The sequence below is a fragment of the Amia ocellicauda genome, chromosome 21, assembly GCF_036373705.1.
Source record: "Amia ocellicauda isolate fAmiCal2 chromosome 21, fAmiCal2.hap1, whole genome shotgun sequence".
Taxonomy (NCBI): domain Eukaryota; kingdom Metazoa; phylum Chordata; class Actinopteri; order Amiiformes; family Amiidae; genus Amia; species Amia ocellicauda.
The window spans coordinates 16,147,348-16,289,255 of record NC_089870.1 but is presented as its reverse complement, the minus strand read 5'-3'; the positions used below and the strand labels follow the sequence as shown (position 1 = coordinate 16,289,255).

Genomic DNA, 141,908 nt, shown 5'->3' with positions numbered 1-141,908 from the left:
AGTACAACCCCCTAATCGAGAGCCTGCATCGTACATCCATTAAAACAGACTCTTGGACTTTGAAGAGCGCTTCCTTCACTCACACTGGGCGATTTGTAAAGATCTCTTTACAAATTCATTTAAAACACAAAGCAGCTGAAACATTAGCATCAGGCACACAATTTAAACATGCAAATCTTGGAATAAAAGATTTTGGAAGGCTGGAATAAATCCTATATGTTAGTTTGTCATCTCCTATTATCTTATGAACAGAACTGATGAAATTATAGTGATGATAATTATACTTATTTTACGTTCTTCCCAGATTATAGTAACACTTTTTTTTTCAATGCACTATAGCAATAATAATAACAACAATAATAACAATGTTATAATTATTATTGCTGATCACAATTTCTATAACACCCCCCATTTAAACCCCACATTATTTCCTGTTTTCCCAACTTTAAATAATGATACCAGCTCCTGAATCACAATAAAATATCTCAAAATATTGATTTGGATTTTGTACATCTATGTTTTCTGTGTTTTCTCCAGCAGCTCTGAACCACAGCCCGTTAGTTAATATGCGTTCCTACATATGCATTTCATATGTACACTTTAAATAGCTTAAGTGTTGTTGTTGTTGTAGTGTGAAACCTTATTATGATAACCTACTTCAGAAACACAATATGTGACCATTTAGTTCCAAGTGATCCGGTCTATTGAAAAGAAAAGAAAAAACATATTTTATCAACACTTCTACACTATAATCTTAAGCAGGTCATAAATTACACACCTCCTGCTAAGCCATACATGCTGAATTCACTCTTTCCCAACTCAAGGACAGGTAAGGGTGTCTTTCCCTTCCTCCCGCCATACACAGCTACGTGAAGGACAGTCTCTGTGTGGATGGGCTTTAATGTATTCTAATGAGAACAGCTCCATCTAAAGACCACCTGTTGAACTGCAATTAATTTAAAACACTCCAGACAATTACAGATTTATTTGGTTTCTCCCGGCATAGATCTGTCACATGACAAGATTACTCTGCAGTGCTGCGAGATCACGAATTAATAAAGTAATTAATTAAGGAAGGGTGTTCCTGTATTCTACTGTGGCGATGTGTACATTCCCAAAGGTTAATCTTATTTTTTTGTCAAAAAGCTCTTTATTCTTTATTCTTTTTTTTTTTTTTTTTTTTTTTTTTAATGGTCCACAAGCATGGATTGATGATTGATGATTGATATGTTCTAATTAATGTAGTTATATATTTTTCTGTTTCATGCTTATTGTAACCTGAATCTTTATATATATACATTGTTTGGGGAATTGCAGGTCCTGCCGTTTGACAAAAGGAGATTCAGCACTTTCTCTTTCATGATATGTAGTTACATTACTGGTTTCAAGGCTGGTTTGAAGTTAAAATGCTCCAGTAACATTTCCTTTTATTTATATCTGTAGACCTTGGTTGAAATAAATGAGTTGAGACAAGTGTGGGGAGCTGATGTTACGAACAATTTCTTCCTGCCATCAGAGTCCCGAGTGCGAGACGTTCAACTCTTTCGGTGCCAGACACAGCCAGCCAACAAAAGACATGGGTTCCTCTGAAAATCCCACGGAAAGGAAAAGATCCATCTGAATGTCATTCCATCATTAGCTTAAACCTTGCTAACTATCACCTATGACAGAGAAAGGAGAGAAACCCATATCTGTCAGGAATCCAGGACGAATGGTCGGTTCTGTATACTAAAGTGAGCCGCAGCATCTGTATGTCACTCCGAGGTGGGATCAGCAGTCTGTGGCCACTGTCTATTTGTCACTCCAAAGGGGTTATTCATCTGACCTGTATTAAATTTATTACCTCTTTAATATTCCATCATACTTGAATTTTATTGCTCTTTTTTATGCTCAGATCCTTATGTCCCAAGCTTATGAACTTTTCTATGCAAATGGCTTTTTACCCCCCCTTTCAGCCTTCAAAAAAAAAAAAAAAAAAAAAGCATGGTAGAAACACTGTATTCCTCATGTTTCCCAACCAACATGCTTGGGAAGGATTAGGTGTACAGTCTTCAGTCTGCAAATCAGGTGATAGCGTTGTACTCAAGGAAGACTGCAGCACGGATCAACGAAGCTAAACCACTTTTGATATGTCCACTTCTTGCTCTTTTTTATGTTTTTAACGGAGATTCTGGTAATCTTATACGGACGAGAGTTACGTTAACAGCATCTACTGGATCATATCTTAAAGAATGACCAGAGACCTCCGCTTCTGAGCGGCCGTGAGATGAGTGTGTCTGGCAGCTTGGTGTTGCTGTACCGAGTTTAGCAGCTGCTTGTGTTAAGCTGAAGGCCTTGCTGTGATCTTTTTTAGCCCTTGAAGACTTTAAACAGTTAATAGTCCGACAACATATTTCTCCACCTCATTTATCAAACCATATCTTTGGTTTAACTTTACACATTTTTTTTAATCCTTCAATTAAAACGTATACATATATATAACAGTCAACAGCTGCCGTTAGTTACGAATGACAGAAGGTACTGTACATCAGCTACTAGGAATCCATGACATCACCTCTGACTGTATGCCCATTGTAGCCGCTATTGGTGGTCTACTATTGGTTTAAATGAGAAATTGCGCCAGGTGCTCCTCTCTGGTGAACAGCTTTGAATGAATTTACACATTGTTCTGTTTTTTTGTTTTTGTTTTCTGTTCACGGGGACCAACTGTTTCAGCTTACACTTAGTGTAACCATAACACCATTGTATATGTTTATCCACTAACAAAGATATTATTTCTATCCTTTTTTTTGCCCTGAAAGTACTTAGAGGATGACAAACCCACAGAGATAGTAGAGGACAAGAGAGATTTACAGCCCTGAAGCTGCCACTTTTGGCAGGAGTATATTAATAGATTTATATTTTGTTCCCAGACTTGGCTCGCACTACAGTCTGTACAGATAGCAAGGAGAAGATGCACGGGCCCTTTGGGACCCTGGGCCAGACTACACCGAAATGTCCCAACAAATTATTTCGCCCTGACAGCTGTTGAGATCCCATGCGAAAAAGAACGGAGCCAAGTTCCTACTGTACAGAAACGCAGCACAAACAGCTGCAGACAGCCAGCAGACCGCCAGGCCGGGACCCAGTCGTGGAGACCGTGACGAGGGGGCCCATTCACTCTCTGGAAGACTACTCATGTTCTGGACCAGGCCTATCTCTCTGTCTTTGGAAGACTGCAAATATTCTTGAATAGGGACTTGCTGTGTCTATGTCTATTTACTGTTAATTTTTTTTTTATTAAAGCTGAAGTGTTTCTGTGGTGAATTGTGAATTGTGTATGACAACTGAACTACTCCCCCCCCCACACACACACACACACTCCTGGTAAAGCAGCTGGAGCTGTTGTCTTTAAATCAGTTTGGTGGTGTTGATAGTTGCAGTCCTCTCCGATTCGAATGGATTGGAAATAGAAATGTTGGCTACCTGGTATGAAAGCAATAAAATGTCCTGCCAAAACCGATGAAGTCATTTGATTCAAAATTCAGACATGCTCTAACAATACTAAAAATAAGCTTTAAAGTCAAGGTAAAAGAGAAGTAAACACAGTATTATAACAGATCTAGGCACTGCGGTATTCAGATCTGTTTCCGGTTCTGTACAGATACCAGGGAGGGGGGGTGCTACACTTTAAAAACTGTTATAATTTCACACAGTAAAGATCTAAGGCGGCTGCTCTAGACTGACATCTCTCCGGTCTCACCTTGAAGGTTCTTCAATGTGAGGCAAACAAAATTGAATCTCAACTTTAACCTTAAAGATCCAGAGGGTATGATAGCTTATTCATGGAGAGTAACTGTGACCCTGGAGTTTACTGGATACATATTAATTAGCAAATTCCATAATCCGGCTGTCCCGAGAGCCGAAGCAATGGAGCCGAGGAGGAGGGTGAGGGTGACCCACAGCCCCCCGGGAGCCACAGCCTCCAATCGCACTCCTCCCTCGCACACTTCATTTCATTAGCACGGCCTCGTTTGCCAGGGATCACACATGGCGCACACACTTACTGCACAGCTGGGCAAAACATGCACCAATAAGAACCAACAATACCTTCCCAAGACACAACGGACAATTTTTAAATATCGGTGAATGTCGTAAATCAGTATAATTGATCCCTCTCCTTCATTTGTTTCCAATAAGGTGCTATTATTGTCAAATGTGGTGCCTAGAAGTACCACATCTGGAAAAAGGTCTTCACAATCAGTAAACGGGATACTCCACACAACTGATATATACACCCATGGCGTCTTGTACACCGTTATTTACACCCTTAAGCAGAGAAAAATGACAATTTAATGTTAATATTTAAATAGAAACCAGTTTACTTTAATAAAACGCTGTCCTGGCTGTATTGAGACTGATAAAAAATATTTACAGTGGATCTCACCACACTGAATAGTTTCCCTCCTCTTTTTGAGACTGATTGCTGTTGATATTGACCTTGAAGGGAGAAAAGGGGAGGGGAGATTGGAGTATTTGTCGGTAGCATCTGGACTCCTGGCTTGACCTACAACCCACCCGCTGCCACACACACACACACACACACACTCTCTCAGCCCCTTCAAGCTCTAATCTGAACCTCCCTCCTCATAAACAAACCCACAGCTGAAGAAATCGAAAGGAGAGCGACACAAATCAAAGGCCATCAATAAACATGGCACCATAAGCACTCTGATCAATCGCTTTCATTTTGTCCCGCGTCTTCACACAATGCCATCGATCACAGGCCCTGGTGTGCGGTAGAAGGGATTACACAGCACTACTGAATATCTCGCCATGAATGTGGGATCCAGTCCCCCCCCGGCCCCCTCCTGCACCTGACCCCAATCCTTCAGGACAAGTTCACTGTCCCTTGTTCTCTCACACACACGCAGTCAATTAATGGTCAATAATTTGGATTTGTTAAACAGAGGCTGAAAAGTAATCGATGCCGACAGATAGCACTGAGCTGTCTTTGTTTTATTAATGACGGCTTAAACGAGCACGTGTCTCTCCCCGGCCCAGTCTTTCACCTTCAGTCTCTCTCAAAGTTCCCTCGCTGACATGTTTTCAAAAACAATACCACCGCCTGCAAGACGGAGCCAACCCGCCTCTGTAATCGGAGGTGGCGTTGTTTTGCAATATAAAAAAGCTAAGCACGCCCGATACATACAAAACCATCGATTGCCAAGTTAAAGTGCACTAACTCTGTGTGATGTACAGTACCACGGAAATGAAATCCTTTTCACTGCTATTCATACTGTTAAAACCTCAGAGCATTTCAGCCGCGTTCGCTGGCTTGGCTGACTAACAAAAAGGTCGACTATCACTGTGTCTCCAGAGCGGTAAGGTCCCACAAGCTGGTAAGGTGCATACGCTGAAGAACCAAAAGTAGGGGGACAAGTCTTCCTCTACTGGTAATGGATTGATCAAGAGCTAACGTGCTATACAGAGGTCTGTGATGTCTGTACTGCCAGCATTGATGGCATTTTATGGTGAGTGCCCATTCACCTACCATCACTCTAATGCCACGTCACAAAGCTGAGAGAGTTACTTAGTAATGCTTGCCTAATCAGAGCCCTGGCCACCTCTAGGATAAACTGAAATTACAATTCAGATAGGGACTGTGGAGAGAGACCATCTTACTGCACTTGCTATAGGGAGAAAGGCACACCATTCTTTCCTGGCCAGCTATCAAAAGAGTTACAGCAGTCTATATGTCCAAGAGAAGGCCTGTTCTTTATTACATTATTTGTGAACAGTTGTGTTTTGGCATTTGTCGGTTGTCCCAAAATGTTTTGTGAGGTAATGCAGTTCATTTGGAATGCTTCATTACAAATGTCAAGTCAGAAAGAAGACAATTCAGGTCAGATTCCCCCCCCAGTAACATTATATTAATCACCTTAATATATCACATACCATTCGTATGAGCTGCAGTGGAGGGCTTCCAACAGACCAAGGGTAAATGTTCACAACACAATACTGTACGGATACAACAAGCTCCCTCTGGTGGTGACAGGTCACCATTTTCAGGACTTAAGGGGTCATTTTACTTCCCGTGATAAGACAGGAGAGCCAATCCACCAGGGATCCACAACTCTCCAAACAACTGATCAGAAACTGTGTTCCTAGTTTTAATATATTTATTTAGTTAAATCTCAGATATAAATAACATTTTCTGCTGTTTAACACTTGTACATTATACAACTACAACAAACACATTACATTTTCTAAAGTAATCAAATCTTAAAGCTAATATCCTGGGGTGGGGGGAAGATAGGAAAAAAAAGGACAAATTTAAATATATAAAACAAAACAGTACAGGATTGATTCAGTATGAACTGTGAGAAAATGTTCAGCATCAGGACCTAAGATTCACTCCTGCTTCAGGGAGAGGGAACTGGTGTCTTCTATCTCTTTAAGAGGCTCTTCATATTTACAAGCAAACAACACACCTTTACAAGAAACTTGCCTCCCTCCTAATGGCATGGCTTTCATGATGTGACAGTTGCTCTATGCCTCCACAATTACTTTTCAATTAGTGCGATGAACATTTTCAACACCATAGAGCAATTATTTTATAGCTCCATGTCTTACTCCATTAATGGCGCTACCAACAGCACAGGAGCGATAAACCATCTGGGCAGCATCCCAAAGAGATAGTGCACACTTAATGGAGTGAAAAAGTAAAAGCAATTAATGTCACATTAATATAATGATAATAATGCCTTGCCTCTCAGCGCCACGTGGCGTGGCTGGCCTTGTGCTGTCTGCTGCCTCACTGATATAACTCATCAGGAAGTACGGGGAGCTCCGGGAAAATGGGTTTTAGCAGAGCAGTACAGAACATCGACAAAAGAAGGAATGAAGAATACGGGAAAATAAATGAACGTTGTGGCTCTGGTGTGCAGCATTCTTCTGTTCAACTAGAGACGACAGATAGCAGGAAAAAAATAAATGCTTTGGCTCTAACTTCCTGGGGAACTGTCACACAAATGTAGGATATACATACTGGAGAGGGACTCTGTATACAATTGAAGGGGTCTGACGTGAACAATGCCTACACATATTGAGCACAAATAAGGTTCTCGGAGTCACTGAATCCTGCAGAGCCATTTCTGATGGTTATTGATGTCACTGAACTGCACAGGTGTTTTAAAGACACACTTTGATTTTTTCTATTATATCTTCCCTGAATTGAAGAGGCCACACTAAGGAAATCTAGCTAAATAACCCTGGTTATAAAAACAGCAAACAAAAAAGTTCCCTGCACGTTCACTATTTCCACAATGTCCATCATCCAACAAATATGTATATGAATCGTTCTACGGTGCATCAACATACTCTATTAGTTTAAGAATCTGATTCCTTTAAACTGGGCGTTTCGTTCTCACTGGTGGGTTTGTGAACAGGCAGTGCTGTCAGATGCTCTAAACCTTTCCCTAATACTAACCATCCCCTTCTATCTCCTGACCCCACTCTGTTTCCACTGCCCTGCACTGTTTGTGTTAATTCCTTTACATCTCCAGGGTGGCTTACATTAGAATATCTTAACCAGCGGGCAGCATTAGCATACAGTGATGGATGCCGCTGAATCACAACACAAGATAATGTCCACATTTTGCATTTTAAACTAAGCAACGCGTAGATGTGCTATCCATTTTCCCCGAAAATTAGGTCCTTATAGACTTTTGTGTGCCTTCGAGTGCGGTGTTCTTATAAATGAGGTTTCAGCGTTTTTTTGTCAGACCTTGAAATCCTGTGAAGAGACTGGATGTGAGAGTGAGCTTTATTGTTTAGCTGAGGTCATCAAGTTTCTCGCTGGCCTGACTGGATGCCTTTCTTCTATTTTTGTGTTTCATGCAACGGTGATGGACGCACACTGGAGGATCTGGGAGTCGGAGCGGCCTTCCTCACACTCCGGCACTCAGCCTTCTGATACCAGATAAAGACTATTCACGTTGTGTTGTAGGATCCACATAGACAGTGGAATCTGTTGCTCCCAACCCCTGAGAAGGTCCAGTCATCTGATTTGCAGAACTATTTACTTGACTTCCAAATTAAAGCCAGTACAGAATAATGCGATTGTTAAATCAAGTGTTTCCTATTTTATTCCCGACCCTGACAGATGCATGGACATCTAATAAGTATTTGTATATTATATATGAACACTTAGACTGCATGTATGCTTTATAAATTGTCTACACTGTTGACAAATTGCTCTTTACCAAGATCACCCATGGCACAAACGTTTAAGAAATATCTATCTACTGATGACAACCACACCAACAACTATTGGGGAAAGGTAAGGGGGAAACATGTGAGAAACTCAGGAGATATCTGCCCAGCCCCATCAACTAGGAGCTGGTATTGGTCCAGTTCGAACATGGGGAATGGGGATCAGGTCTGGAATTGCAGGGAAAATCTGCCATCTTCATCCTGCCCTGTGGGCTCAGAGCACACCGAGGCGAGCTGCAGCACCGCCACACGTGACCTTTAAAAGTCGTGATTAAAAAAAATGATAGGTGAGAGGTCAGAGTATTAATGCCGCTGCATCTCGGCGGCACGCGATTGCTTTCCGAACTCATAAATTATAATATTCTAAACTGTTCTAATGGTGAATAAACCATTAGCAAGTGTCAACACAGTGCATATATTAGATACAAACTCCCAGCTTATATTTGCAATTAAAAGGTCAGCGCAGCTCCAGACACTGGAACACTGGACAGGGCTTCATTGCAATGCAGCTCCATCATAGTTACCTCCATGCCCCAAGAATTCCTTGTTGCCTTCTTTATCTCTCACTTCTCAAGGGTATTGCCATTTTTTAAAGCTCCTCTACACTTTTCTACACTTGTCATGATCGCCAAACGGGCGCTTACCAGACTGTGTCTATGTGCCAACCCTTCCATCTGCCTTTGTTGTGCTGAAACTAGAAAACAACCCATGGAAACTTTTCCACATGACAAGCAAGCAAAGAGGGTGTGTAAAACAAGCAGTATTGATATCGCTTTCTGGATAATGAACAGGAAATTATTGTTCTTTTCTCCTACAACACGTATTTATCCTGATTGCTCATCAGAAATGAAATATTATTCCTATTAGAGGTGTTTTTTTCAGTCCACTGCAAACTCACAATGTCTAGGGAAAGAGGAACTCAATCCTTTGGCTCCACTATCGTTAATGTATGGAAAATCCGGTGCTAAGGTCGACTTCATCCCCCCCCACTTCATATTCCTCTGCTGCAGATTTTCAGAGCCCATGTGTCTCCCAGGACCTGGTGAGTGTTTCAGAGGGAACAAGACCAGAACCATTTTACTACTTGGCACCCAGCTGGGCCAATCTGAGCCACCTCTGGCTTGCACTGAATAGCAAGTGCTGAAGGAATAGGCTGGGGCCACATCTGTTTGACACCAAGAAAGCTATATGGAAAAGGCTTAGTGCATGGATTTGAGGATCACTTATTTATGAACCAACATGTTGTACCTGTGCAGAAATCATTCCCATCTCTTCAACCAACTTCAAATTGTATTATAGTCATCTGGTTTCTGCAAGATAGATTTTCTCTGCATTAGGGAAACTAGCAAAATCTTCAGCCGCAGTTTAATTAAGCAGTCACCAATCGGAAACGTAAAACAAGGTTGAATTTAATCTGAAAGTATTATAATTAACTGAAGCTTTACTTCTTATTTACATTTATTGATAGGGTCTAAGCAGGCCAAAATGGTCTCTTCTCAGTTAAATAGGTATGTTAAATAGCCAGAATGCATGCATCTAAACACATCACAAGACAGTACAGCAGAAATTCATATTAGGCATGTGATATTCTGTTCCATTTGCATCCTTTAGATTTTGAATTGCAAAAAGTATCTGTTAATAAAAGCAATGCAAATGGTGTACTTGTGTTTGACTTAAACTAATTTGAATTAACTGTCAAAGCAGTGGGTGGGTCTTTTCATCACTGCTGTCATTATAGATGCATGAAAGGCACAACGTTACAACATTTTAATTCTGTCATGTTCCGCTAATTACATTTTGCTAATTATATTTCTGTATTATATTTTATATGCTGGGAGTTGAGGTCTTACAGTAATACAGTGGCTACTCTTTTTGCTTGAATGACTATGATTGGATTTGAGAGCTCCCTTTTCACCCCCCCTTTTTCTCTTTTGTTTATTTTCTAATTAAATATTAGCTTTGACCACTTCCGAGGAAAATGAATCAATTAATTCCACAAGCCTGGAACGCCTAAGACGTGTTCATGTGTGACCTTTTTTTCAGGCCCTGAAATAATTGATTTTCTTGACATATTAGTCTGTTCCACGTTGGGATTGTTGGGTAAAATAATGCTCAACTTAATAAGCTTTAACTTTTTTCATGTGAAATAAATCCCACTAACTCATTCATGTGAGTTTTTCCTCTTTCTGTATCATACAAAAGAGGCCAATCTATAATAGCATTTAACAAAAGTAGAAAACATGGCTATAAAAAGTTTTCTTTTCTTTTCTCTTTATGTGGGATAAGGAGGGTCATACATTTCACTGTGATAAAAACTCAGATTCCCATCGCAATGTTTTTGGGAACTATGTGCTAATTGCTTATTCAGAGTCTCCCTCGCACATTGGAATGTGATACATTAATTTCAAAGTTACTACATGATAAACTATCAACTGGTTTTATTCATGGAATGCAGTGAGAAAAAAAATACATGAAAAACAGGGGAAATAATTTCCTGGCACACTTGTAGATAAGTAGGCAGGGTTTGGCAGATGTGAGATGTCTCAACAAAAAGTAGGGGAGCTACCGCGCTTGAGCAAAGGATGATGGATGGCAACACTAGAAAGAACAAAACCAAACATCCCTCATACTGTCACAGCAATGAAACCAGGACATAACAAGATTTGGTCACAACGCACTGCATTACTTCAGAAAGATGCCAAGCCATCATGCAACTTCTATTGGAAGTCAAAGACTCCATTTATCACTGCTAGGTCCCCTTAGCATTTGACTGAACATGTCCTGTCTTTGTGGAGCTTTTAGAAGTATACAGGTGATTCTTTTTTGATGTTGTTATTTTTGTTGATAGTTTTTCTTTTGTTCTTTTCTCAGAGGTTGAAGTGATGGAGGTGATGGAAAGTAACACCCAAGTAGACATATTCCAACCAAATCTCAAAATTCCTCCAAAGTAACACATCTTTACAGATGTGAACTTACTCTCCTAATCCTTGTTCCTGTGAGGTAACCTTGAAATAATGAACAAGTGCAAGCTTTTTCTTATACCACAAGAGTGATTTTCTTCTGGGGTCAACGTCTTAATCCTTAGTTCTAACCATAGAGTTTCTCTTAACAATTTTATATACAGGTCTGCATTCATTCAAAATACTGACTGACTTGAAACTTGGCAATTAAAAACCTGGTACCTGATTTCCGTTTACCACAGACCTCTTCCATCTACCTAGTAAAAATGTATCATGAAATATTTGCATTGCAATTTGCAATCTGTGTGTTGGACAAAGTTTTGACTTAATACATACCTAAATGAAAAACAAGAACATATTAATATAAAATGGGCTGATTATTGACTAATGCATCTCAACCAACAGTCGGTGTCTCAAGTATTCATCATAATGGTACAAAAGCGACTCCACTGAAACATTACACCAGTTTTGAAACATCAACCCAACCGATTCTCTAGTACACATGGTAGCTGAATGGGTGGCTGAGAGGATGCCGAAAGGGTTAAGAAGATACCCAAGACATTCATTCTCTTAACATTCAGCAAGCGCAAACAGCTCATTTTCAAGAAGAAGACTGATGTATAGGAAGACACCTATTTAGTGTCGCATTTTAATTCATAAGACTGACATAATGGGTTTGATGGATTACAAAGGGAAAAATGATTGCAGACTGCTTCATGCAACTTACAGATCATGGGGAAGCATCCAGAGTGAATAAACATTTGAAAGGTAAAAAATAAATAAAGCTACTGAAATCCTGGACACTGAAATGTGTACGAAAATAGTTGTTAGATAGAATATAAGATCATATACACTTTATTTAAAGTATGTGCTAACTATATCCAGAAAAAAAACACCTCAGGACAACACAACGGTATATAAGCTCAATGGAAAAAAATCACAAGGGAATCCTAAAAATGTATAACACTTTATAAAAAAAATAATAGTGATGACCATAAAATTGGTTACCTAGAAGCTGAAATGTATACATTAATTATGGTTTATCTAATGTAAATATATATATATATATATATATATATATATATATATAAATAAAACGCTCTCCTTAGTGAGCACAATTAAAAAAAATGTATCCTTATTATTTCTTAAATGTGTTGACTGATGCAAAAAGAGAGGCTATAGTATAATAGTATAAATAAATAAATAATAATAATAATAATAATAATAATAATAATAATAATAATAATAATAATAACAATAATAATAATAATAATAATAATAATAGAGAAGACCATTTTTATGTAGTTTGTTTTGTCTTCAATTCAATTTGTGTTTTAATCAAGCTGGAGTAATTATATATATATATTTTTTATTTCTTGGCATACACCCTTATCCAGGGCGACTTACAAAACATAAGAGCAATATAAGTGTGTGTGTGTTTTTGATCCAGACCTAGCAGCTGGTTTTTTGGTGGAGATTCATATGTGGACTGTATGTGTTGGGGAATGAGAAAATAATAAAAAAAAGGCTTTCTTAAAATTAAAAAGTTGTAGCCTATTAGTCTGTGTTTGGTAGCTGAACACGCACCCATGCCTAGCGCAATTGCTAATAGGAAAAGATGTGTGGAAGTATATGATTTATGGTAGCACGCAGACAGGGGTGGAATAATTTGGTGCGGAACGGGTACTTACTGAACGGCAACAACTTGGCTACTTATCCGTACTTTCTCTTGATAAATTAGCTCTTGTTTAAAGTAGCCGGGGCCCCATTTTTCATTTTGATTACTACACTTGATATCTCTTTCTTTCTTACTGTTTCTTTGTCACCAGTGGCCCTTAGCATTTTTTGTGAATTGAGGCAATGTGTTTAAGTAACTCTTTCCCTCTTTCTGCTTTTAACCATTTCTTGCCCTTGATTAGTGGTGCTTCCTGAATCAGAAACATAATAATTGTAATTTTGTTCCCCTCCTAGTGTATTTGTTTCTTTCAGGAGCCATGGGCTGGGATGGGTTCAGTCTGAAGTCTGTATTATGCTTCCCCTGGTTTTTGTCAGCCATAAACCCAAGACTCAAGGGTTCTTTATATTGAAGTAATATTATTAATATTAGTAGTAGTGGTACTGTGTTCAACTACAAGTGTGTTTTAATTTCTTAAATGTATCATTGAATCAGGTAAGTTCAAGAGCTAAAGACAAACCTGCAGATTTGTTATTTTTGGATCACATACCTAGACTTGAATACAATTTTAATATTGCAAGTGTATGAGCTTGATTTACAAGGGTGGGAAGTGTGCGGTGAGGCATTTATTCAAGGTTAAAAACGTTAAGCTTCTCTCCCTTTCTCTGGTGAATAAAGGGGTTTTATTACTGTCTTGTCATTTACTTTTTCATATTTTCCAATGAAAAACATGAATTCTGAACAAACACAATTAAAAATAAACAAAGCAAAAACAACATAATTTGTCACCTGCCCTTTCATTGTGCTCCCCACCACCTGGACACAGTCAGTCAGTGACCCCTGAACAGCCCACCAAGAAAGATAGCATTTTCATTGATCCCACCACTGCAAGAACGACAGGAAACAACAACAACAAAAACATAAGCAGATACACGATTAAGTTATAGGGCAAGTTCAAATCAATAAACAGCACAAAGATTCTGGCGGAAATTACTCAGACTGCTCTGCAGTTCACAATAATACAATTGGGCAGTGCCCAGAGGTCTGCTGGCGGTTCCGTCTCTGAACTTCTTGATTTCTTCAATGGAAAAGTCTACAGTGTTTGGCATAGTAATTCTGCTGTTATCCCCTTTTTTCTGGCACTGCCTCAGTCTAACTGGGCAGTCGCTGCCAAAACTGGAATCACCTCAGAACTACATAAATAAAACATATGAGAGGTGTAATGAGGAAAAACTCTCGAAGCCAACAGCTTACAAACGCCTGAGAACTTATGCTTTAGAAATCACACACATTCTGGCTCAGAGCCACACAAAACACAGCACACTGACTGGTGCCCACTCTCTGACTCCCGTGGCTCCGGCCTGTGCCGCGGGTACAGACAAAATTGGTGATTCATGGCTATTGAGATCTGCTCATTCCTATTACTACCGTATTACAGATCACGACTTCAAATAGTTGGTAAATGTGGAATTATGTCTAGCCATAAAGGGGTTTTCCCAAACATTATATTTTGTCACAGACAGGGGCAATATTATTGTCAGAATAGCTAAATATATGAAAGGATAATTCATAGTAAAATGTTACAGTGCCACTGACGTCTTTCTTCTAATAAACCCATCAGACAGCAAGTAGATAATAGAGGTCATTGCGTGAGATGTGAGAGCTGGTGAAGCATTGCTCTTGTTCACATTTCCATTGGCTTGCCATTCAGTCAGTCAGTCAGTCCGTCAGTCTGTCAGTCGGTGGGTTTATGATGCAGTGTGTCATTTGCCCTTCAGGTCTGTGTCTCACCAGGCAGTGTCATTACTCATCCTCTCCACCTGTCTGCTGGAGATGGCCCTTGGCCACGTGCCCCTGTCAGGGCTCCTCAGCCCTGAAGAAGACCTGAAGGCCAGGGGAGGAGGACACGGCAGCACGAGCCCAGCTGTCAGAAGCGGGTGTCACTGGCTGGCGTTGGCCATCGTGAGGGGAGCTGCTCCCTCAGGTCGGCCGCTCGACCCATCTCCCTCTACGCCACGCGGCTGACTGACAGCTATCTGAAAGCCACAAGAAGCGTGCCCCTGCTCCCCGGTGCTGATAAAATGTTAATGTAATTAACAGATAATGGCTGTTGTTTTTAGCTGTCAATACTTGCGCTGGGAAGGGATAAAGGATTGGGGCTTGCAAAGTCACATTCAGATATCTGCCAGGCATTGTGGAATTCAATTATTTAGCAGATCCCCCCCCCACCTACACAAACACACCTCCCGCCCACCCGCCCCCCAGTTCCCCCACCACCATCCCATTTACACTCAAACACCCTACTCCACATACTCACAGACATACATGCATACAGTTACACAGATCACGCTTAGACCCAACTTGGCTTTTACATACAACTTTACGAATATATGCAACTGAAACTAAACAGCAAGAAGGGCTTGCACACACCATAGCCAGACACTGCACATTCAATGTAGAGACCTTATTAAGGCACACAAATGAAAATCCCTAATTCACTTAAGACTCTAATGTGAATGAAGCAGCGATGAATCTGGCTCACCGAGAATGCAGACACATTACAGCACAAGACAAATGTATTCATACGCGGGGAGAAGAGAATGCATATCAGGTTGCTGAAATGGTCTCTTTTTGCATTGCATCTTTGGTATTCGGGTATTTTAATAAGCATCAGGCCTGAACAAGATTAGGCTATTCCAGTTTACAAAATGTCATCTAAGGCAGCGCTATCGCTCATAATAAATGGGCTTATGCAAACAGTATGTTTTTTGTGATGCATACGAGCTAGTTTGGTGCACACTGTAGTGATGCCGAGCGCTGATATGCAATTATTCTAAAAAGCATCAAAGTTCAGACACAAGCCAGTCTTCTTAATATAGCACTAGAGACTACATTCCTTGTTACTTGTTTTAAGTAGAGATTTCACATTCAGCACTGATGTCTAGTGGCATTGTATTATTATTAAAGGCAATCAGATACAACTGTATTTATTTCTTAAGGCTGAAAACCATTTACTTATGAATAAATAATACAACTGCTTTAAACAACAAGGCTATGATTTGATTATAATGACAACATATTGTACACTTACAGAATTATCCATCATGATGTTTTATGGGAAATAATACAAAACATGTTTGTTCTGGTTGTCATAAAATGACCTGCAACTCAGTTCTTTTGGTCCTTTTAAAGTGATTGGGTTCCTGATTTCTAATTAACCTAGTTTATGTATGCTAATGATGTCTAATTATCATTCCTTGTTGCAAGATTGTTCTTAACAACATAATGAGAAAATTCCTTCAAATGTTTTAGAGCTTACGTTAGGATTTCCAAGTTATTAGCCGAATGTTTATGCAATTAAAGTTAATTGCAGTGTTAATTAGAATGACATGTAGAAAAAAAGAAAAAAAAGAAAAGCACGAGAGTTGCATGTTTTGTTGCACAGCCATCGGTTTTCTCCAGTAACCTTGGTAATGTTCCCAAAATACAAAAATCTACTCCATATCCTTTGAGGCAAGTTCCCCTACTGAGCGACTGACCCCTTTAATTCTCACTGAAGTAAATACATATGCAGCCAACACTTTACTTCAGTTAAATCACACACAGATGTTTTCTTATACCATGTGTCAGTGGATGTGTAGTATATGGTTATTGTCCCAAGTGCATAGTGGAATATCTGGATTATTTCTGATAGCACCTACATACACTCACCTAAAGGATTATTAGGAACACCTGTTCAATTTCTCATTAATGCAATTATCTAACCAACCAATCACATGGCAGTTGCTTCAATGCATTTAGGGGTGTGGTCCTGGTCAAGACAATCTCCTGAACTCCAAACTGAATGTCTGAATGGGAAAGAAAGGTGATTTAAGCAATTTTGAGCGTGGCATGGTTGTTGGTGCCAGACGGGCCGGTCTGAGTATTTCACAATCTGCTCAGTTACTGGGATTTTCACGCACAACCATTTCTAGGGTTTACAAAGAATGGTGTGAAAAGGGAAAAACATCCAGAATGCCGCAGTCCTGTGGGCGAAAATGCCTTGTTGATGCTAGAGGTCAGAGGAGAATGGGCCGACTGATTCAAGCTGATAGAAGAGCAACTTTGACTGAAATAACCACTCGTTACAACCGAGGTATGCAGCAAAGCATTTGTGAAGCCACAACACGTACAACCTAGAGGCGGATGGGCTACAACAGCAGAAGACCCCACCGGGTACCACTCATCTCCACTACAAATAGGAAAAAGAGGCTACAATTTGCACAAGCTCACCAAAATTGGACAGTTGAAGACTGGAAAAATGTTGCCTGGTCTGATGAGTCTCGATTTCTGTTGAGACATTCAGATGGTAGAGTCAGAATTTGGCGTAAACAGAATGAGAACATGGATCCATCATGCCTTGTTACCACTGTGCAGGCTGGTGGTGGTGGTGTAATGGTGTGGGGGATGTTTTCTTGGCACACTTTAGGCCCCTTAGTGCCAATTGGGCATCGTTTAAATGCCACGGCCTACCTGAGCATTGTTTCTGACCATGTCCATCCCTTTATGACCACCATGTACCCATCCTCTGATGGCTACTTCCAGCAGGATAATGCACCATGTCACAAAGGTCGAATCATTTCAAATTGGTTTCTTGAACATGACAATGAGTTCACTGTACTAAACTGGCCCCCACAGTCACCAGATCTCAAGCCAATAGAGCATCTTTGGGATGTGGTGGAACGGGAGCTTCGTGCCCTGGATGTGCATCCCACAAATCTCCATCAACTGCAAGATGCTATCCTATCAATATGGGCCAACATTTCTAAAGAATGCTTTCAGCACCTTGTTGAATCAATGCCACGTAGAATTAAGGCAGTTCTGAAGGCGAAAGGGGGTCAAACACAGTATTAGTATGGTGTTCCTAATAATCCTTTAGGTGAGTGTATATAGGGTGTTAATTGACATGTGATATATTTAGGCTAATTTCTGTGAGCCAATGAGATGATTTTAAGTCCTTATTTTGGAAGTTAAAAGTACAGTGTACCCCAGCTCCCTGTGTGACACTGTTATGACTGTGTTTCTCCCCTGGGCTCCTGGAGGGCCCGAAGGCAGCCCAGATGGCAATACAACCTCCTTTTCAGACAGGGGTGGGTCTTCACTACCCATCCCAAGGCAGTTTGCTTGACCTTGGTGAGGAGGGAAGAAAGGGACAGTGGCATACAGCGGTGAAAAGCTCCCCTGGTTCACAAGCCCCAGATTCAGTTCAGGTTAAATCACAATTTAGACGCCCGCACACTCCCCCCTCTCAAAGCTGACTGTAACAAATTTCCTTTTAAACACAATTCCGATTTGCTCCTGATACTTTGATTCGTCTTTACAAGGCCGAGCACGTGCGGTAATGAGCAGAGGAGGCAGATTTAGTCATTGTGGTTACTTAATCAGTGATAAATGGTTCCTCGCCGTACGAAACACCATCATTTTCTCCCTGCCCTTTATTTCAGTTCTCGCTTCAGTAAATGAGGACTATCATCACCCTGTTAAATAATTTCCTTGTCAACACTTGCAGCAAAGGGAATTTCAGGAGACTGGTAATAAATGCACTGTCCCTTTAACAAGTGTGGGTCCCATCTATGGATGTAATGAATAGGTAAAAGCAGTTGCTGATGAATGCTCTTGTCACTGTTCTGTGGTTGGTGTTTTTTGTTTGTTTGCTTATTTCTCATCGTTTTCCAGGACAGGAACAAAGCGTATTTAGAATTAGTTCAATAATCAATCAAACGAATGCATTGTTATGTTAATTGCTTTGTTTTTAATGCTGTTTTTTTATTTTAATTGGGTGGATTAAACATGCTAATGACTAAAGAGAAAACTAAAGACCTTTTTCCATGCCTGATGAGCAAATCTGTCCTCAGCATATAAGTCCATTTTAAAAAATGGAGGAGTGATGGGTCGTGGGGTGATACCACTGCTTCATTGATTTCTTCTGCCCGGCAAACGTAATCTATCCCACCCTGTTTGGGATATTGCACATATTTTTACTTTTCTTCTCAGTTCCTTCAAGGTAAATATACTTGAAAGCAAACTTTTCCAGCTTTTCTGTTTTCTACATTTTTAAAAGATTGTAATAATCTGATCACATACACAGCATTGAAACTCGCCCAATTCTTGGATAAGGGTGTCCTGCAGGCCCACAAGAAACAGTATTGTACTTGTATGGATTTGCATTACACTACATTTCAATCCACCCACCTTTAAAGAGCTTAATGCGGTAGTATGCGTTTACAAAAAATATTCAAATATTCAAATATGTTTGCTGTACTCAATAAATGACATCTTGATTAAATACAAACACATTAACTATCAGGAATTATGCTATTTGTCATTTTTAAATATGTAATTCATACTTGATTTATACTGTACACATTTTATCTTTTTCCATAATCCTGGCCACTTGGTAATCTTGTATTGCTTGTCAAAGAGGAATGTGCCGGTTGAGTTCCGCTCAGTGTAATTACAAAATCGTGATTATGCACTCTTGATTATCCTTCTAATCTCTGCCATCACCTTGCCAACACAAAGCTTCAAGCTCTGATTCGCACTCTTTGTTTTGATCACCTCACAATGAGATAGCCCGCAGTTCAGACCCGCGCGGTGTCCCTAATCATCTGGTTCAGGTGAAAATCGCCCATCTTAATTTCTCTCCTGTGCATGTGCTTTCATCTTTCATCAAACTGCCGACAGAACGTGCACATCTTAAATTTCTCTCATACCACTGATCTTCCTGATACCACAAATGGAAAAAGAGGTCTCTGTGTGTGATTAACCGCCAGTGTAAAACCCCTTTACCAATTCGTAAGTGCCTTGCTTAACACTGGCCTAGAAGACAGTACAGCAGAAAGCCTTTATTGCGTCTCTTTCCTCTACAACGTTAAATAGTGGATATGTAATTGGCAACAAAACTGTATCTACTGTATCTACTCTATTAGCCTATTTGAACAGTGAAATGCTTGCCTAAGAACTTTCTATCACACTTTCAGGACAAGGATTACATTTCACAGCTGAAAACATGTCCTGCAGTACTGGTACATAATACTGTTTAAATTCCCATTTTGCACGGTTATTTTGCTGAGAGCAATATCATTTTTGGTTAAGCTACAAACCTAGCAGTCAGAATGCCATTAAGAAGAATATAAAGGGATGTTTTTTCTCTGTTCTCATGGCTTTTGCATTCACTCACTCTCATCTGTTGGACTGCAGCTAATTCTAGTTCAGTACTGAAAATATACAAGATATTGCAGTCAATCGGAAGTGTACCACAATTGTGTCATGCAGTATATTGTACCTGTAGGTATTGTTTATGGATGGACACAACAAGGTATCTATTTTATTTTATGTATTAATTTTCCTCCCCGCACTGGACTCTGATCAGCAGCACATGGTCTAAGAAAAGCTGTCTGCTGCTACAAGGTGTTATTTGGCATCTGCTGCGGAACTATTAGAAGTGGTGTCAGTGCTGTCATCCCAGCTGCCCTCCTCAGCCCTGCGCAGTTAACTGTCTGTCACACATGAATCCCGCAGAGCTAATTGAGAGTTGTGATCCATGTCGCTTTTTCCATTAACGTTCCTAATGACAGGCAGTGAGACAGTTACACATGTTCATCTGTCCCACTGGAGGACAGCGCCGATACCAGCCACTGTGTACACCACTGCGCACCAATAACCCATGTCAGCGGGTACCACGTTTACCTTTACTGAGCTGCCCAAGGCGGGAATTCGAGTAGCCGCCGACTATGCACCCTCAGTGAACTGTGTGTTTATCATAGCTCGATATAACACTTGTAAAGTAAAACTGTTCCATCATTGACGTTTTTTTTTTTGTTTTTTTTTCAATAATGCCTTGTTGTAACAGATTACAACTTTATTTTCCATAAATATATTTCCTCGGGATACTGTAGGATAGTATGATATCGCCCAAGCTTAACACATCAAAATAAACAAAAAATACAACAACTGAAAGTCCAGTGCAAGCGCATTGTCTAATTAGTCACTTAGTTCTCATTCAATCTGACTGAAAGCAGCCTAGTCCACTGAAGAAATCAAGCATGGCCATACACCCCAAAACTAGGACACACACACTAATATGTTCTCATAGGACTTCAAATGATCCATTACCAAAACTAATATGATAAGCACTTTTCGTTCCGCATTCCCATCTGCTTCCTTTTTATCTATGAAATCATTTGTTTCTTTTGAGGTCGGCCCGGAGGCCAGATGGGAGGCACATTTGACCGAGAGTCTGACCTGACCATAAACGCTGGCGTCAAACAGACAAAAAACAAACAAACAACCAAACAACCAAACAATAAAAGCAGAAAACAAACAAAGTTGGCAAAGGAAGCCGTTCAGCTCACCAACAAGCATTGTTATCAAACAGGCATGAGAATTCAGATATGCCCCAAACCCCTAGAGCTCAAAAGAGATACAATTCAATTACAACTGCTCTAAAATCTCATTTTAGATATTTCACATACACACACACACACACAAAAAAAATAATATATATATATATACGTCCGTGTGTGTGTATGAGTGTGAGTGTGTGTAAAAACAAGGTAGAAGGGAAGCCATACTCAAGGAGAAGACATATAACATTAATGGCATCCTTTAACATCTCCTTAACCCCTTCCCCCCTCCCTGCTGCCTCCACCCCACCCCTCTCCCCCGGGGCCTGTTTGTTTCCCTGCCAGGAGCAGGAACACCGCGGCGATGATGAGATGCTCAGCCCACCATGAAATGTGCTACATCTCGGCACAACCTCCCTGTGATTGCGGTATTTACTTTTTAATCTCGCCACCTTAATACATACGATAAAAACTTTGTCACGTTAGATGGTGACAGATGGGCAAGAAGATGTTATTACTGTGAGAGCGTTGCCCCCAATCACGATAATTTTTCATCACCCCAATTACATTGTTGAGTGCGCTATGGCACGTGGGCCAGCCGGGGAGTCAGGAATAGAAAGACATAAATAAAGATAAAATGAGGTGCCCTGCGTTTCCTATTCCACCAACTATTTCTCAGGGCATCTTCCTCACTGATAGAGTCAGAGTTCAACTGAAGGCTAAGTCTTGTTTAGAGAAAAGAACAACATGGTAACTTTGGGGACATTTCTTTATATAGGTCAAATGCAATCTATATATTATATAAATATATATATATAAATATTATATATGCATATATATTTGTTCAGTTTTGATAAATCATTTGAAAAATAATAATTGTAATATGAATATTTATATAAATTAATATAGGTATATACAGTTTTGAATGTGTTCTTAAGTAGAATGGTTTTAAAGTACTTCCAGCCAAATAAGTACTCAATTAATCAACACAATTATTTAAAATTAAGATTATAAAAACCAATTGAAATTAAGTAAATTCATCATGCAGATGTGTCATTACAGGAGTGTAGTTTTTCTTCACATTGACATTCACCTTCAAACAAGGTGTGCAGTAATATGATTACAGTATACATCTAAATGTTGCCCTCACTGTGCTCAAAATGAACACACACAGGTAACTTTGGAATTTAAAAACAGCACACAAATAACCATTGTGATGTAATATCAAATGACTCTAAGAACTGATATTTTACTGGCTGTTTTGGGGTGACAAAAAAAGCATTTGAAATATTTAAAATCTTCTAATCGAGCGTGTATGCATAAGAAGAGATTCTACTAAAGTTACCAATGAGAAGAAGAATGACAAACAAAAATAACAACATGAACTCCCCATTAACATATACACATTAAAATCCAAGTATCTAATTAAAAAAAACATCTGGTTTAGCATCTCACTGTGATATGCAAAGTGCTTTTGTGTTTTTAGATTGCTTGTATGCTAGGGGGTTATGAAAGCTGATTCTAAAAACATTTTGTGATTTTTTGTTTGTTTTTTGGTGCAGACTCACTATTGTATAATGTATAATAGATTCCGAACATCACCTGAGTTGTACATTTCGTATGGATTAAGAGTGTCTTCCAATGTTAGACTTTGGATGGCTAGTAGGATCAAGGATGTACCTTTTGTAGGGGTCATTTTCAAATTATATATTTATATTTTTAAGAGAGTTATGCATTTTAAGACAAAATGGTGTGATTAAAATATTGAGTTTAATATTGCTGTGTGTTCTGAGTTCAATTCGGAATGAACCTGTCTTGATAATGTTGAACTCTCTTTTTAAAATTCAGTTTGAAAATCAAACATTTTGGTTGCATGCGCTCTGACATCACTCAGTTGGGCCAATGTGTTGTGGGCAGTGGGCTCTGGCAGGTGTAACTCCAAACCTGGTACATGTCTGATAAGCCTGTATAATTGGCAAAGTGTGTGACTGTTTGCATTGATGTTTGTGTGTGTGTGTGTGTGTGTGTGTGTGTTCCCCAAATGAAGCTGAAGTTTACCAACTTTGATTTCCCTCTTAATTGTTGTTCAAATTAAATAAGAACCCCTAATGTTTGTGACATAAATATCCTCAGTAATAAGAAAACCTGTTAACATCTGCTGCGGCTGTTAGACTGCTAGTCATTAGGAATTGAAAAATCTCCTAAGCTCCACGGCGCTATAACCCGTTAATGAAAAGAATGTAGTCACAGATCTCATTTTTCAGACAATTCTTGTGTAAACTGGAAATTTTCCAGTGTATGCGCTTTGGAACAGGCACACCATAAATCACTCCAAGCCGGCCGCCTCCAGTGCAGAAGTTTGAACGTTTTTAAATCGCGGCGCCATATGTTCACAGAAACCGGAAACCTGCACAAGCAAAACCAAGAGAGAAAAAATACCCTACCCCCCCCCCACTACCACACACACACCCACACACACATCCCAACCCCCTCCCAAAGAATCTACCACGCTCCGGGCGAACCAGCAAGCGATGCCTGCGTGCAAGGCAACGAAATGGGTCATTTTTTAATTAAATACAATATTAATTACTGTGAGCACCATTAACGATATGTGAGATTTGACTAATTAGTGTAATAGTTTCAGAGTCACGCTCATTAAATATGAAAATTACAGCGGTAGAAAGGATTGGTTCCGTGATCAATCTTGTATGGACAGAAAGGAAATGATTTAGAGAATAGCTTTTATTGTACAATTAACTTCATTACAACCAGCCTGACAAGAATAAAGAGAGCAGGGATTTCATCTGAGCTGAAGTTTAAAAACACAGTGTCTCTGGCTTGCGGGTTTTCCCAGAGAGAAATCCTTTGTTTTTAATACAATAAGACACACCGAACTGGATTGCTCTCAGCATATTGCAAATATACTAGCAGAAACTTACATATTGGGGAGTCCACCAAGAATAAAGACTTTATATTTTAGTCATGCCTATGGTCATGGCAGTATTCAGAGATTTACACAATACTACAAAAAGTACTGGAACAATGGACACAAGCCAAAAGACACAATGTATTTTAAGCTCACATTGAATTTCATAGGGGGAAGGCTACCATGCTGCAAGCCAATGACCGCCACAAACCTTTTGAAAAGACAAAGCAGAGAAATACTGTGCCATTGCAGTCATGGTTCCCAAGCAGCCATTTAAGCGAGAAAATACAAAACTTTAAGGAGCAAGGTGGCTCCAAAATGCTTTGTTTGCCCAAAGTAAGAGGTCCCACATATAACTGGAACACCAGGCCACCCAACCCACCCTGCCCCCATCCACACTTTGCACATTTAAAAAATATATTTAATTCAAGGAGTCCATCTAAATAATGATAATTACATAAATAAACATTTTTAAAAATGAAGTAAAGTAGCCAGTGGGGTCAAAGTGGGTTCAGTTGTGACCTGGATTATATCACAAATGCATGTCTGTATTGTATGTTTATTCATACTCAAGTGATGTTAAAGTATTTATAGGGCCAGCAAGGGCATGTTTTAAAACTTGAGTTCCCTTAGCACGGATTCTCTCAAATACTTTAGATCCTGTTTGCTGCAACTGAAGCAGAAAAACGGGAGCTGTCCCTTCAGCACCACCCTTCCAATTGATCTCACCTGCCAGTCGATCCAAACTCAGGGAGCAGTCAGCCGGGGGTCCAAATCACACGCTCACTCAGACAGTCGAGTCTGTCCTCTGTATTCAGAGAGTTTAAGAAAGAGAGTTTATAAAGTTCCCCAAGGGAGGCAGAAGGTTCATTCAAAGTTACATCCAGCGGGATTGAATTCTGATCATTAAAACAGATCACTGTGGCTTCATTGTGAAAACCAGGCACCCAGTGCAGCCTGCCAGTCTCTGTTGGTATTCTGTCTATTTACGCTCTATCACGTTTACCCAAATGTTTAAATAAACGAGTGGAAGGCATCCTTGGCCAGTTTCTGCTGTACATGTACTGTTATATTTAGTTATCCTATGAATACACCATTTTGGGCTGTGGAATTGTGCCCTTTTGGAATTAACTGGTGAGGATTGTTAAAACCTCCAAGCTGTGAAAATAAATCTGTTTGTTGAGCGTCTATCCTGCACAGGTATTACAGCACTTTTGGAAGGATCATTTTATTTCGTAACAGGCAAAAGTGAGCTTTAAAATGGAACGCCACATTGAAGAGTGATAATACCTCGGACTTAACATTTACTGAATATCTGCATGAAAAGGATCTCAGGCTTCACACTTCAGATGGGCTAACACGATTAATAAGCACAATCCAGTGACTTAAGGAAAATATCACTGATATTTAACCATTTCATCCATTGTAATGCAAACAAAATCTGGTTTTACTCCCTAATTCTTTTTAAATTTTTGTATTATTCGTTTAAGAAATAAATATATTTTAACTAAAAAGTTACCCACAAACAAATGTATTCCAAATTTCCCTAAAATCTCCACTACCCTATTTTTTACTGGTCAAGGCTGGAGGGTTATGCCTTATTTCTCTTTGTTCTTTTACTCAATTTCAAATTTGGTATGATCTTTTGCCAGATATGGTTGGTTGACATACACAAAAATAATTAGGCATCACATTTTCTATGTAAAAATAGGGATTTAGTGGATGTTTAAAAAAAATCTAGTGATTTAGAGCACTTAGGTAGATTCAGTATTGTGTTAAATATAAACTTTCCTGCCTTTTAAATATATGCAATATTACTATCTCTTCTTCCTGAATGCGAGACTTCCATATTATTTAAATGTTAACCTCCAGACTAAATACCAAATAACCAATACTTTATCACAGTTTTTTTATTTTTTATTTTTATGCCTCTGTCGCTTTTAAATGATTGCACCTGGTTTGATCTGATCCATTTTGTGGTAGCACAACAATTACTTTTCATCTTTATCAGTTCAAATAATCATCCCTTTTTATGGGTATCATTTATTACAAGCAGACAGGTACCTGTTTATTAGAATTTAAAGCAGCATATCGGGAAGGCAATCTTTTTTGGTTTTATATTTACATTTCAACTTCAGCTAAACAAGCATGACAAACACATGCAGTGAGTTCAGTCTGCAGGACTTCATTTTCATAACAGTTGCACAGGTTAGAGATGTTGGAGTTTACAGAAAGTTGCGAGGGACTTTAAAGAAGTTGCAGTCCACTATGAAGAAATATTTGATCATTATTGTCTATAACATAAATGTCACAGGTACGATAGATCTACTCTAGCCTGCTACAAAGATACAATATCCATGTGCCATTTTCTTTCTTGAGCCTGCAGTGCTTCACCACAGCCCTGCAGATTTTAATTGGACATCTATCTGCAAGTCAGCACTAGATAGCAGGAGGATATGCAGAACTCTTAAGACTTGCACACCATCAGTCTGACCCATTTATTGCTTAGCAAGAATCAAATGGGATGAGCACAGAAAAGCACACTATAGAGTTGTGCAGATAACAGTAATGAACAACTTTTTTAATGCAAGGCTGCACCTTAACTAGCAAGCCTCTTCAAATTACATCTTAATATTAAAAGTACTGTTTGCTTTTCCTCTTGCAAAGCACGGGTGCACCATATGCATCTATGGTTGAAAACTCTTTTGATATTTTTCCGACAGACCCCTTTGTCTCTAATTACGTTAATGAGTGGTTTCCTCGAAGACAAACATATCCAATATAGAAGATATCCGCATTACATGCAGAATTTCTAGACAAATAGATGAGTTCAAAAGCCATGTAAAAAATGGAGGACAGTGGTCACCAAGGGAGGGCTGCCAGCAGAAGATAGCATTTCCAGGTACAGCCCTGATTGGCACAGTAGTCAACCAATCAAGATCACATTAGCCTTTTGAGATCACACCATCAATCTATAGTTGAGTAAATAGGTCTTTTAAAACTCTATTGTTGCTACTTAAAACTCAATATTTTTTCCTGCAATATGTGCAGGGAATTTACGTTACTTCTGTAGACCTCAGGGTTAAAGAAGGTCTGTGCCTTTAATTTAGAGAATATCTTGAGGAATTTTAATTAATTTTCCACTCCTAGCTGCTGAATTTGCGTTAATTTTTCCCCCCAAGGACTTTTATAAATTTCATCATTAATAAAATCAGACATTCAATTAGTCCAAAAATCCAGATTGCCAACTGTTTCATAACAGTCTCTATGATTTCTCTTTTCGTTATAAGGTGGGGGGAAAAAGTTAAAACTAATTTCATTAATCTAATTGTCATCACTTCCAACCATCTCTTAATTAGTACAAATTAATATGATTAATCAAAATAATGACAAAAACTCATTCAATTACAGGATTTCAATGGCAAGTGGATGTGTAAAGGGTGATAGGAATATAAAAAATGGGGGCGGGTTGTAAAATGAGCTCCTGTGATAGGGATTTGTCCTGATTATTTTAGTAAATGACAGGTTATCAATCACAGCATACTTTTAATAAAGGCGGTTGAAACTTCAAAGGATGGGATGGCAGCTTTGTCTGTCTTTTTTTTCTTTTTTCTTTTTACAAAAATCTGAAAGAAGGCTCTCCCTTCACGAATCTTCTTTATATTTCATTAAGTATAATTATTTTGAGACAGAAGTCATAGTGATACTTGAGGTATGGCAGTTATAAAGTTCTATTTTGGTAACTTGGTAAAGCAAAAAATACTGTTTTACTACATATTATAACACTTAAAATTAAAAGAATGCAGCTTTTACAGTTTTCATTCTTTGAGTCCTACACTTACTGCAACCCAACCCCCTCCAAGGCGCATTACACTGAGAAAATTATATTTACAAACAGCTGTAGAGTACTGTTCCACACTCAACATTTTTGATAAGAGTCAGGGGTCCGTCTCGGTTAACCCTGTCATGAGTCTGGAGAATTTAGGCACTGTTGTGGGTCTCCAACCAACCCCAGATTACTCTCGCCGTGGTAGAGCCCAGTCCAGTTCAGCATTGCTGCTCACAACTAAGATAGGGACCATTGATGGCAGGACCCGCTGTACTTCAGCCCCAAGTGCAACTAGGGACGCCAAAGTTAGATTGTTCTCTGAAACTGGATGCGAAGTTAAGCATCAATATGGTGCTGCACACCGCACAGAAAGTGTAGCCGGTGCAGTAAATGGTGCGTAAGTTAAAAAGCATCCCAACTGGTGCATAAGGGTGCACCTATGACTGATAAACATATTGGACACAATGGCTCCCATGGGGTTACCTGCCGGATCTTGATGCCTGGTGTCTGTCCATCTGGATGAGCCCCATGTGTGCAGCCAGAGAGGAGGGGGAGGAAGCCTGGTTTTCTCTCCCGGGAGAGCGTTTTGCTCCATCAGGAGATCCGGGAGCCATACAGTCAGCTGTGTGGGCTTGAAGCTCTGCAGGGGGAGCCAGCCTAGGACCTTGTCGAGTCCAACAGCATCCTCCACTCTGACAGCCAGCACTGGGCCACTGGCAGACCAGGCTCAGCTCCCCAACACAGGGCATGCCAAGAGCTCCATCTGTGAATTAGAGTCAGAACCACTCTATGGAGCACAGGGCAACACTTTGATGGCTGTTTATTAAAGCCATCTGAAATGAACACACTATTGAGAGGCTCAAAACACAGTCTTTCAATTATGTTGGTATAGGAAACACTTCAGAATTTTCTTACATACATAAATACACACATGCATACATACAAATAAGGTGTATTTAGATCATATGCAGAGGGTGCTGTGAATTGTATTATAATTGTTGCAAATATATTAGTGCAATGTGAACAAAAGGTGCTCCAACACAAGAGGCTGCAAGACAGGGATTGACTTTCCTTTTTTATCATTTGATCAATCATTCAATAATATGTTGGCCACAACACACCCAAACCAGGAACCCACAATTAGTACATGTGTTTATGAAAAGGATTAGAATTATCTTCACACTTAAAGTTAAACAATTAAAAACACATTAATAAACACAATTAATTGTTAATAGGTGCTGAGAGGTATAGGGAGTACGTCACTTCCTATGAACACCAGAGAGTTTTTAAAAGAATTACTGATCGTCCCCAAGAGAAGAAAACAAAAGATACAATGCCTTGCACTAGGCGTAAAGCAGAAATAAACTCCACAGTCCATATTTTCATTGGCAAACTGAATTAAATGCACCCAGCCCTCAGCTTAAGATCATTGCTGACTAAAACCTGACGGTAATCTCTGGCAAATTCCTTTTGTGTCTGGCATTATTGCTCAAATAAATAACCTTTCACCACAATCAGTTCAGGAATCTTCACTTAAATTATCGCCCTGCAGATAGCTCACTCACGATCTTCTTCTTTATCCATTAACTACCCGGGAAAGTGATTTATTGGTGGAGTGGGGGGTGGGGGTGGTGGGGGGGAGGAGGAATGAAAATGGTAATACAATTGTGCCCTCTAGTGTGTATTCATTGCAATGTCTCTGTGTGAAGTTTAGAGTACTAGAGAGAGTGTAGAAGCAATGCAAAAAGCAGTGCTGTGCTTTGTTTAGTTCCTCACAGGATGCTCAATTCCCAAGAACGGATGGTTACTCATCATCCTCTAATTTACAGAGCCCAACCACACCTCGTCTCTCGGCTTCCTGATGTTGTCTCAGAGCCCAATCAGCTTCCTCGGCCGGATGGACCGCAGAGGCGGACATTCGCTTCATCGAATGACACTGATTTCCACATGATACACAGATGGTCAGTTTCTTATGTGTGAACACTTATTCATGGGCTGGTCAAACAGGTTTCCTTCATTGACAACGTAGAGCCCTTTTGCCACCAGGTGTTGTATTCTAATTAGGGCAACAGAACTTTTTTTGGTCACATAATCAATCTCTGCCTTTTGAGTTTGGATAACCACAGCTCTGACACAAACACGATTATAATCAAGCACAACACGTTGCCGTCACAGGAGCCAGGGCCGGAGAAAGAAGATGCTTTTTGCTTTGGGGGAACAATACAATAACACCAGTCTGCTTATTTTCAGTCAAGCTGCATCTAAAAGGCATCACATGCAAAAAGCAGTACAATGTGTCAGCACAGTCAATTCACGAACACTCCATTTTGTGTATCAGGACTCCTGAGAAATGCAAGCGTATTTCTTCCCATTGCCTCTGCCACTGACCAGGTCAGTCTTTGATCTGTCTTCCCTCAACCCCTGCTGCTGTTACCTGACAATAATTCAGCCACACAGTATATTCCTTTTTTTTTTTACTCCGCCCCCCTTCTCAACATTGTGCAGTTTTACGCTCCACCAGGTCTTTTTCTATGACAGACTGTTATCTTCTCAAGCGGAAAAGAATTTGATTGTTAACATCTGGGCCATTACAATTGCAAACTAGGGCTCTGTACATCAATCAGGAAGTGATTTCAAAACAAAGAGACCATCTTCCAATCAATCTATTGGGAAGCAGGGGCATTACATGCTTCTGTAATCCGTGGTAATTAGCAGGATAATGGGAATGAGATTTATGAATCGGCAGCAGAGTGGAGGTGCGGAGGCAATATCCCTCCAATTTGAAGTTTACCGGTGAAGTTATTAGGGAATGAATCCAGAAACTTTCACGCTCAGGGTGAGTTATTTTTTTCAATCTGCATATTTTTGGAGATCCGTGGTTTTTCCTTTGTTTGTTTTCCGAATCCCAGGTTAATGATCATTGACTAAGTAAGACATTAAAATGCATTCCTTCTTACAGTAATAGGATTTATCTTGATGGAAAATACTTATTACGTGCAGATTAATCCTCAGATGATGGCACCCATAGGTAGTCTGAGGGAAAGTACTAATGTCAGCAAGAGCAATGAAGGATTGTACATTTTCAGCAGCAGCAACTAATAACACCACACAGACAAAACTAAATCAACATTAGGTGGGCCAGGCATAAACTCACCTCTGTTTGTTAAAGTGAGTTAAAATTCAGATACATTCAAACTTCAAACCTGTACCTCTACAAGTAATACTGTGGGAGATTTCAAAATACAGCTTCCAAGACTTGAATTTGACATTTTTTCTCCATATATATTAGAATTCTTACAAATGATTATAGTTTGCCAGTCTCTGCTGTTGTAATAAATTCAGGACTGGTTAGTTTCAATATTAACTTTGGCTTTTCCAGGGATGGCACTCACCTCTCCTCTCTTTTTGTCTCTCTTTCTGCCTCTCTCTCTCTCACTCCCTCTCTCTCTCTCTCTGATAATAATGTCAATTGGAATAATTATAAACACATTAAACTGTGCTGCTTGCTTAGGGCTGTAATGAAAATGATTCCCAGTAAAGAATGCAAACATATGGAGGCTACTCAGATGAATAAACAGAGAGAAATCCTAATCCTCTATGATCTTTGAGGCTGCTTAGCTACCCTCCAGGTGTCATCTTAATGATAAGTCGCTCTTGGGTCTGAGACCTGTGAGAGAACGCCAGGTACCAAGAGCCAGCGTGTGAGACGGTCTTTCACACACTGACTGCTGATAATAATATATGTTTTTCATGGTCTTTCATGGATAGAACCGACATTTCTTGTGCTGTGTCAAAGCCAAGCTCATATCAGAAGAAAACAAATGTATACATTCAACTGTCCAAGTAATTAACCAAGAAGCGGTTGAAAACCACTTAAAAAATGATTGAAAACCACCCTGTAATTGTTTCCCTTTTCTCACACGGTGAATTTCAACGATCAGAAGAAAAAGATTAAAAAGTGAATCTCACGCTTCCCCGAGCACGTGTGTGGTAGTTAACCATTTCTTACATTTTCAGTATTCATATAGTATTTAGTATATTTCGGAGCAACCCATTTACTGCTTTCAGATCCATTAAGAGACTCTTGCTATAGTGTTTTGTTTTTGATTTTGTTTGTGAAGTCAAGTCATCGCATTGGGTTTAGACATAGTGTAGAAGCCATAGTCTCTTGTTGTCTGACTCATGGCACAGTCTCCTCCGCTGAACGTTTCTCTAGGATTACCAAGACGAGGTCAGCAAGATCACCGATTGCAGCTGCCCTGAAGTCCCAATGATGGCTTGTTGCTCCTCCAGTCTACCCCTGCTCACCATTACTTTATATTGCTTGTATAAAGATAACTGGAGCAACCGCCTGGGTATACCAATTTGATCGCCAGCATGTGCAAAAAATCATCACAGTTTCATCCAAAATATCATCGCAACTTCATGTCTCTTCGCCACGTCCTTTACCTTTTCACAACATTCATGATTTGTCAAAATCTGTCATTTTCTATCATAGACAAACCAATCAACTTCTCCCACAAACTATTTCTTATTAACAATCAATCAAATATCCAGCACTTGCTTCTTGTTACAGTAACTGAGAAGCTGAATTGTTTTGCAGTTAAATCTACAGCACATAGAGATGTTTAGAGATGGTGCAGTGGAATCCCATTTTAATTTTCTGGGGGCATTTAAATGATTTCGGGGCATAGAAGCCATTTGACCCCAGAACCGCAGACTGCAGAGAGCAGAGTAGAGGGGTCTCCAGTGACCAGCCTCTCTCTCTCCCCTCTTCCAGTGATGAGTGGTACCTGTCCCCGGGCGGCCAGGCCTCGCTGACCTTGCCTGGCACAGAAAGGACGTCTCATGTTAAAGAACTGCATTCTGATAAGGCCATTTCTTTTATTTTAGCATCTCTTTAATGTCATCCCTGAAATATGAAGTCATTAGGCGATATTAAAACAGTGCTGACAAACTAATTAACAGAAGACATTATACGGGATGGGCTCGATTAATCCGCTTTAATGGTTCTTTTAAATGGGGGCTCCAATTAAAATTAATAAAGATTTACCGGTGATCACACAAAACTACGCCGAGGAGCCCTGTCTGAAGGGCAGCGTAAAGTCAGTCTTATCGGATTCTCAAGTTTCACTCCCAGCCCCGCTGCCTCTTGTTTTTTCATCAAAAGAATATTAGTCTTCATTTCATCTTAAAAAAAAAAAGGCTTCATAAACATGCCAGTCATCTACGGGCTGGCAGAGTGTCCTTCCTGAGTTGTGTGTGTGGTGCTCTAATACAAAGCAGCATCACAGACCCAGCGTGGGGAAAACAGCACAAGTGCAAGCGCACGCTTTGGAGCAGCCCAGTTTGGCTACAAGGACTCTGAGATTGCACCCTTCGTATGTTAGGTGCCGGACTAAATTAATCATCTGCGGCAAGGCGGCTTTAGGGAATGTGAAATTAATTAGTGAATATTATTAATTTCTGACATTTTTACTGATGGATATCTTGAAAATGAATATGTATCCTTTGTATTGGGATAATTAATTTGCACATTCAAAAGAAAACACAACAAATCAATCCTCAAGAGTAATGTATGCGCATACAATTTTCTTGGCTGGACATCCCAGGAAAGCAGTGGAGGGTCACGGATGCCCTGGCCTTCCTGAGTCTGAGCATTTCCATGGCCTTGTCCACCAGAATCATTCAAATCATAAGGCATAACATTTAGGAAATAAGGTAATACTACTAATACAAGCCCAGTGAATACTACCTAAAGTACTTCTAAACTTACTATTACTATTTATCATGACTATTTTAAAATAAATAATAATAATAATAATAATAATAATAATAATAATAATAATAATAATAATAATAATAAATGATTAACATTGTTAAAGGACATGTTGAGTGAGGTCAATCTGCAGGCCTGGAGTGCATAACTCAAAATGCCTGCAACTCAAACCCTGGATACAACCTGACTATGACATGTAAAACTATATAACCTTTAGCCCTAACCCCAATCACAGCCCTATTCCTAGACTAACATCAATAACTTTGCCCTTAAGAAAAATCTGCAAGATTACCTGGTAAAGAGCAAACTCTGTTCACAGAATGCTAAACCACCACTATAATAATAATAGTTTTTAAGCATTTCCACTCTTGGAAGAATTAGTTCCAGCATCTCATAAGCATTTGGGATACAGTGTAAAACAACCACAGGATGTATATAGTGGAAACAAGGCTAGTGCAACACTGCTACAACATCAGACACACGAAAAGGAAGCTGAGCTACATCTAGCCTAATGGCTTAATACAACACAACCTGGAAGTTCTTAAAATTGCAGGAATATAAATGAACCAAAATGTTTTCAGACAGTTTAATGAATGTGTGTTTGTATGTGTGTGTGTGTGTGTGTGTGTGTGTGTGTGTGTATATATATATATTATATATACACAAACACACACATTCATTAAACTGTGAAAACATTTTAGACTACATATATGTAAACACTTAACTTAGTAAAGGGAATACAATATAATACAGTATAATGTGATATCTTGTAACAATTGTAAGTCACCCTGGATAAGGGTGTCTGCTAAGAACTAGAGTAATACAAATAATAAAATAATAAAATATGCAAGAAAACATCAACATAAGGCTAAATATGTATTTTATTGGCAGCTGCTGCCCACTTGTGGCCAAATTGAAGAACAGCCAGTTAAAAATAAATAAAATGAAAAAAATGTTAACTCCTTCACCTACATACAACAATCATTAAGATTATGAGCATTTAAACAAAAATTTCATAAGCATTTTTCAATTAATCTTATTATCATATAATAGATGACTGTACCTCAGAGGACTAACAATTAGATGAGGAACCTAATTTAGGAACCTGTAGAACTGAAAGGAATTCCATGTACTACTACTACTATTATTATTATTATTATTATTATTATTATTATTATGTATTATTATTACTATTATTATTATTCCTGACACAACCTGGTTTACTTTCTCAGAGTGGAGGAGATCCGTCAGAGCACAGTGTCTTGGTAATCTCCTCAACAGCCTAGAAGGAATTTTCCCTTTATTTGCCATTAAACAAATATGATCTGTCCTTTTCAGGAAGGTTACCGCAGGACGGTAGAGGGATAGAAAGAGGAGAAATGTAAAAATAGCCTCTTTGCATTTTTGAATACACAGGCGCTACTGGTATGTTTCCACAAGATGGCAACATACAACCAATTTTTGTGTCTGTCTGAAATGTTTTAGTATTTCAGATTAATACTATCTATTGTAAATTAGGCTGTGGATTAAGTAGACTGTATGCATCGCACTAAAAGATTGGATTTGGCCCAGTGATTAAATTCCATTAATCGGTACGAGAAGAAAGCAAAATAAAATCTTTAACTATTACAGAGAAAGCTACTAATACAGCAGGCGAACCATTGTTTAACATACTAAGGAACAATGCATACTTGAGTTAGAATTGCTTGCAATCATCAATGTTCACAGTCCTGAAACCCTGTTTTGTAATGTTTTACCACCATCCGAAAGAGGGTTATGCAAGAGACTACCATAAAACAATTGCCTGGGTCTGGATGTTATTGAGCCTTGCGCGACTGTGGTACTTTCTGCCCTGTTGGCTCACTTTCGATGCCATAGTTATTCAAAAGCTGTAATTTAGATTACATTGATGAGAGGGAAAAAGGATTACTCCATGGAATTACAGCAGTGAGAGCCCAGCAATATGCACATGAACTTACATACACATAAACCACACGCACACTTCTCAGCCAGAAAAAACCCTCATCACCCTCATGTGCTTGTCATTTCAAAAGCTTTTCTCAGTTATATGTTTTTTGTACTATGCAAAACACTAAGTGAAAACAGAGCAAAAAAAACTGCTTTGGTATTGTTTGTTGTAATAATATATATAACAATTCATAATAATTGATAATAATACAATCCAAGCACAATCTCAATAAATCAGTTTGAGCAAGCAACTAACACAAATTTTTAATAATTGGAGATCACATTATCCTTCAAACAAGTCTTAGATCAGGGGTGTAAGACTCCGGTCCTGGGGGTGGGGCGCAGTGTCTGTTGGGTTTAGTTCCAACAGGGGATGCAATTATTTAATTAATGTCATTATTTAGTCAGGTATTTTATTTTTTATAGCCGATACCTTTACAATTTAGCGATGACTCAAAACATTGAACCCACAGAACATTTCAGAGTCTGAAGAGAAGTTGAATTGTTTAATCAGACCAATTAAAGTGCGGAGAGCTGGGCTGGAACGAAAACCAGCAGACACTGCGCCCCCCCAGGACTGGAGTTAGACACCTGTGTCTTAGATAGGTCTGACAGCCTGCTGAAACCCAAAGAGCTGCTGTTCAAGAGACTGGGGTCTATTTTTCTCCATTGAACTCTTCAGCTGCTCAGCTGTTGGTAGGTCTGGAGCTGCAACTCTTAATGGAGCTCTCTGTTATCTGTAGTTAATGTCCACGAGGGGTCATGGGATGTGCTGAGCTGTAAAGACGCACGTCTGTTATCGGCTCAGGAGGCCTTCCTTAACTCTTAAAAGCAGCACCCCTAAAGGAACTATGAAACGTCTTCAGGGTTTCAAAACACATCAAATTGAAGCAACTGCAAAATAGTAATGGAGCTGATTGCAAACCTTGTGCTCTGCATTACGGATTGCAAAAGCGAGCAATTACTAATCATGAGGAACGCATTAAAGATATTAAGATATAAAATAAGTTACTGAGAAACTGTTTAAGGAAAACCAATACCCTGGTTGTGCTGCTGTCTCTTATGCTGTTGTATTATATATGTATTATATATAGAATCAGAAGAAAGACATTGAAGCATGTGACAATAACTTTTAAAACTGCACCAAGGTTTCAACATCTGCAGAGTGGCTTGCAATTACATAGCTGTTTTTTAACACTAGTGGAGAGACTATTTTCGAAATCCAAGGTTTTTTTGTTTTTTTTTTTGGGGGGGGGTTCTTTTTTGGTTGTCATCACATTTGTTTTTCCGCTGGATGAAGCTAGACAGGAAAATATTGTACTTCTTTTTTTTGTAACCACTTCCCTTTCTTTCTTGTTGTTCACTTTGCCAGAGCATGCGAGTTAGAGATAGCTGCACACACACATACACTTTCATTACAAGTCACATGGCTAATTTTCAAATGATATTTTGGCACAAATATGATTCAGTTGCAAATGTAAAAAAAAGAAAAAAGAAACCCAAGTTCTAGTGAAGAAAACCAATCTTGGAAATCATACTTCGGAATGATTATTGGATTAGAATAGTTTCTTCGGAAGGGACTTTTGTGCTTTTCTATTTATAGCGGAGAAAAGTGCATTGCACCGGGGATACAGTGAGCCTTCCCCAGTGAGCATGCGCACTAGCCCCGGCTCTGGGAGTGTCTGAGCGGCACACAATGTAGCCGGCATGAGCTCACTGTGCATTCACCCGATACAATGGATCTCAGGACTGGGAAATAAACGAGGAGATTTCCGGGAAGAAAAAAGCATGCTGTGAAAAGGCATGCATGGACCACGGTGGGCTGTCAACGGCGATGAAGTCCAGGGACCAGGGATTGTGCAAGGCCGATTGTGCAGTTTTGCGAGGCGGTGTGGACGTGGGTTGGATGACCTCTGGTATAAATGTAACTGATCTCCACTAGATTCATGTCTGGATGCTGAATTAAGGCGTTTTTCTTCTCGCTTGTCGGAGTACAGTTACTACTGAGATGATACACATGTGTTACTTACAGTTGGGTTTGTAGATTGCTGTACTACACGGTGCTATATTATTAAACCACAAACTGTTGTGTTCAATGTATATTTAATACACTGATAGAGCTGCAACACCACACTGTCTTAGGTTTCTGAACCGTTTCTCAATTATTATTATTTTTTAATCATATTGCGCTTCAAAGATGCATGTCTGAGCCGTGAGACTAATGATTTTAATGGGAACCCGATTATTTTTATATATTATTTTATAGTTATACCATTGCATTGTCTCTGGGCGAAGGTGAAGTCTTTTAGATAGCAACATATTTGTTGATATCATTACCTACTTTTGCTAAGTATGTCTTGGGATGCCTTTCTTTAAAACAAATAAGAGTTATATTTTATAGTGTATTTAAGTTCACACGTTTTCCTTGCAGTGTAATATTTTTTTTCTTTGTTTTTTGAAAGAAAACAAACACCATTATTGCTTAAAAACGCATCAAGATGAATGTTGCAAACTAGTGAATGATAGATCACAACAGGAAAAACCTTTTGAAGTAAGATGCCTTGTCCTGTTGAATATAAACCCAGTATATCTGTCACATATTGACATACATGTTGCAACATGTCACTATGTAATACTGTGCACTTCAGAGATTGTGCCATTTGTGTTCCATAGTGGATGTCCTTCTCTGCTTTCTTATCATTTGTGGGTCAGTTGTGATGTTGATTGGGCCCATTTACTTGCAAAGGGCCACTACATTCATTGTGCCATGAGCTGTATGGCATTGCTGTATAGTTGTGTGTTTTGTGGAAATTGTCACTGCTGAGAGTTTGAGGCGGTCGAGTTGCTGAAATGCCAGGGGGCAGGACTGGGGGTGCGGGGGGATTGCTGCGGAGTTCAGTGGGGTACGAGGGGGTCTTACAGCGAGAGGAAGAGCAGGATGACGAAGGGGAGGAGGACATGAGGGATGGCGGGGTACCCTTCTTCGTGAACCGAGGGGGTCTGCCAGTGAACGAGGGCACGTGGGAGAGGATGTGGCGGCACGTGGTCCGGATTCATCCTGAGGGCGAGGCCGTGGTGAGGAGGATCAGGGGAGCCACTGACCTGCCGAAGGTAAGGACAGCGCCCCCCGCTGCTGGGGACAGGAGTCGCTAGTAAAATCACACTTTAATCTTGCGTGTAAACTGTCTTTGCTGCCTAAACCACATCTTGAGGGCACACACACAACACAAATTCAATAACTAATAATATTCACCAACATAGTGTTTATAAAATAATTGAATATTGCATAAATCGTAGCAAATTCATGTAAGTGCACTGAAGAGACTGCAGCTGACACAAACTATTGCAATTCCCAAAAACATCTCATGAATTTCACGCATGGCATCTTTAAACTAGACATACCCTGGAAAAGCCTGGAAAGTAGTAGTCAAAATTGCACATTGTAAATCTGGGCACACAAAATGAACAAGATACAAATATATACAACCAATCTGTCTAGCTAGTCCAACTATAGCATATAGGCAATTCTAAAAAAAAAAATTCTCTGTTGTAAAGTCAGGAATGTCTGATGCAAGTGTAAGTATAACTGTTATTAGGCCTACATAATCATATTTTAATGTTTGTCTCGTGCTACATGTCTCATTTCTCATTTGTAGTGTTTAAAGCCAGCTCTGTTGTAATGAAGCTATAGATTTATGCCCATGCCATGCCTGTGTCTCCAGAAGAAATGGCTTGTGCTTATTGAGGTCTTATGAAACTTACTATGGAGTAGTTCAAATTCCAGGCATGGATTAAAGTTTAAAAACAAAAAATGCATTCGGGACAAATAACGCAACAATTTCAAACTGCCATGAATATGGTGATTGTGTCAAGAGTGTGCCTTTTGTTTGCAGATTCCAACACCGAGTGTGCCTACGTACCAGCCATCGACCACCATCCCACATCGCCTGGAAGCCATACAGAGATACATCAGGGACTTGCAGTATCCTTTCTTGAAGCATAAGTTTAGGAAAGAATGGTTTGATTTTTAGACTAATTTGGTTCTGAATTGAACGGTGCATTCAACTTTCTGAATGGACTGCTTTACCAATATCAGCTAATGACATTACTTGGCTCCAATGCCAGTCATGGTAAGCTTATTAAAACTGCACTCACATGCTTGGCTGTAAGTGTAATCTGTGTGGGATAAGAAGTCAAGACGCAGTCTAATATCCACTGCTGACGTCCAGCACTGGGTGGTGGCAATCCCCACACTGAATTATTTATTTTCTGAATGTTTAATACATTATTCATGAGCCTAGGTGTAGATTTATGTGAATTTAAATGTAAAGTAGGCCAATAGTTATAAAGCAGAGCATGTTGTTGGACACCACAATATGCATGGTATCAACTCCAATGCATTCCATTTCATATCTGTAATAGCCTTGTAGGTCTTCAGTATATAATATCACATTTGTTAAATATCCATACTTGAGACGAGGCACTAAAGGTCCCACATCAAAATCGGAAACTCTTTTAACATCTCTCCTAGTTAGATAGTTTATTGCAGATTAATTGTCAGCATTAACCTTTTGTCATAAGTGAAGTCACAGGTTGTACTTGTAGGTTCTACTTGTTTTGACTTAACATAAACTCCCAGGTACAATCATACGGGAACACAGTTTTTTGAAATTAAGAAGAGCAGGCCTCTTACTGCGTAAGTACAACACTACAAATGCATTAAGTACTTTGTAAGGTCTCTGTCAATAACAGAAGTTGCCCAGCCCTTTGAAACTTTGAGCATCTTGCTTGTGTTGAGTGTTGGGGGTTGGGGGTTTAAATGTGGAAGAAATGGATTAAACAAGCCAAGCATACAAACCGAATGCTAACACACTCCCAGTGGAACTGCACTTCCTGTAGCTGCAGCACACTGTTGATGGCTAGCTAGAACATTTTTGTAGCAGAAGAGGGAGTAAACCTACTTACAGATCTCTGTGATTACACACAGACTGATAATTAAGTCTATTAAAGGAAATTGGGTAGATTTTCATGAAGTCTATGAGATATGAAAAGGTTATCAGTGCAGGATGTTTATAAGGAGTGACAGAAGTCAGTAGCTCAATCGGGGTACCTCCTAGATGACACAACTAAAAATCTTATCTTAAAAAGTCTTAAACATAAACCTTATTTACTGTTTAGTGTCAGTGGGTTCTAATTGTTTCTATTTTTTGTATTTTCCTTGTGTTTGTAACTCCCAGCAACCCTTCATATTGACAAGTAACCACACATTCTGTCCAATGCAGGCTGATGGACATTGCCAAGGAGATGATCCGGGAGTCACTGCCAATCAAGTGTTTGGAAGCTGTGATCCTGGGAATGTATCCTTTCCTCGGGTCTGTAGCCTTATCAGAGATTTGAGCCCGATAACAAACCAAAACCAGATACTGAGCTGTGGTTTTCACTGTGTGAGCAGCTGCTGGGTTAATCTTAACGCAACATTAAATTGAATTTGCTGCCATCTGCCTTCTTGGTATATTGAACTTGCTTCTCTTTTTCTTTATATTTGTGACAGCTTTATCCATAATAACAATAATGCTAATTTTCTAGATTTGTTATATTTTATTTCTTATGAAATGGTTATGGGATGCTTTGGTGAGTAAGTCAATTACATTATTTTTACTAAGTATTTCATTTTGCAATCTGCTAATTAATGTCATATGAACGGCCTAAGATTTTTCGATTGGGCTAGATATAAATGTGAAATAACGCATCTGACAAAAACCTGCAGACCACAAATAAATAACGAATCTGCCTCGAGAATGCATAAGGATGATTATAAAACATAAAAGGGATAAAACCTAACAAATGAGTTCCAAAAATAAGCCAAATCGGATTTATGGATTTTAAACCATATTATACTATACTGTGTAATTCTGGCAAGGGAGACTAATTAGTATTTCCAAGGATTATTAAAAAAAAAAACAAAAAAAAAAACCTTCTGAGGAATCAGTTTGTTCTTCTAAAGCACAAGAAAGAGCATGTTGGGAGAACTGTCTTTAAACATTTAACGTGAAGGGAAAATGCCACTAATGCACTTGCAGAATCAAGATTCAAAGTAGATTTTCCTGAATCGTCTGCACACACACCTCTCTATCAGAACACGTGGGTTGGCACTGGATAGTGTCCTGATAAAATCTTTTTGTTCTTGAATGTTCTGTCTACCAGAGCTGGGGCCAATTCTAATTCCAGTAGCATGTGCAAATTGGGGTAAAGAGAACACCAGCTCATCCAGAAAGAGGACTACTCATCTGAAGGAGGCAGGTGGTAGTTGCAGGCAGGAGGGAGCGGAGATCAGTGGAAGGTGAGGAGGGGGGGGGAGGATAAGATCAGATTTAGAGAGTTTGAACTTGAGGTCATGCAAGTGAATCCCAGACAAGACTGCACACAGACAGGAAGATGTTGGGTTTTTAGAGGGAAAAGACAGTAAGAATTTGGGCATCATCTGCATAGAAATGTTAGGAGAACCCATGGGATGCGATGAGGGGGCATAGAGAGCCGGTGTACAGTAAGAACAGGAGGGGGCCCAGGACAGAGCCTTGGGGCACACCTGTTAGGAGAGGTTACGTTGTGGTTTAGGGAGGGACGGGGGTGTCCCCTCATTGTGAGTCCGAGGGTGGGGGTGGGCATGCTGAGTTGTAGAATGGGTGGGTGGGGGCTATGAATGATTGCGGCAGCACTGCCACCCCCACCGTTGGACTCACATTGATGTCATGTCTGTCATGTCTCCTACATCTGAAATTAAAGTTACACCACTGTGCTAGCTGCTTTTAAATAAATCTTGCTGGATCACAAATGTCGTATTTCTCAGAGGAAGCAACTGCTTCCCCTTGTGTTTTAAAATGTAAATTGTCAGTGTTGAGAAGCAGCATTCTCTTCACTGACCTGTGAAAGGCCACTTCTCTTGGGAGGAAGGAGCTGTGTTTTCTGTGTTGTGCTCACTCCTTAACTCCTGTCAGTTACCTCACCAACAGCATGCCGGGCGTTGAGCGTTTCCCTCTCAGCTTTAAAACTCAGTTCTCAGGGAATTACTTCCGGCACATCGTGCTCGGGGTGCACTGTGGGGGACGCTTCGGGGCCCTGGGCACCAGCCGACGGGAGGACCTGATGTACAAGCCGCTGGAATATCGCACCCTGGGAGACCTGGTGCAGGAGTTCGACAGCGCCTACCGCGGCTACTGGCACACCCTCAAGAAGGTGAAGATCGGCCAGTATGTGTCCCACGACCCGCACAGCGTGGAGCAGATCGAGTGGAAGCACTCCATCCTGGACGTGGACAAGCTCTCTCCCGAGGAGTTCCGCAAGGAGCTGGAGAGGCACGCGCGGGACATGAGGCTCAAGGTGATTGGTCACTCAGCTAAACTTATGACCAGACTCAAAGAGAAGCTTTGGAACTGTATTTTTTTTGTTGAATTGTGCACTTGACTATTTCTAATGAGGCCTTTTTTGAGTGAATAATTATGATTATTGATGCACAAGCTCACATGAAACATGACACATGTCAATCATTACTTATTGTATAAAGCACCTTTCTCTATGACAACTGCCTCCCAGTGCAATTACATTCAAGAAAAAATATTTTTCCCCTCAGTACTTAAGCATGCCTCTTTCAGCTCTTTTTGGTTTCCGTTTACCGAGAAGTGCATTGATCTTCAGAGGTACTCAGAGTAATTGAAAGCACACCATTTGATATGTTGAATGGGAGGGAGTTCACCGTTTTCTTATGCAGCTCAGTTCTCCCTGTGGCTACTGCGCTTTGGATGACTGATTTTGCTGCATTGAGGAGATGATCACAGGTTAACCATGAGCTTTGCAAATCATTGTTTCTGAAGATGCACGTATATATACAAAAAAAGACCTTCTTTTACCCCCTACAGAATGCATACACCTGATAATTGTGCACTTCCAGGGGCCCAGAAGAGCAATTATGAATGTTTTGCTATTTGGTACTGCCTGGTTTTCTCATTGCCGCAGTGCCAATTAAAGGGCTAGTGATGTATGATTATAAACCACATGGCCTTAAGCAGTACACACTCAGACAGAAGCAAGGGATTCAGGACAACTGTAATACTGATCGAAGGCAGATGCTAAGTAAACTGCAGCTTGAGAAATATTCAGCTTTCTCTAGAATAGTGTTCTCATTAGAACAACAAAATGTAATTCGTTTTAGCTTTACATAAACAAAATACATTTATTGCAAAGATTTGTTGTTTTGCAAAGTAATTTTACATTTAATAACACCTTTTGTCATCATATTTGTGGAAACAGGCTAAAATCTGTTATTCCATCTACCACTGTTAAATGAAGATTACTAATGCAAAACGTACCACATTTTATGACGTGTGGCCATATGATCCTTATCATGATGATTTAACATAAAATGTTAATAAAGGTTATAGTTAGATCAATATTTTGCAGGTTTAGATTTTTTGCAGAATCTTAAGTTACAGTGATTTGATTTAATATGCAAAACCGATCAAAATTACAGAAGTACTGATAAAAATGCACAGTGCTGCATTTCCGGGCAGGAGGAATGCTGACAGTGCGTTGCCGATTTTAATGTTTTTTCTATTCTGTTGCAGATTGCAAAAGCAGCCCCACCTTCCCCTACCAAAGACAGGAAAAGAGATATGGGCTCCCCACACAGAGGTCCCTCCAGCCCCATGCGCCGAAACAGCCGCGGCGAAAGACGGTACTGATGGCATAGCACTGTATTTAATATCTTCACGGTAGCCAAGGATGTGCTTTTAAGGAAGTAGGCCTTTGGAGGGTTTAATTTACAGTGACAACATCTTTGGTGCTTTAAGTAATGAGGAATGTGTGTAACTGACTGGACTTCTGTATCTGATGGCAAGGCCCTGCAAAAACATGCAGGTAAAATGTTTGTGTCATGGAAGAAACTTTGTCCCTTATGATTGGGTGTCATGAATAATGTCATACATGCATCATATATTTATCATGAGACCTTCAAAAACATACAATCCTTTGTTTCTTTTTTGTTGTTTTGTTCCATGTGAAAGCATAGGCATGATTGAGTTCCCCATTTGTTTCCCCATGAGCTGGAGTTTCATGTAGGTACAAAAGTGAGAAAACTAAAAGATTTTAACCACTTTGAGAAGCATTGGCAACAGAATAGATCAGAAATCAGAATCATACCTGAATCACAGGGAGCAGTGTCTCACAAAGTCTTCCTTTTTGTGTTTGTAGACCATCTGGGGAGAAGAAGCCGCCTGAGCAGAAGCCTTCCTCGGACATCAATGGGTACCAGATCCGAGTGTGAGGCATCCCCAGCACGCGATGAGCACGACTGACAGAATACGTCTCTTCAGAGCACCCTAACTACCACACCCTCGGCACTGGGCCCTGTGAAAGAACCAAACCTGCGAGATATTCACACGAGTCTGAGCGCATTCAGAGGGAACCATCTTTGTTTTTTGGAAGGATGGCAGACAATTTGAGTAATTCAAGAAAAATAATGGGATTTAACAGCTTTTTAACTAATTTAATGAGAGGATTTTTTTTAAAGATGTAGGGCTTCATTATTTCGCATACACATTTAAAGCCTTCTGCATCGATAAGGCAGAGATGAAGAACGAACACGTTCTTCTTGTGACTCGGCTGTTCCTGGTTGATATGTGTAGCAGCTCAGTCACAGGTGAATTATAGTGAAATAAGATGATACCTAGCAAACAGAGCATTTGGTGCCTTTTATGTAAAATGATTAAATATAATTTGAATTCACCAGAACAGATAATAATATTTGCATGCCCATTGCATTTCCACTAGCTGTGTTAAGACACATTGGGAGATACACTGCTAACACTTCAACTGACAACATTTTACATTACCAAAATACACAGACTCGAGCTACAGTGGAACAGTAGTGTGAGCCACGCATGATTCATCAGATCAGACGGGCTAAAAGCTACACTGTTAAAATGAGTTGTGGGGATAGTCTCCGAGTCCCAGAATAGAAATAAAACCACTGTCTCCCAAGAAGATGGACTCAACCTATGAGTCATACATCATATTAAATACATTTATAAATGGATCCTGCATCCTTAAAGAAAAAAATAACGTTGACTGGTGACTAGATATAGGTATTAATACACTTCTAATACATTTTTAAATTTGCAGTTTCTCCTTATAAATCTGCACATTTTTAAGGAATTTCAAAATTAAAAACAATTCAGATATGTCCTGGCTTAACTAATAATAATAATAATATTTTTTAAGCAGGAGGCAACGTGTAATATTTTGGCAATGCATTACAGAGAGAGAATATGATTTTTAAAAACTTGATTGTTTAGGGGACAGCCATCCTTTGTGGAAATACCATCTTTGAATATGACACAGAAATCGGATCTTGAATCTTCCTGGATTATGAAGACTTGTGATTGTGTAGGATACAGACTTTCATACACGTCTTCAATTGTCTTCAATTCAAATTTAAAAAACGAGCCAAGGAGAAAGTGCAAGTTTAACCCCAGTAGTAATCTCAGATGTTCATCTGGGTAGTCAGCTTCAGGTTTCATTCACAGATGTGTATTTGAATCAGGGTAGTAGCTAGCTACAGCATTGTATCAATTCAAGGTTTTAAAATGTCACGGCTGTTTTTAAAGAAGCTTTTTCATAGGAAAACATAGTCTTAAATGTACCTTTTACCTTGTTATAACTGCAGTATATGCCCATTAGTGTATCTAAGGTTTACGATCATTTTTGGATAGTGCTTGTCCTTAAACTATTAGGGAAGGCTTATTGAATTTGAATACAGTAAAGGAAAAGGTGCAAAGAGAGGTTTGTTTACAATTCTGTATATTAAATATTATCTACTTCCACCTTATATTATTCAGCACTGATAGCCTGTTAGCGTGTAACTGCAAGTAGTATAATTTGCATAGACACTTGGGAAACTGTCTGAATCATGGAGGAATTAAATATTCCCAAGGTATGATTACAACAGATAGTTACTTTTTAAGAGCAGAAAGTATGTTATTGCCTAGTCATATTCATGTATTTACTTGCTTCTTTTTGCTATATAATCTAAAATGTCTAAAACAGAAACATTTATTTCTGGAGGACGGATTCGGTCAGTACAGCTCCCTAATCATAAACCTACAGTGACTTCTGTTAGTCTTGGACTGTTTACATTTTTTTAAATATATATATGTTAATAAAAACAATGCAGCCATATGTAAACCATAAAAACAATAACAATCTGGGATCACAACATTTCAAAATCTAACGTGTTTACCAAATGTTGAGTCTTGAATCAAAGTTCAGTCATTAAAATGTAAATCTGCCTTTAGTCTCCATTACGTCTGTGTTTTTAAGACTCCTAGCAATGCCTGGATAAAGCAACGTGGTCCAAAATTAGTCTGCCTGGCCTTATATACCGGGAACTCGTTACAAAATGATCAGATCTGAGTTTTTCTGAGGAAAAAAACACAGATAAATCAATAAACATAATTTCTAAAAGCAAAAGAGGAGGCAAGAGGTTTAGTTTAATCAAACCCATACACTGCCAATACGTGCTGGCATTTTGTTCGCTTTTTCCCCCCCGAGTAATCAGCAGTCCACCCATGGCCACTGCAGTACAAAGCTCTATTATTGCCCCGGTGGTGTCTTGCCCCAGTGGGATACAGACTGATCAAGTTGATCCCTAAATATTCTATATCTAAAAAGGCAAAAGCTGTGCAGAATAAATATGAGCAATCTCTGTGCACAACTCAGTGTAACACAGTCCTCAGTCATAATTTAGCTGCTGAACACAAAGGGGAGCTGTATTTAACCGAACTCAGCCTTCATGTTGATTCATTCTCTGTGGCAATTAGCAGCTTCATTGTGTGCGATTTCACTAATTAAATAATAGTAACAATGTCTTACTGTGTGGAAAAGGTGTCACGTTTATATTTCAGAGAAGCTTTAAGAGTTAATGTAACATTTTAATGTGTGTACTTGTTTCTGTACTTTTTTTCTTATAAGTAAGGATAACATGAAAGGCTTTTTGGGGAAAAATGTTTGTGAAAGTAATGGATACATACGAATTTGTGGCATTGGAATAACTGAATTAAAAGAAATGTTTTTGCCATATATTTTAGAACGTGTGTTCTAAACCGGGTGTGTGTGTGTGTATATAGAGAAGGAGAGGGAGAGGGATGGATGGGGGGTTAGAAATGGAGGTGGAATTTCAGTGTAGAGAAACTAAAAATAGAGAAGTGTAGCATTTTTTAACCCAAGGAGTTTAAATAAAAACATTTATAGACACATACATACATATGTACATAGACCATTGAGTAGTAACTACAGAATTGCATTTGGGACACTGATACTAATCTGCTTTGTCAGCTGCAATGATGGTTTGCCCGCGGGTTTCTTTTTGCTCAGATCCAGGCGGGGATGATGCCTCTGTCATGTGTACTCCAGGGGCACATGGATCTGGCTCATCTATTAGTAATTATGTTGCACTTAACAAGATGACTTGAACACTAAACATTATCATCTTCAAATGGAGCACTGACTGAATTGTTCCCCTTCAAAAATATCCCTTTATAAAATTAAAATATTCTGCTTTAACTGAACTATCCTAAGACAGTATACTTTTAACTGTCATCCATTGGAATGCATTATGTTTACTGCGGGAAAGGATCAGGCATTGTTGTAGCTCAGAGGAGCATTAGCGAAAGAAAGGAGGAGGCATCTGTGGAAGTTATCTGCCAATGAAGCTTTTGACAGTTATCTAGTATTCAGCGTCCCCCCCAGGAAATGAACAGGATTTAGCTTGGTCATTTTCCAAATAGGAAAGCATGTTACAACATTTTGAAGAAATGCAAGTAAAATACATCCTCAAAATTCCAATTATCCAACAGATTCGCCATATTGAATGTCAGAGCCTTAATAAATTAATTTAATTTCAATGTACTCTTACGGATAGACGAATATGGGGTTTCAACAACTAATGTGAAGTAGGTTCAAATAAGCATTTGCATTTACAGACCCTGAAACAATAATCTATACATTTGCAAATGTATATTAATTCAAACTATGCTCATTATAATACAATTAACACTGAACTGTACATATTACTGGAGACTCAAATTGAAACGTTTTATTTTTAATTTATTGTATGGGGGGTGTTTTTGGAAACATCCTAAATAGCAGTTAATACAAGGAAAACATTTAAGTAGCCTAACTAATACATTTTCTTTATCCAGTGCCAAATGGTAGGACTTGGCACATTCAACCATTGTACTAAAGTCTGCGCCGATAAGATACTTATGCGACAGTCACAACCCCAATCCTAGCAGACACCTGAAGCTACATCCAATCTTAAATAATGCTTGTGTTTTTTAGTTCAGTAGAAACCCAGACCTAACCCCAGAGAGCCAGAACCTGCAGGGGAATATACAAAAACAAGCCCTTGCTTTCTGAATCCACAGAGGATCTGAAGACAATCATATTTCATCTCTCATTGTCTTGTAACAGCCAGTTACAGTGACCAAACTTTCCAGGTGTCCTTACATTTAGATGTAGATTATTTGTAAAATACCCAATTTATTCTCCCTCTGTTGAAACACTAACAATAAGGCCTCTTTTACTCCCATTTTCAACGGTTTAAAATACTGTGTGCCGAGGAGAATCCCTGCAAACGCTAGCTCGGCCAAGCTCAGACTGCTGTCCTGTCACACTTGGCTGGATTCCTCAGTCTGTTACATTACAGGATAAATTATTTATTCAGCGCGAGCTTCTCCATCCTAACAGTGTATGCGTCAGTAGACCTATGAGCCAAATGGAAAGTAAACATAAAGATTTCATACCAGTCACAATCTGCTTACATAAACAGAGATGAAGGATCATGTATTTTATGGAATAGAAAAATCACCTTTTCATTTCACTGTTTATTATAGAATGAACGCTGTTTAATTTTCAGACTGTATTTGCTGATCCACACTGCTTGGGCTGAAATCACAGTTGAAGCTGGAAACCTAGCACCTACATTGTGCAAATACATTGTAGAAATAACAACATGACAGAACAGCCACACACACATAAGCATATTCTCCTATAGACTCACAAGGCTTGTGGAAAGTTACTGTATTCCAGTCGTGACAAGATTTTAACAGGTCCAAGAAGGTCAAACACTAGGACAGACACCATTTTATTGAAATTATTTATTTTCTTAGTTAAAGCTTATGATCTGTCAAAAACTGAGCAAGTCTCTCTCTCCAAAAAAAAAAAAAAAAGGTTTTCAAAACCAAATATCAGTCGACGAAAACCCTACTTTAGCTTTGCTTTTTTTATGGCTCAATACTAGTTTATTGCCTTGAATTTACTGCTGCTGTTTTGTTAAAGAATGGCATGAGCTAAGACTCTTGGCACATTTTTAAATAACAGGCATTTTGTTATTTGGTGGTGTTTATGAGAATCCATACTCTCACCCAACTACTAACCATCCTAAAGCAAAACTGACAACTTGAAGTGTAAAAAAAAACTGCCAAGGAATTTACACCAAAAAAAAAAAAAGGCACAAACAAATTCTATCTAAAGGCTTCAACAACTTAACTGAAATTTTCCTTTTAAACTGTAAACTACATATGGCCATAATAGAATTAGAATGGACAATAAAACCTGGAAGTAGCCTATTGTTATAAACAGAAGTTGCTTCACCTCTATGTTTTTGGATACACACACGCTATTTGCATTATTTAAAGCATTACTCTTTAAATAATAGAAAACAAGATGACAAATATCTGAAATATGTACTGCAAGCAGCTAACAATGTAAATAGATCTCTGCAACATTCATGATACTGCGTTGGGATAACTTTTGTAAAAGGCACATATTAGAAAGCAATCATAACATAATACAAAACTATGGCTTCAATGAACAACATAAATGCTTGTACAATAAATGTACACTATATACATTCCCTTAAAAAAATAAGTCTTCGCTTTCTCAATTTAAATTAAATTTAAAATGATTTTAGGATATAGATCTGTAGCTTTAGATAATGCACCCACAACACACCCATACAACTTTCGGGATCAAGCATGCAAACACTTCAAACACTCGTATACATGTTTCTCTCCTGTAACCTTATTGTATCAATTCATGAAGCACAAAAATAAAGTCCTTTAAAGGAAATGAATGCTCTTCCTTTTCCAGACAGACCAAATACAGTATTTCCCAGGATTCAGGAAGTTACTTTGCTCTTGAGAGAAAGTTGGTAAACTGTGGTGTGAAAGTTTAGAACCAGGATGGGATCTTCTGTGGACATATTTGATATTTGGTGTACCAGGTGCAAGTGGTGGTTGTATTTGTCCACCTCCTGAAGATTCCTAAAACCCTTTTAAAGCAGGGATGTAAACATTACTTGTAATATTTATGTACCTCCAAAATTGTAGTGCGTCTTCATTAGCAATGGAGGTGATCAAAAGTAGGCGGGGTCCAGCTGGAAACTGGCCAGAAGACACAGATGGTCAGAGGAGTAGATTTCATTGGGCAGACCGTTCATCGACCAGAGCTCCTCCTCCGAGAGCAGGGAGAGTCGTCCAATCAGCTTCAGCGGCCCCTCCTGCAGGAGCCGCCCCCCTACAAAGCAAAACAGAGCTGCCATCAGAAGCGCACACCTTGCCATGTCCTCTCCAGCTACAGTCAACTAATAATTATCAAAATATATAATCAACTAACATTTCAATCCATATAGGGTTAAAAGCAGGATTTGGGCCAAGGTTAGAATTAACTACTAGATAATCATTAGAATTTGGTTAATGGTAAAAGGGAGGTTAGGTTTAGGGGTTAGGACTGGGTTAGGATAAGGTAAGAATTTGTTCGGAGTAAGGTGTGGTGTGGTGATTTGGGACAGGTTTACAGAAATTACAGTCAAACGTTCTCCCCTCGGTTTGTTGATCTTTAACACAATTATCAACAGTTGTTGTTTTATTTTGTTCTGCCATTTATACCTCTCTTGTTTCCATTACGGGCTGGCACAGCTGAGTAGAAGATGTAGTCCACTGTGGCCCCAAATCCAGAGTGGACTGTCGTTACCTCCGGCCTCTCAGTGCCCGAGATGCAGTGTCTGTACACTGACAACAGATTAAAGCCATGATAGATGGTGTTTCTCAATCTGAACAGAAAGAGGGGAAAGTTTCATTGCTGGTTATGAGAGCGAGCTAGGAGATTATATTTGGGAGACATAAATACAATTTTCCTGAAAACCAACATGAACCACATTAACATAACTGAGACGGAAGTGCTTTATGCTCACAATCACACTGTCAAACTGGAAGGTTTGATTGGAGAAATTTGCCATACACTGATAACATGATTTTCTAAGGGCTTAGCTCTATACATCTTTTCAAATCTGATCATAGTCATAATCTAGTTTCTAATCCCAGTTGAGAGTAGCATGCTGAGGGATAGCAGTAATTATTTTGAACAAAACTTTACCCAGATACTATAGTGTTGCTCTTTTTATTTGCTGCAGATCTTAAATGATGAAAAGGCTCTTACCTTGGGAAAAATGTTTCTGGAAAAGGATTGGAGGCTGAGGGTTGGACGTGGGACTGTATTTCAGTGGGATCTATAATACATAACACACAGAAAAGTATTACCTAACAACTGTACCTTGAAACCATCTATGTATTAAACTACAGAACTTTATTCCTAACAATGTGCCAAAATGTGAGAAAAGTAACAAAATAGTAACTTTTGACTTAGTGTAGTCATCAGAGACTTTTTTCTTTAGACCAATCCAATACAAAGTTAAATGAATATGCAATATGAAAAAACAATGTAAAAATAAACAAAAGATTCAGTTGGACAGCCAATCGAAACGAGGGTGTGTCCAGATTTACCTGGCGTTGCATCCGTCACCCCTGGGATATACACCAGGTTCGGTGGCCGTGTGCAAGCGACTTCACAGAAACGAAACTGAAGCAGAAAACAGGGACTGTACTGCAGCTTCCCTGCACAGGAAATACAATGCCAAACATATAAATCATTAATTTCTCCAGTTTCCTTGAACTGCATGCGATAAAAAAAAAAAGTACATGCTGACGTCAACTTTGATAATAGCAAGTTTTCCACTATATAATATACATATCATATAAAATACACACATGTATACTAAGTTAAGTACACTGTCTACATAATCAAAATACTGTCATTCTAAATGGGAGCTATTATGTTAACAAGCAACTACCAAATGGTCTCCTGGATACTTCTATGCCTTAAACCATGAAGCAAATACCATACTGACCTATCTTCTGACCTGATGTCTTCCTCTCTTTGCCACAGACTGTGAAATACTGGCAGGTGTCACTAATGCCCAGACTGCTAGGCCACAAGGGGGCATACAGCTTGTTCTGGTTCAGTTTATTTGACAGGTCCTCTTGTCCTGATATCTAAAACAAAACAGAATAAATGTAAAACAAAACATGAAAAGGAACATCTCTCCACAGAAAATGTTATTCAGCTTCCCACTTAAGCAATTAAGCAAAGTCTGCCTCTTTGTTGCTGTATAAATCAGCCAGTGACTCAAGACTTCACAGAGAAAAGAAGAGATTTAAGGGCCTTTTACTTATCATGTTTAAAAAGATAATACAGTACAAAAGCAAAGAGAAAGCGGTTTCCTGTAGTATTTAAGTAAATGCATGTCTTCTTAATCTTAAGAATCTTATTTTCTCTTTGTCTGCTGCTCAAACCATTCTCTGCAGCTGCACACTATCAAATATTAATTCAAAAGCATCACAATCTCACCATCCAAGCTGGCAGGCCATGGTAGTACAGCTGGCCAGTGCGGATGAACTGGTACAGGGGCATGTTAGGAACAGAGTTGAAATCCCCACAGAGAATAACTGGACAGTCAACACCTTCTTCCTGCCAAGGTTTCACCATCTGGTCAATTTCTGCCATCAGCACTGCCAGTTGTGCCAGTTTGACATCTCCTCTCCTTGGATTGAAGAGAAGATGAGTGTTGGCTATACAAATAGGAGGTGCCTTTGACTTCTGACCCCCAACCTCTAACCCCTCTGGGGTTATTGGTTGCAGAAGCGCCAACAATCCTATATTGTCCCGATTCAGCACTTCCATCTGGGGCTTGTAGAACTCCACCAGGCTGACTGACACCTCTGAAAACTTCTTCCTTTGGTAGCAGATAGCGCACCCGTCTGTCTTACTGCCAGTGCGCCGTTTGTAGATACATGCATAACCTGGAAGACAAATTATTTGTTTAAGATTGTACATCTATTTTCTATAGGAATACAGCATTATCCGACAAGAAACCTGACCTTCATGGGAACCCATTAAGGAAAGGAAAGAACAGAGAATCTATACCCATGGCTGACATGAAGGGTTCAAGCTGCTCTCTGAAATGATTCTCCTGAGCTTCCTGGAGACACAAAATCTAAAGCAGAAGTAAAAGGAGAATATATAACTCATACAGATCTAACACTGATATGTTCAAAGTAATAAAAGGATTATAGGTTCAAGTTAGGTGTTTAGCCAACAATATCATGAAGTAAATTTAAAAATGACCGTAATCTTATCATCATAATGTTATCATCATAACCTGCAGTCTGACAGCATTTTAGCTTGTTTTAAATTGTTTCACATCTCTGTACATGTATACAAAAGTCAAAATCTAGTTGAGAAATGAAGGTGAAAACAAGGTAGAAATAAAAGCAATTCAACTCAATTAACTATATATATATATATATCTCATCATAGCAATATTTCAGGTCAGTAAAGTCCATCTCACATCTGGTTCCCATTTCCGGAACTCCTTCAGGATATTCTGGAATCTGAATTCCCAAGCCAGGACTTCCGGTACACAGTGTGTATACAGATCGGGGTTGGTGTCCAGGAGGTCCTGAGATAAGATGTTGTAGGACATTACTGTAAATTCAAATGGCAGCTGGCAGGCAGGGCCGAATCCCTGGAGTGCGGCCGACTGAGAGCGCAGTCCAGACACATCCTCCCACACTCGCCACACCACTGCAATACAAGGGGCTGCATTCAGAATCCACAATACAATCCAGCAGACACACAGGTGAGATGCAACACAACGGTAGACATTTTCTCCTCACCTTCAAACGGTACGGTCTCCTCAGGTGGGTAATAACTCATACCCTGAAGCTGCCAAGATGGGCAGTACACAACATCCTGTAGTCCAGGCCCTGCAGGGAAATGCCACCCAGCCTGAAAATGGCCCATTACGTTGCCCCAGCTCAGTGCGTTATCCTCCGACAGAAGTGCTCCTAAATCCAGCGCTGTACTGGAATCCCCTGCGTACTGCTTGTTGGGATCGTCTCTTTCGAGGTCAGCCCAAGTGATGGATGCCTCCCCCTGAGACTGTGCCACACCCTCCTCTGACCATGTCCGTCCCTGAGGTATCTCCCAGAGAGCCCCGCATGTCGCAGACTCTTCCGATCCCACCTGAAGGGCCGTGCTCCCCACACTGCCCTCCGGCTGCAGCCCAGCTGTCTGCTCCTGAGTGGGGCTCCCCGGCCACAGTCCTCCTCCATCCCAGATCTCCTTATCGTTCATGGGGAGAGGGGCGGTTTGTTCTTTCGGGTGATCATGCTTTTGTTTTCCACCTGCCAATCATAAATCGGTGTGCAATTGTAACAGGCGATAAATAAGTCACACAGACACTTTTATTGTCACCTATGTTGTGAAAAACATTGAATCTGATGGATTATAAAATATATTGTATAATGTAAATCAGTTTGTTTCTAAAACACTTCATAACATTCTGCAGTTTTCCTGCAGGGTGATGTGTATGATTCTGTTGCATCCTAAAATTATTTTGCAAGCTTCCCCTGTTTTGTATATTTATTTATTGAATCATTAATCCATCTGTAAATTGACTGGCAATTCACACTCCTTTCAAAAACATGGACTGTCTGAAAATGTTCCTCAACTTAACTACGGGAGAAGTTACCATAGATGTTTAAACTTGTATGTATTCATTAATTCCCCAACATGAAAATGATGCCAAACCACACCAACAAGAAATGTCGGGGTCCAGAACATAAAAATACACCATTCCAACTCTCACAATATACTATATGTTCATTAAAAAAGGGGGGAAAGTGCTCAACTTTGTTTTTTATGCTAAGCATTGATCCCATATGGGATTTCATAATGGTTAATATATATAACACTTTTTATATTAAGATAATTGTATACCCCGTGGCCACCATTAAACAGAAGGAGTTGAATAAAACATGCACAAAATGAAAAAGTGCAGACTACAATTTTAAAGGAAAACTTTTTCCTAGGCAACTTGAGAGACCCTGTTTGGCAATTCTTTGCATGGTACAGATTTCGTGCTGAGCTCAAACCCTTTAAATAAATACAAATGTGACCAATGTTACTTTCTAACCAGATATATTAACATAATTAACTTCCAACTGTAAAACGGATGGCATAAACTTAGTTAAGTCCTAAGTCTGCTTAATGGTGACTCCCTCTGGCCAAACCCTCCAGTGATTGTGGTGTTTACCCCAAAGCACATACAACACATATGACGGACTTAAGGCAAATTACATGCAAGCACAATAAGCACCTGCTTTGAGAGGCATCACCGGCCCATTTGCACATTAGCAAAGAGGGACATGTTATGTGCGCCGGCCATTGCCCGTCTCACACGATATCGACGTCATGGTCCGAGCCAGACGAACACAAACAGCGCTGGGCTGACAGTGACGCAGCAGCTGCGCACGCCGTGCATATTTACCTGTGAATCTGTGTATTAACCGTGATAACGGGAAAAGGACGAAACAGACGAGGCTGCCAATCATTCTCCCAGTGCAAGACTCACGTGTTTTCCTGTGACTGTGCTGAACTATACTGGTGCAGCTCCCGCTCCCACACCACACACAAACACATCTACTACCGCAGCCAAACGCTCGCTAATGCACGCCGGGTGTTTTTCCGCACGCCAGCGTGCAGCGCTACTGGTGGCGTCCTTGTAGCGCAGATGTCCGCCGTTCTGCGCAGATCTGCGGAATCCTGCCGATCCCATTGGCGGAGCAGCGCAGACCCGTGCAGAGCTGCGGAAATCTGCGCTAGACGAACGCGACCGGTGCCCGTAATCATAAAGCGTCTGAGAGTGAGAAATCGGTGCTAAGTGTCTGAAATGTCTGAGTGTGGTGTCAGTTTGGTCCCCTATACTAGTTAGCTCACTTTAAAGGAAAGAGTTACAGCGCAATAATAATAGGAGTTATTGTAACGATATGGATTGGACAGGAATTCAATATTTGTTACTATCTAGTCAGAAATGTGGCACTGGCAGCAGAGATAAAGGTGGCAATGTTGCAGTGTCTGCCAACAAGGAAAATGCAACAATGCAGTAGTGATGATGTGAGATTGCAGCCTTCAAAAGCATAATTTTCCATCAAACCATTATGGTATAGTTTACCTGTGGTGTATAACCTAGTATTTGTATAGCTCTTTTAACCTTTTATTTTCTATATAACAATCCTTTATTACACTTTCAGTTGCACCAAGGGTTTTCATCACAAGCTTAATTAAGTCACTTAGACTTGACTAAGGACTGCAACATCTTCTATACCATACACTTTTTGTGATCAATTATGTAGTGAAGTTTAATTTACCCATGCATATTTTAACAAATAATGCACTTGTAGTAACCGTGCAAATCTTGCTCTCCTGCTTCATTGAAATTTGACGCATGTTAATGGCAGCTGCATGATAATGTTTAGACTTGTGCATAAGGCATTAATGTGCACTAAGTTGCACATCCATGTGTCAAGTGGTTTTGGTTTCACCACACAATGCAATATGGCAGCACTGGCAGCACTATGTGACCAGCATGTATAGTTTTCACTGGGATTGAAGGTATCACAGGCCTCTACAGCAATGGCAAGTTTAGTGAGTTTTCATGCAAGTATGAGCGTTTTAGGTGCATTTGAGAAAAAAGAAAAACAAATCCTTGCAAAAACAATAAGCCTCCATCACTTTGTGCTTGGAAGCCTAATAACTATGATGATAAATTGCTGTACGAGACAAGAATGCGGAGAGGAAGCATTACAGGAATGGGCAGTTACTATAGTGTTTGGGAACAAGTATGACATCAATTCGATTCAGAACTCTAAATGTGTTCTAAATAAAGCAAAAGGAATGTTGGAATGTTTTTGGAATTGAAAGCCTGTAGTACACACATAAGGTGATATATTTTGTGTCTGTTGTCTTCATAAAAGAATGCATGAGAAATAATGTATCCAGAATTAATCAGTGTATGCATAAGTAAACAAATAAATAAAGATACAAGCATAAACATATGATAGTATATTGTAGTTTACTAACCAAAGCTCCAAACTAACCAAAACCCATGACAGTGCATACCAGTGGAGCATTGGATGGGTTTTATCTTTACTTTTGTAAACTAATAATTTAGATTAACATTTGTTGGATGGCAGGGGTGGACTGGCAATCAAGAAGTGCGGGAGATTCCCCGGTTGGCCGGTCTGTTTGGACTTGTGTGGGCTGCTGGTCTGTTTGATTTATATTTGTTTTTCCTGCCCGGTACATGCTGAGATTTACATTGTTATTAACTGGGCATTCTCGCTCTCTCGCACACACACATCATCACTCCAATCATCACCTGGGTAAATCCAATATCGTAATATCGAAGGGGCAGGAGTGGCCAATCCCTCATTGGATTTGCCAGGATTTTCTGACAACAGGATTGGTGAACCGATTTCGTCTTTTGTTTAAACCTATCGAATTGATAGTGGATGAGTGTCATCAGGGCCGGCCCTAGCCTTTTGGGGGCCATAGGTGAGATATGATTGTGGGGCCCCCCCACTTGCTGAAAAACATTTAGCCTAAGTGGTGCCCATCATTATGGCAGAGAGAATTTTTTGTTCCTGGGTAGTAAGTGTTATTTCCTTATTGCTTATGCTTATGGCTGTTATTCCCCACAAACTTTGCTTTTGTGACCAGGACAGTGATATTTTGAAATGTAACTATTTCCAATGAGAAAACGTTTCGTTGGAATGGAAAATGGAAAAGTTTATGATATTTTCAATAGGCTAGCCTATTATTTGTGACTTCTAGATCATGAAGTCATGGTAAGCCTATATTTTGCCATACCTAAATTGCCCATAATATGTGTGAAAGGTATAGCTTACTATTTAGAAATAAGGTTTGCCCTAACAATGTAAAACTTTTTTTTTATTATTGATACTTCATCTTGACGGCAATGACTTCATTATTATTTCGGTATGTTGATTTTGGCAGAAACGTGGGCCTGTCGACTTGAACTTCCATGGCCTATTTTTGGTCCCTCTGCCTCTGTTGGCTGGTGTGCTGAGTTTAAAATGTAAATGTTAAGTAGTACATGTTTTAGTTATAATAAACTGTATCTTAGAATATGTGGGTATATGTATGCTATCCTTCCTATGTTAAATATTTCATGACATTTTAATCAATAGCCCAAGTCTCTGCTCCAGGTTCACATTACAGTTTTGTATTAACTGGAGATCGCTTTTCACTTCAGATATACAGTTACCAGCAGAGCCACTCCTGAGACTCACTCACTGTACCTCCTAGCAGTAGGGGCAGAAGGGACACAAAGGTAAGAAATGGTGCGAGTTGAATCAGTTGTGTTACCATTTACATAGTTGAGCATACTCACTACTGAATTAACACTTCCAATTCTCGTAGCGTCTTACTGCTGATTGGTTTGAAGCAGCTGAGATGTCTCACACCAGCCTGTCGGTTGAGGCCCTTTGTCTGGAGAGTGGGCACTGCGCTCGAGGAGAGGAGCCGGGCAGTGGCGAGGAGTGGGACACGGACCTGGAGGAAGACGGTACGCTGCTGTGTTTTAATGAAAATATGAAAGCAGCACGGGGGGATTCTGCTTCTACTGATCATACTGTTAGCATTGATTTTTGTTGTTGTTGTTCTTTATAGAAAAGGTCAACAGATGATTTATTATATATATATATATATATATAATAAAAAACATTTATTTTTAAGTGAAATTGATATTTAAATGTTTTCCGGCCACATATGTGACAAAGTATATTCATAGGGGGTTCCATATGTCAACATTTTATCACACCTATTGGCTGATTAAGTCTCTTTAACATTTAGGCACTATTGCTTGGCTCTCTATATAGGGCAGCTTTATTTTCAGTGAAATTGAAATGCAAATCTGTACTCGTAAATTGTCCTTAGAAGTGGCCGAGAGCAGCGGTGTCTCTGCCCGTGACCTCTACCTGCAGGCCTGTCAGCTGGTGGGTGTGGTGCCAGTTTCCTACTTCCTGCGTAACCTTGGCTGCAACAGCAACCTCAACCTCAACCACCATGGGCTGGGGCCCCGGGGGGCCAAGGCGCTGGCTATAGCTCTAGTTGTGAGTAGTTTTATACTTACCTTTTTTGACACTTTTTTGTTTTCTATGTTTTTTTTTGTCTTCTTTTATTTGACATAATGTACCCAGCAATGTTGCTTGTTTGTTTGTGTTTTTGTATGGTTCAGAGTGATGTGACAATCACTACCCTTGAATTGGAAGACAACGGTCTGCAAGCAGAGGGTGTGAAATACCTGGTGGAGATGTTAAAGGCAAACTGCACAATTCAGAATCTGGTGAGCAATGTTGCGCGTCTGATAAACATGTACATACAGAGTGTGTTTGTGATTATCCAGTTATAATCTTCTCATCTGAAAGCTGGATTTTTATTTACATTCATTTGAACACTTAAATTAGTCATCCGCTAGGGGGCACTGGAGTGTTAAAGTCGAGGCATGTCTCAAACTATTTGAACTGAAATATGAGCAAGTTTCATATGTAAAAAAATATTTTAATATAATATAACAGAGTTTTATGTTGTTTTTTTTCCTTTCAGAATCTCTCCAATAACCACTTGCAGTCTGCAGGTGCTGACTATATCTCCAGAATGTTGCTTGACAACATTTCCCTCAGATCACTAAAACTGTCAGGTATATATATCTGTTTGTAGGTAGGTCTCATTACACTTTGGCTTGGAGTATTCAACCTATGCTTCAGTGAACTAGTGCATGGTTTCTCTACCCATATTTAATTCGTGTTTAAGGGTTTGCATTCCACTCATTTCATAATATGTTCTGGATCAAGTTATGGGGATTTTAGTTCTAGCTTTCATCCCTATCCATCAGAAGAGGTGACTTTTTCTTCCTTTCCTATCCTAGTAGCTAATGGTTGTTTCCCGTGTAAAAATGTACGGGTTTTATAAAATATGTCAAATATCATCCTGCCTAAAAGAAACCATATGGTGAAAACAACCCATATTAGATCTTATTATATTATATATTCTCTTTCAATACTGATTAAATAGCAGATAATATAGTATATATATATATATATATATATATATATATATATATATATATATATATATATATACTATAATATAATATAATAAAAATAATATAATATAGTGCAATAATTAAATAGAATTGCAAATAGAAGACAACAAAATAAATGCATGAAGTGTGAAACTAAGCAAAATACCAAAGCTGCCCAGCAGTTTGCATATGCTTTTTCTATACAGCTGTATACCTTTGCACAGCACATTTAAGTATAACTTGTGTTTTGCCTTTTCTTTCTGAACCAGAAAAATAATTTAGTATTGTAGATTCATTATTTTTGTTTGTTCTCTAACCAGGAAATGAATTTAGAGAGGAGGATGCCAAGAGTCTTTCAGATGCCTTTTCTGTAAGTCTTGAAATCTAACTGTTTCATTGGAAATACACAAATGAATTCGGATTCAAATGTATTGCACCCAATAAAGTGATTAGATGCTTTAACCATTTCCATTCCCTTTGTTTTCCTGCCAGAGCAATTACAGAGTCAGGGAGTTGGACCTGAGCCACAATGAGTTCATGGAGAAGGGTGGAGAGCACTTGGGCCAAATGCTAGGTAGGGGCTTTTGCAAGGACACCAAGGAATGGTGCCAATTTTAGTGACCAATAGGGGCATGAAAACGATCACACAGTAGGCAATACTAATACAAGAGTGTAACTGGATATTTAATCTGGCATCATAGCTGAAGCTGCTATACCACGGCTGCAGCAGTAATGGAAAATCCACCTTGAATCAAATCCAGTTCAGTGCAGTGATCTGTAATCTGTTTAAAACCTGCTCGGTTGGGTATTCTCTGACGCTGTATGTTGAACCTGCAGCGAACAACGAAGGACTGGAGGCGTTGAACCTGAGCTGGAATCGGCTGCGGATGAAAGGAGCTGTGGCTCTGTGTGCAGGACTTAAGGTAAGGAAGTGTTCGAGCCTTCTTTCGGATAAATTCCATTTCTCAGCTGCCTAGTGACTCCTCTGATATCTGGATCCGTATCAGATTTGTGACACAGAGGACAATATTTCAAACCACTTACACTATACTGGTTTTTCATTAGGTTTAGTTTGCAAAAGAACACAAAGGGCTTGTTCTTCATAATACACAGATTATATAAGTAGTCACCAAAACCATAATCAACATTCAGATACCATATGAAAAGTAGTCGTTAATTCAGCATTGGAGCAGTACAGATGATCACCTTTTAAATCTTAATATAAACTTTTAGTCTGTGTGAAAACAATAAATAAATAAGGAAATACATTAAGCAAAATAGGAATTGCCAGTGAAAAACTGAGACAATAAGTTTTATGCAGTGGTCTGTAATGGAAGAATACAGTTTGGCAGTATGCTTTGTTTTCCTCCTCAGGTCAACATCACGCTGAAGGTCTTAGATCTGTCCTGGAACGGCTTTGGGAACGAAGGTGCCCTGGCTCTGGGCGAGGCGCTGAAGTTCAACAACACCCTGCTGCACCTGGACCTGAGCAGCAACCGCATCACCAATGAAGGGGCTGGCATGCTATGCAAAGGGCTGGAGGCCAACGACACGCTGAAAGTGCTGAGGGTGAGCTCCCAACTCCACTGTACCTGGGAGCAGAATTCAGCTTGATACCAATATCTTGTTGTACATCTAATTAGAAAGACAGGTTCAACCAAGTATTATTTTTATATATATATATATGAGAGAGAGAGAGAGAGAGAGAGAGAGAGAGAGAGAGAGATTTGAATGACATATCAGCCAGGTAATACAAAGAAAAATTGAAGCCCTATAATGTAAATCATATTTTTGTATACAAAAGCCATGTTTATAAATTCTAGAGATGGATTTTAAAACCTGAAATAACATTAATTTTCCAAATCAGGGAAAACAGTCAATTTTAAATCAATGCAAATAGGCCAGTGGATACTTCTAGAGATGCATTGCTCACTGTGTCCAGCAGAGTTGTAAAGTGCGTACAGTGCAGCTGTGATGGCAGTGCGAGCAGTGAGGGTGACCGTGGCATGTCCTGTCCCTACAGCTGGCCTACAACTCGCTGACCGTGGAGGGTGCTCTGGCTCTGCTCACTGTGGTGAAGAACACGGCCAGGTCTGCCCTGGAGGAGATCAACATCTCTGTGAGTCCTTTTACAAACCAATAAACAGACGCACTATTGGAATTGCGAAGACACAAATGGGAAAAATTTGATATACAACAAAAAAATAAATCAAATCAGAATTACACAACTCTGCACATCTGGAAAAGCTTTGCCTGCTCACTGAAAGTATGTGGGGTGGGTGGATGGGTGGGAGGCATTGGTGCTTCACACACAATGTTATTATTAAACAGTTGTCACTTAGGCTTGAAAAGGTTGTGCAGCACTGTGTTTGGCCTGTGTTTGAAATGCTCTTGTATTGACTCAGAACGTGCTGGTGAATGAGACATTCCTGCAGCTCTTGGAGGTGACCTGTCAGCAACACCAGGGCCTGGAGGTTCTCTATGGAGGGGTTGGGGGGTTCATCGCCAAGAAGCCACCTCAGCGCCCCGACCCCATGAAAGTCATTCAGGTACAGAGTTACAGCTTGGAGGAAAAGGAGGAACACAGAATGTCAGAGGACAGTTAAGTGCTGTTATTTTCATACAGCTACCAGTGATGGCATGGTTTTTTCCTCCAGGATTACTTAGACGAACGCAAGCTGCGCCTCTGGGACTTCTTCCGGAAGATCGATAAAGACGGATCGATGCGAGTGCCCGTCTCGGAGTTCAGGAAGGCCGTGCAGGTCTGGAACAGTCTGATACTCTCGAGTAGACGTTCACTGACATTTTCTTGGTCTGCTTAGCATTTGTTATTGAATTTCACATAAAGTGCCTCACTCAAAATGTATCAGTTTTAAGGATTCAGTTTTTTGTACATTAGGAACATTTCTATAAACAAGTTCCATATTGTTATCTTCCTGTTATTGATCCAGCAATCAAGCATTCCTCTGGATCGGTTCCAGATAGAGGAGCTAGTGCAGAGGCTGGATAAGGACAGGACTGGGAAAGTGGACTACAGGTGAGTCTTTTTCAGCTGTATAGAACCTGAATTAAAAAAAAAAAAAAAGAGAAAAGCTGTGCCCCAAACAGCAGATCACAGCTGAGATAGATAGATTTGGATTCATGACGATTCTTACATTAACCTCTGGGTGTTTTTCATTTGGGCTAGTTTCTTAGAGCAGCCATAGGCAGCAGGACAAGGAAGCGCAGTGCAGAGGACTCCCACCCACCACTTGGAAACCTCAAGCAAGGACAGCGCAGACATAGATCAGTACAATCCTCAGATTTCCAATAAGAGTGTGTTCTCCTGAAATGTTTAATTTTAGTCCAGCTCAACTCATTCTATCATGAGATGTGGTTTTCAAAATTAAATAGTTTTGGCAACCCATGGTTGAGAAACATTTCACATTGGATTTAATAGGCAAGAGGTCATTGTTTCCTATTAGATGGTGGTATAAAACGACAGTTGGAATAGTTTACAACAGAGCTGTGACAGTGATGATCAGAGGATGGTTTCAATTTACATTTTGCCCAAACCGCCCTACAATTCCTGCTGCCCTTGCATCTCACCTGCTCTCCTGATCCTGTCTCCCCATGATTCCTTGCTGCCTAGGGGTCTGGCTGACACCAGGAAGCAGATGATGCGCGATCACCGGCGGCAGCTGCGGAAGGTAGAGTCCCGGCAGAAGAAGGAGAAGCAGAAAAGCGAGCGCATCCTGAAGACCTTCCAGAGTGCCGTGGAGGCCGTCACCCCCCGCAGCTCCATGGTGATTTCTCCGGGGGGCGCCAAGGATGAGTCTGGTGGGCCTCGGCACTTTTCTGCCACACCGCTCAGCTCCTGGCACCACGTGGTGATGTCAAACAGCAGCCGCTTTTCTGTTTCAAACCTGAGCAGTGATCATGTCCACGTCACACCCACCGGGGCCCAGCCTACCCCACTGTCTGCCTCCTCTCCAGAGGCACACTCATATTCCCAGCCCAACCTCCTCTCCGAAGCCCGTGGGTCTCCCCCTGTCAAGGCGGTCTCGGCCCAGGGTCTTCATTCGACCTCAAACCCGGAAGTTTGCTCTTGCAATCTGAGCTCAGGATCCAACAGCTTGACCAGGTCCAGGCCAGCACTCACACCTCCCAAGAGGCAGGCTTCGAAAAATCCTAAGAAGAAGTCCTCAAAATGAAAATGTAATACATTTATAATCATATAAAGACCTAAACACCTTTTAGTTACATCATACTTGTATACTTCATACTTAAGAACTTAATACTTCAGAATTCTCTTCTCCTATAAGGAATGACTTACTTGAAAATTACCCTTTTAGTTTGACCAATTTAGTGTTGCTGTTTAACCAGAATTGGTGTGATAAACCACTGATTAGTATGCGCTAATGTAATCCCTTTAAATCATCTTGATTTGTTGCCTTTATATTGTTTTTATTATTTTAATTTAAAGTGTATTATGGATCTGATTGTCTTTTCTGATGCCTCTTTTTGATCAGACCTCCTAGCTACAGTCTTGTGGATTTCTGTTTCAATTTGAAAAATGCATATTTGTTTTACAAAATATATACCTCATGTGAAGATCTTTATGATCTTGATCAATGACCATTAGCTCAGAATAAAGCAATAGGACACCATGGAAATTTCCCAGCTCTTATCACGCCTTCTGATGGGAATGAATTCATCATGCCAGGTGGTCAATGCTATTCCTCCCTCCAGCAACCGGCCAACACCATTCCAAGAGCAAGCCAAGGAAGATAACCTCATAATCCTATTGTTTGCAAATCATCTCATTTTCACTACCACAATAATGAAAGTCATCAAAGATGTTGCTATCGTCAATGTCATAAAGATCTGAAATCGACAACTAGAGTAATAAGTCTGGGAAAAAGGAAGATGTTGATACAGCCCAAGATAAGGTGGGCTTTAAAAGCCCCTGGATCCAGACACCAAAACACAAGAGAACTGGGAGGACAACACTGAAGAACAATGGTTCCTGCTCTGCTGCTGTTTGCTCTCCTCAGATCTACACTGACCTGGGCGGTGAGAAACTGCATTCGGATGCTTTAAAAAAAATAGAATCGATTAATATTTATCTTTCACCAAACTACTTATAATGTTAACATCTTTAATGAATGCATTTTATTGTAAAAAAAAAAAAACTGATAATAATAGATATAAATTAAACAGGATAAATGACAAAACCTTATATACTTATATCTGTACAATTAATAGCAGATTAATAAAACAAACATCTACAGAGAGTTGTATTGTATTATGATGTGAAAGAAAGTACATTAAATATATTATAGAGATGTTATGAAGAGTAATTAAACCAAGGAACGTAAATTCTGCATTTCTGCCATTTAGAATGTAGGACAGTGCAACTAACTCTCATCATTCTCACAACTCTTACAGTCAGTAGATGTGGACAATAAAGGACAGTGCCTCTGCAATGTGCTCCTGCCTGCCACAACCTTCCCAACTCACACAATGGACCGGCTGGATCAGACATCAGTACAGATTAGTCACACACTGGAATTGGAGACAAGCAAGGTAAAAAAAAAGAACAACCTACATGTACATTTATTTGTAATTTGTATTTCACAACAGGTGAAGGTCACGGGTGAAGTTCACACATCAGTGAAAATACATGATGATAATCTATGTAGCTTGAATACATGAACAGAAGGAACACAAACCTAGAACGATGTGTCAGTACAGAAGTGCTGAGGTGCTGAGTTCTCCCCCGTCTGTAGGTTCAAGGCTATGAAAGCAAACTGATCATCTACACCGAGAGGCTGGAGAACCTGAAATTGCGTGTGGAGGAGATGGAGAAGGATCCAAACAAAATGACTGAGCTGGAGTTGGAGAATCTGAAGATCGAGATCAAGCAGGTGGAAGCACTTATCGCTGAGCTGAGAGGATCTGTCCAGACCTCTTCACCCACATTTCACATCCTGCAAGCAGAGGTAATGTAAACGCACACCTGTAGGAACACAAAAAGGGTCCAGATTGTTGGAATTATCTAACACTTTCATTCTGATCACTTGTATATTTTCCTTAATGTAAAAATATGCACATATATTCTCTTAGACTTACATTATCTCTCTGTTCCATAAATTCTTGTCCCTGCTCTTAATTAATTCCACCAAATTATCCTTTTGTTTTACTTTCTTGTTATGCTCAATCTGCACATTAAACCAGCATCTACCCAACTCAAGTCTACCTGATGCACCAAATGTCTCACTGTTGTAATTGATTCTCTTCTGTAGATCCACAACGTGACGACCTCACTGACGCAACTGGAGAGCTATGACAAGAACAAGGTGCTGGAATTGCGTCGGAAGTACGCTGAACTGCAGCAAGATATAGTCGAGTGCGAGGAGCTGCAGGATGAATCCTTCACACCTGAGATCGGTAATCATCTCCTTATTGCACCTTTAGTTTTCCCTTGGGCATTTTACACATTTACAACTCATTCTTTGCAGTATGTAAATACACAACTGTATCACTTGTCATAAAATACAAACATATATCAGTCCTTTTGAAAGAAAGTACAGTTATACCTCTTTCCTGTGTGTACGGTAAGTTGTGATTTTGTGCATAAACTAATATTTAATTTTCAAAATGAAATGAAATTGCATTACAGCTGAACCTATAAACATTTACTTTCAGTTACGTTTGCTAAAATAAATATTATTCATTTTTTTGCCTCTGTACTTTTTAATAATATAAAACTGATTAATTATTTTACAATAAATAAGTATAATAAATATACTCTCAACGTAACTGTTTTTACTTTGGGTTAAATTATATTATATGTGTGTTTTCTCCATTGTAGGATCTTGTAATCACGGAGGCATTTCCAACATCAGCATGCCATATATAGTCCAGCTGGGCGCACATGTCAATGAAGGTTACCTTTATGGAGGATGGGGAAGAGATTCAAAGCCGAAGCCGGGCTTTGAGGAGATGTACTGGTATTCAGGGTATACTAGCCCCTACACCTACAACCTGTACCTGTACTCAGACTACACCAACCTGCTCTTAAGACAACAATTTAAATATTTTGTTAACGACTATAAGGGGTATGGTAATAATAACATAATGCATGGGAATTACTACTATTATAACTGCTATAATACTGGAAATCTGTGCAGAATTAATGCAACAACGTTTGCGGTCGAGACCAGGGTGTTGCCTGATGCTGCCTGGAACAACAAGTTCTCCTACAGTTCTGCCACATACCAGGATTTTGACTTTGCAGCCGATGAAAACGGGCTGTGGGTCATTTATGCAACAGAAGCCAGTAAGGGTAACATGGTCCTATCCAAAATTAATGTAGATGCCTTTTCAGTAGAACAGACCTGGGTGACAAATATATTTAGGCGGAGAGTGAGTAATGCTTTCATGGTGTGTGGCGTTCTGTATGCCACCAGACAAATAAACCTTAACATTGAGGAGATATTCTACAAATATGATACTAAGACAGGTAAAGAGAGTTATATAAGCATTCCTTTCAATAAGCAATATGAAGGATTTGTGTACCTTGATTACAACCCTGCGGATCAGAGGCTTTACATGTATAGCAAAGGCTACTACATCTATTACAATGTTAAGTTCCAAAAATTGCAGCAACAGGTTGAAGTATCAATGTATTCTTAAGAGTGATGTGTTTTCACATATCTACAATAAGACACATCAGTGATTACAACTGTGTTATTACTTAAATGAATAAATGAAATATGCAAGCATCTAAACTTGTCTGAGTCTGTTTCTCACGCACACACTCACAAACTAATACAAACACACCTACTTTAATATACACACAGTGGGTCTTATAAGCAAATGTAAAGTAATTGTAGCATCTTCATTAAAATAGGACCTACATAGTAGGAAAGAAAATAAAACAGATCAGTGGAAATACAAATTCAAGCTTGGCCCAGTTGAGTTGAGTCTGTAGAAAATTAACCTTAAATCTTAAAGAGGGATTTACTGAATTTACTAGGCTGTATCATGCCTTTGGATTATAATCCCTTAATTTAATGAGCAGCACGTAATCAATGCAATTAAATTATCTCCTGTTGTTTTCCAAAAAATAAAACACTTTGTATTATTTCTTTATTACTCAAATTTGAGTTTTTGTTTGATTGTTGATCTTCAAAATAAATTCTGGGAACAGCAAGACAGGGAGATCCAGACCTGTATTAAGGATGATGTGTGAGAGACCTTCATTTGAATGTCTTTCCTCTGCCTAGAAGGACAATGCCACAGTAATATTAAACAACTTACTCCACCAATTACACATGGGGCTCACACTTTTAAACTTTTAAAAGCTTTTAAACAATGATATTCACTAGGGGTGTTAGATTCCATTTAATTTAGTAATCATTTAAACCAAAAATACAGTTTAAATGTTATCACACCCCCGCCCCCTAAATCTAAAACACTGTTAAAAATACATTTAATAAACTGGGCAGTAATCACTAAAAAACAATACCAAAGCTAATAGATATATATTATACAATACTAAAGATAAAAAAAAAAGATCTATAATAAAATCCTAAAACTAAGCCCTAGAATTGATCCAAAAATTGCAGCAGATCTATGCAAACAACAGTAAAAAAAACAGAAAAGAAAACACATAGGGTCAGGTAAGTGCTGTACACACAATGGAGATTATATGGGATACATTCCTTCCTCACCCCTGTACTGCGCTTCTCTCTCCCACAGCTGCCTGGTCCAGAATCTGGATTGCTGTCCATCACACCAGCCCTGCAAGGTAAGTAACAATGTAATACTTCTCTCCTGTTATTTCAGATTGTTCATGGTTGCAAGCAGCACCAGGAAAGCAGAGCCAAACAGCAAAAGTTTGCCACGCAACAGTCCACCGCAAGAGCCCTCTTCCACACATGGAAACTTAGCTTTTGGCTGGTTGGCACCCTCACAACTGGTCTATCTGTGGTCCAGGAAAGCAGAGCCAAACAGCATGTATGTTATGTAGGAAGTCTGTGCTGAGTACTAACAGTTGTAGGTAGGGCGCTGTTCAGTGGGACAGGTGCGCCGCATTAGTTGTCAGGGTCCTGTGCAATCAAAGAAACACACATGAACACATGAATACTAAGCCAGTAGTTGTCCCGACCACCATTCTCAGCCGATAATTAGTTTTTCCTGCACTTTCGTCCCTATATCGCTGAGACCTAACTCCCAAGTTCTCCCGTTGCGACCTCTGGACTTCCCCACCCTGTATCAGCGTGGGATCTGGTGCTATGCCTGCCCCTGGGGAAGGTGAGTAGCTGGTAATTTCATGCATCACATTGTTATAGACATGTATTAATTCAGGACGTTTGTTGAGCCAATTGTTCTGCCTCCCCCAAGGTCCCCAACAAGGAGAGCAGTGGTTCATGCGTTTGCAGGCCCCGTTACCTTGGGGATGATAGGGTGTGATCCTGCTTTTCCAAAGCCCATACATATTACTTAGATTGCTCATTAATTGTGACTCAAAGCTAGCCCCCAGTCACTATGAAAACATCCTTCTTCCTGACAAGGACAACCAGTGCAGCCGGCTGCTGCTTTCCTTAATTACACCGTGACATTCCATTTGTTGGAGTAACTCACGCAATTCCTGGTACAGGGCCGGAGGCACCAGGTGGTAGTGTTCTCGACAGGGCGGAGCAGCCCCTGTGGGGATGTGGTGGTACACCACACTAGTCCGTCCAAAGTCGACTTCATGTGTGGCAAACGTACATTGCCACTTCTGAAGGAGCGCTTGTAGCTGTCGCTGCCGGCATCCAGTTGGAGGCATCCAGTCAGCTGTGGAGTCGGGTCCAGTTGTCTGTACTGGGCCCACACTCACTTCCACCACATCTGGCTGGCAATGGGAAATGCAATTTGTGCCATACATATATTTTCATACACAATATTGTCTTGAGTTTGAATTTAAATATATTCACAAACAAAAAAATAATTCTGAACAAAAATATTATCGACTATGGTACAAAAATGTTATGTAGCATTATATCATGTAAATGGCATTCACATTTTAACAAGATTAGCACTGCCAATGCGTCCTAGCATTAGCATGTCATCATGTTCTGTGTATGCTGCTAACAACCACTCAGAATTTGCTAGCTGAGTCGAGGCTAGGCCTCTTCACCGACTTCACTTCCCGTTTGGTAGCATAACAACAAACTTAATCCTTAGTACCATACTAAAGCTGAGGATCAGCTAGTCTCCAACTTCGCTCCACCTCTTTCTTATCCTCTTGCAGCTGGGGATAATCCCGAGATATTACCATACTAGCCTGTACGCAACTCCGTACTAACTCTGCAGCTTCATTGCAATTGACCCAGACTTACTACTTTGCCTATTGTTGTTGGGTATTCATAGAAAAACACTGCTTACTAAACCAAACACAGCTGGAAGGGAGTTTTCTACCCCAAAGCAAGTTGTTTGTTTTGATGACATCATGGTCTGAGAACAACACCTTCGCCCTTCTCATGGCTTAATCGTATCAGTGATTTTTTTGGTATAAATATCACAGACAATAGGGTTTCCCGCAGCATGCCAAACAAATGTGTGAACATCAAAATGGGGGTGGGGATGGGTGGGGGGTGGTTGAACCCTGCAGTAATAATAATAATGTCCAAAAACCCATCAGTTTCTATGGTTGTTTGATTTATTAAAAAAAAAAAAGAATGAACCGTTTATAAATTTGTGAAAGTTTAAACGAACATAAATATCCATATTCAATCTGCAGTGAATCCAAATGTCTTTGGATTTGTTGTCTTTCCTGGAAACACATTCAGTTAAATTAAAACATGCTTTACTGGATGCTTTTGTATCTGGAGTTATGTTATTTTGAAGGTAAAACTGATTTCAACAGTAACTTTCTCTTCATGTTGTAATATAAAGCCCCAGTTTCACTGCCCATTTTCAGATATAGCTAAAAAGAAAATATGAATGGCTGGGAAATGTTCTTTCATAAACCTTCCATTGATTGTTTTTCAAATCTATCTGTCAACTGTGCTACCTCCTCTTTGTTCTCCTCCCTCACCTCCTCCCTTGACTCTCTCTGTCCTCTCACGTCTCGTCCTGCCCGTCCCTCCCCTCCTCAGCCTTGGCTCTGTGCTATTCTCCGTGCAACCCAAACTAGTCTGCGTGCCGCCGAACAAAAATGGAAAAGGACCAAACTCCCAGCTGCCCTCGAACTCTACCGCTCTCTACTGTCCACTTTCTCGTCCTCTCTCACCTCAGCCAAGAAGTCTTACTTCCAATCTCTCTTCGAATCCACTATCAACAACCCTCGCAAGCTCTTCTCCACCTTATCCTCCCTCCTTGCCCCTCCTCCCCCTCCTCCTCCCTCATCTTTCACTGCTGATGATTTCGCCTCCTTCTCCTCCTCCAAGATTGCAGACATCCGCAGGCTCTTCAATACTCCACCCTCATCTCCCATCACACCGAAACCTCCCACCAACCTAGCTTCCTTTTCTTCATTCTCACCTCTCTCAGATGCTGAAGTTTCTGCTCTCCTCCTACGTCACAAACCCACAACATGCGACCTAGACCCTCTCCCTTCTCATCTCTTCCAAGCAACCGCTCCTGATCTTCTCCCCTTCATCTCCTCCCTCCTCAACTCCTCACTCCTCTCTGGCTGTTTCCCCTCTGCATTTAAACAAGCTGCTGTCATCCCACTGCTCAAGAAACCAACCCTTGATGCCACCTCTCCTCAGAACTACTGCCCTGTCTCCCTACTTCCCTTCCTCTCCAAGACTCTTGAGCGGGCGGTCCACCGTCAGCTCTCTGACTTTCTGTCCCAACACTCAATCCTCTGCAATCCGGCTTCCGCACAGCTCACTTCACTGAAACGGCTCTCCTGGCTGTCACTGACTCCCTCAGCCACGCTCGGGCAGCCTCCCTCTCCTCAGTCCTCATCCTCCTTGACCTCAATCAAGGTCACCCTCGATCCTACACTCTCCTTCTCCCAGCACATCACCACGCTGACGTGTACCTGCAGATTCTTCCTGAGCAACATATGCCGGATCCGTCCCTTCCTCACCGACTACTCGACTCAGCTACTCGTCCAGTCACTGGTCCTCTCCCATATGGACTACTGCAACTCCCTCCTGGCCGGCCTGCCTGCATCCACTACCCGCCCACTCCAGCTCATCCAGAACTCTGCGACTCGTCTGGTGTCTCTCTGCCACGATTCGCACACGCTACTCCACTGCTCCGCTTCTTCCACTGGCTCCCGATAGCGGCACTCATTCAGTTCAAGACTTTGACCCTCACCTACCGCTGTCTTGACCACACTGCACCAAGCTACCTTCAGTCACTCGTCTCTCCATACATCCCATCCAGACCACTGCGCTCCTCCAGTGCCAGAAGGCTAACTCTGCCTCCTCTCCACTCTCCTTCCTCCAGAGCCGCTCCTTCTCATCCCTGGCCCCTAAGTGGTGGAACGACCTGCCCACCGAAGTCAAAACAGCAGAGTCCTTGACCTCATTCCGGCGCTTACTCAAGACGTATCTCTTCCGACAGCACTTGTAATATTAGTCCTCTATCCCTGCTAGATAACACTTCACAGTTTTTATTATGCTCCTCGCATTCTTGATTGTTTTCCTCCTTGCTCCCTTTCCCGTAGCCCTTGTCTGTAACCCTACATCTTGACAGCACTTAGCTTTCACCATCCAGGATGTAGGAAGTCTCTTACTGTACTTGTGTAAATTGTAAATTGGAATCTGTAAAATGTATTTTGAATTGTTATGTTTTAGCTAAGTTGAACTTGTAATGATTGATGCCTTGTACTTTTGCACTTATGTTGTAAGTCGCCCTGGATAAGGGCGTCTGCCAAGAAATAAAAATAATAATAATAATAATAATAATAATAATAATAATAATAATAATAATAATAATAATAATAATAATAATAATAATAAACCCATAAACTGACATTTAGACATCGAAACAAGTAACATCTAAACATTGCTCCACATGTGATAATGGAGATGCAAAATAGCACTGAAGGATATTGATGGCTGTATTAGTCTGAACTCTCTAATTTTGAAACATCCCATATGGAAAGGAAATATATTGCAATATATATATATTTAATTCAAAATACATTTTCCTCAATTATATCTAAAATACATTTAAGAATATATTTGCATTAATATATTTCACCAAATGTATTTGTAATTTTTTACATATATATTATCATATTAAATATATTATTTCCAATTTCAATAAAGCATAATTAACATTGTATTGTATTGAAATGTCCTTCATCTGGAGACTGTGTGATGTCAGTGTTGGCCCCGGGGCGGAGGCGATCATGTGCCGTTTTTATACAATCACAGGTGTTTACAGTTTCCACTGCACCTGTGCGCGTCTACAAGTCTATTGCGGCAATCCATACACATTTTACAAGTATATACATGGTTTTAAAGGCCTATTATTGCTCGTTTTATTGTTAGTTGTACTTGTTAAGTTGTAGTTTATGTAGTTTTTAGCAAAAGCTATACAGTGCTGTGATGGGATAGGTTCAGAAAAAAGTGCTGAATACAAGGCAGTGACGCGGCGTTTGCGGCGCCAGATCCGTCACAATGCCGCCCTGTAGCACATCTGCCAAGTTTACTGTATTGAACATTTCAATAAAAATGTTGATAGTTACTGTTCATTGTTTATTATTATTATTATTATTATTATTATTATTATTATTATTATTATTATTATTATAGCATTTCAGTGTATTTTCATTTGCGTTCATTTCGTATTATTTGTATTATTATTATTATTATTATTATTATTATTATTATATTTTTTTGTATAGTTAAGTACAAGGCATCAAACATTACAAATTCAAATTTACATTACACAAAGCAATTCAAGATATAATACATTTTACGACTTCCAATTTATACAGTTAAGTACAGTAAGTGTGGACATACATCCTGGAAAGTAAATCTAAGTGCCGTCAAGACGTAAGGTACAGTCAAGGGTTACGGGAAAGGGAGCAAGGAGGAAAATCAATCAATAATACAAGAAGCATGATAAAATGCTATGAAATGCTATCTAATGGGGATTAAAAGGTCTAAAATTACAAGTACTGTCTGAAAAGATGTGTCTTGAGTAAGCGCCGAAAGGAGGTCAAGGACTCCGGTGGGAAGGTCGTTCCACCATTTAGGGGCCAGGGATGAGAAGGAGCGGCTCTGGAGGAAGGAGAGTGGAAAGGAGGCAGAGATAGTCTTCTGGCAGCAGAAGGCCGCAGTGGTCTGGAGGGGATGTATGGAGAGACGAGTGCTTGAAGGTATCTTGGTGCAGTGTGGTCGAGACAATGGTAGGTGAGGGTCAGTGTCTTGAACTGAATACATGCCGTATGGAGAGACAGTGGAGGGAGTGGAGCAGTGGAGTAGCGTGTGCGAATCGGGGCAGAGAGAAGTAGCAGACGAGCCGCAGAGTTCTGGATGAGCTGGAGCGGGTGGGTAGTAGTTGCAGGTAGGCCGGCCAGGAGGGAGTTGCAGTAGTCCATATGGGAGAGGACCAGTGACTGGACGAGTAGCTGAGTCGAGTAGTCGGTGAGGAAGGGATGGATCCGGCGTATGTTGCTCAGGAAGAATCTGCAGGTGCGTGTCAGTGTGGTGATGTGCTGGGTGTAGGAGAGTGAAGGATCGAGGGTGCCACCTAGGTATTTAGTGGAAGAAGGAGAGAGTGTGGTGGATTCCAAGGGGATCGAGATGGAGAGGTCAGCAGAAGGTGAGGAAGAGTGGGGGAAAAAGAGGAGATCCAAATTGGAGAGGTTGAGCTTGAGGTGGTATGAGTGCATCCAGGCGGAGATAACAGACAAACAGGAAGATATGCTAGAGGGGATGAGAGGGTCAGAAGAGGGAAAAGACAAGAAGATCTGGGTATCATCTGTGTAGAAATGGTAATAGAAACCATGGGATGTGTAGAGAGAGAACAGGAGCGGGCCCAGGATGGAGCCTTGGGGTTCGCCTGTGAGGAGAGGCTGGGGGGTGGATGAGGAGCCTCGCCATGTCACTTGGTAGGACCGGTCACTGAGGTAGGAGGAGAACCAGGTGAGAGCAGTCCCAGAGATTCCAAGGTCAGCGAGGCAGGAGAGGAGGATGGAGTGATCGACAGTGTCAGTTGCTGCAGAGAGATCAAGGAGAATGAGGACTGAGGAGAGGGAGGCCGCCCGAGCACAGCTGAGGGAGAGCAGGAGAGCAATCTCAGTGGAGTGAGCTGTGCGGAAGCTGGATTGCAGAGGATCTAGGAGTGAGTGATGGGAAAGAAAGTCAGAGAGCTGACGGTGGACAGTACGCTCGAGGGTGTTTGAGAGGAAGGGGAGTAGGGAGAAAGGGCATTAGTTCTGAGGAGAGGTGGGGTCAAGGGTTGGTTTCTTGAGGAGTGGGATGACAGCAGCTTGTTTAAATGCATAGGGGAAAGGAGTGAGGAGGTGAAGGGGAGTAGATCAGGATGCATTTTGTTTATTTGCATTTTAGTGTATTGTTGTTTGTTTTTTTTACAAAAACTCGTTATTATAAAGTATAATATTGTAAATTAAAAAGTTATTTATATTGCATTTGCATTGTTTTATTTGTTCTAACAAAAAAGTGTTTTTCTCTCACATGGACGTAAAGGGTTAATGAAACACACATTTTGGTTCTTTTTTATATCATATATTTACATTTTTAAAGCAATATCAGGTGTTAAAGCTATCATTATTTTCAAAATCTGGTATCTGGGTATGTTTTATATTTAAAAGTATGTTAACAAGATATTTAGAAGTTTTGAAAAATATATAAAGTATTATGTATTTCAATATATAAAAATAGCCATAATTCACATTTTTATGTTTTAAAAATATCTTAATGTATTTCACAATATACAAAAACTGCAATTTACATATTTTAAAGTATAAGAAACTGTAATATATTTTCCAAAAAATACAATATATTGTAATATACATTAAAATATAATTTGATGTTTTGATCATGTATTTCTCATATGTTGCTTAATTCCATGTGTAGCGTAAGGTACACTTATAAATTTCAATTTAAGAAGTGAATTTATAGTATCACCTTATCACGAATCCTGGAATCTTGTAGAACTCAATTTCTGTAATAATTGGATGCAGACACCAATTCCAAAGATATAAATTGTCAAATTTATTCAAAAACAAGACTAAATGTAGCACTACACTAATTATACAAAAGGGAAAAACTAATTAAAATTCAACTCTAGATCAACAAATCAAAGACAAATCACTTTCGTGACCAAATCAAAGACCATGGGATCGCATATGATAACACACAAATCGTTAAACAAAAAAAGGTTATAAACACATTGACTACAATACCGGTTAGTAAGACGAAGGTGAGTCTCTCGTTAGTATTATTAGTCAGACATTAAATAACTACGCAGGTTAGTATTTATGTCAGGTAACTTCTCGTTATATATATATATCAGTCTCATTTACGTTTAAGTGCCGAGAAAGATCCTATCATTACTTGTTACCACAATTTCCCTTAACTGATTATTATTCAATGATTAAGGATAGGCAGGGCCACCAATAATCTAATGTCTATTAACTTGTGTCAATTTCAGACTAAACAGTTAAACAGGAATGAGAAGATATTTCTCGGCGTTGACAGATTTTATTTCAAAAATTATCAACAAAACAGTTTAATGCAACACACATTTATATTTAAGAAAACTAAATGATATTACACATTCTAGAATTATGAATCACAGATTAACATTTCTAATTGATTTCTCAAATGTCATGAATCATGAACTACAAACTGTTAAACTTATCTGAACTTCGTCGCAGAGAGGCCTCTCTGTCTTCGGGCTCAGATAACAGCACACGGCACGAGGTCCGTGTGGTTGGGAACAAAGGCCGTCCGGTTCGGCTTTGTCCAAGAACTTCCACTCAGTCGATGCACCTGGAAGTTGGGGTTTCGCGAAAGTAGAGTCTTTTCCAAACAGATTTTCCACTGGTTTGAAGGCTCCAAGGTTGTGCACAGAATCTTCTTTGTAAGCAGGGGTTCCACCGTAGTTACTTGAAGACGAAGTCTTTGAGGAAAGCAGGGCCCTGTTTGTTCCCAGGGTCAAGTTTCTTTAGACTCAAATAGCTATGTAAATGACTGAACACTTTCGTATACAGTCGACTTAGTCAATTGTCCAGCTGTAAAACTCCACTGATCAGGTGGGCACAGGCGGGCAGCGCAGTCTGTAAAGTCCTTTATTTAATAAAGTCCTTTAAAAGAATTCTTCATACGGCTCAATCTCCTTGTCCCAGGTTAACTCTTCTGTTGCCGTCAAAGACTTAGTTGGTTTCTGGTTCCGGTTCTGGCAACAGAGCTACAGGTTGAGCTGTGGCAGCGAGTTTCTGGTTCAGGTGAGAGAGAGAGAGAGAAAAAGACTGTGCGCTGTTCCTTATAGTCTGTCAGATCAATAGGTGATTGGTTCTTGAATTTTTGAGATTGGATTTCGGTTTCAGCCCCCAGTGTCCTATTGGAGGGGGGCTTGATTTATGACTGATGTAAATCCATGCCATCTTTTGGAAATGCCGGTTGGCCCGGGTTCATAGCTCTATGTCGGGATTTCGGCTCTCGTCCACTTCAAAGAGTTTTTATCACCTACAGGCCCCTTTCTCCAGACATTTCATAGCAGGACTCTAAACCATTCGGCCCATTCTCGGTGCCATCCTCCCCAAAACTGTCACTCTGATGCAAACCAGTTCCAAGCTGATGAGCTAAGGAAATCTGATAACTTTGGGTGGGGAGAGGTCTTCTTTAGATCAGTGCTTCAGCTCAGAGCCCAAATGCTCTTATCAAAATACACCCAACATAACGCTACACATGTATGTATTTTCACATGTCTGTTTATATTATGATGTTATTGTATTACTCTGTTGTATTGTAGAGGACTCTGGTCATGCCAATAATTCATTCATTTTAGCTTGAATTTGATATGTTTTGTAAAATATATCTCAATATACAAACACAGCAATAATTTATATATTTTAAAATATATTGTAGTATATTATAAGCTATTATATGTCCCAGGACAATAACACAATATATTGTAACATATATGTTAAAATATATTTGGATGTTTTCATAATATATTTAAAATATATTCATATATTTTGAAAAGTATATCACAATATACAAAAATGGCAATAATTTACATATTTTAAAATATATTGCAGTATATTACATTATATTATAATATATTTTCCAGGAATATATGACCGTGTATTGAAACAGATATATTAAAATATATAGTTTTTTCCAATAATATATTTTGAAAAATATATTCTGCATATATTACATTTCCGTAAGGGATCCCTTTACAGAATTTAGAGCAAATTCTTTATATCTTATTCAGGAGGATTTGAGGCCTTTAAATCCTTAGAACATTATGATTATTCATTCAAAATGGACTTTGTTCTATTCACACAATGTTTAACTTTGATATCCCTATTGCCATTTGAAAAGCCAGTCATGTTTCACAGAGATATGCTGTGATTCACTGTGTTCCTTATTCTGTTATTAATAGCTGAACACACTTGCTTCTGAGCTCTCATCCCAGCACCTGAAACAGCTGACTGCAACCAGGCAGGCAATAATAAAAGCTGCTCATGGCATCCCATCCCTTTCAGGAATGGACTGTCCAGCCATTGCTGGCACAATGCTTCAGAAGCCGAAGGACATTTATCAGAGCGTCTCGATCTTTCATGCAGGCAGACAGTGGCTGAAGCCCGAGTGTGTGGGTCATGAGTCAATGGAGGAAGGAACAACGCTCTGGCTGCCTCCTATCTCCACTTCAGCCATAGGCTATAGTGTGTCACAAAAGGAGAGGGCCCACTTATACCACCTAGGGTCTGGTGTCAGGCACTGGAACATCTGTGTCACTGCAGTCTGTGAGTACAGAGAAACACAAACAAGAAAACACCTGGTGGAGGAAGGCTCCATTCACTGTCATCTCTCTAAACTAAACTGCTTTTTCAAATGTAACACTAACTTACCACAATTATTTCTAGGCAATAAATGTTTTATTGTATTCCAACTTTTATCTCTGTGTTGACCACAAGAACATCCATATGATGCAAACACTACTTCTCTGTGAATTTATGAAGACTACCAGGTGGCCAAGCTGTCTCTCCTCCCTTTAGCAAACAGCAAATACCATTTCTTGCAAAAGTCACAGAAGACAATATCTTCACATTGTGTTTGCAAATCATCCCAATAATGCAAACAAATACAATAATTAAGATCATCAAAGATGTTGCTATCATCAATGCCTTAGACCTCAAACAGAGAACTACAGTAAATAAAGTAAAAAGTCTGAAAAAAATAAGATGTTGATACAGCCCAAGATAAAGATTTAATGTGGGTTATGGATCTGATTGTCTTTTCTGATGCCTCTTTTCGATCAGACCTCCTAGCTACAGTCTCATGGTTTTCAGTTTCAATTTGAAAAATGCCTATTTGTTTTACAAAATATATACTTCATGTGAAGATCTTTATGATCTTGATCAATGACCATTAGCTCAGAATAAAGCAAAAGGACACCGTGGACATTTCCCAGGTTCTTACCATGCCTTCTGATGGGAATTTATTAATCCTGCCAGGTGGTCAATGCTATTCCTCCCTCTAGCAACCAGCCAACACCATTCCAAGAGCAAGCCAAGGAAAATAACCTCATAATCCTATTGTTTGCAAATCATCTCATTTTCACTACCACAGTAATGAAAGTCATCAAAGATGTTGCTATCATCAATGCCATAAAGATGAAATGGAGAACTATAGTAATAAGTCTGGGAAAAATGAAGATGTTGATACAGCCCAAGATAAGGTGGGCTTTAAAAGCCCCTGTATCCAGACACCAAAACACAAGAGAGCTGGGAGGACAACACTGAAGAACAATGGTTCCTGCTCTGCTCCTGTTTGCTCTCCTCAGATCTACGTTGGCCTGGGTGGTGAGAAACTGCTTTCAGTTGTTCATTATTCATTTTAATGTGAACTTTTCCTAATATAAGTCACATTCATTTTTCTGTTTTTTACTTTATAAATACATGTATTAATAATAATTTAGTAATTCAAAATTAATCCTGAGTGTGTCAAAGTATGTTACAATCTTAGAGAACTGTAACAATATTGTGAAAATGTACCTTATGCAACCTCAATGCATGCTCGTGCTCAACCCTGTATAACCACACACCATTTCCAGCCCATAGACCACTGGGGCTCTGGCAATGTGACTGCAGGTGCAGACGAGAACGGACAGTGTGTCTGTAAAGTGTTCCTGCCAGACACTAGTTTTCCAGGTGACAAAGTGGAACTCCTGCAAAAAACATCAATGGAGCTTAGCCAGAAAGTGGAGCTGGGATTGAGCAAGGTATAAAACTGTTAATATCCATACCTTAAACTTACCAGCACTCAAAACATCATGTATAACTTCCAAAAGTATGAAAAAAGCTACAGAATAAAATATGTGCATATTTGTTTTACAAATAATACTTATATCAGGTAATGATGATCATGCAATTATGCAAGTTAATATAACTATTTTACTAGACAGGTGTGTTGATGGTTTATGTTTTTGATTATGAGGGGCCATTCAATTCAAAATTGACAGTAAAAAGAAATCATATACCAAAGTGGATATATCATATAGCAGAAAAATGAAATCATATACCAAAATGGATATATCATATAGTAGAAAATATAATTCATATATAAATCAAAAAATATATATACCAAAGTGACGTGGTGGAGATGTTGGGTTGGACATGCGCAGTGTGCGCAGTTGGTTGATGAGAGGCATTATGAACAGCGCTGTGAGTTCAGTGTTGTGGGTTCGGTCCCGATGTACAGATTTTTTATTACAATTTTTGAATATATATATGTATATATATATATATATATATATATATATACACCGATCAGCCATAACATTATGACATTATAATTATGACATTATGACAGGTGAAGTGAATAACACTGATAATCTCGTTATCATGGCACCTGTCAGTGGGTGGGATATATTAGGCAGCAAGTGAACATTTTGACCTCAAAGTTGAAAAATGGGCAAGCGTAAGGATCTGAGCGACTTTGACAAGGGCCAAATTGTGATGGCTAGACGACTGGGTCAGAGCATCTCCAAAACTGCAGCTCTTGTGGGGTGTTCCCGGTCTGCAGTGGTCAGTACCTATCAAAAGTGCTCCAAGGAAGGCTTTATATATATATATTTCCCTGTGTTTAACGGTAGAACAAATAGTTATAATAATTAATAAAGAGTTGACACAGCTGGTCTGTATTATAATGGAGTGTCAGTATCATGGTTCAGGGACTGGCCCTACACCACAGAAATGAACAAATTGATGCACTAGACTTTGGTATATATTTTTTTTTTTGCAGAGTGACATATTTTTTCTGGTATATGATATATCCACTTTGGTATGTGATTTATATTTTTGTGCCATATGATATATACATTTTGGTACATCATTTATTAGTTACCTGTTAATTTTGAGACGGTGCATCTTTTAAATAATACCTTTGTTGTCCCCTAAACCTAATTCCTTTGTGATGGGGGTTGATATCAAAGCAAAGCAGAGGCACTCTGTGTAGAGAATTGCTGTCACTGTTTCACTGTGTTTCTGCAGCTCGAACTCTACGAAAGCAAGCTGGTCATTTATGCCCAGAAGCTGGTGAACCTGACGGTGCGTGTGGAGATAATGCAGGGCAGACCTGACCAGTACACAGAGCTGGAGTTTGAGCTGCTGAGAATCGAGCTGCAGCAGATGGAGGCACTGGTCACTCAGCTGAGACAATCTGTTAATTCTTCCTCACCTATATTTGACCTCTTGTATGTAGAGGTAAGAAAAAAAAAACAATTGATATTCATATATATATATATATATATATATATATATATATATATACAGTGCATCCGGAAAGTATTCACAGCGCTTCACTTTTCCCACATTTTGTTATGTTACAGCCTTATTCCAAAATGGATTAAATTCATTATTTTCCTCAAAATTCTACAAACAATAACCCATAATGACAACGTGAAAGAAGTTTGTTTGAAATCTTTGCAAATGTATTAAAAATAAAAAACAAAAAAAGCACATGTACATAAGTATTCACAGCCTTTGCCTTGACACTCAAAATTGAGCTCAGGTGCATCCTGTTTCCACTGATCATCCTTGAGATGTTTCTACAACTTGATTGGAGTCCACCTGTGGTAAATTCAGTTGATTGGATATGATTTGGAAAGGCACACGCCTGTCTATATAAGGTCCCACAGTTAACAGTGCATGTCAGAGCACAAACCAAGCCATGAAGTCCAAGGAATTGTCTGTAGACCTCAGAGACAGGATTGTATCGAGGCACAGATCTGGGGAATGGTACAGAAAAATTTCTGCAGCATTGAAGGTCCCAATGAGCACAGTGGTCTCCATCATCCGTAAATGGAAGAAGTTTGGAACCACCAGGACTCTTCCTAGAGCTGGCCGCCCGGCCAAACTGAGCGATCGGGGCAGAAGGGCCTTAGTCAGGGAGGTGACCAAGAACCCGAGTTCCAGCGTGTCTCTGTGGAGAGAGGAGAACCTTCCAGAAGAATAACCATCTCTGCAGCACTCCACCAATCAGGCCTGTATGGTAGAGTGGCCAGAAGGAAGCCACTCCTCAGTAAAAGGCACATGACAGCCTGCCTGGAGTTTGCCAAAAGGCACCTGAAGGACTCAAATTCTCAAATTGAGAAACAAAATTCTCTAGTCTGATGAAACAAAGATTGAACTCATGTCTGGAGGAAACCAGGCACCGCTCATCACCTGGCCAATACCATCCCTACAGTGAATCATGGTGGTGGCAGCATCATGCTGTGGGGATGTTTTTCAGCGGCAGGAACTGGGAGACTAGTCAGGATCGAGGGAAAGATGAATGCAGCAATGTACAGAGACATCCTTGATGAAAACCTGCTCCAGAGCGCTCTGGACCTCAGACTGGGGTGAAGGTTCATCTTCCAACAGGACCACCACCCTAAAACACAGCCAAGATAACAAAGGAGTGGCTACAGGACAACTCTGTGAATGTCCTTGAGTGGCCCAGCCAGAGCCCAGACTTGAACCCGATTTGAACATCTCTGGAGAGATCTGAAAATGGCTGAGCACCGACACTCCCCATCCAACCTGATGGAGCTTGAGAAGTCCTGCAAAGAAGAATGGGAGAAACTGCCCACAAATGGGTGTGCCAAGCTGGTAGCATCATACTCAAAAAGACTTGAGGCTGTAATTGGTGCCAAAGGTGCTTCAACAAAGTATTGAGCAAAGGCTGTGAATACAGCCATGTACATGTGCTTCTCTTGTTTTTTATTTTTATTTTTAATAAATTTTGCAAAGATTTCAAACAAACTTCTTTCACATTGTCATTATGGGTTATTGTTTGTAGAATTTTGAGGAAAATAATGAATTTAATCCATTATGGAATAAGGCTGTAACATAACAAAATGTGGAAAAAGTGAAGCGCTGTGAATACTTTCCGGATCCACTGTGTGTGTGTATATGTGTATATATATATATATATATATATATATATATATATATATAATGTTGTGTAAAATGCGTGTGAATTACCTACAATGCAATTGATATTCACAGCATATAGTTTGCCTGCATTCATGAACAACCCCTGGATGGTCAGACTTTGTTTTAATTATTATGATTTATATTAATACTGATATTATGTAGCGCCATGTATATTTTTCAGCCACATCAGCATCAATCATTATAATTATGATTTCTTCCAAATTCAGCTAAATGACATCAGATTACCAAATAATTTAACCCCTGAAACTCTAAATTGTTATTGCTTGTTGATTCCTTAGATCCAGAACATGACATCAGTGGTGAACCAGCTCGAGAGATACGACAAGAACAACCTGCTGGTGATGCAGCATGAGTTCACTAAACTGCAGAAGAAACTGGAGGATTGCCAGAAGTGGCATGATGAGTCTTTCAAGCCTGATATTGGTAATTACTTATATTGTAGAAATGCTTCTATTACCAGTACCATACAATTTCCCCTCCATTTTGAGTAAACTGATCGAATCAGCATGTGCCCATGAGGGAGGGCTCCAGACTGCGACCAAGTTACATTTTTTATTGGTCATATCAGTGCGCATTAGAAAAACAAATACACTTTATGATTTTTTCTAACTTTAATTATTTGGCCAAATGGTATGTCCCTGCTTCTATCAAATACATGCATATTTTGACTACACTCGAGACATAATAATTATATGCTCATTTCAAAGATGAAATGACTCTCTCCGTCTCAGGGTTTACATGGTTTTAGTTCATTCCACGAGCTGACATTTACCCAACGTCATGCAAATTAAGGCCAAAGGAGTGAATTAATATGTACATTTACTCTACATACAGCTCTCGCCAGAAAGGGTGGTACACACACGAGAACAGTACTCGAGACACTGACATCACCAAATCCATAGCTCTCATGTGACAACTTGTTCAAACACAGTGTACAGCTGTGGCTTGTGCCATGTGTCTCATGGTTTAATACTGTATCTTGTTTTACTGATCTTACACAAGCATTATTTCACTTCACTGATGGAGATGCAAGTTGTGAATGTAAGTGTTTTATACAGTTAGGATTACAACATGATGTACAGCACTGAAAAGTGCACAACAGACTCACAACAATAGAGAGAGCATAATGATACTAATAAACAAACAAACTAAGAACACCTTTCTGCATTGCCATTAACCTGAAAAAAACACCATTGCTAACTATAAAACATCCATCAGCAACTTACTTTACCTTGAAAGTCACAATAAACTGCTATGGCAAGCCATTGTGACATATAATTCATAATTACTGATATCAATTAGCTGCATGTTAATTAATATGCATTTTAATTATCAAAAAAATATTGTTCATATCAAGAATGAACTGCTGTTGTTGATATGAACAATTGTATTTTTGATATGAGTAATCAGATATAGATAGAGGAGTGCTTGTTTGTCTTCCTGTTTCTGAACCAATGGTGAACTGCGATCACAATACGGTTAGCTTCGAGGCATACTTTCAAAAAATAAAGACCAAGTCTAAATCAATGGTCTACAATTTTAGAAATTCAAATCTTGAAGGTAGGAGGCGGCACTTAGAAGAGTTAGACTGGGGCACACTGGATACAGATTCAGTCGAAATGGATAGTTATATTACAAAAATATACTACTAGAGGCTCAGGAGAAATTTGTACCAAAACATAGCAAATTGAGGACCAAAAAACATTGTCCAAAATGGTTTAATAGAAATATGCAAACAAAATATCAACAGAAAGAAAATATCGTATAGCGCATACAAAAGGAATAGAGACGAGGGATCACGAAAGCAAAGAGGGAAATAGAAAGAAACATAGCTCTTTGAGCTAAAACTAATGCAAAGAGCTTTTTTCAATATTACAACAGCAAGAGGTCAATAAAGGCTAAAAATTGAAGTGTTAGAAATTAACAAGATGTGGCAAATGTTCTAAATGAGTATTTCACAGAGGTTTTTACAAAAGAAAAAACAGATAACATACCACAGGTTAACAATCAGTCCAGTCAACCCTAAAAGATATCAGGATAAATTAGGAGGAGGTACTAAAGGGACTAGCAGAATTAAAACCAAACAAATCACCTGAGCCAGATGGTATATTTCCAACGGTACTTAAAGAAATTAGGGAAATTATTTATAGGTCGCTAACTAAAATATTCCAAATGACACTTAGAACAGGGGATGTGCCAACTGACTGGAAGAAAGCAGGGGGACAAAACTGAGCCAGGAAATTACAGACCAATCAGTCTCAGCTGCATTATTAATGATCTGGACTCTGGGATAGTCAAATTTGCAGACAGGTGGCTCCGCAAATACAATCTCGGCAGCTCAGGTTATTCAAAGGGACTTAGATAATATTCATTTTGGGCCGACACCTGGCAGATGAAATTCAATGTGGACAAGTGCAACGTATTACATGCAGGTAACACAAATAACCACTATAATTATATGGAACTAGATGAAGTAACGCATGAGAAAGACCTAGGAGTTTATGTGGACTCCTCACTTTCTCCATCCAAACAATGTGGGGAAGCAATAAAACAGGCAAACAGAGTGTTAGGGTATATTGTCAAAAGTGTAGAATTTAAAACAAGGGAAGTAATAACTGTACAATGCACTAGTTTGGAACAATGAACCTGAAAACCAGGGACACAATACTACCATTATTATGAACATTTGCCTATGCTATTTTAATTGATTTTCCTTGGAAATGCAATTGTATTGGGATTAATTATACTCTATATATGTTTTCTCCATTGCAGGATCTTGTAATCACGGAGGCATTTCTAACATCAGCATGCCATATATAGTCCAGCTGGGCGCACATGTCAATGAAGGTTACCTTTATGGAGGATGGGGAAGAGATTCAAAGCCGAAGCCGGGCTTTGAGGACATGTACTGGTATTCAGGGTATACTAGCCCCTACACCTACAACCTGTACCTGTACTCAGACTACACCAACCTGCTCTTAAGAAATCAATTTAAATATTTTGATAATACCCTGAAGGGGAATGGCATTAATAACATAATGCATGGGAATTACTACTATTATAACTGCTATAATACTGGAAATCTGTGCAGAATGAATGCAACGACGTTTGTGGTCGAGACCAGGGTGTTGCCTGATGCTGCCTGGAACAACAGGTTCTCCTACAGTTCTGCCACGTACCAGGATTTTGACTTTGCAGCCGATGAAAACGGGCTGTGGGTCATTTATGCAACAGAAGCCAGTAAGGGTAACATGGTCCTATCCAAAATGAATGTAGATGCCTTTTCAGCACAGCAGACCTGGGTGACAAATGTATTTAGGCGGAGAGTGAGCAATGCTTTCATGGTGTGTGGTGTTCTGTACGCCACCAGACAAATAAACCTTAACATTGAGGAGATATTCTACAAATATGATACTAAGACAGGTAAAGAGAGTTATATAAGCATTCCTTTCAATAAGCAATATGAAGGATTTGTGTACCTTGATTACAACCCTGCGGATCAGAGGCTTTACATGTATAGCAAAGGCTACTATATCTATTACAATGTAAAATTCGAAAAGATATAACAGCACGTTTAAAGATGAAAATTTGATATAATTAGAAAGCTTGTCTTGTTAAAAACGTCCGAATGTGAAAATTAAAAAAGGCAGATTTTAGCTACTGCATTTATATAATGATGAAGAAAAGGTTAAACACCTTTGTATGGCTGTGTAACAAACACTGCATATGATTATGTCACTGATTTACCTTAAAATAATAAATACAAATATCAAGCATCAAACATTGTCAGTGTGTTTAAACAATGCATAGATAGACATGTAAATGGTTAGATAGATGGATAGACAGATGGATGCTTTTAATGGTTTGCTTTATGAATCAGTCTGATAAGAGAGGTTCATGGTATATTCAAAACATGTGCCGACTTCTCTTCCTAAGGTTTTTCATACAATATACACAGCTTTTTGCATTCATACTTTCAGAACTCTCAGGGTGGGTGTGGATGTGGCCCCTCTAACACCACTACACTGAAGAAGATCCTTCTCAAAGAGAGGCTTTAACACACAGCCATGAGTTACAGCCCACATGGCAGTGCCCAGCACATCCTGGTGCCTTTCTTTGTTTTGTCAGTGGGTGACTCCAGATGGTACTGACTATTTACCACACTTCTATAAATCAGACCCGTAATTTCACATGCAATTGACCTTTCTTCCTTAAAAACAAGAAATACACCCCAAATCTCTTTCAGACTTTGCATCTTACTATGTCATTCCATGTTATTTTGTATAGACAGAGAAACTATTATCATAACCCCGGTTCCCTGAAGAAGAAAGACAGCCATTACCGAATGGGAAGAGCCTTCTGACCTGTCAATCAGTGAAAGTATGTATGAAAGCTGCGCAATAGGGGCCCTGCTGGCAGGAGGGAGACCCGCCCCTGGCGTCTGTGAAAAGTCTCTTCCTGACTGCAGCTCCCTGCCATTTCTTCATCAGGAAGGTCGTCTGGCCGAGTGAACCCTGAAGAGTAATGGCTGTCTTTCTTTTTCAGGGAACCGGGGTATCAAAAGTATTGCAGAGCCTCACGGTGCCTGAGGGCCAGCTGTTTGAAGTACCTGGGAGCCCAAGCTTGGGCGCTGCTGGTCCGCTACGTTGAGGCGGTAGAACCTTGTGAAGGTCTGTTGAGCGGACCAGGTCGCAGCATTGCACAGTTCTGCAGTGTGGCACTGTGAAAAAGAGCCCACGACATGGCTTGTCCCCTCGTTGAGTGCGCTGAAATGTGTTCAGGCATGGGAACATTAGCAGTCTCATAGGTGAGCCGGATCGTATCCGCCACCCAGTGCGCCAGTCACTGTTTTGAATCCACCCTCCCTCTGGTGGTGGAACTATACGGGCTTTTGAAATTTGACCAGCCGGAGAGTCGATGCCCTTCTGAATGACGCCAGGCATTTCTCCAACAACTCGAGTCTTGCCCGGGACAGGTAGGCAAGCATTTTTCGAGAGTCCAGCTTCATCCCCAAGAAGCCCACCGTCTGTGTGGGATCGAGGGAGCTTTTCTCTATGTGAACTGCGATACCCGGTGCAGTCACGTGATCTCTGCTGTGTGTTCTTCCGCCTGAAGCCTGGAGTCTGGGCACACCAGCAGTCGTCCAGGTAGTTCAGGATCTTTTGTTCAGAAACATGTTGAGGCCCCTCAGATCGAGAATGAGCTGAAAGCTTCCATCCTTCTTTGGCACCAGGAAGTACCCCGAGAACATCGAGAGTCTTCATCGGCCACTAGTCATATCGCTCGTTTCTCCCACATCACAGCGATCTCCTGAGAGAGAGCTTGAGCCCTTTCGGGACATCCGACAGTAGTGGTCTGCACCTCTCTGAAGGGGGGGCCAGAGTGGAATTGGAGGGCATATGCATGGGTCATTGTCGTTCGCACCCAGGAGTCCCGGGTGCAGGCTTTCTATTGATCGAGTCCGGTCGGTCTGTTGTGGGGGGGTGGGGGTGGCGGTGGTGGCTGCGTCCCTTCAGGGATGATTCTGCGGCTTCGCAGGGGGCTGTTGGGTGTCTGTCTTGCCTTTAGGCTTTGGACGCTGTCTCCTTTGCCTTTGCCGACCGCTCAATAGAGAGGTCCACCATCTCTCCGAACGTCTGACCCGGGCTGAAGGGTGTATCGAGGAGGACGGACTTCTCTTTGTCCTGGAGCTTCGCCTGCGTCAGCCACAGATGACATCTGGCTGCAACCATAGCTGTGAGAGATCTTATTATTAGGGCAAAGCTGTTCTTTGCCTAATATAGCATTAGCTTGAACTAGCCTGGACACCTAGTCCCCTATCGGAGGAAAAGATCCCAGTCCTTTAATTTCCACCCCCGCCGCTGCGTACATGGCATCCGCCTGTCTAGAAGTCATAGGAGCAGATGCCGGCTGGTTCCACGTGAATTGTACAATGTCCACGTAATCATCAATGAGGGATGATTCGGAATCTCTTCCTGGGGGAACCAAGGAATGTCCACTGCCATAGCCGCATGTCTCATAAGGGCTTTAAACTCTATACTCGGCCCTTGAAAGTGCTCCGATGCGGAACTTGCCACCTCGGTCTCCTCTGTAAAGGATGGAGGATCCGATATGTCAGAGTGCGAGCCAACGTGTGACAAAGCTTCTTCTGGTGGGGGCAGCAGCAGTAGTGACAGCTGAGGGAGACGGTGAACGTCCTCTTCCGCCGGAAGTCGCGCCGCCATAGAGTGGGAGCTGGGAGTCCAGCCTGTGCGACAGTTCCCCCACTGTCTTATTCAGAGATGCGATCCCGTCCACTTCCTGAGTGCCTCGCTCTCGGGAACCTTCGTCTGGGGGAGCGCGCTCTCCTCCTGGGGGAGTGCCTGCGAGGAGGCGGAGAGGGGGAGACAGACTGCACCCTCGCTGGTGAAGCTCGGGAGGAAGACAAACGCCACCTCCCTGGAGAGACACTCGCCGGGGTTCCGCACGGAGCCAAGCCCAATGATCTGGACTCTGGGATAGTCAGCAAACTTGTCAAATTTGCAGATGATACTGAAATAGGTGGCTCAGCAGATACAATCTCAGCAGCACAGGTTATTCAAAGGGGATAATATTAAGTTGTGGGTCGACACCTTGCAGATGAAATTCAATGTGGACAAGTGCAAGGTATTACATGAAGGTAACAAAAATGTCCACTATAATTACACTATGTGAGGAATAGAACCAGATGAAGTAATGCATGAGAAAGACCTTGTAACCCCCACCCCCAAATCACCGCTCTCCGGCTGTACCACCCCGGAGACGGGGGAAGCCACATACCCCTATAACTACAAACAACCCTCCCCAAACCAACTCAACAACACCCCACATATACACACGCACACACATAGACAGACAGGGTCTCCGAACTGACCCGCCCACCCTCCATACACACTTTTACAACCCCCCTATCCCGTAGACTGCTCTACTGGCAAACATACTGTCTCTAAGACAGACACCCACCAGGATCGCTACAGAATATATATTTTTTAACAAATATGTGAAGATTTTTATGATCTTTATCAATGACCATTGGCTCAGAATAAAGCAAAAGGACACAGTGGAAATTTCCCAGCTCTTATCACGCCTCCTGATGGGAATGTATTCATCCTGCCAGGTAGCCAATGCTTCTCCTCCCTCCAGCAAACTGCCAACACCCTTTCCAAGAGCAAGCCAAGGTAGATAACTAAATCCTATTGTTTGCAAATCATCTCAATTTCACTACCAAAATAATGAAAATAATAAAGATGTTGCTATTGTCAATGCCTTGCAGTAATACATCTGGGGAAAAGTAAGATGTTGATACAACCCAAGATAAGGCGGGCTTTAAAAGCCCCTGGATCCAGACACCAAAACACAAGAGCTGGGACGACAGCACTGAAGAACAATGGCTCCTGCTCTGTTCCTGTTCGCTCTCAGATCTACACTGACCTGGGTGGTGAGAAACGGCTTTTTAAAAATATATTTGATAATATTTATCTTTCACCAAATTATGTATAATGTTAACATCTTTTATGAATGCATTAATTATTGCAAAGCTTATGTACAATATATTAATCGATAATAATATATATAGGTTAAACATTATCAATGACAAAACATTATTAGGCTTTATCTGTACATTTAATAGCAGACTAATAAGACAAAACTCTACAGAGAGTTGTATTGTATTATCATTATGTGACAGAAAGCACATTAAATACATGATAGGAAAAAGGAAAGTCAATTTTGCATTTCTTTAAGCCAGTGTCCATCTATAAAGTAGGACACTGCAGCTGACTCTCACTGTTCTCACAACTCTCACAGGCAGTAAGCCCCTGGACATCTGGCAACCTTGTGGAAGCTGTGGACAATAATGGACAGTGCCTCTGCGATGTGTCCCTGCCTACCACGACCTTCCCAACTCACACAATGGACCGGCTGGATCAGACATCAGTACGGATTAGTCGCACAATGGAGTTGGAGACAAGCAAGGTAAAAATATAACAACCTACAGGTACATTTATTTGTGATTGGTAATTCACAACAGGTGAAGTTCACACATCAAATACATGTCAAGAACTTATGTAGCTTGAATACATGAACAGAGGGAACACAAACCTAGAACGATGTGTCAGTACAGAAGTGCTGAGGTGCTGAGTTCTCCCCGTCTGTAGGTTGAAGGCTATGAAAGCAAACTGATCATCTACACTGAGAGGCTGGGGAACCTGACGTTGCGTGTGGAAGTGATGGAGAAGGATCCGAAAAAACACACTGAGCTGGAGTTGGAGAATCTGAAGATTGAGATCAAGCAGGTGGAAGCACTTATCACTGAGCTGAGGGGATCTGTCCAGACTTCTTCACCCACATTTCACACCCTGCAAGCAGAGGTAATGTAAACGCACACCTGGAGGAAAACACAAAGGGTCCCGATCTAACACTTTCATTCTGATCACTTGTATATTTTCCTTAATGTAGAAATATGCACATATATTCTCTTAGACTTGCATTATATCTCTCTTCCATAAATGCTTGGGCCTTATCTTACTTAATTCCACTACATATTAATTGTTTTTCTTTTTGGTTGTGTTCAATCTGCACATTAAACCAGCATCTACCCAACTCAAGTCCTGATGCACAGAACGTCTCACCTTTGTCTCTTCCTGTAGATCCACAACGTGACGACCTCACTGATGCAACTGGAGAGCTATGACAAGAACAAGGTGCTGGAATTGCGTCGGAAGTACGCTGAACTGCAGGAGGATGTAATAGAGTGCGAGGAGCTGCGGGATGAATCCTTCACACCTGAGATCGGTAACCATCTCTTTTTTGGACCTGTAGTTTTCCCTTGGGCATTTTACACATTTACAACTCATCCTTTGCAGTATGGAAATACACAACTGTATCAATCTTAATAAAATACAAGCATATATCAGTCCTTTTGAAAGAAAGTCCAGTTATACCTCTTTCCTGCGTGTACGGTAAGGTGTGCTTTCGTGCATTTAAATTTGAAATTTGACAGCCAAACCTATAAACATCTACTTTCAGTTACCTTTGCTAAAATAAATGCTATGCTCTTTTTCCCCCTGTATTTTTTAATCATATAAATCTACTGAATTATTTTTCACATGGCATATAATATATATAATCTCAACATAACTGTTTTTACTTTGGGTTAAATTATACTATATGTGTGTTTTCTCCATTGTAGGATCCTGTAATCATGGAGGCATTTCTAACATCAGCATGCCATATATAGTCCAGCTAAATGCACATGTCAGTGAGAGTTACCTTTATGGAGGATGGGGAAAAGATTCAAAGCCGAAGCCTGGATTTCAGGAGATGTACTGGTATTCAGGGTATACTAGCCCCTACACCTACAACCTGTACCTGTACTCAGACTACACCAACCTGCTCTTAAGAAAACAATTTAAATATTTTGATAACGACCATAAGGGGTATGGCAATAATGACATAATGCATGGGAATTACTACTATTATAACTGCTATAATACTGGAAATCTGTGCAGAATGAATGCAACGACGTTTGCGGTCGAGACCAGAGTGTTCCCTGATGCTGCCTGGAACAACAGGTTCTCCTACAGTTCTGCCACGTACCAGGATTTTGACTTTGCAGCCGATGAAAACGGGCTGTGGGTCATTTATGCAACAGAAGCCAGTAAGGGTAACATGGTCCTATCCAAAATGAATGTAGATGCCTTTTCAGCACAGCAGACCTGGGTGACAAATGTATTTAGGCGGAGAGTGAGCAATGCTTTCATGGTGTGTGGCGTTCTGTATGCCACGAGACAAATGAATCTTTACACTGAGGAGATATTCTACAAATTTGATACTAAGACAGGTAAGGAGAGTTATATAAGCATTCCTTTCAATAAGCAATATGAAGGATTTGTGTACCTTGATTACAACCCTGCGGATCAGAGGCTATACATGTATAGCAAAGGCTACTATATCTATTACAAAGTTAAGTTCCAAAAATTGCAGCAACAGGTTTAAATATCAATATATTCTCAAGAGTGACTTGTTTTCACATATCTACAATAAGACACATCAGTGATTACAACTGTGTTATTCCTTGAATGAATAAATGAAATATGTAAGCATCTAAACTTGTCTGAGTCTGTTTCTCACAAACTAATAAAAACACACCTACTTTAATATACACACAGTGGGTCTTATAAGCGAATGTAAAATAATTTTAGCATCTTCATTAAAATAGGAGCTACATAGTAGAAAAGAAAATTATACAAAATGTTTGCAACCAAATAAAACAAATAAGTGGAAATATAAATTCAAGTTAGGAACAGTTGGTTTAAGTCTACAGAAAATGAACCCTGCTCTTAAAGAGGGACTACATTTACTGAGCTGGCTTACTAGGCTGTATCATGCCTTTGGCTTCAAATCCCTTAATTTAATGAGCAGCACATACAAATAGAAATCAAATTAACTCCTGAAGTGTACAAAAATATAATTTAATTTATTTCTTTATTACTCAGATTTGAATGTAAGGTGTTTTTGTTTGATTTTTGATCTTCAGAAATAAAATCTGGGAACAGCAAGACAGGGAGATCCAGACCTGTAAGGATGATGTGTGACAGTGTCATTGTTTCTGTCATTGACAGCCTTCATTTGAATGTCTTTCCTAATATTAAGTAATAATATTAATGTAATTTTAAGCAACTTACTCCAACAATTACACATGGGGTTCACACTTCATCACTTTTACACAATGATATTCACTAGGAAATTGTTTAATTTAGTAAACAGTTAAACCAAAAATACAGTTTAAACGTTATCAACACCCCCCCCCCCCCCCCCCCACACACACACACACACACACACACACACACACACAAACATTTATTTACTTTACAATTAGGTACAAGTACTTTACAATTAAGATTAAACATAAAATATTACATGTTGTGCACCCGGGATTCCTAATGTGAGAGGCAAAGCAAACAGGAACCCACCCGTGCTTCCGTGCCTTCCGTTTTGAATGTCACATTTTTCAAGTTTTAACTTTGAGTTATACATTTGCTGGACTAAGGACTAGCAAATATGGATATTCAGATTTTGTTTTGTAAAAGTTACTTCACACTGGCAAGTGATTTAATGCAGGATTTACATTGCATTATGTTAAGAACATTATTTATAGATTAAGTTTATGTAGGCCTATGTAGGCCTATGTAGGCCTAACACCGGAGAGACATGATTCATAAAGTGGTGGGAGGAGAACAGCAAGGATAGGCTTCCCTTAATCCACGTCATCGCTGTCTGGCTCCAGCCAAAGGGCAGCAACACAAATTAAGGTCCGTCTGAACACAGCAATGAACGGCAACTAACTCAGGTCTCAAAGCGCAAGTTCCGACTCCTGCTCTAAACATGTGCTTTCTATTCATGTTTCCACTTTGAATTATTGTACATAACACTGTTCTGGGTGTCCTTGCCAGATCTCTCTGCCCGATTCTTTCTCTCACTACATTGTTGCTGATCTCTGTCTCTCTGATCTCTGGTCTTAACTCTCAGTCTCCTGAATTTTCTCTCTGGTCTCTCATCTCACATCCTTGGCTCCCTTCTACCTGCTCTCTCGGGGCTTTTTAATCTATTCATTCAAATTGAACACACCTGTATCTGCACAGAAGCCCAAGTCTGCCTGCCAGCTCGTAGTCACCCAACACTCTGTAATTGATTTGTTTCCTCATGGACTGTCTACAAGCTGGGCCCTCCAGACACCGCAGCCAAAGTGCATCCAAATGCCAAGTAAGTCCAGTAGGGTTCTCCTGGAAACACAACCAGGTCCTTCCTGGTTCCACTAGTCCTTCTGGAATCTCCACTTTCAGCAGAGTTCCCACATGAATATTACCACGTAAGAGTGAGTGACGCCATTGTGCAATCCACCAAAGCAGTAGGGATTACTTCCCCCTCAAGGTTGACCAATTCCACTCCAGGTTCATGTGTTGCTCTGCCACTTGTCCTGTAACAAAATAACACTTGAGTCGTTTATAATGTACAATGTACAATTTAGCTCCCATGTGGACTTCATAAAGGGCATCAGAGTTTCTGAAGGTAGGGTGCTTTAAACTGATGCTGCAGCTTAGGAGTCTTCCCACACTTCCCAGCATAGTCTCCCACCCACACCCCCTCTCCCTCCAAATAATTCTGTGAACTCACACATAAATCCTTCCACTCCTTCTGGCTATTAGAAAATGCACCCTTCAAGGTTATATAACCAGTACAAACATCAGTAGGCAGCCCCCAATAAATATCTCTGGCTTTGAAGAACCTCAAGATCCTCAATTATTGCTATGTATTCCATTAATTAAATTCAGCAGCTGCCTCAAATTGATCAAGCAAATCTAACCAATCATGTCCCTAAAGTGAAAAGGTCTCTAGCATATAAACAGGCCTACATACCAGACTACACAAACCCGAGGGTTGTGCTACATTAGTGTAGTGTAGTGTAGCTTTCGTAAGGATTGGACCAGCTCAGCGAAGAGAATGAGACCAAGGAATTTAAGGAAACATAGATTAATATTAATACATTTAGTTATTTAGGAATCTGAAATACATAAAAATAAAAGAGGGAAAGCCTGGATCATGTTGTTCCAGTGGGTCCAGTGTGGGATCAAATCTTCTGCATGTAATTAAAGAATGTAGATACTGGGTGGCACGAGTTCCATCTCCTAAAAATAACCTGATCTGTATGTTAAAAACAGGGTATTCAGCCACAGGTTCTAATTACCGTTACAATACATACACTCTTGGCTGTATAATAGTCACAGTTTCAGATGACATACAAATGATTTAAAGGTAACTGTTAAGTATCCTTATTAATATAACAACGTCTATATCTGTTTTCAGTGTAACAAGTAACCTCTTTTTACAATTACTATCTTTTATTATTTCTTTTGTACAGCATTGTTTTCTTTTATCAATGTATTTCCTTCAAGAAACAAACCTCCGTGTTTAAAACGGTCTACTGTCTAACTTACAGCATCAAATGTCTTAATAATAAATCATTTCAGATTTCACAAACTTTAATTTACAAAGTTTTAGATTTCTCTAAACTTAAATTCACTTATATAAAAGTGACCAAAAATATACTTGAAATATACATGAAATACAGTACTTTGTATGAATAATATAAACCTGTATTAATAATATAAACCATATGAATACTATAATTTCATATTACCAACATAAACACTACTCTGCTTGAGCATGTGAAATATGCTTTGCTTACTGTGTCTCCTTTTTATGTGAGCTGGGTTGTGACAAATGGGGGCTCGTCCGGATGCTTCGTATGGGGCTTTGATTCCCTGGAATAGTTTGTAGGCATGTGTATGTAAGTTTCATTGTTACTTTGGTTGACGCTATCGTTTGTATTATAATTTTCTAGTTACCTTTGTACATGTGACTGCTTGGTGCTCACATGTGGGAACCAGTAGCTTAGTAACTTTGGTTTTGGTGTTACATAGGCGGCTGCGTTACTTGTAAGTGTGTGGTAATACCTTCACCTCACAATTCCCCAGTTCGCTGCCAGAGGTCACTGTTCCCAGAGTTTTAAACAGCCTTCCTGACATTCCATTCCTCACCACCATGCGCACCTGTTCCAGCATTCCCAGTCCCTCATTGGTCCAGCTCTTCATCCACTGACAACTGCCCTCCTCTGATCCACCTATATAAACCCCCTTTGTTTCCCACACCTATTGTGAAGTCTTGTTTGTCCTTAGCAACATTACTGAGCATTTACCATAGTTATAGATCTCCCATGCTTCTGACCCTTGCTTGTTTTTTGTACCTTTGCCTTTTGGAATTTCCTCTGACACTCTGGTAGCCTGATCATTAGACCTGTGCTCCGCACTTGGATCCTGTACACCCCTGCTACACAACTGTGACAGGTGCATTGTTGGTGCTAATTGTTTGGCAGCTACATGTTAACTTTGGTTGGTTATGTGTTTGAAACACACATTTGTATAGCATATTTGTTTATTTATTGATGCTGTTAGACTCACCTTTGGGTTTGGCAGAGGCAAGTTGTTTTGTTTGTGTGCTTGTTGGAGAGGGGAGTGTGTTGTTCGTCTGGTGTACAGCAAGGAGAGATTGGGGGGTATTTATTTTCTCCCCTGATAGGCATAGTGGCGTGTTCCTGGGGGTGGGAATTGGAAAGTAGTTTATTTTCATTTTTGTGGTGATAGCAGTTAGAGCAGATGTCTCTGTGGCACATCCATGTCTGGGTGTTGGTCGCCAGTAAGCTGGTCCCTTCTTCCTTGCTACCAGGCTAAAGTGCATAAGTACCCACTGCAAAGTCACCGAAGACTAGGGATGAGTGAGTTTTGGGGTTTTGGGGAAGCTCTGTGTTTGTCTCTCCTGCTGTGTCCTGTGGGTTCAGTGCTGTTACCTCTTTGTTCGGTTTGGAGTGATCAATAGGGGGGAGAGCATGGCTTTCTTTTTCATCCATAGTAAGTCCCAACCTATATTACCTATATATATTGAATATTGATTAATTTATTAGTGTTCCATCTGCTGCTTTAGCATTACACAAAGGATCAATTGTTGAAACTCGCTGAACATTATGCTATTGATATTAATGATAAAAGGCTTAAAGATAATGTTGAATCAATATTAAAGGCTAGTCTGGTTGAGTCTGGGGTGTGTACCTGTTATCCCCGGCTCTAGCCCAGGTTTGTCATTACTGGCTTGCTTGTTACAACTAGAGCATGAAAAAGAAAAGAAAAGAAAATGGAGCAAGCAAAAAGTCAGAGGGAGTTGGGTTTAGAGACATTAAAACATTAAACAGAACAGGCTAAACTAAAATTACAGCATGAACAACTAGACTTGGTTAGAGTTGGCAAACTATCAGGGTACTATCAGACTATTTCGAGGGCAATTTCATGCCCCCTATGGGTGTGGCTGGTGCCCTACCCTATGATGTGACTGGCAATTTATGTCTCTTGCCCAAATTTTATGAGAGGGATCCTGAGACTTTCTTTTCTCTATTTCAGGGAGTGGCAGATTCTAGGAGTTGGCCTGACACAGGCCGTACATTAATGCTTCAATGTGTGTTGATGGGGAAAAGCTCAAGAGGTGTATTTGGCTCTTACTGTGTCGGGAGGCACTACCCTGACTCGTAAAACAAACAACAAAGTAAATAATAATACAATAATAATAATAATAATAATAATAATAATATTGAATGTCCTCAATACCTTGAACTGAGGTCCTACTCCAACTAGGTTCAATATAGCTCTCTCTTCCTATTGCTCTGTAGGCTCTTCTTCTACTGGTAGCCCCGCCCACCATTGTCATATACAGCAAGACATTCTATGAACTTGAGTGGATACCGTAATTACATAATTACGATAAATAAACAAAGTCATGTACAAACTATATGTAAACAGGCATAATAATTAATCATAGTACAGATGTATAATATTTTGAGTTCAACAAAACATGGCATTACATGTTTATGCCTCAACCACAAACAGTAGTGCCCATTCCTTAAACACCAATGGTACCTTCTGACCCCAGTTGGACCGCCCATGCACGGCGTGAGGAAAACACGATTAAGTCAGCACAGAAGCTGATGCGTGGTTTGACCCTGTATGGACGCCATACCCGGAAGTCGGAGACAACAAACAAACACGGATTCAGACAGACAGACAGAGCGCTCCACAACAAATAAGTACAAAAGTACAAATTCTCTTTGCCCTTATCTGGATGGTGGACTTCATAGATGAGAGGACCCATCTTACAGAGGAGAGTATAAGGCCCCTGCCACTTTGCCAGCAGCTTATTGGTGGAAGAGGGCAGGAGGAGCAGGACCTTCTGTCCAGGCTGGTATTCCCGGTGTCGGGCATGCTGGTCATACCACTGCTTCTGGACCTGCTGAGCTTTCTGTAGGTTTACCCTGGCTCCCTCTTGATACTTCTCCAGGCGGTCTCTCATTTGCAGCACATACTGCACAATGCCCTTTTCTGACGAGATCGATTTTGGTGCCTCCCAGCTCTTCCGCAGTAGATCCAGCGGTCCGGCAATACACCAGCTCAAATGGGGAGAACTCAGTGGATGCTTGAGGCACCTATCTGTAAGCAAAAAGCAGGAAAGGTAGCCACTTGTCCCAGTCCTTACCCGTGTCCGCGACGAATTTCTTCAACATGTTCTTGGGGGTTTGGTTGAACCGTTCGACAAGACCATCGGTTTGGGGGTGGTAGGGGCTTGTCTTCATGGCAGTGATACCCAACTGTTGGTGTAGTTGTTTCATCAGCCGCGACGTGAAGTTGGTGCCCTGGTCGGTCAGGTTCTCATCTGGGATACCAACCCTGGAAAACGGCTGAACCAGCACACTGATGACTTTGGGGGTAGTAATGGATCGCAATGGAAATGCCTCAGGGTACCTGGTAGCATAGACACAGACCACCAGGATATACTGGTGCTGGTCCTCTCCAGGGGTCCCACAATGTCCATATCAATGTGTTGGAAAGGAGTGGTGATTACCGGCAGTACACGGGGCTCTCTTGGACCTACGGAGAGCACTTGTTTTCTGACAAACAGGGCATGTAGTGCAGTAGGACTGTACGTCAGTGTACATGGAGGGCCAAAAGAAAAGTGAACTTAGGTAGGTTTTCTGGTGTGCTAGGTGTCCTGACCATGGGATGTTGTGTACTAAGTGTAGAACAAGTGGTCTACAACAGGTGGGCACAACTAAACTCTTTCCCTCAGTGCACTAACATATAGTACACCATCTTCAATAACAAACCCCTCCTCACAGTGTTTCACAGATTTGGCTACCCCCCACATGCTTTGTCAAACAATGACTTCAAAGACGTATCTGCATCTTGTAAGACTGCAATATCTTCAGGGACCTTCCATTCGCTGACCTCAAGCCCTGCTGTGGTGACAGCAGAAACAGGGGTACCAGGTACACAGACTATCACATAAGTCTGGTAATGGCTGCAAACCTGCTTTTGCTTGGGCACGGGTAAGCACAGGACATGCAACATTAACTTTTGGAGAGTCCTCAACCTTAGGTTTTTGCAGCAGTTCACGGCACACTGGCAAGTCCTTCCCCAAAAGCATGTCAGCAGGTAAACCCTCAACCACCCCAACATTCAACAAGTATAACTGTTCATTGAGCATTACTGTTACCTCTGCAGTGGGTTATACCTTCTGATCCCCATGTACACATTGAATGAGAGTAGTTCTCGCATAATCCATACTGCTGTCTGGCACATGACATTTTTTTTTTATGAGAGAGACACTGAGCTTCCAGTGTCTAAGAGTGCACACACTGACTGCCCATTAACAACCACTTGGCAAAAAGCTGTGCACAAAGTAGAGTCATCCCACCCCATGTCCCTGGGGCTATCTCCCTCCCTTGGCACATAGGTAGGGCATTACCAAGTACAAATAGTGGCCACTACTAGTATTGAAAGCTGTTTTCCACTCGCCTACTTCATGTCTGCAAATCAGGTTATAAGCGTTGTGTAAATCCAGTTTTGTAAAGAAGCGAGCTCCCTGAACTTGTTCTAGAGTGGCTGGTACCAATGGCAAGGCATATCAATATTTCATGGTCATGTCATTGAGACCCCTGTAGTCTATGCAGGGTCTCAGTCCCTGCATCTTTTTTCTCTATAAAGAAAAAGCTAACAGCCACAGGGGAGGTAGAGAGATTAACAATTCTGAGCTCCAATGCTTCCATGGCTTGGATTTGGGGAGAGAGAATGGATAGATACGTCCTCTGGGAGGTGTAGTTCCTGGCAGGATGTCAATGGCACAGTCCCAGGGGCAGTGAGGAAGTAGACAGGTGGAATTAGATTTACTGAAAACAGCAACAAGATCTTGATATTCCAGAGGAATCCCGGAAGCCTCTGAGAGGGCAGGGCTCTCGATGTGAGTGGCATGACAAGGGAGAGAGAGACAGTGGGAGAAACGTTGCTTTCCCCAAGATATCAGCTCATTGGTTTGCCAAGAGATAACTGGGTCATGGTAAGAAAGCCAGGGAAAACCAAGAATAAGTTCGTCCCGGGGGAGTCTATGACCTTTAAAGAGAGCTGTTTCGTGTAAAGTAAGCCGAGTTTCAGAACAATCGGCACTGTCCGTAGGGTGATGAGACTTGAGCCAATGGGTTGGTCATTGATTGCCCGAATGCACAGGGGTGGATTACAAAGAATAAGGGGAATGCCTAAGCGCTTTACAGTAGCTCTATTGATGAAATTGCCAGCTGAACCTGAGTCTATTAATGGAGAAACATTGATTGTTTTGGTGCCCCATTTAAGTGTCAACGAAATGGAACATTGGGAATGAGACAGGAGAGGGCACTGATCAGGAGTGATGCTGACGTCAGTGGGAACAGAGAGAGCTCTGGGGCTAGCTTGGCAGACCACCCGGATGTGTCCGGGCTGGCCACAGTGCAGACACAGGCGATGCATTAGCCTCCTTTGCCGTTCTTCAGGTGAAAGTCGAGTGTGGCTGAGTGGCAGGAATTTGGATACGGGTGCAGGACTTGACTGTGGGGATTGGCATTTTCTGGCTCTGAGCAGGTTGTCCAGTCACATGACAAGCTGAAATGGATGAGAAAGGTTGTCAGGGACCGGGTGAGCTCCACCTGCTGGGACCAGACCAGCCAGACCAGCTGCTGCCCACTGAAGAGCTTCCCCAGTAAGTAGGGAAATGAGAAAAGCTATCTTAGCCTCATCATTGGGGAAGGAAGTGGGTAGATGGGCAAAATACAGTGAACATTGAAGTAAAAACATCACAATGGTCCGGAGAGCCACCATATTTATCTGGGATGGAAAGTCTGACAGGTCTGACTTCAGTGACAGGAGTATCCGCAATAGCCACCACAGGGAGAGTGGTAGGTGGTGCCCATCTTTATGTCGGAGAGAAAATGTTTAGGTGAAACTAAGAGAGACACAAACATTTAAATAGTGCACACCACAGAACATGTATTGCACTTTAATGTACACTGAAATAGATTTAGTAATACATACAAATTTAAATTGTACACTGTGCACATTAATAAAGACTAATAAAGACTTTAAGTTAAAAAAAAATACCCACACCATAAATACTCAGTACTGAAAATACTATATTACACGGTGCACATTAAAACACAAAATGTATTTCTTTTTAAATACAATACTTTAAAAATTAATTAGCTGACAACTGTCTACTGTAGTAGTTAACTACTAATCATTATCATCATTTGGATGGCAACTGCAGTAGCCTAGCTATCAAAGTGATGATACCACATCACCAACATAAAAAAAAAAGATTATTACTTAATCTGATTGAGGTGGATTATTGCTTTATATATAATAGTTAATTGCTCACAAAGTTATGACTGTTTAAAGTCCCACTACTTGGAATACACAAAACGGTTGTTCTCCCTCTCGGGTCTTAGTTTATTGCACTGGAGACGAGCTGCTGTTTACCCGCAGCCATGCAAAGGGCAAAGGAGTGTCTTATGCATTACGCCTCAGCTGCCCCTCCCCACTAGTTCATGTACGCTGTGCAAAAGCGCTCGGTTGGATTTTTTTTTTTTTTTAAATATTATTTATGTCATATTTTAGGGGCCCTTTGATATTCTGGGGCCCTAGGCAACCGCCTAGTTCACCTGTACGTCAGGCCGGTCCTGCTCTTCATTCTCTCTCAGGAGAGCACCCTGTAAGGACAACGCAGTGTGAGTGACCGCTGGGTCCATAGTACTGGTGAAGTCTTCTGTCATGTGCGGGACTAATGCTGGTCTGGGAAGGGGTGTTAAGAAACAGGTCAAAGGGATATGAGAGGAATTTTAAGCATGCTATCAAGGTTAAAAGGGAACTCCAATAGACATTTTCCAAAAGGCAGGCAAAAGTGCATTCGATCAGCAAACAATAAATTCACAATAAATGAGGGAACAGAGGGATATAAATACACAGGACTGAGGGAGCAGATAACAGAGCAGTGGAGTGCTGGACCAATGGGAGGGAAGAGTGACAATTCAACTCAATGCACATGGGATTATGGACTGTGCTGCCAGAGACAGGACTAGAATTCGGGTGATGATGACCCTCTGGTGGCGAGAGGAGAACCTGACCTGAAGTCTTGAAGGTGTTGTTCCAGTGGGTCCAGTTATGGATTAAATCTTCTGCATGCAATTAAACAATGTAGATGCTGGGTGACTCGCCATTCCCTGTCTGGAAAAGTGCCATCTCCTAAAAATACCTCGACCTGTATGTTAAAAACAGGGTATTCAGCCACAGGTTCTAATTACAGTTACAATACAACCAATGTTGGCTGTATAATAGGTCACAATTTCAGATGACATACAAATGATTTAAAGGTAACCGGTAAGTATCTTTATTAATATAACAAGCATCTATGTCTGTTTTCAGTTTAACAAGTAACCTAAGTAACCTCTTTTTACAATTACTTCATTGTTTCTGAAAAACACTGTTTTCTTTTATCAATGTATCTCTTTCTTTTCAAATGTGGAAGGAAAGTTCAAATTTCTCTCTTGAAAGGCTTAACTGCATGTGTACTTAAGGCAGATAGGTGAAGATTAGGGTCAGGCCAGAAGGTCTCTTGACATCTGTTTGAATTAATATGTGCATCTGGGAGACAATATCAAACTGTGTGACTTAAGTGTCTTTTCCCTTATCTATATTAGCCTGGGAACTGTCATCTCTAAAGAAATATATTCTGCTTAGCCTGCTTAAAGGTAACATAGAAATGACTTAATTATAAACCGATCTTTGTATACTCTTTGTGCATAAATGCCTTTGACTTTTTGTATCGAGTCCGAGCAACTTTGTATTGTTTTCAATTCACTGTTCAAACGTGTTTAAAACCATAAAACTGTCTACTGTCTAACTTACAGCATCAAATATCTTTATAATAAGGCTGTTCTTGGCATCCTTGCCTGATCTCTCTGCCCGCTTCTTTCTCTTGCTACATTGTTGCCAATATCCGGTCTCAGTAGCGTTTGATCCCAGCAGTCTAAACGCTCGACCAGCTCCGGCATGCACTGTGGCGGTGTTTGTTTTAGAGGCAGGGGGCAGAAAAACACCCTTCACCTCAGTGGAGCAGATAAGGGAACACTTCCCTACTTCCTGTATTATGAGTAAAATATTGTCAAAATGAACACTAAATGGCTTGCAATTTTATGTTAGCAAAAATATATAATTGTATTTTTATAATGCAAGTGTGTTGGTTTTACTTGTTAGGATAATTTGTAATGAGATAAAGCTCTGCGTTCTGAAGGACTAATGTAATATACACATATAATTAAGTTTGGACTTATGTGCTAGTGCGGTGGTGTTGGTGTCACAGAGGATACAACTCAGGGTCTCTTAAAACATGATTTTTTTGCACTGTGTGTTCCTTTTAAAGTATGAGGTATTTATTAGGTATTTACTAATAGTCTTATATTCACTGTGAGTCTTCCTTTAATTGATCAGTTTTATTGAATAATAAATAATATTTTTATTGCGTTTGCACTAATGATATAATTATGTTTGCACATGGGGTTGTGGTGATTCGCCCACAGTCCGCACTGCCAGGGACTGGAAACCCGCCTGATTGGTTGCCTCGCATATCAGCCCTACATTTTTTAATTACTTGTCTCTCTCCAGAGGGCTTTATAAGCCAGTAGCAACTGGTGTTCAGGAGATCCTGTCCATGATTCAAAGCCATTAGGATTGCATGCTGTGAGCAGGGGGTGCACAGCGCAGCGCAGGTCTCTGCGTTTACCTGTGGAAGCAGAGTTTGATCTTTCTGTTTGTCTGAGGTGCAACACAGAGCTGTCTAAGTGATTCAGGGAATGACTGGGATCCAGTGCAGGTGGATGTGAGCAGGGGATAGGACAGAGTTTCAGGACATAACCAACTATATCTAAATTTAATGTATACTATTTTGTAAACCCCTCCTTGTGTACAGAGTAATAGCCTTAGACTTCTTGCCTTGAGCTATACCTATTGTGTGGTTTGTTTATTCACTGTTAAAAATGAACAGTTGCTATTTCTTACCTTTTGCTTGTGTTGGTGTGCAGAGATAAAGCAATCCTGGTGTGGGGCAATACTGGGGAGTCCCGCAGCTCAATAACTTGGGGTGGCATAGTCGTGAGTTGTCGCCTCCTAGTGAAGGTCACACAAAGCAGGCAGCAGACATGTAACTGGAGCATACCCTTTCCCAACTTCCCTTATTTTAAATAAAACATTGTTAAAATTAACACTAGATGGCTTGTTATTATATAGTAGCAAAAGTATATACTTGTATTTTTATTTAAAATGCTTAAGTTGCGAACAAAGGCAAGTGTATGTGAGGACCCCTGTGGCAGCTCAAAGTTGATCCTGATCCAATAGCAGTGTAAACATGACACCACTGAGCAGGATCAAATGTTCCGATGCATTTGATCCACTCAGAAATGGCAGTGTAAACACACCTAATAATGACCATTAGCTCAGAATAAAGCAATAGGATACCGTGCCTTCTGATGGGAATGTATTCATCCTGCCAGGTAGCCAATGCTACTCCTCCCTCCAGCAAACTGCAATCACCCTTCCAAGAGCAAGCCAAGGTAGCTGAATGAATCCTATTGTTTGCAAATCATCTCAATTTCACTAGCACAATAATGAAAATAATAAAGATGTTGCTTTTGTCAATGCCTTAAGACCTCAAACAGAGAACTACAGGATGTTGATATAACCCAAGATAAGGCGGGCTTTAAAAGCCCCTGTATCCAGACACCAAAACACAAGTGCTGGAAGGACAACACTGCAGAACAATGGTTCCTGCTCTGTTCCTGTTTGCTCTCCTCAGATCTACACTGGCCTGGGAGGTGAGAAACTGCTTTCAGATGTTCATTTTTAATTTTAATTTTAAACTGTACTAGAGTAACTCCTTGTTACAACTTACATATATTCAGTTATTTCTGTAAGCAGAGGCAGAGGATTACATGTCATGACCCTCCACATAAATTCATATTACAATGAGTAACCTGATTAATCCATTAAATGACCTTTCCATTAAAAGTGGGGATAAAATAAAAAATAAAAAACTGTCTCAGTAAATTTTGTTCCGGTTTGGAGAGGAATGTACAGGAATCTTTGAGTTTTTAAATGTTTTAATAATGGAGATAAACATATCTCTTTTTTTATAAATGCTCTGGCCATTTTGGCAGCAACGAGATGTCCTGCAATTAAGTAATTCTAAATGAATGTTTAAGTATTCATGTTTTGAATTAAGTAATTAAAAATCTGTCATAGTATGTTAAAATCTGTAACGATACTGTGAAAATTAATCTTAATCTTATAAAGCTACTGGTCACATACAAGTGATGCTCGTGCTCAACCCTGTATAACCACACACCATTTCCAGCCCATAGACCACTGGGGCTCTGGCAATGTGACTGCAGGTGCGGACGAGAACGGACAGTGTGTCTGTAAAGTGTTCCTGCCAGACACTAGTTTTCCAGGTGACAAAGTGGAACTCCTGCAAAAAACATCAATGGAGCTTAGCCAGAAAGTGGAGCTGGGATTGAGCAAGGTATAAAACTGTTAATATCCATACCTTAAACTTACCAGCACTCAAAACATCATGTATAACTTCCAAAAGTATGAAAAAAGCTACAGAATAAAATATGTGCATATTTGTTTTACAAATCATACTTATATCAGGTAATGATGATCATGCAATTATGCAAGTGTGTTTATGATGGTTTATGTTTTTGCTACCATAATACCTTTGTTGTCCCCTAACCCTAATTCCTTTGTGATGGGGGTTGATATCAAAGCAGAGCAGAGGCACTCTGTGTAGTGAGGTGATCACTTTTTCACTGTGTTTCTGCAGCTCGAACTACATAAAAGCAAACTAGTCATCTACGCCCAGAAGATGGCGCAACTGGCGATGCGTGTGGAGATAATGCAGGGCCAAGCTGCCCAGCACACAGAGCTGGAGTTTGAGCTGCTGAGAATTGAGCTGCAGCAGATGATGACACTGATCACCCAGTTGAAACAATCTGTTAATTCTTCCTCACCTATATTTGACACCTTGTATGTAGAGGTAAGAAAAAAACAATTGATATCCGTATATAGGTAAATGTGTGTGAATTACCTACAATACAACTTGATATTCACAGCATATAGTTTCATGCCTGCATCCACGAGAAACCCCTGGACTGTCGGACTTTGTTTTAATTACTATTATTATTATTTATATTAATACTGATATTATGTAGCGCCATGTACATTCTTCAGCCACATCAGCATCAATCATTATAATTAAGAGCTCTTCCAAATTCAGCTAAATTACATCAGATTACCAAATAATTTAACCCCTGAAACTCAAAATTGTTATTGCTTGTTGATTCCTTAGATCAGGAACATGACATTAGTGGTGAACCGGCTCGAGAGATACGACAAGAACAACCTGCTGGTGATGCAGCATGAGTTCACTAAACTGCAGAAGAAACTGGAGGAGTGCCAGAAGTGGCATGAAGAGTCTTCCAAACCTAATATTGGTAATGACTTCATAATAGTTGTTCCAAAGAACAAGTGGCCTTTAATTGCTACCGTGGTTTCATTTATGCATAAATACAGCACAGACACATGATGTAAGAATGCTTCCATTACCAGTAGCATACAAGTGCACCTCCATTCTGAGTAAACTGATAAGAATCAACCAAATTAAATGTTGGTCGCATCAGTGCAAGCTAGAAAAACAAATACACTTTTCATGATTTTATCCTAATTTTAATGATAACTTACAACTTACTTTACCTTGAAACCCACAATAAACTGACCAGTTATCTTGCACTTTTTTAATGCAGTTGTTAAGGATATATACATATGATTATCTCAGTAGCATTTGCACTTGAAATGCGAGTTTTTGGAAATTGGCGTGTGTTTCTCCTTGCTTTTGTAATTTTTATTTAATTTACTCATGTATTTGGGATTGACCCCGTCCTTCTCTGTGGCCAAAAACAAATATACGGTGCTGGTGAAACAAACAAAAAAAAGTCAGTGGCACCAGTTGAAAATATTAGTCTGGAGCCCTGCCATGAAGCCCTGACAACAATTCTAGATTTTTTTCTCTGTCATTGTGCGGTTGATCAATAATTTGGAATTTGGAACAATGAACCTGAAAACCAGGGACACAATGTATTCGATAAAGGCCTAAAAACATTACCAACAATATCTTATAATCTCTTTAAACGTCAGAATAACTACCATTGTTATAAACATTTGCCTATGCTATTTATATTTATTCTCACTGGAAATGCAGTTGTGTTGAGATTAATTATATTTTATATGTTTTCTCCATTGCAGGATTCTGTAATCACGCAGGCATTTCTAACATCAGCAAGCCATATATAGTCCAGCTAAATGCACATATCAATGAGGGATACCTTCATGGAGGTTGGGGGAAAGATTCAAAGCCAAAGCCGGGCTTTGAGGAGATGTACTGGTATTCAGGGTATACTACCCCCTACACCTACAACCTGTACCTGTACTCAGACTACACCAACCTGCTCTTAAGAAATCAATTTAAATATTTTGATAATACCCTGAAGGGGAATGGCATTAATAACATAATGCATGGGAATTACTACTATTATAACTGCTATAATACTGGAAATCTGTGCAGAATGAATGCAACGACGTTTGAGGTCGAGACCAGAGTGTTCCCTGATGCTGCCTGGAACAACAGGTTCTCCTACAGTTCTGCCACGTACCAGGATTTTGACTTTGCAGCCGATGAAAACGGGCTGTGGGTCATTTATGCAACAGAAGCCAGTAAGGGTAACATGGTCCTATCCAAAATGAATGTAGATGGTTTTTCAGCACAGCAGACCTGGGTGACAAATGTATTTAGGCGGAGCGTTAGTAATGCTTTCATGGTGTGTGGTGTTCTGTATGCCACGAGACAAATGAATCTTTACACTGAGGAGGTATTCTATAAATTTGATACTAAGACAGGTAAGGAGAGTTATATAAGCATTCCTTTCAATAAGCAATATGAAGTATTTGTGTACCTTGATTACAACCCTGCGGATCAGAGGCTTTACATGTATAGCAAAGGCTACTACATCTATTACAATGTAAAATTCGAAATGATATAGCAGCACATATGAGATGAAAATAGCTTTTAGGAGGCCTGTCTTGCTAAAAACGTCTGAATGTGAAAATTCAAAAGGGGCATATTTTAACAACTATTGCATCTATATAATGATGAAGAAATGGGTAAACACCTTTGTATGGTTGTGTAACAAACTATGCATATAATTGTCACAGATTTTCCTCACAGCAATAAATACAAATTTCAAGCATTACAAATTGTCAGTGTGTTTAAAAAATGTGTAGACAGACAGGTAAATGGGAAAATAGATGGATAGACAGATGGATGCTTTTGAATGTCTGCTATGTGAATCAGTCCGATAAGAACATGTGCCGACTTCTCCTCCGAAGGTTTTTCATACAGTACGTGCGTCTTTTTGCCTTCATACTTACACAAACACTTTATTCTGAGTTGAGTGTGTTCTTACTGAGCTGTGAGAGAATGAGTTGTCCATTACACATTTCTTTTACACCCATCATATCGTAGGATGACAGTTGGAGACAACCAATACTGTGTGTGGGTTTATCATCTGGCATTCATTTTCCCAAATTGCTTAATGAGCACCCAAGAAAAAAGCTGACCCTGCACACCTACGCTGTTGTAAATATTCATTCTGCTTTAAATTCTGAAACCGTGTATTTTTTTCAATTACTGAGTGCTGTTAATCTAATTTGACTCAGTGATTGCTGCTGTGGTTTCTGGTTTCATGTAGACTCGCTGGGTGCTGCTGAGGCCTAGCCTGTCAGGGTGGGTGTGGATGTGGCCCCTCTAACACCACTACACTGAAGAGGATCCTTCTCAAAGAGAGTCTTTAGCACGCAGCCACGAGTTACAGTCGTGACTTGTTCCCCAGCCCACATGGCAGTGCCCAGCACGCCCTGGTGCCTTTCTTTGTTTTGTCAGTTGGTGACTCCAGATGGTATTGGCTACTTACCACACTTTTACATATCAGACCTCTAATTTCACATGCAATTGATCTTTTATCTGAAAAACAATAAATATTGCTCAGTACACCTCAACTCTTAATATGTAATTCTATGTTATTTTGTATAAACAGAGAAACAACAAATAAGGCTGGCATCAGTTTAGTTCATAGGGTCTTTGTGGCGGTCAAGCTCCAAATAACAATATTAACATAAATGTTCATGCATTATATTTCGGATGTTTCTCACTGCTATTAAAATATTCTCATTTTGTTTAATCCTACTGTTTTTGCACAGTGAGAAAATGATGCATACAATATTATTAAATATATGTATATCAATACACAAACACATATGTTGATAATCGCAAATGTAAAATACTAAAGCAAGCCTGAGGAAAAGGGTACTTTGTCTTTAAGGAGGAGGGGGGGTGTATGGTGTGTGTAGCTGCTGGGGGGGTGGGTGACATCATCTGCAGCCAATAACCAGCAGCTGTGAGCCTTTCCTGTTTCTAAGATTTCTGTGCTAGAACAGCCTCCCAAAGACACACTGATTTACGTGCAGTTGGTCCAGGACATGCATTTCTCACGCAAGGTACAGTAAACACGTCTGCTTAGATGTCACCTGGTTGATTGTCTGTCTTCTAGTTCAGTGCCGGTGAAGGAATGATACTGCTGATCTGATTTTTATTAGATTTGTTTTGTTTTTGTGGTAGCTGCTGACGTAACAGCTGCATGACATCAGTACTTTTGCTGGATTGGTGTTATTGACACTTTTAGATCATTGATTTAATTGTACGTATGCATATTTGATATAAATCACAAGGCAGGGCGACACACACACACTAAATAACCTTATTTTAAGCTTGCTTACACCAGATTTCACCTTCCCTTTTTTCCCCTTGGTTTCATCACTGTTAATGGGGAAGGCTATTGGTGGAAAGGAGACAGAACAAGGGCTGAATTGTGCAGGTGCTGCAGTATTGTTCATTTTCCTGCTCATGAGGGGGCTGTCATGTTGACATTCCTGCTTTCTAAGAGCCAAATCTGTTTTTCTAGGTTTCTGTCTTTGTAGAAGGTCTGTGCTAAATTTGCTATGAGATACAGATATGTTTTGTGTTTTAGGACTAATGGGATTAATAGATTGGTAGCTGGGGAATGTATGTCAGTTCTGTTATAGCTTTTGCATTTCTAAGACCTGTCATGTAGTTTGTCCCGAATCCAAACTTTGAAACCATCACATAGGAAGTGGTAGCGAAGAATAAGTGAACCGTTTCAGACAAACGATCAATTATCTTTTCTTCTTGTGATTTGACTCTGAAGCTTCGTCTGTGGAGAAGAAGCACTTCAGGGTAGATAATGTGACATCCCAAGCCAGACATCAGTCCCCATGGATTTCGCTTATTTATTCTAAGCTACAACTTCTCATGAAATATTCATGATTTGTAGAGCAGTCGTTGTGAAATTGTCAAAAATGAAACATCCTAAAAATCATCAGCAAAGGAAATAGTCACCGCTTTTAAAGTTGCATCCTTTTTCCCCCCTGGGCCTTTAATCCAGTTGAAATAACAGAGTTAAACATGTCACTGAAGAAGCCACACGTGATATCCATGAGAACAAAAGAAAGTAAAACAAAATCCTATTTGTATTTTGTCAACTTTCTTTCAAAAAAGAATGTGCAGTTAGAAATGTAAATGCCAAATACAGGCAAGGAGAGATTTATTTGGCGAGTACTACTGATTAACCACATGGCAAATTGACAGAACTCAGTTGCTTACAACCAAGACAGCTATCCCACAGTGCTTCTCTCAAATGATTTCCATTCAGACTAGTGAAGTACTTCAGGAGGATGTTGCTTTTAGGCAAAGCACCCCAAGAACAAGCTGGAACTAAAGACAACTGCAGTGCAGGCCTGGCAGAGCATCACCAGTTAAGAAACCCAGCATCTGGTGATGTCTATGGGTTCCAGACTTCAGGCAGTCATTGACTGCAAAGGATTTGCCACCAAGTATTGAAACCCACAATTTAATTCATGATTATGTTAGTTTGTCCAAATACATTTGAGCCCTTCAAATTGGGGGGACCACATATAAAAATGGGTGTAATTCCTACACCATTCACCCAATCTGGATGTAACTACCCTCAAATTAAAGATGAAAGTCTACATTTAAGCACATCTTGATTGTTTCCTTTCAGATCCATTGTGGTGGTGTACAGAGCCAAAATGATGACAACTGTGTCACTGTCCAAATATTTATGGACCTAACTGTAGATTCTTCTTTTTTAAAAGGTTTATTCTTTTCCACAGCTGCAACTTCAGTTTACAGAGGACGGATGATACACTGAAGCAGTGATTAGGAACGACAGAATGATCTCTGTTATCCAAGGCATCCAGGAAAACATGTGAGTTAAATACATGCCATTTTCTCAGACTTAGACAGTGGTCAAAAGATGTGAGTTATAACATTTTCATGAGCTTATCAACATTCTTGATCTCAGCAAATGAGTCAAGATGACTTCATAACCTTCTACAAACCATTAATGTTTCCTGCATTTGACAGCTTCTCAGCAATCCCTTGGGGTTCAGAATGATCTCATTCACTCGTTTAATTTTATGTGGATGCTTTTATGACCACTTCTTCCGTTTGAACGTTTCGAACTGTTTTGGCTGACAGGAAGTGTTTTTGAGAGCAGCAGTGAAGATGAAGAGGCGGCTTCTGGCACAACCATGACTCTGCCCAGGCCATGCAGCCCGGGCTGGGGGAGCCGCAGCACACACACCCCCGGGGCCTGGCCTCCGCTCAGGTCCGAGCCTGTCTGGAGAACCTCCGCAGCAGGACCAAGCCGGCCATGGCCAAGAGAGACTACCTGGTGGACGCCGCCAAGCAGATTCGCATGGCCCTCGACCGGGAGGTCAGCGAGGACTACGAGGCCGCCTTCAACTACTACAAGAATGGGGTGGACCTCTTGTTAAACGGGGTGCAAGGTACAGTGCACAGTAGATCACCAGGGTTTGAAATGGAAGTTCTATGTAGCTTCAAAAAGGGTTGTGACATTTAGTTGATATTAGGCACTTGATATAAGCTGATAAAAGAGTTTTCTGCACTGTACAGAAAGTGGGAAGTCATCTTTTGTTCCAGTCTTCTCTGTCATGGGGTGTATCTTTAGCCAGTGTTCATTGAGATCCTTGAGTGGATTGCTTCCAAATTACAAAGACAGAAACGTTACTTAAAATGTAATCTCACGAAGAGTACCAAAATCCTTTCAATGGCACCAGGCCAAGTTCTCTCCTAGCATTTTGACAAGTGCGTTAACTAAGCGAAACTAAAGTCATACATTTGCAGTTAGTTAAATATTGGAGGGTTATAAGAAATGATAGAAGGCATGATTATAGAATGTAAAAAAAATGAAAAATGAATCACAGTTGTTTCACATGGTGTTAATGTATTCAATGCAGTTGACCCAAACAAGGAACGGAGAGAAGCAGTGAAACGGAAAACCACCCAGTACCTGAAGAGAGCCGAGGAGATTTTCAACTCTCACCTTCAAGGCGGCTTTGGAACGGCCACCTCCAAGTCTGGGGTAGGACAGGGGCACGAGAGGGGCTTGCATGTAAACCATGGGATATTCATATTGCCACAGTTACTGTGATGTAACCCATCACAATCATTCGCTCTGTGATTTAAGCTACATTTAGTCAAGCACTAGTAACGCATGGTTTTTACAGGCTACCTGTAAGCCTCATTAACGTCATCACATGTGTGGTAAATGCTGAGTCATGTGTCAGTGACACAAAACACTCTGATCTGCGTCAAGCGCGCTGTTGGATTCTACACGGCGACTCAAACACCCCCTCATTTTATGTCCGCTGGGGAATGACTAACAATATAGATCTGAATGATGTGACCGTTACCTAGTAATGAGCTGTGAGATATGTCAAGGTTGATCCATTGCAGATTCATGTCTTTCGCTGGTATGACTGCTTTATTGGGTAGTGTTTCGTCTTAGGAATGTCAGCATACAAGAAAACTCCTATGAATGAATGTCCATGTTCCACTGTTCCATGTTCAATAAATATTATACTCACCTCTGTAAAAACCAAAACAGATTTCAGTTTTCATACTCAAGATGTTTTCTTCCTTCAAACCCAGGGTTACAGCAGCTTGAGGTTTCGTCCAATCCGAATCCTCAGTTCGCCCGTGGAGGATCTGAAGATGTGTAAGGTGGTTGGGGTTATTGACAAGGTAAGCAATCACTCTTTTGTCTGTAGGCCTATGTTGATTTCACATGGTTAGCCAATAAGAAGAACTGAGTGCTCCTCTAAGATTTATCTATGGTTAAGTGTACAATCTGTTTAACTAGATATTGTCTCCAGACTTTGTGTATTTCAATAAGATTCACATCTCTTTTTTTAGTGAAGTGAGAAAATTATTTCTGGATTACTGTGAGATGTGGGAACGGTTATCTTTGTGAGAAGTACTGTTACTCCACCATATGCAGCAAAGAGGAAGCGGAACAGAAACTGCAGCGTTCACTTTCGGGGAAATGTTGAACTCTGGTCAGCCGTAACCCGTTCAGTCCCACCTTCAGGTCGTTGACACTGCTCTCACACTGAGACAGTAAATATTTACCACTGCTCCCGTCTGAAACCACGCCTCTTGATCCCATCTTAAGGACAAGCAAGTGTGGCCCACTTCTCCTCTCCTGCACTCACGGTGCTCAGCTGGCGAATCCATTGCTCAGTGCAGAGGCTTTTAGCATTAACGTGTTGAATGCATTCCCACGATAGGAGAAATACCATAAATGGGTTCAATTTAATCTAAGAAAATGCACAGGAAGCACCTGCGTTCAGAGGGGGTTTTACTGCAGCTCATTTACAGCACAAAAAGAGGAAGCCTTCCATTACATTCATTCATGACATCAATGTCTTTGCTTTTCATATCCTGTCTTCTACACCTCCCTTGCGATCTCTGAGGTTCATTTTTCACCAGATTGAAGCTCAGAAGAATATTCGATTGTTACCCAGACCTGGGGCTGATTGTAAATAAAATGACAAGTACATTGCATTGAGTTGATTGAAAATCGCCATTACAGAGATATTAGGCTAATTTACATGTACCCTTGTTCTGCAGTAATATAAATTGGTATGAGAATGATACTTAAGTTTATTGCTACATGTATTTAAGGTGTATCACAAATATTTGAATAATACATTTATATTGTACATCTATGAGTATTGTACATGATATTTTAATGTCAATATACAATAGCACACATTTTTTTTTTTTTTTTAACTTTAAGTTTGGTATTATTTGGAAAAAAATGTCTTCTGATTGTCTGTAGGTCCTCACTGTACAGAGCGCTGTGACCATGGAGACGTTTGTTGTTAAAGTAGGTATTGATCCAGCCTCGTTCTTTCGCACTTACATATCAACATACATTTAAACGTTATTTTGTGTCAGAAAGCAGGGCATATCCACAGTCCAGGAAGGATTGCTTGCCAGTAAAAACAACTCAGGGTGACAGCAACCAGGCACTGATCACCTCATAGCAGATCATATGCAATGATTGGATACATACATATCAGGAGAGTATCAAAGAATAGGACCTAGCTGCGGGATTGGAAGAGAGCACACACCTATTAAAAAATTGCATATTTAGAAAACACTTCCTACAGTACAACAGTAGGAGACTAGACATAAAGGATTAGGTTTCAAAGTACACGCTTGTCTGTGCATTTACAAAAGCACGCATACCCACAGAAGCAGACAACTTTTTAGCTTTTTCTTTCCTTTTTCCTTTCCAGAGCCTGCCGAAGTCCAGCTGGGAGAGCCGCGATCACCAGACTATAATCCCACAGGGAGTACCATTCATGGTTCAGCTGCTCAGGTACTATGTCAGCGAGGACACAGTTTACCTCCACCTGGAGCACGTGCAAGGTGAGACGAAATGACCTGAAGTTAAATCTGTCGTTGTCAAGGGCCTCAAACTGTTAAGATATCTGTAGGTTTACAATATTTTATTTTATAGGAAATTATCTAATAAATCATTAGCTCTAAAAAGGTTATAGATGTTATCATAAGGTCTTGTGACTTCGCTGATTTGTGTTTTTATTGGTCATATTTCTTTTCTTATCAAATTCCTTTATTTTCTTCCGCTTGTTGTTTAGGAGGAAGGCTATTCTCTAAGCTTCATAAATCGAGAAACGAGAGGGTTAAGGAGCACCCGGAATGCTGCAGTCCCTCTCGCGGGAAGATTAAATTGAAAAACAGCTACACCGCCCCCACCATAAGCCTGGACTATGAGGACAACAGCAGAAGCACCAAAACGATGACAGAGCTGGCAGAGGACTACGAGCAGCGCTCTCCTCTGCTGGACAGTTCGGACACGGACTCCTCCACATCTTGGGCAGAAGCGCAAGACCACATGGCGAAGTTCAATACTCATGCCTACTCGGAAGACACTGGCTGCTTACTCAGTGGCAAAAAAGACCAAGCGTGCCATGTCACGGTTCAGCCCTCAGACTCTTGGATTTGCAACACTGGAGTGGAGGTGAACACTGGTGCTCTGTCTGCTACCTTCTCCCTGTCACCGCAAACCCTGTGTCCTAACCACTCAGAAACTCAGGAAAACCTTGCCCTCCCACCCGACTGCTGCTCTGGTCCAGACACAAGAAGGGGTCTTAATAGAGCTTTGGAATTTTCACCCAATGATGTAAAAAGTATTGATTCCAACTCTGAAGTTGACGTTGCAGGGAAAACTGCTGCTAATATTAAAGACTTTGAGAAGGCTATACCTTATTTATCTCCAGGTAACATTTTTGCAAAGATGGGAGATAATACAGTACCTCAAGAAACCAAACATATGATGGATTATTCCAATTCAATGACTGAGTCTAAGATCGGGCAGACTGTGAATCAGGGCATTGTTTTACAATCAAGGAATAACGTCACTGTCCCCTCAAAGCTGCAGCTGACTTCGCACGACCAAAGCCGAGAGGACATGTTGATGAAAGAGGGTTATGATGCTCTGGCAGCTGAAGGCCCTTGTAAAGACTGTGGCACAAAGCAGGTCACTGCCCGAGTGGCTATCCTGGACTTTAACACAGAACAGAACCGAGGGCAGGGGGATCCAGGGCTCTGCAACTCTATGAAAGGGACAGAAGGGAGTATAAAAACAATGAAGGGAAGTGAACCGTTGCTGTCATTCGGAGATGTACCTTCCTGTGCTTGCCCAGTGAAGGAAATGGTGGAAACATCCTCAGGGAATGCTCAGAGTCAGATGACAGCTCTTTCTCAAAATTCAAGTGCTGCAATGGCATGGCATGAGGTTCCTCCTGCTCTTCTCCTGGAGCCCCACAGGAGAACGAACCCACAGGTGACCAACAGTAGGTCCCACGGTCAGGAAGAGGAGCTGGAGGAGGGTTGGGAGCTCTTGAGCCCTCTGAACAGTGGGGACCTCCCAGAGAAAAGGCTGGCAGAAAGTTCAGATTGGGAATCCCACCTCGCTAGAGAGAAAGCTGCATCTCTACAGTGCAGAAATGGACCAGATGACAGGGGCAGCTCAACCAACTCTGACTTGCACATTGAAGTGGATGGCTGGTGCCTACTGCCCAAGTTCCCCTCCAGGCGAGCCTCTGAAAAGCCAAGGCAAGCCTGCTGGGGACTCCCCGAGGAGCAGGTGCAGGTCTGGGTGGCCCAGATACTGCTGGCCCTGGAAAGCCTTCATCAGCAGGGTATTGTGTGCCGTGACCTCAACCCCAAGAACATCCTGCTGGACAGCACCGGTCAGTGATTGTTACTCTGTATTCATCTCCTGTGCTGTGAAATTATGCTCCATGTGACTCCACTGCCAATATCATCTGCTATTTGGATCCAAGACTGATGTTTGTGGTCAGTGGTTTAGGGGTTTGGATCGTGACATATATGACTAAATCAGCGTCCATGAAACCAGTTCCTTAAATTGGATTCAGAAGCTCTAAACCAGTGTTTCTCAAACAATGTATGTCATATATGAACAGCACTACATAATTGTGTGAGAATTACACAAGATAAATAAAATAATATGTGAAAAAGTATAAACACAATTGGTGTCAACACATTTTAGTTAACTTATGTTTTGTTGTATTACCTTCATAAATGACCAAACTACTAAACAACAACATATTCACTTCTTACAGGATTATAAATGACTAAATTAACCAACACCTAATCTTTATGCTGAACCAATACTGCATTTCAGTGTAGAAAGGAAAAATTGTTTACATCATACCTACCCCAATTCGGGTCCAACAGCAGCCTGAACCCCAACCCTAGCAAACACATGTATTACAGGGTGTAAAATTATGAATCAATCTAATTAATGTAGGTTTTCTAATTACAATCTGTGTTTTATCCTGTATTAGGTATAATAAAAAAAAATTAAGGATTTTTGAAGATGTCTGTTGGCTGATGAGAGATCAATTTCACCCTTTGTAAACAGGAAAGGTCCGCCTGACTTACTTCGGCCAGTGGAGTGAAGTTGAGTCCCAAATCAGCGCCAAAGCAATGGAGCACATGTACTGTGCGCCAGGTAAGGAGCTCATCCCTGGACCACAGAGGAGCTCAACACCAGAGACGTTTTTATGTGATTCATGTTATAGCAGCGCCCTCTAGTGTTGCATCAGGTGTATTTTTTAAAAACAGAACATACATGTATTCATTTTAATATAACATTAACTGACTCGTTTGACCTATTAATAACATTTCACTCCACTTCACTACTTCCTAACTGAAGGTAGCCCATGCATTTTGTTTAGTTTCCTAATAGGGTTGCAACTATAACAATGGCATGACTGAAACACCTGGGAATGTACCTGTCCTGAGTGGTCACAATGATGATTTACTTTATGAGAACTGTACTTTCAATAACACTAATTTCAAGTAGGAAAAGAAGAGATTAATACAGTGATATGTTTCTGTTGAATAGAAGTGGGCGGGGTTGCAGCTGTGACAGAAGCCTGTGATTGGTGGAGTCTGGGGGCCCTGCTGTATGAACTGCTCACTGGCATGGTAAGGGCATGTGATTTGGATAGATTTATTTTCTAATCACTCCGGTGTCATTTCTGTATTTCTAACGGTTGCTGCTTTTTAACATTTTACTTTTCATTCTTCAAAAAAAAGGATAAATTGCTATGCAGAACCTAAAATAATTTAACACCAGAAAATAAGCTGATTTTGTTCGTCAAGTGTAAACGTGATCTTGACGATTAGTATTAATAAGGATAAATAAGCTTCACTTTCTTTATTTACACAAGCCCTGTTTCACCACAATTTGGTCCTATCCCTTTCTGATGAGACCCGTTGTCCCATCCTCACCTCCCGTTAGACTGTGTGTTAACATCCAGTCCTCTCTCTCCTCCAGCCCCTGAGGCAGTGCCACCCGGCAGGCGTGCTCCCCCACACGCAACTCCTCATCCCCGATCACTTGAGCACCGCCGCTGCCTCCCTGCTAACAGAGGTGAGCATACAGCTCCCCCAAGGGGCCCCACAGGGCCTCACAATCACCTCAATTGTCTACCTCATAGTCATCCATCAATAGAGGTGAACAGAGTACATTGGGGTGGGGGGGAAAGGTAACACCTGCATATGTTTTGTATAACTCTCCAAATTAATCAAAACAATACTCTGAGGGGTCAAATGAGCCATCACCAAATACAATACTTTTTTGTGCAGACATACATTTCTGTATTTGAATATGTATGCATTAATTACTTATGCACGGCATACATGTATGGAAGCAGGACATTTGCACATCAGTGGCTATTTCTCCGAGCTGTGAAGACTACAGGAGATGATTTGATATGCAACTCTTGGGAATAACATTAGCAATGAAAAGGATGTGCGTTAGTGTGCAAATTGGTTGATTGTCTTCCTGTTATGTTTGCACTCACCGTTCTGAAGAATTAATTAACTCATTTTGTCTTGTCTACCTTCCAGCTCCTGCAGTTTGACGCCGGGTACCGTCTGGGCTCAGGGGGAGGCGGTGTGAGTGACATCAAGTGCCACCCGTTTTTCAGCACTGTCCCCTGGCACAAGCTGAGTGCTTAGTGAGTCGTCTTTCCTCTCCTCTGTCCTGATCACAGTGCTGAGGAGAACAGACAGGACACTCACAGCCCCCAGCGTCCTGTGAATCTGGAAACACAACTGACCCAGTGAAACTAGCAATATTGTTTCAACTAAAACCACAGATCCCAATCTGAGCAACTGTGGACAAATCAACAGCAAGGTAAACCAAGTGTCAAGACCATCACTTCAACAAGGATGTACACATCACCAATTCGAAATCCACAAGGTTCAAGGCCCAGGCTTGACGAGGAACTGCACTGGTCTAAAACACATTAGCTTTGATATTCCTCTTTACAATTAGGTGTATGGTACAACAAAACTTGAAAAAATACAAATGGGTAAAGCAGAATTTAGGATTCACATCAGGGTGAGAGCTATTCTCATTACTTATTAGATTTAACCTGAAAAAGGGAACTATCCGAGATTAATCACAGCATAACTGAACTAGCATTTAGAGATTGATAACTGGAAATTGTAAATTATGGTTAAAGAATAAACAAACTATGATAATAGGCACCACAGCAAGTGTACTGGATGTTTTACATGACCACTGTACCGGATACTGAATCTTTCACACATTTTACGCTAATATAACAATGCATGCACTACCTGAATTTTAAAAAGAAAGAGAAACCATATTGTTGACCTTAAACCTAAACCCCTCCTTGCGTCTGTGCAGACCAAGCCTAGTTTCTACCAATTTTTAATCATAAGCTTAACTCTGGACACACTGAGCCACTGTTATGCGACTAACAAGGTCAGGAAATGATGTAGCTCTTTATGGAAACTCCTTTGTGAAAATAGAGGTCAAATGGACGAGTGATGGAGCCACAATTAGGTTTTCTCAGCATGCAGTGATTAAGTTTTTTAGTTACCTTTCAGAGTAGAAGCAATTCCTCTTCTTCGATGAGCGGATGTTAGGAAATTATCTGATGGAACTGTAAAATGAAGGTTTTGATGAACACTGTATGATCATGTTATTATTAAAAAATATTGACTTATATTTAAAAGCTTTGTCTGGGTTTTTCAAATACATGAAAGTCAACCACCAGGAACCAACAGGGTCAGTCAGTAGCCAACAGGAAGGTCTGCAGTTTTCATAGGTCACTTTTGGCTGGTTTCACAGACCTCAATTTGCATTAGTCTAGGAGTACATATACACTCACCTAAAGGATTATTAGGAACACCATACTAATACTGTGTTTGACCCCCTTTCGCCTTCAGAACTGCCTTAATTCTACGTGGCATTGATTCAACAAGGTGCTGAAAGCATTCTTTAGAAATGTTGGCCCATATTGATAGGATAGCATCTTGCAGTTGATGGAGATTTGTGGGATGCACATCCAGGGCACGAAGCTCCCGTTCCACCACATCCCAAAGATGCTCTATTGGGTTGAGATCTGGTGACTGTGGGGGCCAGTTTAGTACAGTGAACTCATTGTCATGTTCAAGAAACCAATTTGAAATGATTCGACCTTTGTGACATGGTGCATTATCCTGCTGGAAGTAGCCATCAGAGGATGGGTACATGGTGGTCATAAAGGGATGGACATGGTCAGAAACAATGCTCAGGTAGGCCGTGGCATTTAAACGATGCCCAATTGGCACTAAGGGGCCTAAAGTGTGCCAAGAAAACATCCCCCACACCATTACACCACCACCACCAGCCTGCACAGTGGTAACAAGGCATGATGGATCCATGTTCTCAGTCTGTTTACGCCAAATTCTGACTCTACCATCTGAATGTCTCAACAGAAATCGAGACTCATCAGACCAGGCAACATTTTTCCAGTCTTCAACTGTCCAATTTTGGTGAGCTTGTGCAAATTGTAGCCTCTTTTTCCTATTTGTAGTGGAGATGAGTGGTACCCGGTGGGGTCTTCTGCTGTTGTAGCCCATCCGCCTCAAGGTTGTACGTGTTGTGGCTTCACAAATGCTTTGCTGCATACCTCGGTTGTAACGAGTGGTTATTTCAGTCAAAGTTGCTCTTCTATCAGCTTGAATCAGTCGGCTCATTCTCCTCTGACCTCTAGCATCAACAAGGCATTTTCGCCCACAGGACTGCCGCATACTGGATGTTTTTCCCTTTTCACACCATTCTTTGTAAACCCTAGAAATGGTTGTGCGTGAAAATCCCAGTAACTGAGCAGATTGTGAAATACTCAGACCGGCCCGTCTGGCACCAACAACCATGCCACGCTCAAAATTGCTTAAATCACCTTTCTTTCCCATTCAGACATTCAGTTTGGAGTTCAGGAGATTGTCTTGACCAGGACCACACCCCTAAATGCATTGAAGCAACTGCCATGTGATTGGTTGGTTAGATAATTGCATTAATGAGAAATTGAACAGGTGTTCCTAATAATCCTTTAGGTGAGTGTATAACATGGGCTAGTCCATGATTAGATCTGATTTGTGTCAGTGAAACCACCTAGCAATCTATCTAGGAAAGTTGTGAATTCAACCAGTGAAGTCATACTTTCATCAATTCAGCACTACAACCTCATTTGGAACAAAACATGGAGGAAACTGTAGCCCTTGATTGGTGGCAGCAGATTCCATCATCAAGATTATTTTCAGTTTTTTTTCATCTATAATTCAGTGTATCGCTTAATTTATTTGCTGGGGGCTTTAGAATCCAAATATCTTCATAACTGCGGCTGCAAAAGTATTTTCTTGGGGTATTCTTACACAGATATAAGGACAGACAGACAGACCGATATAGATGGATAATTTCATCCGACTCTTTAATCATATTTCTATCATCAAGCATCTGACTCACTTGATTGCATGTTATTTATTTATTTATATTCTTACTACGTTTGATGTGACAGCTGTTCACTTTCATGTGAAATGATTTAAAAAAAATGTAATTCATTAATAAGGGTATTTTTTATTCATTGATATTTTCCATTAACTGCTGGACTGTCATTTAGCGACTAAAAAGGACACCAACTGAAGTAAGGGAGGTGGGAGGCAGAAGGCTTTTCTGACGTTTTGCAGAAATAGCTTCTAACACATATGAATAATTAATATGAGTTCGGATTTTCTTTGTTTAAAAAAAAGAAAGAAAAATCTACACTCAAAAAGGTCATCAAACAGTCAATTGTAATGATTTTTAAAAGCTGTAAAAATAATAAAATACATACCATGCACATAGAAATATTCACACAAAATTAAAAGACGAATCCCCTATTCAAGACCAGTTTCTCTAACCTAATTTTAACGTGCATTTAAAAGTAATGAAACATTTTCATGTATTTCAGTTCACCTGGCTTATATTTCTACTTTAAAAAGACACAGTGTAATAATCATAAGAGGTTAAACTCCATCAGCTACTGCATACAAATTGGTAAATCGCTTCAGATTTGGAAAGAAAAACATAAAACAACAATACATGAAGATATTAGTTTGTTGTCACATATTTTATAAATATCTGCTCCACTGTTTCAATGCAAAATACATTTCACCTTAAAAACCATATCAAATCATAATAATTCTACCAAAAAAATATGAAGAGTTAGCCTGGGCACTGCAGAAAGGGTACAGTTCTGTCACATTTCTGGCCATTGTGTTGCTTTGTGTCCATATCAGTGTCTGGGGTTGTGGGGCTTGTGTAACGTTGTGTAAGTTAGCCTCTTTAGAGCCCCGAGATTCTGCCCACGATATGGACCCCTATTGGGTTTACCACCCCATGCTCGAAGACCCTGTACTTCGCTCCTGTGCTGCAGCTTAGAGGAACTGCTCTCTTGACCACACAGCTTGAAGCACAGAGCTCCATTGACCACAACCCAGACTAGATACCTTTGTCAGTCGTTTATATTTTCATTTGTTTAGATTCATAAAAGCTGCAGACTATTTCCTATAGCTATTTTCTCCCTAAGAGCAGCTAAAGCTACAACGGTCCATTGCACCAGACCCATGAAGACGAGGTTAAACTACAGCACCGTGTCACCAATTCAAAAAAATGACTGGCCTTAAAAATACCATCAGAAATATTAGTCTACCTGATTTTATATTTACATGATTATTTTTAACACAGCTGACAATGTTTTTCCACTGGAAGACTACCATGTCAAATACTAATATTAAGATATTGTGTGCTCCAATGGTAGCAGTACAAATTGATGATCAATATCAAATGTCTTCTTTTACATTGTTTTGGGAACAAAATAAATCATAATGTCTATTTCACAATGATGGTTTCTGCAAAACAAATTGGTGGATGCAACTAGTCATATTCAGAACTTTTGGTTAATATTGAAAAGTAACATGAGCATAGGGTTACTAATCAGTTGAAACATTAACTTTCTAGATTGTCAGGAATACATTTTTGGGGAGGGGGAAACAAAAATCTTACTTGTTCTTCACAGTGGACGTTTTTACAAAATCTGTTTTCAAGACGTGTAGATCAAATACCGTATTTATTACATACCAGACAGACTGCAAACAGTGCTATTGGAAAAGTAGTTAATACATTTGCAAGGTAAAAGATCTTTAATTTTGTGAAGTTGTATCTAGAAGTGTTGGGTAAAAGGTAGTCCTACAATGTCCTAATTGCTTTGCGGACAGAAATAAAACATATCACACTTTGAACCGCACCATAACATCAGCCTCAGTTTGATAGTTTTGCAAATGTAGAAACAATAACAGAATAATTTAGGGAAATCATCTCTCTGAAGTGGGTAATGAAAACAAATTGCCATCTTTTAAAAACTGTCCGTTTCTATTCTTCTACCTTTCATCTATCAGAACACAAAGACTAAAAGGTCGAATATCCTGTTCGGGCCTGATTTGGTATTCTCATCTTGTGCCAAGTTTTTAAAGAAATTGCGTTTGAAAACACAGGGCCGGGATATCTATGCACCTTACAGAGCAGCGCATTAAAATCATCCCTTTCTTGCTAATGGAATCTTGAGTGGCTAGAATAATAAAAAAAAATCTCTGAATGTTATTGTTTGTGCCATTTATCCATATTATAGCTTCCTCCATTCTTATGGTAATCTAATGTGCGTGTTTTTTTGTGTGAGTAATGAATTCAGTGTTTTCCTCTAGATTGCATTGTTTGGTCGTTTGTGTGGGTTCTGGCAAAGAAACAAAGATGCCTATTAGAAGCTATTGTGTGTTGTGATTATTAAAGTAAACGAAGTATTACCGGGCCCCCAATGCAGCTGTGTACACTTGACCCTGTATTATGAAAAGGTGAAGGTATAAGCAGCCCGAAGACTCTGTCAGAGGTGATCTCATTATTCAGATCCTTAAGTGTAGAAACTAAACGAGCGTACTGTCCACGGATTTGCATATTCGCTTTAGCCTATTATTTTGCTACAGTCCATGTGGGGCTCATTGACCATATTTACATCAGGTTAAGATCGTTCGCTAGACATGGTGAACATTAACATTTTCCAAACTGCAATTCCATTTTCATCCTGTTTTTACTGCAGTATGTCGTTTTCGAGATGAAACACCATTTCAATTATATCATGTCAATAAGGACTTAAAAACGGTTTCTTGCCCGACCCGTGATACAGAAGTGTTGTTATGGAGAATTATGAAACCCACTTGGCCATTCAGACTCAAGCACTGTCAAAACTAGAGCGCTCGAGCACCGTTTGATCACACTGCAACTACGGCAGGTCTAGTGCAATTACTCGTAATTTCCGTGCTTCTATATAGGACTTATTAGTGCAGCTAAGGGTTTAATACCTTAACAACCACATCCTCTTCTTTCATGACTTAAGATTCAGGATTTCATCACCCATTTGCTTCAGGCAAGAAGTTGTTGTTGTTGTTCTTTTTGGTCCAGTATTTTAAATGCCAAACATCTGAAGAGCTTCAATAAATGTAATATTATAGACAAGTTCTATATTTTACAATTTGTATTTGAAGCTAAAAAGTATCATGATAGTTACATATGAAATAATCGCTTCCTCTAATTGACAGCTTCATGATAATGACATTGATTCATAAGAGGAGCATCCAAAAACTATCCATGCCTATTCAGGGTACTGTGCTGTCCCCCCCCCACTCAGCGATGATGATAAACACCCTCAAATATGTCACTTTCCACCAGTGTCTCAATTTCAGAAGACAAGTCATCTTAAATCCTAAATTAAGATGGTTACAACAGCACTCGGTTTTTTTTTTAGTTAAGTATACAGACAGATTATTAATTGTGGCATCTGATTACTAAAGTCTAAACTCTGAAAATACCTACAAAGAAACTGAAATTGCTTCGGCAATCTTTTGTTTTGTTTTAATGTTTAAAATCATTGTCCTTAAATAGTTACAAGTTGAGTATACAGCACAGACAAGAGAATCTGTTCCCAGGGTAATCAATGAAAATATCTCTGACTTGTGTGAAAGATGCTAACTTGTGTGTCTCAAATACGTACATCAAAAATACCTTGAAATGTTGCACCAAAGTAGGAAAATGCTGTGCCTTAACCAACAGGGAAAGAACAGTAAGTGGATTTAGGCTTTACAATTTCTGTTTGAACAAAACAGAGTATTGTTACAGCTTATATTCAATGCATTTTTCATGTGTTTTGAAAGGGCAAAACTTAAGTTATTTTTTTTTATGTGCGTTTACACTACTTTTAATTAGACACGCGTCTTTGTCTCTGACAGGTAAATATTCTATTTCCTTAATGGAAAAGCTTAAGAAAATGTGAGACGAGCAAGAAAAATAAACTTCTCTGTAATGCGGTCCAGTTCACACCAGAAGGAAACCTGTTCCATTGAAACCCCAAGCTGTGATACACGTTAGCAACATTCGATTTTACTCTTCGAACCCATGCAGAATTCCAGCCACCTGTCTCTTCTCAAGGGTAAGCTATCAGTTCATAACATCTGTTTTAAACGATATAATTACACATGTAGTAATAAATGTGGGGTATATAACCATTGCTTGTGAAAGGGAGGCTGCTTTAAATAGAACTGGATTTGTGCTATAGGGGTCACAGGTCAAGCAACAGTACTCGGGGGTCCTCCACTGCAGACTTGATCTTGCGCAGGAAAGTCACGGCCTCTCTCCCATCGATGAGACGATGGTCATAGGTCAGCGCTACGTACATCATGGGCCGGATTTCAACCTGGAGCAGAGGAACACAAACATAGCCAATTCAGACCATTACCGTATTTGAAAATTTGATGGAGATGTATGCGTTTAATTAAAGAGCGTTATAAGAAAGGTTTGAGAGTAACACACCTTGCCTGCGATGGCAACAGGCCTGTCGAAGATGCCATGCATGCCCAGGATAGCAGACTGTGGAGGGTTGATGATGGGGGTCCCAAACATGGATCCAAACACTCCTCCATTGCTGATGGTGAAGGTCCCTCCATCCATGTCTTCCACTGCCAGCTCATTCTTACGGGCCTGGGAACATGAAGACAACGCAGAGTGGCACAGAGAACATGATTCAGAAACACAAACGGGACTTCTTGATCGAACAGGTCATCATATTCTTAATGACAACATGTACAATGACAACAGCAAAAAAGCTAATCGATTTCATTTAGGAGTTTGATTTCCAGAATGAACTTACCTTCTCTCCGAGCTCGTTTATGGTCCTCTCGATGTCAGCAAAGTTCATCGTCTCGACGCCCCTGATCACCGGCACCACGAGACCCTGGTATCACAATGAACAGCAACCGTGACTTCACTTCAGTCAGAAGCAGTGTGGAAGAATGTACCCTTTGCAATGACATCCAAGAGAACGTACCTTTGGTGTAGACACAGCCACGCTGATATCAACATAATCCCTGTATACGATTTCTTTGGTTGTGTCATCAATGACTAAAAAAAGATCAAAGAGATAATGAATTTTCACTTATCAAGAGTTCCCAGTTACGTAGTGAGGTGAAGAAATTCATAATTACTATATTCAATTAAGTTTGAGGGCATTCCTCGATTGTGTGTTTTATATGGTATATTGTTATGAGTTTTATGTGTGAACATTCAGCATCACTGGACAGAGTCAAGTTATGTAAACCTGTTATTTTATATAAAAATATCTTGACTGCTTCACAAAACTTTTTCTACATGAAATTAAACCTTTAGTAAGTAGATACAATTCTGGAGTTCCAGAACCTATACAGCAATGCACTGTCGATAAGCTAAACCTACATGTCTTGCAAAAAGAAAAGACAAAACCCACAAGCTCTACAAAAAAAACCACAGGCATCATACTTTTTGCAGATACTTTTAGACACAGGGGGGCTGGCTATGAAGATGAAACCTCTATATCTAACTCTTCTGCGGGCTCTCTAATTAGGACACAGTAACTAGGCACAGTAAAAATGACGTTTATGGAAGGCGTTTGTGGTTTATTTATAAAAAGCTAAAATAAATAAATCTTGTTTTCAGACTCCTCCGTTCTGAGACCTATATACTCAGACAAACCCCTTAACCACACACATACTTGCTACCTATCTGTATGAAAACTGAACATAGCAAGTCTTCACTATTCTTCTTTGTAAAAAAACTTCCCAGCTGCAGGTAAATAAAGCATATGGGACACAAGCTTATACCTGCATTGACGGCAGGCTGGTCAGACAGAGCGTGCGCTGCAGCTTTGACAAACGCAGACATGAACCCAAGCTTGATGCCGTGCTTCTTCAGGAACAGATCTTTGTGCTGCTGCCGCATTCCCTGGATGTTGCTGTAGGGAATATTGTGGTGAGAAATACCTGCCGAGACTCAAGCAGCAGTTTAGAAACAGGGATCTAAACACACTGTGCAATTCATGCTAGAACTTGAATACTCCTTTGTAACAGCAGCTACAATCATGCGTTACGTTTTCACAACTTGCAGTATACATTCCAGGTAACTAAATAGTAAAACTAGGAGAACTATTTGATTTGCAATAAAATGTTTCCAAACAGAGACCTTTTGACCAACCAATACATTAAGATTATCGAATACAGGCTATTCCTGTTAAGCTGGCATTCATTTTTCCTTGGTATGATAAAACAGATCCTTTTATCAGTGTTTATGCCATTTTTAATTGTTTGTTTTCCTGTCTATAACCTTATTTAAATTCTAGGATTACGCCGCTAACGGTATTACCCCTCCCAAGACGCAAGCTCTGCGAGAAAGGAGAGAAGAAGCGATAAAAATCTTCACTTTTAAAAACCATCCAAATCTTATTGCCTCGTCATAAAAGCCTATTCCATTTCAGCCTCTCTTCCACTCATCAGGTTATTCTCTGAGGGGGTTTGCAGATGCTCTGGCCTCCTAACCTGTCTCCTTCCTTAGTCTCCAGAATAACACAATCCTTGGGAGTCTTTCTCCATCCCATCAATACAAATTGAATTATAACACATAGAAAACCCCAAATAGCTGTAAACCGACACCTTCATTAGCTTTTGAAAGAAATGGTCAAAAGTGTTGTCTCCTGCACAGGAAAAAAAAAACTAACATTTCCACGTAAATTAATAAAGCTTGTTTTACCAGTCTTATCTTTGTTTTACTGACATTAGGTACAAATATTTACATTTGATGTTGAAGAAGATATTACATTTCACAAAGCTGTCCCTATTGATCTAAACTAAATCCATACAAAAATCTTAAATGTATTTATACCATAGGTGCTTAATGCAAAAAGTATTGTCTGCTTAAACAGAATGCTCCTTTATCATACCTTCCAGTTCTCAAAAATCTACTTCCAACCCATTATAATTCATAAGTAATAACCTTGCAAAATTAAAAAAAAATACAATTTACTTCCTCCTGTCAGATTTATGACTCGCAATGAAAGATAAATGTTAGTTCCTCTGTAAAGGCAGAAGTATCATATTTTACTGCAGTTTCTCACCTCATATCAATCTCATTGAACGTGGTCAGCATGGCACAGGTGTTTTGGGCTTCCTTCAGCCTCTGAGCAATTCTCAGTCGCATTCGGTTCATCTTTACCTGTTTTTCAGAATCAGTCAATCAATAAATGAATAAAATAACTAATAAGTGTGCCTTGGTAAAAAAAAACGATGTTTTAAAGACACTTTGAATACATGAGTTTTTCTGAATGAGTGAGTGGGGGGAACTAAAACACTGATTTAGAACTGAATAGATCCTAAAAAAAAAAAAAAAAAGACAGACGTACTTATTTTCAAATCAGTACTGCTTCCTCAGGAATAGGGGATTTCTAGCACAACTGAATATGGGAACACAAGGCTAAATATTCACATTACGTAGATTTTTTTATTTTTTAGATAGGATTTATTTAATAATATCAATTAACTTAAAGTTTAAATAATTATCTACATTCAATCAGATTCAGTCAGAACAACCCTTAGATTCATTCTCAGTGTCCATCAATCACAGAGAAGAGAAGGAAAAAAAAAAAAAAAAAGGAACTGAACAATACAGTATTGCTTTTAAGATGTAGAGGTTGTAAATTAATTTAATGTACTCCTTAAAAAAAATAAAGCAGTGACTATATATTATTTTAAATATAGCCTGCTGCAGGGAACCTTTTTGATATCTGATATTTACAACTACACTCAAAACTTAAAGACGCTCTATGTAATATCTGTGCCTCTGTAAACAAATTGCACTTTGACGTGTTGTAGTGGTTTCTTACCCGGTGCTCGGACCTGGATCCTTTGACTGCACTGTCTGCAGCAGTGAATTGGGTGGACGGTGCTGCACTGGGTTTAACAGCGGAAACTGAAACCCAAGAAATATTATAATGATTAAGTCATACACACCTAAACACACACACACACAAAAAAAGGTGTACTTTCGGTTGAGGCTGCTTATCTGGCAAGCTACCCACAGTTAACGTTTCAGGTTGTTTATCTCAAGTTGTTTATGCCACTTATCAGAGAATTGAAGGCAAATCAATCTTCCACGACACATAAAGATCATGACTAAGATTCATCAAAAACATGCCCTACTTGAAGAACACATAACTCGGAGGAAAAGACAGTAACACTTTGGGCTCAACGACATGAGAAATTTGAACCACCCAGGAATCACAAAGCACACAACTGGACCATAATTTGATCATTTGCAACTTGATGATGATTTCGATTTGGTCCCTTGTTTGGGACGAGTCAAGAAGAACGCTCACCCGGTTTGGCATCCATGGCCTGTCCTGGCACAGGGGGGATGGGGGGCATGCTGGTCGGGATAGGTCCCACAGAGGTGGGAGGGGGTGCGGCTGCGGGGGCCTCAGCTTTAGGAGCCGCAGGCTGTGGGGCATCAGCTGATTTGGCAGCGGCGGCTGGTTAAGACAAGAAGAATAAAAAATATATAAAAAAATCAGAAACGGAAGAAAACATTGATGTTGGATTATTATCGAACTAGCAATGAAAAAAGCAGCTCTGTCTTGCACTGAAAGTGGGAATAATAATAATAAATAATAGATTCACTTGTATGCCCATCTATATTGATATATATTTCCTTCCTAGGGACTACAGTATGCCTTTTGTTCCAGTAAAAAAAAAAAAACCTTTGACTTCTCATTGGTATTTTGCATGTATCTCTATTTTCAAGTAGTTTTGGCAGGTAAGTTAAAAGAGGAATACAATTATGCAAAACAAAATGTTTTTCATCAATATTTATACAAGAAAGAAAAGTAGGAAAGGTGGTTAAACTAGGAAGAAACTCAAAACACTGTTCTACTCAAATATTTTAATCTCAGTAACTCTTAAGTCATCCTGAATATTAAATGACAATAAACCATCTGCAAAATAAATAAACAAATAAAACCAATGCTGTGTTTCTCTATGCAGAGAAGATATGGGTGGGGGATGCATACCATGTGCATCATAGCAGAGAACTGACCTCCTTTTCTGAGTTTGAAAAGAGGAGTGCCACCCTCGACTCTGCCCCCATCAGGCACTAACAGAGCCTCGATCACGCCAGCTGCCGGGGAGGGGACCTGCACAGAGGTCTAAAGGAAAAGCACATCTCCATGAACTACAGCTAACGACAAAAAGATAGCCCTTTCCAGCACCATGCCTTCCATATTATTAAAACAGCATTCATCAAGTATATATTTCAAAAAGTGATATCATTTAAAAGTCCGATGGAATAACTAACATTTTCTTATTCCATTTAAATGTTAGATTTCAGGCTAACTTATTGATATATCGACAATTGATTTTACATGTAACAGAATTGAAAAATATCTGCACTGTAAGTATTTAACAACGTGTTACTTTAAAGTTACATCTCGCTTAGCTAGTTCAAGCAATACTCATTGGGATATAAGGTCCGGTATGACAGAAATAAATGTTTATATTAATCGTTCAGAAGGAGTATACCTTATCAGTCTCTATTTCACACACCACCTCATCCTCAGTAACTGTGTCCCCAACAGCTAGAAGAAAAAATAACATAGTAATAATAGAGCATAAACAACATATTACCACAATAAAATAAGAAAATGTAAGACCTTTTACACTAACAAGACTAAACTAAGTATGTGAAGAATAGCTCACTGCAGGTCTGCATTGGGCCTCCCCACAGACATTACTAGAATTACAGAACCTCACATGTCGAAAATGTATGAAATACCACAAATATTTCACAAATAGTGAGAAGTACACACAATAATACAGAACTGCAGAAGGAAAAGCTAAACTGTACCTTTCTCCCACCTTACATCTCCCTCTGTAACAGACTCGGCAAATGCAGGAGTGTTCACTGTGACAACCTCATTCTCTGTTCCACAAAAAACAAGCGTGTTGGACTCCCAGCAACGACAACAAAAAAAGTCAAACTATAAATGATCATTTGGAATAAAAATGAATACTTACTGCAGACTGCAGAAGTCTTAAAGTACCTGATATGGAAGACGCTGGACCTGGAGTCACACTCTCTGAAAATATTCACTGAATTATTAAGGCATAAATAACTAACTGCACACTATACATCACTGCATTCTGAAGATACTGAGCAAATGAGATTCATATTTTGGGCAATAGCACTTTTTATAACGTGGATTATTGTTTCGCTTGATTTTAAGTGCTTTTCGAACATCAGAGTTGGGGTGAATTCTGTTCTCAATTTAATCTTGTGAACGCAATTCCAATTCCAACAGAAATATAATATAATAATAAAAATGTATTGTTGGAAGCCACATTCTACTATCTATATAATAAAAACACGATGAAGAACAACTTGGTTTCGCGGATAAAAAAAATGGACCACAAAATGGGTAGGCACACAAAACACACTAGCTTCATCATAAAAGTTGTACAACTAAAGTCACGTGGCAGTAAATGCAAGTCAAATTGTGATGCAATTTTTACATTATTTTGACAAAAAACTAAAAAATTCATGCGAATTAATACACTGATGTTCTAAATTCAGTTTGAAGCAGAGAAACATTTGTCTGAGGTTTCTTTAACCAGAAATAGTTCCAATTTCAGTTTGGTTAAAAGACTTTAGGTGTAACCCACAGGTAGCTAAAATAAATCTAGAACAAGTACACTTTACAGGATGTATGAAACATTTTTCATGAACTAATTTGCTCCTCTTAAAATATAGCATTTAAACTCCCATTGCTATATTTATGGAGATATAGCCGTATGATAATATACTGATAGCCTGCATTACTACAATTTAAAAGCAAATATAACACTATATAAAAGACTTGAAGTCAGCAAACTGTCCACTAATTGATAAAAGATGGAGCGATTCATTTGTAGTAAATCAGTAAGGAAATACAGTTGTATTTAAACAGGACAGAAAAAGAAGACAGCATAAAAATAAGACACTTACGGATGGCTGTTCTTGTAAGCTAGGCGATGGCAAGCTGAAAGGCCTTCAACAGATAAAGGGTAACATTAACAGTCTGAAAACAATAGTTCATTATTTAAATAGAGTTATCCTATTAATATCTTACTGTATATTAAAGTGGCTCTTTTGTGAAGAGTGCTTAACCTCTCAAAAGCCCTTTATTTAATCAGGGTACTCAATGAGCATTATCATCTTCTGGAATATGTTTCATCATGAATCATTCATCAGGAATTTGATCAATTTTATGGATATTCATAAGATACAAAATCTCTATCAGAAACCGATTACCTGCAAACCATGAACAACAAAAATCATAATGGAAAAAAACAGTCACCTGAAACAGTCCTCCTGCCCAATGCATTGTTACCCTGTTGAGAGAAATAATGCATGAAAACCACACAGTCACCTTGTACACTGCTAACTCGGATACCATCTTGCATTTTCTGCAATATTACAAGGTTGTAAACTGAATTAATCAGCCAATGTGATGCATCCAATAAGCAGCTGAGTGTGCCAGTTCAAAAGAATACTTAAAATATGGCATTGGTCAAACTAGATATAACTGGGCAAAAAGGCTTCTTGTTCTTATTTTTGCATTGTTTGGTTTTCAAAACATTTGATTTGATTTGAAGTATAAATTTAAATAAATGCCTACGTAAAAAATAATGTATATATAATTATCTTCTAGATTAACCATTAAAAGTAAATTCTCTTTGAGACATACACAAGTGTATACTTAAGATGTATAACTGAGACAAAATACAGTATAAGTTAAATAGCCTCTAAACAGAACATTGTGGTTCATACTTGGGCTGAAAATATATATTTTAATAACAGACAGAGAGAAAAAAAGCATTTCCTTGCTTTAAACAAAAAAAAAATCAAAGTGGTCAGAAGGCACATTTTCCATCTACACTAAAGAAAGATTCACACAGCTCAAGAAAAAAATAGCAGTGTATGGCTATTGAATGAAACAAAAGCTTTCACCTTGAGAAGATAGAAACACATGGGGTGACTAGACTGCTAATACACAAAGGGGCAAGGTACACTTAGGTATTAAGCAATCTTTCTTTTCCAAGAAATGTTTTTTCGAACCCAAGCAACATTATCTAATCATGGTAAATCACAAGAAAAACAGCAATAAACTAAACTACTTCTGTGTTCTGGGAGCAACCATATTTATAAATTTGACACATCGGAAATCTTCAGTTAAAAATAAATCCCTGTACAGGGGCTAGTACCTAAAGATCTTAAGGCAAAGCATTCACCCCTCAAGCTATTTTTAAACGGAGGCAGCTGCTGTGTTACCTTAAACCTCTATATGAATGGGAGAACGGGCATCTTTGTTTCTCTCACTTTACATATAAATGCTCATGAATATGCATGTATGATTAATTGTGTGGTATTGTGAACATAGGGTAATGCAGTACTCGTGGAAAAACAAAAAGATTTTTAAAATGCACTACTTTCTTCAAAAGCTGAGAGTACAGATCTAAATCAAAGAAGGAAAATAAAGTATTGTTACACTTTTTAACAGTATTAATCATGATTTTGAGATACTCTTCCAGAACATTTTAATTGTATACATAACGTAATATGATCTGGTCTTTATTTGAAATGGTATTTCTCAATGAGAAATAAATTACCTTTGATACAATACTAAAGTAAACAAGCAGATATCACGAGTTACAATTAGATCTAGCATAATTTCTAAAATGATCCTATTTAATGACCATACTACAACATACAGATTCTCCTAAGGAATGTATTCATCATGCATTCCTGAACTACACGCCAATACCATTTTTGGGGGGATAAATCAGTGCAAAACCTTTTTTTATGTTTAAGCGCATGAAAGATTTAAATCAAAATATCATTGCTTATTATAGTCAAAGGCATGCCTGAATAAGTTATAATACAACTAAAAATAGAAGAAACCACAGCAATTGTCTTAGAGGAAGATGACCTTGATAGCTGCATTTGCAGTGTCTACATGAGCAGAACATTTCTGTATAGAAAGAGCACCCATTTTGTTTCTAAAACTACACAGTACTTTTCTAACAGGAGTTGGACCCGCACTTTGTGGATCCCTGTCTTGCTTGCTTGTTTGGACAAGACAGCAGGGTTTTGACAGTTTGTGGATGAGATCAATATTGCTGATGCCATCAAGGAGTGGAGAGACTTTTACTGGCAGCCCTCAATAGGTAGGGTATGGCCTTGACACAGGGTATGATTGGGGCTGCAGGATGGTCACAGCTGATGATGTGCAAAAGCATTGTGTAGGATGCATCTAGGTTGTCCAAGAGGTACTCCCATGTCTGTGCCAATGTTCATGCCATCAAAGGTCTGCCCTCTCTCACACTATGACATCAATCATAGCACAGTAACTCTAAAGGCCAGTGCAACACTATTAGAAGCACGTATATTTTGCCTGTGTGATGTATAGATCCAGAATACAATGACATCCTTTCCAAACTTGTCTATCTAAATGCTTTAACTGATACCACCCAAAACCGCTACATCTTAACTCATGGACAACGCCTTTTTCTTCTCCTCAAATATAGACAGTTTTAACGTTGATCTATCCCAAATGTCATGTATTGCTATTTTCCAATGCATAAGTCCACTGGTTATTGTAGATCAACTTGAAAAACAGTCTATCTTTAAAACCTGGCGACGTGCACAAGCATATGCACTCCCAATCGTTTTGCTTTCTGCAATTATAAAACTTTTTAATGCACTCAATGACCTCACTCTATCCTACCACAGGGTGTTGTGCACAACCATTGTGCACCGACAGGCATGTGAAACGGGAATAAACCGATTAGACTGAATCATTATTATTGCCGTTTCCTCAGTTCATGGTCTTTACTCTCGTCTGCTCATCGGGGGACGGCTGCACACTCCCGGGACCGGTGTGTCACTCTGTCCTTGGGGTGTCGAGGCCTACCGCGGCCTACCCGCTACGGCGCTGCCTTACTGCCCAAACCCTGACTCTCACATTCAGCCCCAGAGACCTGGTGGCGGGTCTCGTCTCGACGGAGCCTACCTGGCTGAGAGCGGAGAGAGAGCGACCGAGAGTCCGAGAGAGACATCGGGAATGGGACAGCATGGCGGCTAAGGTGACAGCGGCGGCGAGAGTGGCGGAGAAACCGAGACGGACACCCCGACCGAGAAGCTGTCACAGAGCGGCGGCGCGGAAGCAGGCTGGGACAAACCACTGTGCGCCGCGGAAAGGGGTTCACAGGGCCGTACCAACAGCGGGATGGCATAAATCAACACATGCGGATCAGTTTAGTTTAGTACATTTATATTGAATGTGCTTTGTTGATTTCTCTTTTAAAATCGTTGTCAGCAACAATCGTATTTTTGATTACAAATCCTATATATATAGAGCTTTTCAATATTTGCAATTTAAGCCTATGCTTACAATAGGCTAACTAATTACTATAGTATACCTTTCATTTCTGATTGATCCACTTCTGATATATAGATATTTTATTTTCCTTTTTGTCAAGGGGGGGCACACTTTCTCATCCCCTTACATTTCAGTCCTGGCTAAACACCACCCTCCTAGTAATACTTTAAAATACATACTGTGACGTATCTGTCAGCTAATTGGCTTTTACAAAGTCTGTGTTCATATATAGTGAAATTGCATTGACTCCCACAAGAGTGATTTGTTGTTACAGTGGGATACATTTGTCCACGGTCGACTAACATTATTTGTGGAGGGACTGAACTGTGGAAATGAGCTAGACAATAAGTTATCTGCTGTTTCATTAGTATATTGTGATGCATTATATATGTTATCCAAGTTAAGACATTAAATGGGCAAGCGACACTGTCTAAACTTCATCATGTCCCTAAAAACAAGAAGGAGGGCCTTGGTTCTTTTAAGGCACGTTTTTATAGCAATATAGGACGTAAAATGAACCTGCAATACACCAAAAGAAGAGTGAAAAAGCGATGGAGTGCATTGGAAAGAAACAGCACGCCGTTGAAAGGAGAAAGAGAAAAAGTATTTGATCAATGCATACTACCAGTGGTCACTTATGGATGTAACACCTGGTCATTTACTGCAAAAATGACACAGAAACTGCGGACGGCTCAAAAGAGCATGGAAAGATGCATGCTTGGAATAAGAAGAAGAGATAGCAACATAAATGGAGCCAACAAATCAAAATGCGTGACATCCTTGAAAGAGTGCATATATATATATATATATATATATATATATATATATATATATATATGTCCCAATTTTAAAAGCCATTTCACATTATTAACATATCTGAACTGTGATTTGCCTGCAGGGACCACACCTCCCCTCACACTCGCCTTCTCAGCGTCAAGTGCGCAAAAACCAACACTTTGCGGCTTTAACCTGTCCTGCACTGACAGAGGAGCATCACTTCCCTCTGAGCCAGCCTGCAGGTAAGAAACCCCCTGAACTCGCAAGGGATTCATTTTGATTTCACTTGATCATTTCACCGAACATGAAACACGATTGATTTTATTTTGAAAACAAATATAAAATATCGGAAACGTGTGTTTTAAGGCTTTAGTTGCCAGTTGCCAGTATACATTCTCTGTGCAACATTTAAACAATTTACTTTATTTAAAAAAGACATATACATACGAAAAGCACCACCATAGGAAGTTTAGAGAAAGTGTACACCTGTCACATTGTATTGTTTCCTGTGATAGTTATGTTCAGGAACAGGACGGTAGTTACTGATGCTTTTAATCTGTATGTAATCTGTATGTATCTTAAAGAAGGCTATATTTAGAACGCGAAATTATAATTATAATTATTATAATTATAATAATAATTATTATTATTATTATATTGCTGCTGGTGCTACTATTGTTATTATTGGTTATATTAAGGCATGCTTTGTTTAATGGCCTAACAAAATAAATACATACAATTAAAATGCACTTTACTAGGTTAAAGTTTAGATATTTGATAAAAATGCAATTGTGAATTGTGAATAACTTTTCCAAAACACATTCACTACTTGTAGCCTATAACTATGTGATGGCATTAAGTTAATATTCTGGGAAATGTGATGGAATTACTGAGGAATGAAATATTTAGTTTTTCTTGTCTGGTTGTTTGTTGTGTTTTATAATATGTATATCCTGTTGAAGGTAAGTTGTGAGCTCTCTATTGACGGACAGTATTTTACAATCTGCCGCAGGTTTTAATGTCCACTGAAGCGTTTGCATGGGTTGTCTGTATTTGTTTTCTACATGTTGTTTAATCCAGACCATTCTTAGATGTGATGAGAAGATCTTTTGAGGAAGTAAAGTTACTAATTAACATTAGATGATTAAAGTAGTTCATTTATTTCCTCTTTTGTAACAGCACAATATCGTACACCTTGTGCTTGACAATGGGATATCAGATGTCTGTTATGATTGCGAGTACTACCTTTAATAAGGGAGAACACAAATATCAAAACTTACAAATCTGGGACACAATTCACAATTTTTTTGGTGACTATGAAGTGTTAATAATATGCACACTGTTGTGTTGTACTTGTCTGATCACCCCAATATGTTTGTTTCATCACAGTGTGTTTGGTTGAAAACTACTGGAACTTAGTGCTGTAACAAATACTTGTATGAAAAAAAGAAATATGTGTCAGCACAACCTTGTGTGAATAAATTTAAAAACACTAACATTATGGCATGATTTATGTTAATGACTGTCATATTAAGTTAATTATATAAACAAAACTGACAGCAGTATCATTATGCATGTAATAGAATGATAATTTATTATCCTACAGAGGAAGTTAACAATATATTGCATTTATAAACTTCATATGCACATTATTTTAGTTGTAACAAATCTGTCACGTATGTTTAAAATGTATGTTATTCTAGAATATCCTAATGAGAAATATTACTCAAAAATAAATGATAACAGAAGCAATCCCTTAAGAGACAAAAATAAATGATGTAGCCAAATAAAATGCAATCACCTTTGATAAAAGAGCGAAAAACTGAAAAAAGGACACAGTGACATAGCTTATACCTGACATATTTAGATGGTTATAAAATGGAAATAATAAAATGCTTTTTGTTAAAAGACCACATTTCTAGATGTGTAAAAAGTGTATTTTGTATCAATATCAATGGGTTTTAATGAAATCAGGATAGTGTTTCTTCAAAATT

At 39.9% G+C, this 141,908-nt stretch overlaps 9 protein-coding genes across 11 annotated transcripts; 7 read left to right on the top strand and 2 right to left on the bottom strand.

The window, feature by feature from the left end:
- Positions 1 to 37,233: 37,233 nt before the first annotated feature.
- vash1 (vasohibin 1) lies at positions 37,234 to 47,906 on the top strand. The gene is made up of 7 exons (XM_066694712.1): positions 37,234 to 38,888; positions 39,671 to 39,759; positions 40,417 to 40,473; positions 41,060 to 41,134; positions 42,773 to 43,154; positions 44,396 to 44,505; positions 45,021 to 47,906. Exons 1-7 carry the CDS (start codon positions 38,628 to 38,630, stop codon positions 45,091 to 45,093), a joined length of 1,047 nt encoding a protein of 348 aa, XP_066550809.1. The 5' UTR covers positions 37,234 to 38,627; the 3' UTR covers positions 45,094 to 47,906.
- Positions 45,063 to 56,723, bottom strand: angel1 (angel homolog 1 (Drosophila)). Of its 2 annotated transcripts, XM_066694711.1 has the most exons (11): positions 56,557 to 56,723; positions 54,902 to 55,411; positions 54,574 to 54,809; positions 54,150 to 54,219; positions 53,574 to 54,025; positions 53,074 to 53,218; positions 52,670 to 52,780; positions 52,326 to 52,395; positions 51,776 to 51,939; positions 51,204 to 51,404; positions 45,063 to 45,176 (listed from the first exon to the last, which is right to left on the bottom strand). In XM_066694711.1, the coding sequence occupies exons 1-10, from the start codon at positions 56,618 to 56,620 to the stop codon at positions 51,244 to 51,246; spliced, it is 1,983 nt and encodes a 660-aa protein (XP_066550808.1). In that variant the 5' UTR covers positions 56,621 to 56,723; the 3' UTR covers positions 45,063 to 45,176; positions 51,204 to 51,243. The 2 variants fall into 2 exon arrangements, with proteins under 2 accessions (XP_066550808.1, XP_066550807.1); XM_066694710.1 differs by lacking the exon at positions 45,063 to 45,176 and having other exon boundaries at positions 49,372 to 51,404.
- Positions 56,724 to 59,543: 2,820 nt separating this feature from the next.
- On the top strand, positions 59,544 to 65,366 carry lrrc74a (leucine rich repeat containing 74A). The gene is made up of 13 exons (XM_066695055.1): positions 59,544 to 59,655; positions 60,027 to 60,202; positions 60,328 to 60,435; positions 60,696 to 60,789; positions 61,494 to 61,543; positions 61,666 to 61,747; positions 62,011 to 62,096; positions 62,548 to 62,742; positions 63,197 to 63,292; positions 63,579 to 63,722; positions 63,831 to 63,935; positions 64,125 to 64,210; positions 64,805 to 65,366. The coding sequence occupies exons 1-13, from the start codon at positions 59,544 to 59,546 to the stop codon at positions 65,364 to 65,366; spliced, it is 1,896 nt and encodes a 631-aa protein (XP_066551152.1).
- A 770-nt stretch (positions 65,367 to 66,136) lies between these two features.
- LOC136716954 (olfactomedin-4) lies at positions 66,137 to 68,942 on the top strand. The gene is made up of 5 exons (XM_066694397.1): positions 66,137 to 66,228; positions 66,604 to 66,741; positions 66,945 to 67,157; positions 67,461 to 67,605; positions 68,030 to 68,942. Exons 1-5 carry the CDS (start codon positions 66,175 to 66,177, stop codon positions 68,851 to 68,853), a joined length of 1,374 nt encoding a protein of 457 aa, XP_066550494.1. The 5' UTR covers positions 66,137 to 66,174; the 3' UTR covers positions 68,854 to 68,942.
- A 12,120-nt stretch (positions 68,943 to 81,062) lies between these two features.
- On the top strand, positions 81,063 to 88,598 carry LOC136716955 (olfactomedin-4). Its single transcript, XM_066694398.1, has 5 exons — positions 81,063 to 81,181; positions 81,433 to 81,600; positions 82,871 to 83,083; positions 85,096 to 85,240; positions 87,590 to 88,598. The coding sequence occupies exons 1-5, from the start codon at positions 81,128 to 81,130 to the stop codon at positions 88,381 to 88,383; spliced, it is 1,374 nt and encodes a 457-aa protein (XP_066550495.1). The 5' UTR covers positions 81,063 to 81,127; the 3' UTR covers positions 88,384 to 88,598.
- Positions 88,599 to 91,098: 2,500 nt separating this feature from the next.
- LOC136717433 (olfactomedin-4) lies at positions 91,099 to 94,944 on the top strand. Its single transcript, XM_066695054.1, has 5 exons — positions 91,099 to 91,317; positions 92,642 to 92,809; positions 92,992 to 93,204; positions 93,484 to 93,628; positions 94,026 to 94,944. Exons 1-5 carry the CDS (start codon positions 91,099 to 91,101, stop codon positions 94,829 to 94,831), a joined length of 1,551 nt encoding a protein of 516 aa, XP_066551151.1. The 3' UTR covers positions 94,832 to 94,944.
- A 12,377-nt stretch (positions 94,945 to 107,321) lies between these two features.
- LOC136717432 (olfactomedin-4-like) lies at positions 107,322 to 111,056 on the top strand. The gene is made up of 6 exons (XM_066695053.1): positions 107,322 to 107,399; positions 107,642 to 107,660; positions 108,237 to 108,367; positions 108,671 to 108,883; positions 109,196 to 109,340; positions 110,149 to 111,056. The coding sequence occupies exons 1-6, from the start codon at positions 107,322 to 107,324 to the stop codon at positions 110,940 to 110,942; spliced, it is 1,380 nt and encodes a 459-aa protein (XP_066551150.1). The 3' UTR covers positions 110,943 to 111,056.
- A 1,316-nt stretch (positions 111,057 to 112,372) lies between these two features.
- rps6kl1 (ribosomal protein S6 kinase-like 1) lies at positions 112,373 to 122,969 on the top strand. 2 transcript variants are annotated; one of them, XM_066694395.1, is made up of 12 exons: positions 112,373 to 112,455; positions 114,169 to 114,263; positions 114,536 to 114,846; positions 115,318 to 115,442; positions 116,012 to 116,104; positions 117,204 to 117,251; positions 117,667 to 117,799; positions 118,030 to 119,646; positions 120,342 to 120,431; positions 120,828 to 120,910; positions 121,263 to 121,358; positions 121,838 to 122,969. In XM_066694395.1, exons 3-12 carry the CDS (start codon positions 114,606 to 114,608, stop codon positions 121,946 to 121,948), a joined length of 2,637 nt encoding a protein of 878 aa, XP_066550492.1. In that variant the 5' UTR covers positions 112,373 to 112,455; positions 114,169 to 114,263; positions 114,536 to 114,605; the 3' UTR covers positions 121,949 to 122,969. The 2 variants fall into 2 exon arrangements, with proteins under 2 accessions (XP_066550492.1, XP_066550493.1); XM_066694396.1 differs by having other exon boundaries at positions 112,381 to 112,455; positions 114,151 to 114,263.
- A 5,227-nt stretch (positions 122,970 to 128,196) lies between these two features.
- Positions 128,197 to 138,934, bottom strand: dlst (dihydrolipoamide S-succinyltransferase). Its single transcript, XM_066694867.1, has 15 exons — positions 138,769 to 138,934; positions 136,054 to 136,087; positions 135,702 to 135,744; positions 134,735 to 134,796; positions 134,565 to 134,639; positions 134,240 to 134,295; positions 133,758 to 133,866; positions 133,042 to 133,194; positions 132,550 to 132,635; positions 131,785 to 131,882; positions 130,499 to 130,629; positions 129,691 to 129,764; positions 129,514 to 129,597; positions 129,177 to 129,344; positions 128,197 to 129,060 (listed from the first exon to the last, which is right to left on the bottom strand). The coding sequence occupies exons 1-15, from the start codon at positions 138,829 to 138,831 to the stop codon at positions 128,926 to 128,928; spliced, it is 1,371 nt and encodes a 456-aa protein (XP_066550964.1). The 5' UTR covers positions 138,832 to 138,934; the 3' UTR covers positions 128,197 to 128,925.
- Between the last annotated feature and the right edge of the window lie 2,974 nt (positions 138,935 to 141,908).

Coding starts and splice junctions, on each gene's coding strand:
- vash1 (XM_066694712.1), top strand. CDS start 38,628: ATGCCAGGGGGCAGGACTGGGGGTGCGGGGGGATTGCTGCGGAGTTCA. Junction 38,889..39,670: donor GAGCCACTGACCTGCCGAAG/GTAAGGACAGCG, acceptor TTTTGTTTGCAG/ATTCCAACACCGAGTGTGCC. Junction 43,155..44,395: donor CGCGGGACATGAGGCTCAAG/GTGATTGGTCAC, acceptor ATTCTGTTGCAG/ATTGCAAAAGCAGCCCCACC.
- angel1 (XM_066694711.1), bottom strand. CDS start 56,620: ATGATTGGCAGCCTCGTCTGTTTCGTCCTTTTCCCGTTATCACGGTTA. Junction 55,412..56,556: donor GTTAATACACAGATTCACAG/GTAAATATGCAC, acceptor TATGATTGGCAG/GTGGAAAACAAAAGCATGAT. Junction 54,220..54,573: donor TCCGGAAATGGGAACCAGAT/GTGAGATGGACT, acceptor CTTCTGCTTTAG/ATTTTGTGTCTCCAGGAAGC.
- lrrc74a (XM_066695055.1), top strand. CDS start 59,544: ATGTCTCACACCAGCCTGTCGGTTGAGGCCCTTTGTCTGGAGAGTGGG. Junction 61,544..61,665: donor GTCTTTCAGATGCCTTTTCT/GTAAGTCTTGAA, acceptor TTTTCCTGCCAG/AGCAATTACAGAGTCAGGGA. Junction 64,211..64,804: donor ACTGGGAAAGTGGACTACAG/GTGAGTCTTTTT, acceptor CTTGCTGCCTAG/GGGTCTGGCTGACACCAGGA.
- LOC136716954 (XM_066694397.1), top strand. CDS start 66,175: ATGGTTCCTGCTCTGCTGCTGTTTGCTCTCCTCAGATCTACACTGACC. Junction 66,229..66,603: donor GATCTACACTGACCTGGGCG/GTGAGAAACTGC, acceptor CAACTCTTACAG/TCAGTAGATGTGGACAATAA. Junction 66,742..66,944: donor TGGAATTGGAGACAAGCAAG/GTAAAAAAAAAG, acceptor CCCCGTCTGTAG/GTTCAAGGCTATGAAAGCAA.
- LOC136716955 (XM_066694398.1), top strand. CDS start 81,128: ATGGTTCCTGCTCTGCTCCTGTTTGCTCTCCTCAGATCTACGTTGGCC. Junction 81,182..81,432: donor GATCTACGTTGGCCTGGGTG/GTGAGAAACTGC, acceptor CACCATTTCCAG/CCCATAGACCACTGGGGCTC. Junction 85,241..87,589: donor GTCTTTCAAGCCTGATATTG/GTAATTACTTAT, acceptor TCTCCATTGCAG/GATCTTGTAATCACGGAGGC.
- LOC136717433 (XM_066695054.1), top strand. CDS start 91,099: ATGCGATCCCGTCCACTTCCTGAGTGCCTCGCTCTCGGGAACCTTCGT. Junction 91,318..92,641: donor ATGATCTGGACTCTGGGATA/GTCAGCAAACTT, acceptor CAACTCTCACAG/GCAGTAAGCCCCTGGACATC. Junction 92,810..92,991: donor TGGAGTTGGAGACAAGCAAG/GTAAAAATATAA, acceptor CCCCGTCTGTAG/GTTGAAGGCTATGAAAGCAA.
- LOC136717432 (XM_066695053.1), top strand. CDS start 107,322: ATGTATTCATCCTGCCAGGTAGCCAATGCTACTCCTCCCTCCAGCAAA. Junction 108,368..108,670: donor TGGAGCTGGGATTGAGCAAG/GTATAAAACTGT, acceptor GTGTTTCTGCAG/CTCGAACTACATAAAAGCAA. Junction 109,341..110,148: donor GTCTTCCAAACCTAATATTG/GTAATGACTTCA, acceptor TCTCCATTGCAG/GATTCTGTAATCACGCAGGC.
- rps6kl1 (XM_066694395.1), top strand. CDS start 114,606: ATGCAGCCCGGGCTGGGGGAGCCGCAGCACACACACCCCCGGGGCCTG. Junction 120,432..120,827: donor GCACATGTACTGTGCGCCAG/GTAAGGAGCTCA, acceptor TCTGTTGAATAG/AAGTGGGCGGGGTTGCAGCT. Junction 120,911..121,262: donor ATGAACTGCTCACTGGCATG/GTAAGGGCATGT, acceptor TCTCTCCTCCAG/CCCCTGAGGCAGTGCCACCC.
- dlst (XM_066694867.1), bottom strand. CDS start 138,831: ATGCTGTCCCATTCCCGATGTCTCTCTCGGACTCTCGGTCGCTCTCTC. Junction 135,745..136,053: donor GGGCAGGAGGACTGTTTCAG/GTGACTGTTTTT, acceptor TATCTGTTGAAG/GCCTTTCAGCTTGCCATCGC. Junction 133,867..134,239: donor GTGAAATAGAGACTGATAAG/GTATACTCCTTC, acceptor CTTTTCCTTTAG/ACCTCTGTGCAGGTCCCCTC.